A 144,179-nucleotide genomic window follows, 5' to 3' on the forward strand; every position below is an offset into this window, starting at 1 on the left:
TAGAGGGGACAGTGTGAACAGAAGTCTGGTCGAGTTCATAGATCACATGTCGTACAGGACTCTGATAGAGGGCACAGAGCCCAGGGTGTACAGGAGTCTGATAGAGGGCACAGAGCAAAGTTGTGTACAGGAGTCTGATAGAGGACACAGAGCAAAGTTGTGTACAGGAGTCTGAGGGAGGGCACAGATCACAGGGTGTACAGGAGTCTGAGAGGGCACTGGGCATACAGGAGTCTGATAGAGGGCACAGAGCACAGGGTACACAGGAATCTGATAGAGGGCACAGCGCACAGAGTATAGAGGAGTGTAAGAGGGAGCACAGAACAAAGGGTACACAGGAGACTTATAGAGGGAACAGTGTGAACAGGAGTCTGGTCGAGTTCACATACCACATGGTGTACAGGACTCTGATGGAGGTCATGGAGCACAGGGTGTACAGGAGCCTGATAGAGGGCACAGAGCTCAGGGTGTACAGGAGCCTGATAGAGGGCCAGGGCAAAGTTGTGTACAGGAGTCTGATAGAGGGCACAGAGCCCAGGGTGTACAGGAGTCTGATAGAGGGCACAGAGCAAAGTTGTGTACATGAGACTGATAGCGGGCACAGAGCAAAGGGTGTACAAGACCACATTGTGTACAGGACGCTGATGGAGGGCACGGAGCACAGGGTGCACAGGAGTCTGATAAAGGGCACAGAGCACAGAGTGTACAGGAGTCCGTTCAAGGGCACAGAGCACAGTGTGTACAGGAAGCTGGGAGAGGGCACAGGGTGTACAGGACTTTGATAGAGGGCACAGAGCATGGTATATACAGGAGTCTGATCGAGGGCACGGAGCACGGTGTGTACAGGAGCCTGATAGAGGGCACGGAGCAAATGGTACACAGGGGTCTGATAGAGGGCACAGACTGCACAGGAGTGTAACAGAGAGCCCAGAACACATGGTACACAGGAGTGTCATACAGGGGACAGTGTGAACAGAAGTCTGGTCGAGTTCACACATCACATGTTGTACAGGACTCTGATAGATGACACAGAGCACAGGGTGTACATGAGTCGGATAGAGGACACAGAGCAAAGTTGTATACCAGAGTCTGATAGAGGACACAGAGCCAAGGGTGTACAGGAGTCTGATAGAAGGCACAGAGCACAGGGTGTACAGGATTCTGATAGAGGGCACAGAGCAAAGTTGTGTACAGGAGTCTGAGGGAGGGCACAGATCATAGGGTGTACAGGAGTCTGAGAGGGCACAGGGCATACAGGAGTCTGATAGAGGGCACAGAGCATAGGGTACACAGGAATCTGAGAGAGGGCACAGAGCACAGAGTGTACAGGAGTGTAACAGAGAGCACAGAACATAGGGTACACAGGAGATTTATAGAGGGAACAGTGTGAACAGGAGTCTGGTCGAGTTTATAGACCAAATGGTGTACAGGACTCTGATGGAGGGCACGGAGCACAGGGTGTACAGGAGTTTGAGAGAGGGTACAGGGTGTACAGGAGTCCGTTCAAGGGCACAGAGCACAATGTGTACAGGAGTCGAATAAGGCCACAGAGAACAGAGTGTACAGGAATCTGGGAAAGGGCACAGGGTATACAGGAGGTTGATAGAGGGCACAGAGCATGGTATATACAGGAGACTGATCGATGGCACAGAGCACGGTGTGTACAGGAGCCTGATAGAGGGCACGGAGCACAGGGTACACAGGGGTCTGATTGAGGGCACAGACTGCACAGGAGTGTAACAGAGAGCACAGAACAAAGGGTACCCAGGGGAGTCATAGAGGGGACAGTGTGAACAGGAGTCTGGTTGAGGTCACAATTCACACGTTGAACAGGACTCTGATAGAGGGCACAGAGCTCAGGATGTACAGGAGTCTGATAGAGGGCACAGAGCACAGGGTGTACAGGAGTCTGATAGAGGGCATGGAGCTCAGGATGTACATGAGTCTGAAAGAGGGCAAGGAGCTCAGGGTGTACAGGAGTCTGATAGAGGGCACAGAGCTCAGCATGGACAGGAGTCTGATAGATGGCACAGAGCTCAGGATATACAGGAGTCTGATAGAGGGCACAGAGCGCAGGGTGTACAGGAGTCTGGCAGATGGCAGAGAGCGCAGGGTGTACAGGAGTCTGATAGAGGGCAAAGAGCAAAGCGTATACAGGAGTCTGAGGGAGGGCACAGATCACAGGGTGTACAGGAGTCTGAGAGGGCACTGGGCATACAGGAGTCTGATAGAAAGCACAGAGCACAGGGTACACAGTAATCTGATAGAGCGCACAGAGCACATAGTGTACAGGAGTGTAACAGAGAGCACAGAAAATAGGGTACACAGGAGACTTGTAGAGGGAAAACTTTGAACAGGAGTCTGGTTGAGTTAACAGACCACATGATGTACAGGACTCTGATGGAAGGCACGGAGCACCGGGTGTACACGAGTCTGAGAGAGGGTACAGGGTGTACAGGAGTCCGTTCAAGGGCACAGAGCACAGTGTGTACAGGAATCTGATAGAGGGCACAGAGCACAGGGTGTACAGGAGTCTGATAAAGGGCACAGAGCTCAGGGTGCACAGGAGTCTGGTTGAGTTCACAGACCACATTGTGTACAGGACTCTGATGAAGGGCATGGAGCACAGGCTGTACAGGAGTATGATAGGGGGCATGGAGCACAGGGTGTACAGGAATCTGATAGAAGGCACAGAGCACAGGGTGCACAGAAGTCTGATAAATGGCACAGAGCACAGATTGAACAGGAGTCTGATAAAGGGCACAGAGCACAGGATGTGTAGGAACCTGAGTTCACAGACCACATGGTGAACAGGACACTGAAGGAGGGTACGGAGCACAGGGTGTACAGGAGTCTGATAAAGGGCACAGAGCACAGGGTACACTGGAGTCTGATAGAGGGCACAAAGCTCTGCATGTACAGAATTCTGATAGATGGCACAGAGCTCAGGATGTACAGGAGTCTGATAGAGGGGACGGAGCACAGGGTGTACAGGAATCTGATAGAGGGCACAGAGCACGTGGCATACAGGAGTCTGAGATAGGGCACAGGGCATACAGGAGTCTGATAGAGGACACGGTTCACATGGTGTACAGGAGTCTGAGAGAGGGCACAGGGCATACAGGAGTCTGATAGAGGACATGGTTCACATGGTGTACAGGGGTCTGAGAGAGGGCACAGTGTGTCCAGGAGCCTGATAGAGGACACGGAGCACATGGTGTACAGGACTCTGATGGAGGGCACGTAGCATAGGGTGTACAGTAGTCTGATAGATGGCACAGATCTCAGAGTGTACAGGAGTCTGAGAGAGGGTACAGGGTGTACACGAGTCCGTTCAAGGGCACGGAGCACAGTGTGTACAGGAATCTGATAGATGGCACAGAGCACAGGGTGCACAGGAGTCTGATAAAGGGCACAGAGCACAGGGTGCACAGGAGTCTGATAGAGGGCACAGAGCACAGAGTGTACAGGAATCTGATAGAGGGCACAGAGCACAGGGTACACAGGAGTCTGACAGAGGGCACAGAGCACAGGGTGTACAAAAGTCTGATAAATGGCACAGAGCACAGGGTGTACAGGAGCTTGATAGTGGGCACAGAGCACCGGATGTACAGGATCTGAGAGAGGGTACAGGGTGTACAGGAGTCCGTTCAAGGGCACAGAGCACAATGTGTACAGGAGTCGAGAAAGGCCACAGAGAACAGAGTGTACAGGAATCTGCGAGAGGGCACAGGGTATACAGGAGTTTGATAGAGGGCACAGAGCACGGTGTGTACAGGATCCTGATAGAGGGCATGGAGCACAGGGTACACAGGGGTCTGATAGAGGGCACAGACTGCACAGGAGTGTAACAGAGAGCACAGAACACAGGGTACACAGGAGGGTCATAGAGGGGACAGTGTGAGCAGGAGTCTGGACGAGTTCACAAATCACATGTTGTACAGGACTCTGATAGAGGGCAAGGAGCTCAGGTTGTACAGGAGCCTGATAGAGGGCACGGAGCTCAGGGTGTACAGGAGCCTGATAGATGGCAAGAGCACAGAGTGCACAGGATTCTGATAAAGGGCACAGAGCACAGGATGTAAAGGAACATGAGAGAGGGTACAGGATGTACAGGAGTCCGTTCAAGGGCACAACGCACAGTGTGTACAGGAGTCGAGAAAGGCCATAGAGAACAGTGTGTACAGGAATCTGGGAGAGGGCACAGGGTGTACAGGACTTTGATAGAGGGCACAGAGTATGGTATATACAGGAGTCTGATCGAGTGCACATAGCACGGTGTGTACAGGAGCCTGATAGAGGGCATGGAGCACAGGGCACACAGGGGTCTGATAGAGGGCACAGACTGCACAGGAGTGTAACAGAGAGCACAGAACACAGGGTACACAGGAGTGTCATAGAGGGGACAGTGTGAACAGAAGTCTGGTCGAGTTCACACATCACATGTTGTACAGGAGTCTGATAGAGGGCACAGAGCAAAGTTGTGTGCAGGAGTCTGATAGAGGGCACAGAGCCCAGGGTGTACAGGAGTCTGATAGAGGGCATGGAGCCCAGGGTGTACAGGAATCTGATAGAGGGCACAGAGCAAAGTTTTGTACAGGAGTCTGAGGGAGGGCACAGATCACCGGGTGTACAGGAGTCTGAGAGGGCACTGGGCATACAGGAGTCTGATAGAGGGCACAGAGCACAGGATACACAGTAATCTGATAGGGGGCACAGAGCACTGAGTCTACAGGCGTGTAACAGAGAGCACAGAACATAGGGTACACAGGAGACTTATAGAGGAACAGTGTGAACAGGAGTCTGGTCGAGTTCACAGACCACATGGTGTACAGGACTCTGAAGGAGGGTACGGGGCACAGGGTGTACAGGAGTCTGATAGAGGGCATGGAGCACAGGGTGTACAGGAATCTGATAGAGGGCTCAGAGCACAGGGTACACTGGAGTCTGACAGAGGGCACAGAGCACAGGGTATACAGGAGTCTGATAGAGGGCACAGAGCACAGGGTATACAGGAGTCTGAAAGAGGGCAAACGGTTTACAGGAGTCTTATAGAGGGCACAAAGCATAGGGTGTGCAGGAGTCTGATAGAAAGCACAGAGCACAGTGGGTACGGGAGTCTGATTGAGGGCAGAGAGTATAATGTGCACAGGAGTTTGTTAGGGGGCACAGAATTAGGGGTATACAGGAGTCAGATAGAGGGCACAGAGCACTCTGTGTACAGGAGTCTGATAGAGGTGACGGGCACAAGGGGTAACGTAGCCTGATAGAGGGCACAGAAGACAGGGTGACCAGGGGTCTTATAAAGGGCACAGAGCACAGGGCGTACAGGAGTCTGATAGAGGGCACAGCGTGTAAAGGAGCCTGATAGAGGGCACAAAGCACATGGTGTACAGGAGTCTGAGTGAGGGTACAAGGCGTACAGGAGTCTGATAAAGGGCACAGAGCACAATGCATACAGGAGTCTGAGAGAGGACACGGATCACATGGTGTACAGGACTCTGATGGAGGCCACGGAGCACAGGGTGTACAGGAGTCTCATAAAGGGCACAGAGCACAGTGTGTATAGGAATCTGATATAGGGCACAGAGCACAGAGTGCACAGGAGTCTGATAAAAGGCACAGAGCACAGGGTGTACAGGAGCCTGATAAAAGGCACTGAGCACAGGGTGTACAGGAGCCTGATAGCGGGCACAGAGCACAGGATGTACAGGAGTCTGAGAGAGGGTACAGGGGGTACAGGAGTCCGTTCAAGGGCACAGAGCACAGTGTGTACAGGAGCCGAGAAAGGCCACAGAGAACAGAGTGTACAGGAATCTGGGAGAGTGCAAAGAGTGTACAGGAGTTTGATAGAGGGCACAGAGCATGGTATATACAGGAGTCTGATCGAGGGCACAGAGCATCATGTGCACAAGAGCCTGATAGAGAGCACGGAGCACAGGGTACACAGGGGTCTGATAGAGGGCACAGACTGCACAAGAGTGTAACAGAGAGCACAGAACACAGGGTACACAGGAGAGTCATAGAGGGGACAGTGTCAACAGGAGTCTGGACGAGTTCACAGATCACATGTTGTACAGGACTCTGATAGAGGGCACAGAGCTCAGGATGTAAACGAGCCTGATAGAGGGCACAGAGCAAAGGTGTGTACAGGAGTCTGATAGAGGGCACAAAACACAGGGTGTACAGGAGTCTGAGAGAGGGCACAGAGCAAAGGTGTGTACATGAGTCTGATAGCGGGCACAGAGCAAAGGGTGTACAAGAGTCTGAGGCAAGGCACAGATCACAAGGTGAACAAGAGTCTGAGAGGACACAGGGCATACAGAAGTCTGATAGAGGGCACAGAGCACAGGGTACACAGGAAGCTGATAGAGGGCACAGAGCACAGAGTGTACAGAGTGTAACAGAGAGCACAGAACATAGGGTACACAGGAGACTTATAGAAGGAACAGTGTGAACAGTAGTCTGGTCGAGTTCACAGACCACATGGCGTACAGGACTCTGATGGAGGGCACGGAGCACAGGGTGTACAGGGGTCTGATAGAGGGCATGGAGCACAGGGTGTACAGGAATCGGATAGAGGGCACAGAGCACAGGGTACACTGGAGTCTGATAGAGGGCACAGAGCACAGGGTGTACCGAAGTCTGATAGAGGGCACCGAGCGAAGGGTGTACAGGAGTCTGATAGAGGGCACCGAGTGAAGGGTGTACAGGAGTCTGATAGAGGACACAGATCCCAGGGTGTACAGGACTCTGATAGAGGGCACAGAGCACAGGGTATACAGGAGTCTGATAGAGGGCACAGAGCAAACTTGTGTACAGGAGTCTGAGGGAGGGCACAGATCACAGGGTGTACAGGAGTCTGAGAGGGCACTGGGCATACATGAGTCTGATAGAGGGCACAGAGTACAGGGTACACAGTAATCTGAAAGGGGGCACAGAGCACTGAGTATACAGGCGTGTAACAGAGAGCACAGAACATAGGGTACACAGGAGACTTATAGAGGGAACAGTGTGAAAAGGAGTCTGGTCGAGTTCACAGAGCACATGGTGTACAGGACTCTGATGGAGGGCACGGAACACAGGGTGTACAGGACTCTGATAGATGGCACAGAGCTCAGGATGTACAGGAGTCTGATGGAGAGCACAGAGCTCAGGATGTACAGGAATCCGATAGAGGGCACAGAGCACAGGGTACACTGGAGTCTGATAGAGGGCACAGAGCTCAGGATGTACAGGAGTCTGATAGAGGGCACCGAGCGAAGGGTGTACAGTAGTCTGACAGATGACACAGAGCCCAGGGTGTACAGGACTCTGATAGAGGGCACAGAGCACAGGGTGTACAGGAGTCTGATAGAGGGCACAGAGCAAACTTGTGTACAGGAGTCTGAGGGAGGGCACAGATCACAGGGTGTACAGGTGTCTGAGAGGGCACTGGGCATACAGGAGTCTGATAGAGGGCACAGAGCACAGGGTACACAGTAATCTGATAAGGGGCACAGAGCACTGAGTATACAGGCGTGTAACAGAGAGCACAGAACATAGGGTACACAGGAGACTTATAGAGGGAACAGTGTGAAAAGGAGTCTGGTCGAGTTCACAGACCACATGGTGTACAGGACTCTGATGGAGGGCACGGAGCACAGGGTGTACAGGACTCTGATAGATGGCACAGAGCTCAGGATGTACAGGAGTCTGATAGAGGGCATGGAGCAGAGGGGGTACAGGAATCTGATAGAGGGCACAGAGCACAGGGTACACTGGAGTCTGATAGAGGCCACAGAGCACAGGGTATACAGGAGTCTGATAGAGGGCACAGTGCACTGGATGTACAGGAGTCTGATAGAGAGCACAGAGCACTGTGGGTAGGCAGTCTGATTGAGGGCACAGAGCATAATGTGTACAGAAGTTTGTTTGGGGGCACAGAATTAGGGGTATACAGGAGTCAGATAGAGAGCACAGAGCTCTCTGTGTACAGGAGTCTGATAAAGGGGCACAGAGTACATGGTGTACAGGAGTCTGATAGAGGTGATGGGCACAAGGGGTAAAGTAGCCTGATAGAGGGCACAGAAGACAGGGTGACAAGGGGTCTTATAAAGGGCACAGAGCACAGGGCGTACAGGTGTCTGATAGAGGGCATAGTGTGTCCAGGAGCCTGATAGAGGGCACAGAGCACATGGTATACAGGAGTCTGATAGAAGACACGGAGCACATGGTGTACAGGAGTCTGCGAGAGGGCCTAAGGCGTGCAGGAGCCTGATAGAGGGCACAGAGCACATGGTGTACAGGAGTCTGAGAGAGGGCACAAGGCGTACAAGAGTCTGATAGTGGGCACAGAGCACATGGTGTACAGAAGTCTGAGAGAGGGCACAAGGCGTACAGAAGTCTGATAGAGCGCAGAGAGCACATGGTGTACAGGAGTCTGCGAGAGGGCACATGGCATACAGGAGTCTGATAGAGGATACGGTTCACATGGTGTACAGGAGTCTGATAGAGGGCACAGTGTGTCCAGGAGCCTGATAGAGGACACGGAGCACATGGTGTACAGGACTCTGATGGAGGGCACGTAGCATAGGGTGTACAGTAGTCTGATAGATGGCACAGAGCTCAGGGTGTACAGGAGTCTGAGAGAGGGTACAGGGTGTAAACGAGTCCGTTCAAGGGCACAGAGCACAGTGTTTACAGGAATCTGATCGATGGCACAGAGCACAGGGTGCACAGGAGTCTGATAAAGGGAAGAGAGCACAGGGTGCACAGGAGTTTGACAGAGGGCACAGAGCACAGAGTGTACAGGAATCTGATAGAAGGCACAGACCACAGGGTACACAGGAGTCTGACAGAGGGCACAGAGCACAGGGTGTACAAAAGTCTGATAAATGGCACAGAGCACAGGGTGTAAAGGAGCTTGATAGTGGGCACAGAGCACCGGATGTACAGGATCTGAGAGAGGGTACAGGGTGTACAGGAGTCAGTTCAAGGGCCCAGAGCACAGTGCGCACAGGAGCCGAGAAGGGCCACAGAGAACAGAGTGCACAGGAATCTGGGAGAGGGCACAGGGTGTACAGGAGTATGATAGAGGGCACAGAGCATCGTGTGTACAGGAGCCTGATAGAGGGCACGGAGCACAGGGTACACAGGGGCCTGATAGAGGGCACAGACTGCACAGGAGTGTAACAGAGAGCACAAGAACACAGGGTACACAGGAGAGTCATAGAGGGGACAGTGTGAGCAGGAGTCTGGTGGAGTTCACAGACCACATGGTGTACAGGACTCTGATGGAGGGCACGGAGCACAGGGTGTACAGGAGTCTGAGAGAGGGTAAGGGTGTACAGGAGTCCGTTCAAGGGCACAGAGCACAGTGTGTATAGGAATCTGATAGAGGGCACAGAGCACAAGGTGTACAAAAGTCCGATAGATGGCACAGAGCATGGGGTGCACAGGAGTCTGAGAAAAGGCACAGAGCACAGGGTGCACCGGAGTCTGGTTGAGTTCACAGACCACATTGTGTACAGGACTCTGATGGAGGGCATGGAGCACAGGGGGTACAGGAGTATGATAGAGGGCATGGAGCACAGGGTGTACAGGAATCTGATAGAGGGCACACAGCACAGGGTGCACAGGAGTCTGATAGAAGGCACAGAGCACAGGGTGTACAGAAGTCTGATAGATGGCACAGAGCACAGAGTGCACAGGAGTCTGATAAAGGGCACAGCGCACAGGGTGTACAGGAGCCTGAGAGAGTGTACAGGGTGTACAGGACTCCGTTCAAGGGCACAGCACAATGTGTACAGGAATCTGGGAGAGGGCACAGGGTGTACAGGAGTTTGATAGAGGGCACAGAGAATGGTATATACAGGAGTCTGATCGAGGGCACAGAGCACGGTGTGTACAGGAGCCTGATAGAAGGCACGGAGCACAGGGTACACAGGGGTCGATAGAGGGCACAGACTGCACAGGAGTGTAACAGAGAGCACAGAACGCAGGTTACACAGAAGTATCATAGAGGGGACAGTGTGAACAGAAGTCTGGTCAAGTTCATAGATCACATGTTGTACAGGACTCTGATAGTGGGCACAGAGCCCAGGGTGTACAGGAGTCTGATAGAGGGCACAGAGCATAGTTGTGTACAGGAGTCTGAGGGAGAGCACAGAGAAAAGGGTGCACAGGAGTCTGAGAGGGCACTGGGCATACAGGAGTCTGATAGAGGGCACAGAGCACAGGGTACACAGGAATCTGATAGAGGGCACAGAGCACTGAGAATACAGGACTGTAATAGAGAGCACGGAACATAGGGGACACAGGAGACTTATAGAGGGAACAGTGTGAACAGGATTCTGGTCGAGTTCACAGACCACATGGTGTACAGGACTCTGATGGAGGGCACGGAGCACAGGGTGTACAGGACTCTGATAGAGGGCACAGAGCACAGGGTGTACAGGAGTCTGATAGAGGGCATGGAGCACAGGGTGTACAGGAACCTGATAGGGGGCACAGAGCACAGGGTACACTGGAGTCTGATAGAGGGCACAGAGCACAGGGTGTACAGAAGTCTGATAGAAGGCACAAAGCTCAGCATGTGCAGTGTCTGATAGAGGGCACAGAGCTCAGCATGTGCAGTTTCTCATAGAGGGCACAGAGCTCAGGATGTACAGGAGTCTGATAGAGGGCACCGAGCGCAGGGTGTACAGGTGTCTGATAGAGGGCACAGAGCACAGGGTATACAGGAATCTGATAGAGGGCACAGAGCACAGGGTATATAGGAGTCTGATAGAGGGCACAGAGCTCAGCGTGTACAGGAGTCTGATAGAGGGCACAGAGCACAGGGTATACAGGACTCTGATAGAGGGCACAGAGCTCAGCATGTGCAGTGTCTGATTGAGGGCACAGAGCTCAGCGTGTACAGCAGTCTGATAGAGGGCACAAAGCATAGGGTGTGCAGGAGTCTGATAGAGGGCACAGTGCACTGGGTGTACAAGACTCTGATAGAAAGCACAGAGCACTGTGGGTACGGGAGTCTGATTGAGGGCAGAGAGCATAATGTGTACAGGAGTTTGTTAGGGGGGCACAGAATTAGGGGTATACAGGAGTCAGATAGAGAGCTCAGAGCACTCTGTATACAGGAGTCTGATAGAGGGCACAGAGAACATGGTGTGCAGGAGTCTGAGAGAGGGCACAAGGCGTGCAGGGGTCTGATGGAGGGCACAGAGCACATGGCATACAGGAGTCTGAGAGAGGGCAAAGGGCATACAGGAGTCTGACAGAGGACACGGTTCACATGGTGTACAGGAGTCTGATAGAGGGCACTGTGTGTCCAGGTGCCTGATAGATGACACGGAGCACATGGTGTACAGGACTCTGATGGAGGGCACGTAGCATAGGGTGTACAGTAGTCTGATAGATGGCACAGAGCTCAGTGTGTACAGGAGTCTGAGAGAGGGTACAGGGTGTACACGAGTCCGTTCAAGGGCACAGAGCACAGTGTGTACAGGAATCTGATAGATGGCACAGAGCACAGGGTTCACAGGAGTCTGATAAAGGGCACAGAGCACAGGGTGCACAGGAATCTGATAGAGGGCACAAAGCACAGGGTACACAGGAGTCTGACAGAGGGCACAGAGCACAGGGTGTACAAAAGTCTGATAAATGGCACAGAGCACAGGGTGTACAGGAGCCTGATAGCGGGCACAGAGCACAGGATGTACAGGATCTGAAAGAGAGTACAGGGTGTACAGGAGTCCATTCAAGGGCACAGAGCACAGTGTGTACAGGAGTCGAGAAAGGCCACAGAGAACAGAGTGCACCGGAATCTAGGAGAGGGCACAAGGTGTACAGGAGTGTGATAGAGAGCACAGAGTACGGTGTGTACAGGAGCCTGATAGAGGGCACGGAGCACAGGGTACACAGGGGTCTGATAGAGGGCACAGACTGCACAAGAGTGTAACAGAGAGCACAGAACACAGGGTACACAGGAGAGTCATAGAGGGGACAGTGTGAACTGGAGTCTGGACGAGTTCACAGATCACATGTTGTACAGGACTCTGATAGAGGGCACGGAGCTCAGGATGTACAGGAGCCTGATAGAGGGCACAGAGCAAAGCTGTGTACAGGAATCTGATAGAGGGCACAGAGCCCAGGGTGTACAGGAGTCTGATAGAGGGCACAGAGCAAAGTTGTGTACATGTGTCTGATAGAGTACACAGAGCAAAGGGTGTACAAGAGTCTGAGGCAGGGCACAGATCACAAGGTGAACAGGAGTCTGAGAGGGCACAGGGCATACAGAAGTCTGATAGAGGGCACAGAGCACAGGGTACACAGGAATCTGATAGAGGGCACTGAGCACTGAGTGTACAGGAGTGTAACAGAGAGCACAGAATATAGGGTACACAGCAGACTTATAGAGGGAACACTGTGATCATGAGTCTGGTCGAGTTCACAGACCACATTGTGTACAGGACTCTGATGGAGGGCATGAAGCACAGGGAAAACTGCAGTCTGATAGGGGGCATGGAGCACAGGGTGTACAGGAATCTCATAGAGGACACAGAGCACAGGGTGAACAGGAGTCTGATAGAGGGCACAGAGCACAGGGTGTACAGGAGTCTGATAGAGGGCACAGAGCAAAGTTGTGTACATGAGTCTGATAGCGGGCACAGAGCAAAAGGTTTACAAGAGTCTGAGGGAGGGCACAGATCACAAGGTGAACAGGAGACTGAGAGGGCACAGGACATACAGAAGTCTGATAGAGGGCACAGAGCACAGGGTACACAGGAATCTGATAGAGGGCACAGAGCACAGAGTGTACAGGAGTGTAACAGAGAGCACAGAACATAGGGTACACAGGAGACTCATAGAGGGAACAGTGTGAACAGGAGTCTGGTCGAGTTCACAGACCACATGGTGTACAGGACTCTGATGGAAGGCACGGAGCTCAGGGTGTACAGGAGTCTGAAAGAGGATACAGGGTGCACAGGAGTCCGTTCAAGTGCACAGAGCACAGGGTGTTTAGGAATCTGATAGAGGGTACAGAGCACAGGGTACACAGGAGCCTGATAGAGGGCACAAAGCACAGGGTGTACAGATGTCTGATAGATGGCACAGAGCACAGGGTGCACAGGAGTCTGATAAAGGGCACAGAGCACAGGATGTACAGGATCTGAGAGAGGGTACAGGGTGTACAGGAGTCCATTCAAGGGCACAGAGCACAGTGTGTACAGGAGTCGAGAAGGGCCACAGAGAACAGAGTGTACCGGAATCTAGGAGAGGGCACAGGGTGTACAGGAGTGTGATAGAGGGCACAGAGCACGGTGTGTACAGGAGCCTGATAGAGGGCACGGAGCACAGGGTACACAGGGGTCTGATAAAGGGCACAGAGCACAGGATGTACAGGAGCCTGAGAGAGGGCACAGGGTGTACAGGAGTCCGTTCAAGGGCACAGAGCACAATGTGTACAGGAGTCGTGAAAGGCCACAGAGAACAGTGTGTACAGGAATGTGGGAGAGGCTACAGGGTATACAGGAGTTTGATAGAGGGCACAGAGCATGGTATATATAGGAGTCTGATCGAGGGCACAGAGCACAGTGTGTACAGGAGGCTGATAGAGAGCACAGAACACAGGGTACACAGGAGTGTCATAGAGGGGACAGTGTGAACAGGAGTCTGGTTGAGTTCACAGATCACATGTTGAACAGGTCTCTGATAGAGGGCACAGATGTCAGGATGTACAGGAGTCTGATCGAGGGCTCGGAGATCAGGATGTACTGGAGTCTGATAGAGGGCACAGAGCTCAGGATGTACAGGAGTCTGTTAGAGGACACAGAGCTCAGGATGTACAGCAGTCTGATAGTGGGCACAGAGCACAGGGTGTACAGGAGTCTGATAGAGGGCACAGAGCTCAGGATGTACAGGAGTCTGATAGTGGGCACAGAGCACAGGGTGTACAGGAGTCTGATAGAGGGCACTGAGCTCAGCATGTGCAGTGGCTGATAGAGGGCACAGAGCTCAGCATGTACAGGAGTCTGATAGATGGCACTGAGCTCAGGATGTACAGGAGTCTGATAGAGGGCACAGAGCACATGGTGTACAGGAGTCTGAGAGAGGACACAAGGCGTAAAGGAGTCTGATAGAGGGCACAGAGAACATGGTGTGCAGGAGTCTGAGAGAGGGTACAAAGCGTACAGGAGTCTGATAGAGGGCACAGAGCACATGGCATACAGGAGTCTGAGAGAGGGCACAGGGCATACAGGAGTCTGATAGAGGACACGGATCACATGGTGTACAGGACTCTGATGGAGGCCACGGAGCACAGGGTGTACATGAGTCTGATAAAGGGCACAGAGTACAGGGTGCACAGGAGTCTCATAAAGGGCACAGAGCACAGTGTGTATAGGAATCTGATAGAGGGCACAGAGCACAGGGTACACAGGAATCTGATAGAGGACACAGAGCACAGAGTGTACAGGAATGTAACAGAGAGCACAGAACATAGGGCACACAGGAGACTTATAGAGGGAACAGTGTGAACAGGAGTCTGGTCGAGTTCACAGACCACATGGTGTACAGGACTCTGATGGAGGGCACGGAGCACAGGGTGTACAGGAGTCTGATAGAGGGCATAAGGCACAGGGTGTACAGGAATCTGATAGAGGGCACAGAGCACAGGGTACACTGGAGTCTGAGAGAGGGCACAGAGCACAGGGTGTTCAGAAGTCTGATAGATGACACAGAGCGCAGGATGTACAAGAGTCTGATAGAGGGCACAGAGCAGAGGGAGTACAGGAGTCTGATAGAGGGCACAGAGCACAGGGTATACAGAACTCTGATAGAGGACACAGAGCACAGGGTATACAGGAGTCTGATAGAGGTTACAATGCACTGGGTGTACAGGAATCTGATAGAGGGCACAGAGCACAGGGTACACTGGAGTCTGATAGAGGGCACAGAGCACAGGGTGCACAGAAGTCTGATAGAGGGCACAGAGCTCAGCATGTGCAGTATCTGATAGAGGGCACAGAACTCAGCATGTACAGGAGTCTGATAGAGGGCACAGAGCTCAGGATGTACTGGAGTCTGATAGAGGGCACAGAGCTCAGCATGTACAGGAGTCTGATAGAGGGCACAGAGCTCAGGATGTACAGGAGTCTGATAGAGGGCACAGAGCTCAGGATGTACAGGAGTCTGATAGAGGGCACTGAACGAATGGTGTACAGGAGTCTGATAGAGGGCACAGAACTCAGCGTGTACAGGATTCTGATAGAGGGCACAGAGCACAGGGTATACAGAAGTCTGATAGAGGGCACAGAGCACAGGGTATACAGGAGTCTGATAGAGGTTACAATGCACTGGGTGTACAGGAGTCTGATAGAGAGCACAGAGCACTGTGGGTACGGCAGTCTGATTGAGGGCAGAGAGCATAATGTGTACAGGAGTTTGTTTGGGGGCACAGAATTAGGGGTATACAGGAGTCAGATAGAGAGCACAGAGCACTCTGTGTACAGGAGTCTGATAAAGGGGCACAGAGTACATGGTGTACAGGAGTCTGATAGAGGTGATGGGCACAAGGGGTAAAGTAGCTTGATAGAGGGCACAGAAGACAGGATGACCAGGGGTCTTATAAAGGGCACAGAGCACAGGGCGTACAGGTGTCTGTTTAAGGGCACAGTGTGTCCAGGAGCCTGATAGAGGGCACAGAGCAGATGGTATACAGGAGTCTGATACAGGACACGGAGAACATGGTGTGCAGGAGTCTGAGAGAGGGCACAAGGCGTACAGGAGTCTGATAGAGGGCACAGGGCATACAGGAGTCTGACAGAGGACACGGTTCACATGGTGTACAGGAGTCTGATAGAGGGCACTGTGTGTCCAGGTGCCTGATAGAGGACACGGAGCACATGGTGTACAGGACTCTGATGCAGGGCACGTAGCATAGGGTGTACAGTAGTCTGATAGATGGCACAGAGCTCAGTGTGTACAGGAGTCTGAGAGAGGGTACAGGGTGTATACGAGTCCGTTCAAGGGCACAGAGCACAGTGTGCACAGGAATCTGATAGATGGCACAGAGCACAGGGTGCACAGGAGTCTGATAAAGGGCACAGAGCACACGGTGCACAGGAATCTGATAGAGGGCACAGAGCACAGGGTACACAGGAGTCTGACAGAGGGCACAGAGCACAGGGTGTACAAAAGTCTGATAAATGGCACAGAGCACAGGGTGTACAGGAGCCTGATAGCGGGCACAGAGCACAGGATGTACAGGATCTGAGAGAGGGTACAGGGTGTACAGGAGTCCATTCAAGGGCACAGAGCACAGTGTGTACAGGAGTCGAGAAGGGCCACAGAGAACAGAGTGTACCGGAATCTAGGAGAGGGCACAGGGTGTACAGGAGTGTGATAGAGGGCACAGAGCACGGTGTGTACAGGAGCCTGATAGAGGGCACGGAGCACAGGGTACACAGGGGTCTGATAGAGGGCACAGACTGCACAAGAGTGTAACAGAGAGCACAGAACACAGGGTACACAGGAGAGTCATAGAGGGGACAGTGTGAACTGGAGTCTGGACGAGTTCACAGATCACATGTTGTACAGGACTCTGATAGAGGGCACGGAGCTCAGGATGTACAGTAGCCTGATAGAGGGCACAGAGCAAAGTTGTGTACAGGAGTCTGATAGAGGGCACAGAGCCCAGGGTGAACAGGAGTCTGATCGAGGGCACAGAGCACAGGGTGTACAGGAATCTGATAGAGGTCACTGAGCACTGAGTGTACAGGAGTGTAACAGAGAGCACAGAACATAGGGTACACAGCAGACTTATAGAGGGAACAGTGTGATCATGAGTCTGGTCGAGTTCACAGACCACATTGTGTACAGGACTCTGATGGAGGGCATGAAGCACAGGGAAAACTGCAGTCTGATAGGGGGCATGGAGCACAGGGTGTACAGGAATCTGATAGAGGACACAGAGCACAGGGTGAACAGGAGTCTGATAGAGGGCACAGAGCACAGGGTGTACAGGAGTCTGATAGAGGGCACAGAGCAAAGTTGTGTACATGAGTCTGATAGCGGGCACAGAGCAAAAGGTTTACAAGAGTCCGAGGGAGGGCACAGATCACAAGGTGAACAGGAGACTGAGAGGGCACAGGGCATACAGAAGTCTGATAGAGGGCACAGAGCACAGGGTACACAGGAATCTGATAGAGGGCACAGAGCACAGAGTGTACAGGAGTGTAACAGAGAGCACAGAACATAGGGTACACAGGAGACTCATAGAGGGAACAGTGTGAACAGGAGTCTGGTCGAGTTCACAGACCACATGGTGTACAGGAGTCTGATAGAGGGCACGGAGCTCAGGGTGTACAGGAGTCTGAGAGAGGGTACAAGGCGTACAGGAGTCTGATAGAGGGCACAGAGCACATGGCATACAGGAGTCTGATAGAGGGCACAGGGCATACAGGAGTCTGATAGAGGACACGGATCACATGGTGTACAGGACTCTGATGGAGGCCACGGAGCACAGGGTGTACAGGAGTCTGATAAAGGGCACAGAGCACAGGGTGCACAGGAGTCTCATAAAGGGCACAGAGCACAGTGTGTATAGGAATCTGATAGAGGGCACAGAGCACAGGGTACACAGGAATCTGATAGAGGACACAGAGCACAGAGTGTACAGGAGTGTAACAGAGAGCACAGAACATAGGGCACACAGGAGACTTATAGAGGGAACAGTGTGAACAGGAGTCTGGTCGAGTTCACAGACCACATGGTGTACAGGACTCTGATGGAGGGCACAGAGCACAGGGTGTACAGGAGTCTGATAGAGGGCATAAGGCACAGGGTGTACAGGAATCTGATAGAGGGCACAGAGCACAGGGTACACTGGAGTCTGAGAGAGGGCACAGAGCACAGGGTGTTCAGAAGTCTGATAGATGACACAGAGCGCAGGATGTACAAGAGTCTGATAGAGGGCACAGAGCACAGGGTGAACAGGAATCTGATAGAGGGCACAGAGCACAGGGTGCACAGAAGTCTGATAAAGGGCACAGAGTACAGGGTGCACAGGAGTCTCATAAAGGGCACAGAGCACAGTGTGTATAGGAATCTGATAGAGGGCACAGAGCACAGGGTACACAGGAATCTGATAGAGGACACAGAGCACAGAGTGTACAGGAGTGTAACAGAGAGCACAGAACATAGGGCACACAGGAGACTTATAGAGGGAACAGTGTGAACAGGAGTCTGGTCGAGTTCACAGACCACATGGTGTACAGGACTCTGATGGAGGGCACGGAGCACAGGGTGTACAGGAGTCTGATAGAGGGCATAAGGCACAGGGTGTACAGGAATCTGATAGAGGGCACAGAGCACAGGGTACACTGGAGTCTGAGAGAGGGCACAGAGCACAGGGTGTTCAGAAGTCTGATAGATGACACAGAGCGCAGGATGTACAAGAGTCTGATAGAGGGCACAGAGCAGAGGGAGTACAGGAGTCTGATAGAGGGCACAGAGCACAGGGTATACAGAACTCTGATAGAGGACACAGAGCACAGGGTATACAGGAGTCTGATAGAGGTTACAATGCACTGGGTGTACAGGAATCTGATAGAGGGCACAGAGCACAGGGTACACTGGAGTCTGATAGAGGGCACAGAGCACAGGGTGCACAGAAGTCTGATAGAGGGCACAGAGCTCAGCATGTGCAGTATCTGATAGAGGGCACAGAACTCAGCATGTACAGGAGTCTGATAGAGGGCACAGAGCTCAGGATGTACTGGAGTCTGATAGAGGGCACAGAGCTCAGCATGTACAGGAGTCTGATAGAGGGCACAGAGCTCAGGATGTACAGGAGTCTGATAGAGGGCACAGAGCTCAGGATGTACAGGAGTCTGATAGAGGGCACTGAGCGAATGGTGTATAGGAGTCTGATAGAGGGCACAGAACTCAGCGTGTACAGGATTCTGATAGAGGGCACTGAGCACAGGGTATACAGAAGTCTGATAGAGGGCACAGAGCACAGGGTATACAGGAGTCTGATAGAGGTTACAATGCACTGGATGTACAGGAGTCTGATAGAGAGCACAGAGCACTGTGGGTACGGCAGTCTGATTGAGGGCAGAGAGCATAATGTGTACAGGAGTTTGTTTGGGGGCACAGAATTAGGGGTATACAGGAGTCAGATAGAGAGCACAGAGCACTCTGTGTACAGGAGTCTGATAAAGGGGCACAGAGTACATGGTGTACAGGAGTCTGATAGAGGTGATGGGCACAAGGGGTAAAGTAGCTTGATAGAGGGCACAGAAGACAGGATGACCAGGGGTCTTATAAAGGGCACAGAGCACAGGGCGTACAGGTGTCTGTTAGAGGGCACAGTGTGTCCAGGAGCCTGATAGAGGGCACAGAGCAGATGGTATACAGGAGTCTGATACAGGACACGGAGAACATGGTGTGCAGGAGTCTGAGAGAGGGCACAAGGCGTACAGGAGTCTGATAGAGGGCACAGGGCATACAGGAGTCTGACAGAGGACACGGTTCACATGGTGTACAGGAGTCTGATAGAGGGCACTGTGTGTCCAGGTGCCTGATAGAGGACACGGAGCACATGGTGTACAGGACTCTGATGGAGGGCACGTAGCATAGGGTGTACAGTAGTCTGATAGATGGCACAGAGCTCAGTGTGTACAGGAGTCTGAGAGAGGGTACAGGGTGTATACGAGTCCGTTCAAGGGCACAGAGCACAGTGTGCACAGGAATCTGATAGATGGCACAGAGCACAGGGTGCACAGGAGTCTGATAAAGGGCACAGAGCACACGGTGCACAGGAATCTGATAGAGGGCACAGAGCACAGGGTACACAGGAGTCTGACAGAGGGCACAGAGCACAGGGTGTACAAAAGTCTGATAAATGGCACAGAGCACAGGGTGTACAGGAGCCTGATAGCGGGCACAGAGCACAGGATGTACAGGATCTGAGAGAGGGTACAGGGTGTACAGGAGTCCATTCAAGGGCACAGAGCACAGTGTGTACAGGAGTCGAGAAGGGCCACAGAGAACAGAGTGTACCGGAATCTAGGAGAGGGCACAGGGTGTACAGGAGTGTGATAGAGGGCACAGAGCACGGTGTGTACAGGAGCCTGATAGAGGGCACGGAGCACAGGGTACACAGGGGTCTGATAGAGGGCACAGACTGCACAAGAGTGTAACAGAGAGCACAGAACACAGGGTACACAGGAGAGTCATAGAGGGGACAGTGTGAACTGGAGTCTGGACGAGTTCACAGATCACATGTTGTACAGGACTCTGATAGAGGGCACGGAGCTCAGGATGTACAGTAGCCTGATAGAGGGCACAGAGCAAAGTTGTGTACAGGAGTCTGATAGAGGGCACAGAGCCCAGGGTGAACAGGAGTCTGATAGAGGGCACAGAGCACAGGGTGTACAGGAATCTGATAGAGGTCACTGAGCACTGAGTGTACAGGAGTGTAACAGAGAGCACAGAACATAGGGTACACAGCAGACTTATAGAGGGAACAGTGTGATCATGAGTCTGGTCGAGTTCACAGACCACATTGTGTACAGGACTCTGATGGAGGGCATGAAGCACAGGGAAAACTGCAGTCTGATAGGGGGCATGGAGCACAGGGTGTACAGGAATCTGATAGAGGACACAGAGCACAGGGTGAACAGGAGTCTGATAGAGGGCACAGAGCACAGGGTGTACAGGAGTCTGATAGAGGGCACAGAGCAAAGTTGTGTACATGAGTCTGATAGCGGGCACAGAGCAAAAGGTTTACAAGAGTCCGAGGGAGGGCACAGATCACAAGGTGAACAGGAGACTGAGAGGGCACAGGGCATACAGAAGTCTGATAGAGGGCACAGAGCACAGGGTACACAGGAATCTGATAGAGGGCACAGAGCACAGAGTGTACAGGAGTGTAACAGAGAGCACAGAACATAGGGTACACAGGAGACTCATAGAGGGAACAGTGTGAACAGGAGTCTGGTCGAGTTCACAGACCACATGGTGTACAGGAGTCTGATAGAGGGCACGGAGCTCAGGGTGTACAGGAGTCTGAGAGAGGGTACAAGGCGTACAGGAGTCTGATAGAGGGCACAGAGCACATGGCATACAGGAGTCTGATAGAGGGCACAGGGCATACAGGAGTCTGATAGAGGACACGGATCACATGGTGTACAGGACTCTGATGGAGGCCACGGAGCACAGGGTGTACAGGAGTCTGATAAAGGGCACAGAGCACAGGGTGCACAGGAGTCTCATAAAGGGCACAGAGCACAGTGTGTATAGGAATCTGATAGAGGGCACAGAGCACAGGGTACACAGGAATCTGATAGAGGACACAGAGCACAGAGTGTACAGGAATGTAACAGAGAGCACAGAACATAGGGCACACAGGAGACTTATAGAGGGAACAGTGTGAACAGGAGTCTGGTCGAGTTCACAGACCACATGGTGTACAGGACTCTGATGGAGGGCACAGAGCACAGGGTGTACAGGAGTCTGATAGAGGGCATAAGGCACAGGGTGTACAGGAATCTGATAGAGGGCACAGAGCACAGGGTACACTGGAGTCTGAGAGAGGGCACAGAGCACAGGGTGTTCAGAAGTCTGATAGATGACACAGAGCGCAGGATGTACAAGAGTCTGATAGAGGGCACAGAGCACAGGGTGAAATGGAATCTGATAGAGGGCACAGAGCACAGGGTGCACAGAAGTCTGATAAAGGGCACAGAGTACAGGGTGCACAGGAGTCTCATAAAGGGCACAGAGCACAGTGTGTATAGGAATCTGATAGAGGGCACAGAGCACAGGGTACACAGGAATCTGATAGAGGACACAGAGCACAGAGTGTACAGGAGTGTAACAGAGAGCACAGAACATAGGGCACACAGGAGACTTATAGAGGGAACAGTGTGAACAGGAGTCTGGTCGAGTTCACAGACCACATGGTGTACAGGACTCTGATGGAGGGCACGGAGCACAGGGTGTACAGGAGTCTGATAGAGGGCATAAGGCACAGGGTGTACAGGAATCTGATAGAGGGCACAGAGCACAGGGTACACTGGAGTCTGAGAGAGGGCACAGAGCACAGGGTGTTCAGAAGTCTGATAGATGACACAGAGCGCAGGATGTACAAGAGTCTGATAGAGGGCACAGAGCAGAGGGAGTACAGGAGTCTGATAGAGGGCACAGAGCACAGGGTATACAGAACTCTGATAGAGGACACAGAGCACAGGGTATACAGGAGTCTGATAGAGGTTACAATGCACTGGGTGTACAGGAATCTGATAGAGGGCACAGAGCACAGGGTACACTGGAGTCTGATAGAGGGCACAGAGCACAGGGTGCACAGAAGTCTGATAGAGGGCACAGAGCTCAGCATGTGCAGTATCTGATAGAGGGCACAGAACTCAGCATGTACAGGAGTCTGATAGAGGGCACAGAGCTCAGGATGTACTGGAGTCTGATAGAGGGCACAGAGCTCAGCATGTACAGGAGTCTGATAGAGGGCACAGAGCTCAGGATGTACAGGAGTCTGATAGAGGGCACAGAGCTCAGGATGTACAGGAGTCTGATAGAGGGCACTGAGCGAATGGTGTACAGGAGTCTGATAGAGGGCACAGAACTCAGCGTGTACAGGATTCTGATAGAGGGCACAGAGCACAGGGTATACAGAAGTCTGATAGAGGGCACAGAGCACAGGGTATACAGGAGTCTGATAGAGGTTACAATGCACTGGGTGTACAGGAGTCTGATAGAGAGCACAGAGCACTGTGGGTACGGCAGTCTGATTGAGGGCAGAGAGCATAATGTGTACAGGAGTTTGTTTGGGGGCACAGAATTAGGGGTATACAGGAGTCAGATAGAGAGCACAGAGCACTCTGTGTACAGGAGTCTGATAAAGGGGCACAGAGTACATGGTGTACAGGAGTCTGATAGAGGTGATGGGCACAAGGGGTAAAGTAGCTTGATAGAGGGCACAGAAGACAGGATGACCAGGGGTCTTATAAAGGGCACAGAGCACAGGGCGTACAGGTGTCTGTTAGAGGGCACAGTGTGTCCAGGAGCCTGATAGAGGGCACAGAGCAGATGGTATACAGGAGTCTGATACAGGACACGGAGAACATGGTGTGCAGGAGTCTGAGAGAGGGCACAAGGCGTACAGGAGTCTGATAGAGGGCACAGGGCATACAGGAGTCTGACAGAGGACACGGTTCACATGGTGTGCAGGAGTCTGATAGAGGGCACAGTGCACTGGGTGTACAAGACTCTGATAGAAAGCACAGAGCACTGTGGGTACGGGAGTCTGATTGAGGGCAGAGAGCATAATGTGTACAGGAGTTTGTTAGGGGGCACAGAATTAGGGGTATACAGGAGTCAGATAGAGAGCTCAGAGCACTCTGTGTACAGGAGTCTGATAGAGGGCACAGAGAACATGGTGTGCAGGAGTCTGAGAGAGGGCACAAGGCGTGCAGGGGTCTGATGGAGGGCACAGAGCACATGGCATACAGGAGTCTGAGAGAGGGCAAAGGGCATACAGGAGTCTGACAGAGGACACGGTTCACATGGTGTACAGGAGTCTGATAGAGGGCACTGTGTGTCCAGGTGCCTGATAGATGACACGGAGCACATGGTGTACAGGACTCTGATGGAGGGCACGTAGCATAGGGTGTACAGTAGTCTGATAGATGGCACAGAGCTCAGTGTGTACAGGAGTCTGAGAGAGGGTACAGGGTGTACACGAGTCCGTTCAAGGGCACAGAGCACAGTGTGTACAGGAATCTGATAGATGGCACAGAGCACAGGGTGCACAGGAGTCTGATAAAGGGCACAGAGCACAGGGTGCACAGGAATCTGATAGAGGGCACAAAGCACAGGGTACACAGGAGTCTGACAGAGGGCACAGAGCACAGGGTGTACAAAAGTCTGATAAATGGCACAGAGCACAGGGTGTACAGGAGCCTGATAGCGGGCACAGAGCACAGGATGTACAGGATCTGAAAGAGAGTACAGGGTGTACAGGAGTCCATTCAAGGGCACAGAGCACAGTGTGTACAGGAGTCGAGAAAGGCCACAGAGAACAGAGTGCACCGGAATCTAGGAGAGGGCACAAGGTGTACAGGAGTGTGATAGAGAGCACAGAGTACGGTGTGTACAGGAGCCTGATAGAGGGCACGGAGCACAGGGTACACAGGGGTCTGATAGAGGGCACAGACTGCACAAGAGTGTAACAGAGAGCACAGAACACAGGGTACACAGGAGAGTCATAGAGGGGACAGTGTGAACTGGAGTCTGGACGAGTTCACAGATCACATGTTGTACAGGACTCTGATAGAGGGCACGGAGCTCAGGATGTACAGGAGCCTGATAGAGGGCACAGAGCAAAGCTGTGTACAGGAATCTGATAGAGGGCACAGAGCCCAGGGTGTACAGGAGTCTGATAGAGGGCACAGAGCAAAGTTGTGTACATGTGTCTGATAGAGTACACAGAGCAAAGGGTGTACAAGAGTCTGAGGCAGGGCACAGATCACAAGGTGAACAGGAGTCTGAGAGGGCATAGGGCATACAGAAGTCTGATAGAGGGCACAGAGCACAGGGTACACAGGAATCTGATAGAGGGCACTGAGCACTGAGTGTACAGGAGTGTAACAGAGAGCACAGAATATAGGGTACACAGCAGACTTATAGAGGGAACACTGTGATCATGAGTCTGGTCGAGTTCACAGACCACATTGTGTACAGGACTCTGATGGAGGGCATGAAGCACAGGGAAAACTGCAGTCTGATAGGGGGCATGGAGCACAGGGTGTACAGGAATCTGATAGAGGACACAGAGCACAGGGTGAACAGGAGTCTGATAGAGGGCACAGAGCACAGGGTGTACAGGAGTCTGATAGAGGGCACAGAGCAAAGTTGTGTACATGAGTCTGATAGCGGGCACAGAGCAAAAGGTTTACAAGAGTCTGAGGGAGGGCACAGATCACAAGGTGAACAGGAGACTGAGAGGGCACAGGACATACAGAAGTCTGATAGAGGGCACAGAGCACAGGGTACACAGGAATCTGATAGAGGGCACAGAGCACAGAGTGTACAGGAGTGTAACAGAGAGCACAGAACATAGGGTACACAGGAGACTCATAGAGGGAACAGTGTGAACAGGAGTCTGGTCGAGTTCACAGACCACATGGTGTACAGGACTCTGATGGAAGGCACGGAGCTCAGGGTGTACAGGAGTCTGAAAGAGGATACAGGGTGCACAGGAGTCCGTTCAAGTGCACAGAGCACAGGGTGTTTAGGAATCTGATAGAGGGTACAGAGCACAGGGTACACAGGAGCCTGATAGAGGGCACAAAGCACAGGGTGTACAGATGTCTGATAGATGGCACAGAGCACAGGGTGCACAGGAGTCTGATAAAGGGCACAGAGCACAGGATGTACAGGATCTGAGAGAGGGTACAGGGTGTACAGGAGTCCATTCAAGGGCACAGAGCACAGTGTGTACAGGAGTCGAGAAGGGCCACAGAGAACAGAGTGTACCGGAATCTAGGAGAGGGCACAGGGTGTACAGGAGTGTGATAGAGGGCACAGAGCACGGTGTGTACAGGAGCCTGATAGAGGGCACGGAGCACAGGGTACACAGGGGTCTGATAAAGGGCACAGAGCACAGGATGTACAGGAGCCTGAGAGAGGGCACAGGGTGTACAGGAGTCCGTTCAAGGGCACAGAGCACAATGTGTACAGGAGTCGTGAAAGGCCACAGAGAACAGTGTGTACAGGAATGTGGGAGAGGCTACAGGGTATACAGGAGTTTGATAGAGGGCACAGAGCATGGTATATATAGGAGTCTGATCGAGGGCACAGAGCACAGTGTGTACAGGAGCCTGATAGAGAGCACAGAACACAGGGTACACAGGAGTGTCATAGAGGGGACAGTGTGAACAGGAGTCTGGTTGAGTTCACAGATCACATGTTGAACAGGTCTCTGATAGAGGGCACAGATGTCAGGATGTACAGGAGTCTGATCGAGGGCTCGGAGATCAGGATGTACTGGAGTCTGATAGAGGGCACAGAGCTCAGGATGTACAGGAGTCTGTTAGAGGACACAGAGCTCAGGATGTACAGCAGTCTGATAGTGGGCACAGAGCACAGGGTGTACAGGAGTCTGATAGAGGGCACAGAGCTCAGGATGTACAGGAGTCTGATAGTGGGCACAGAGCACAGGGTGTACAGGAGTCTGATAGAGGGCACTGAGCTCAGCATGTGCAGTGGCTGATAGAGGGCACAGAGCTCAGCATGTACAGGAGTCTGATAGATGGCACTGAGCTCAGGATGTACAGGAGTCTGATAGAGGGCACAGAGCACATGGTGTACAGGAGTCTGAGAGAGGACACAAGGCGTAAAGGAGTCTGATAGAGGGCACAGAGAACATGGTGTGCAGGAGTCTGAGAGAGGGTACAAAGCGTACAGGAGTCTGATAGAGGGCACAGAGCACATGGCATACAGGAGTCTGAGAGAGGGCACAGGGCATACAGGAGTCTGATAGAGGACACGGATCACATGGTGTACAGGACTCTGATGGAGGCCACGGAGCACAGGGTGTACATGAGTCTGATAAAGGGCACAGAGTACAGGGTGCACAGGAGTCTCATAAAGGGCACAGAGCACAGTGTGTATAGGAATCTGATAGAGGGCACAGAGCACAGGGTACACAGGAATCTGATAGAGGACACAGAGCACAGAGTGTACAGGAATGTAACAGAGAGCACAGAACATAGGGCACACAGGAGACTTATAGAGGGAACAGTGTGAACAGGAGTCTGGTCGAGTTCACAGACCACATGGTGTACAGGACTCTGATGGAGGGCACGGAGCACAGGGTGTACAGGAGTCTGATAGAGGGCATAAGGCACAGGGTGTACAGGAATCTGATAGAGGGCACAGAGCACAGGGTACACTGGAGTCTGAGAGAGGGCACAGAGCACAGGGTGTTCAGAAGTCTGATAGATGACACAGAGCGCAGGATGTACAAGAGTCTGATAGAGGGCACAGAGCAGAGGGAGTACAGGAGTCTGATAGAGGGCACAGAGCACAGGGTATACAGAACTCTGATAGAGGACACAGAGCACAGGGTATACAGGAGTCTGATAGAGGTTACAATGCACTGGGTGTACAGGAATCTGATAGAGGGCACAGAGCACAGGGTACACTGGAGTCTGATAGAGGGCACAGAGCACAGGGTGCACAGAAGTCTGATAGAGGGCACAGAGCTCAGCATGTGCAGTATCTGATAGAGGGCACAGAACTCAGCATGTACAGGAGTCTGATAGAGGGCACAGAGCTCAGGATGTACTGGAGTCTGATAGAGGGCACAGAGCTCAGCATGTACAGGAGTCTGATAGAGGGCACAGAGCTCAGGATGTACAGGAGTCTGATAGAGGGCACAGAGCTCAGGATGTACAGGAGTCTGATAGAGGGCACTGAACGAATGGTGTACAGGAGTCTGATAGAGGGCACAGAACTCAGCGTGTACAGGATTCTGATAGAGGGCACAGAGCACAGGGTATACAGAAGTCTGATAGAGGGCACAGAGCACAGGGTATACAGGAGTCTGATAGAGGTTACAATGCACTGGGTGTACAGGAGTCTGATAGAGAGCACAGAGCACTGTGGGTACGGCAGTCTGATTGAGGGCAGAGAGCATAATGTGTACAGGAGTTTGTTTGGGGGCACAGAATTAGGGGTATACAGGAGTCAGATAGAGAGCACAGAGCACTCTGTGTACAGGAGTCTGATAAAGGGGCACAGAGTACATGGTGTACAGGAGTCTGATAGAGGTGATGGGCACAAGGGGTAAAGTAGCTTGATAGAGGGCACAGAAGACAGGATGACCAGGGGTCTTATAAAGGGCACAGAGCACAGGGCGTACAGGTGTCTGTTTAAGGGCACAGTGTGTCCAGGAGCCTGATAGAGGGCACAGAGCAGATGGTATACAGGAGTCTGATACAGGACACGGAGAACATGGTGTGCAGGAGTCTGAGAGAGGGCACAAGGCGTACAGGAGTCTGATAGAGGGCACAGGGCATACAGGAGTCTGACAGAGGACACGGTTCACATGGTGTACAGGAGTCTGATAGAGGGCACTGTGTGTCCAGGTGCCTGATAGAGGACACGGAGCACATGGTGTACAGGACTCTGATGCAGGGCACGTAGCATAGGGTGTACAGTAGTCTGATAGATGGCACAGAGCTCAGTGTGTACAGGAGTCTGAGAGAGGGTACAGGGTGTATACGAGTCCGTTCAAGGGCACAGAGCACAGTGTGCACAGGAATCTGATAGATGGCACAGAGCACAGGGTGCACAGGAGTCTGATAAAGGGCACAGAGCACACGGTGCACAGGAATCTGATAGAGGGCACAGAGCACAGGGTACACAGGAGTCTGACAGAGGGCACAGAGCACAGGGTGTACAAAAGTCTGATAAATGGCACAGAGCACAGGGTGTACAGGAGCCTGATAGCGGGCACAGAGCACAGGATGTACAGGATCTGAGAGAGGGTACAGGGTGTACAGGAGTCCATTCAAGGGCACAGAGCACAGTGTGTACAGGAGTCGAGAAGGGCCACAGAGAACAGAGTGTACCGGAATCTAGGAGAGGGCACAGGGTGTACAGGAGTGTGATAGAGGGCACAGAGCACGGTGTGTACAGGAGCCTGATAGAGGGCACGGAGCACAGGGTACACAGGGGTCTGATAGAGGGCACAGACTGCACAAGAGTGTAACAGAGAGCACAGAACACAGGGTACACAGGAGAGTCATAGAGGGGACAGTGTGAACTGGAGTCTGGACGAGTTCACAGATCACATGTTGTACAGGACTCTGATAGAGGGCACGGAGCTCAGGATGTACAGTAGCCTGATAGAGGGCACAGAGCAAAGTTGTGTACAGGAGTCTGATAGAGGGCACAGAGCCCAGGGTGAACAGGAGTCTGATAGAGGGCACAGAGCACAGGGTGTACAGGAATCTGATAGAGGTCACTGAGCACTGAGTGTACAGGAGTGTAACAGAGAGCACAGAACATAGGGTACACAGCAGACTTATAGAGGGAACAGTGTGATCATGAGTCTGGTCGAGTTCACAGACCACATTGTGTACAGGACTCTGATGGAGGGCATGAAGCACAGGGAAAACTGCAGTCTGATAGGGGGCATGGAGCACAGGGTGTACAGGAATCTGATAGAGGACACAGAGCACAGGGTGAACAGGAGTCTGATAGAGGGCACAGAGCACAGGGTGTACAGGAGTCTGATAGAGGGCACAGAGCAAAGTTGTGTACATGAGTCTGATAGCGGGCACAGAGCAAAAGGTTTACAAGAGTCCGAGGGAGGGCACAGATCACAAGGTGAACAGGAGACTGAGAGGGCACAGGGCATACAGAAGTCTGATAGAGGGCACAGAGCACAGGGTACACAGGAATCTGATAGAGGGCACAGAGCACAGAGTGTACAGGAGTGTAACAGAGAGCACAGAACATAGGGTACACAGGAGACTCATAGAGGGAACAGTGTGAACAGGAGTCTGGTCGAGTTCACAGACCACATGGTGTACAGGAGTCTGATAGAGGGCACGGAGCTCAGGGTGTACAGGAGTCTGAGAGAGGGTACAAGGCGTACAGGAGTCTGATAGAGGGCACAGAGCACATGGCATACAGGAGTCTGATAGAGGGCACAGGGCATACAGGAGTCTGATAGAGGACACGGATCACATGGTGTACAGGACTCTGATGGAGGCCACGGAGCACAGGGTGTACAGGAGTCTGATAAAGGGCACAGAGCACAGGGTGCACAGGAGTCTCATAAAGGGCACAGAGCACAGTGTGTATAGGAATCTGATAGAGGGCACAGAGCACAGGGTACACAGGAATCTGATAGAGGACACAGAGCACAGAGTGTACAGGAGTGTAACAGAGAGCACAGAACATAGGGCACACAGGAGACTTATAGAGGGAACAGTGTGAACAGGAGTCTGGTCGAGTTCACAGACCACATGGTGTACAGGACTCTGATGGAGGGCACAGAGCACAGGGTGTACAGGAGTCTGATAGAGGGCATAAGGCACAGGGTGTACAGGAATCTGATAGAGGGCACAGAGCACAGGGTACACTGGAGTCTGAGAGAGGGCACAGAGCACAGGGTGTTCAGAAGTCTGATAGATGACACAGAGCGCAGGATGTACAAGAGTCTGATAGAGGGCACAGAGCACAGGGTGAAATGGAATCTGATAGAGGGCACAGAGCACAGGGTGCACAGAAGTCTGATAAAGGGCACAGAGTACAGGGTGCACAGGAGTCTCATAAAGGGCACAGAGCACAGTGTGTATAGGAATCTGATAGAGGGCACAGAGCACAGGGTACACAGGAATCTGATAGAGGACACAGAGCACAGAGTGTACAGGAGTGTAACAGAGAGCACAGAACATAGGGCACACAGGAGACTTATAGAGGGAACAGTGTGAACAGGAGTCTGGTCGAGTTCACAGACCACATGGTGTACAGGACTCTGATGGAGGGCACGGAGCACAGGGTGTACAGGAGTCTGATAGAGGGCATAAGGCACAGGGTGTACAGGAATCTGATAGAGGGCACAGAGCACAGGGTACACTGGAGTCTGAGAGAGGGCACAGAGCACAGGGTGTTCAGAAGTCTGATAGATGACACAGAGCGCAGGATGTACAAGAGTCTGATAGAGGGCACAGAGCAGAGGGAGTACAGGAGTCTGATAGAGGGCACAGAGCACAGGGTATACAGAACTCTGATAGAGGACACAGAGCACAGGGTATACAGGAGTCTGATAGAGGTTACAATGCACTGGGTGTACAGGAATCTGATAGAGGGCACAGAGCACAGGGTACACTGGAGTCTGATAGAGGGCACAGAGCACAGGGTGCACAGAAGTCTGATAGAGGGCACAGAGCTCAGCATGTGCAGTATCTGATAGAGGGCACAGAACTCAGCATGTACAGGAGTCTGATAGAGGGCACAGAGCTCAGGATGTACTGGAGTCTGATAGAGGGCACAGAGCTCAGCATGTACAGGAGTCTGATAGAGGGCACAGAGCTCAGGATGTACAGGAGTCTGATAGAGGGCACAGAGCTCAGGATGTACAGGAGTCTGATAGAGGGCACTGAGCGAATGGTGTATAGGAGTCTGATAGAGGGCACAGAACTCAGCGTGTACAGGATTCTGATAGAGGGCACTGAGCACAGGGTATACAGAAGTCTGATAGAGGGCACAGAGCACAGGGTATACAGGAGTCTGATAGAGGTTACAATGCACTGGGTGTACAGGAGTCTGATAGAGAGCACAGAGCACTGTGGGTACGGCAGTCTGATTGAGGGCAGAGAGCATAATGTGTACAGGAGTTTGTTTGGGGGCACAGAATTAGGGGTATACAGGAGTCAGATAGAGAGCACAGAGCACTCTGTGTACAGGAGTCTGATAAAGGGGCACAGAGTACATGGTGTACAGGAGTCTGATAGAGGTGATGGGCACAAGGGGTAAAGTAGCTTGATAGAGGGCACAGAAGACAGGATGACCAGGGGTCTTATAAAGGGCACAGAGCACAGGGCGTACAGGTGTCTGATAGAGGGCACAGTGTGTCCAGGAGCCTGATAGAGGGCACAGAGCAGATGGTATACAGGAGTCTGATACAGGACACGGAGAACATGGTGTGCAGGAGTCTGAGAGAGGGCACAAGGCGTACAGGAGTCTGATAGAGGGCACAGGGCATACAGGAGTCTGACAGAGGACACGGTTCACATGGTGTACAGGAGTCTGATAGAGGGCACTGTGTGTCCAGGTGCCTGATAGAGGACACGGAGCACATGGTGTACAGGACTCTGATGGAGGGCACGTAGCATAGGGTGTACAGTAGTCTGATAGATGGCACAGAGCTCAGTGTGTACAGGAGTCTGAGAGAGGGTACAGGGTGTATACGAGTCCGTTCAAGGGCACAGAGCACAGTGTGCACAGGAATCTGATAGATGGCACAGAGCACAGGGTGCACAGGAGTCTGATAAAGGGCACAGAGCACACGGTGCACAGGAATCTGATAGAGGGCACAGAGCACAGGGTACACAGGAGTCTGACAGAGGGCACAGAGCACAGGGTGTACAAAAGTCTGATAAATGGCACAGAGCACAGGGTGTACAGGAGCCTGATAGCGGGCACAGAGCACAGGATGTACAGGATCTGAGAGAGGGTACAGGGTGTACAGGAGTCCATTCAAGGGCACAGAGCACAGTGTGTACAGGAGTCGAGAAGGGCCACAGAGAACAGAGTGTACCGGAATCTAGGAGAGGGCACAGGGTGTACAGGAGTGTGATAGAGGGCACAGAGCACGGTGTGTACAGGAGCCTGATAGAGGGCACGGAGCACAGGGTACACAGGGGTCTGATAGAGGGCACAGACTGCACAAGAGTGTAACAGAGAGCACAGAACACAGGGTACACAGGAGAGTCATAGAGGGGACAGTGTGAACTGGAGTCTGGACGAGTTCACAGATCACATGTTGTACAGGACTCTGATAGAGGGCACGGAGCTCAGGATGTACAGTAGCCTGATAGAGGGCACAGAGCAAAGTTGTGTACAGGAGTCTGATAGAGGGCACAGAGCCCAGGGTGAACAGGAGTCTGATAGAGGGCACAGAGCACAGGGTGTACAGGAATCTGATAGAGGTCACTGAGCACTGAGTGTACAGGAGTGTAACAGAGAGCACAGAACATAGGGTACACAGCAGACTTATAGAGGGAACAGTGTGATCATGAGTCTGGTCGAGTTCACAGACCACATTGTGTACAGGACTCTGATGGAGGGCATGAAGCACAGGGAAAACTGCAGTCTGATAGGGGGCATGGAGCACAGGGTGTACAGGAATCTGATAGAGGACACAGAGCACAGGGTGAACAGGAGTCTGATAGAGGGCACAGAGCACAGGGTGTACAGGAGTCTGATAGAGGGCACAGAGCAAAGTTGTGTACATGAGTCTGATAGCGGGCACAGAGCAAAAGGTTTACAAGAGTCCGAGGGAGGGCACAGATCACAAGGTGAACAGGAGACTGAGAGGGCACAGGGCATACAGAAGTCTGATAGAGGGCACAGAGCACAGGGTACACAGGAATCTGATAGAGGGCACAGAGCACAGAGTGTACAGGAGTGTAACAGAGAGCACAGAACATAGGGTACACAGGAGACTCATAGAGGGAACAGTGTGAACAGGAGTCTGGTCGAGTTCACAGACCACATGGTGTACAGGAGTCTGATAGAGGGCACGGAGCTCAGGGTGTACAGGAGTCTGAGAGAGGGTACAAGGCGTACAGGAGTCTGATAGAGGGCACAGAGCACATGGCATACAGGAGTCTGATAGAGGGCACAGGGCATACAGGAGTCTGATAGAGGACACGGATCACATGGTGTACAGGACTCTGATGGAGGCCACGGAGCACAGGGTGTACAGGAGTCTGATAAAGGGCACAGAGCACAGGGTGCACAGGAGTCTCATAAAGGGCACAGAGCACAGTGTGTATAGGAATCTGATAGAGGGCACAGAGCACAGGGTACACAGGAATCTGATAGAGGACACAGAGCACAGAGTGTACAGGAATGTAACAGAGAGCACAGAACATAGGGCACACAGGAGACTTATAGAGGGAACAGTGTGAACAGGAGTCTGGTCGAGTTCACAGACCACATGGTGTACAGGACTCTGATGGAGGGCACAGAGCACAGGGTGTACAGGAGTCTGATAGAGGGCATAAGGCACAGGGTGTACAGGAATCTGATAGAGGGCACAGAGCACAGGGTACACTGGAGTCTGAGAGAGGGCACAGAGCACAGGGTGTTCAGAAGTCTGATAGATGACACAGAGCGCAGGATGTACAAGAGTCTGATAGAGGGCACAGAGCACAGGGTGAAATGGAATCTGATAGAGGGCACAGAGCACAGGGTGCACAGAAGTCTGATAAAGGGCACAGAGTACAGGGTGCACAGGAGTCTCATAAAGGGCACAGAGCACAGTGTGTATAGGAATCTGATAGAGGGCACAGAGCACAGGGTACACAGGAATCTGATAGAGGACACAGAGCACAGAGTGTACAGGAGTGTAACAGAGAGCACAGAACATAGGGCACACAGGAGACTTATAGAGGGAACAGTGTGAACAGGAGTCTGGTCGAGTTCACAGACCACATGGTGTACAGGACTCTGATGGAGGGCACGGAGCACAGGGTGTACAGGAGTCTGATAGAGGGCATAAGGCACAGGGTGTACAGGAATCTGATAGAGGGCACAGAGCACAGGGTACACTGGAGTCTGAGAGAGGGCACAGAGCACAGGGTGTTCAGAAGTCTGATAGATGACACAGAGCGCAGGATGTACAAGAGTCTGATAGAGGGCACAGAGCAGAGGGAGTACAGGAGTCTGATAGAGGGCACAGAGCACAGGGTATACAGAACTCTGATAGAGGACACAGAGCACAGGGTATACAGGAGTCTGATAGAGGTTACAATGCACTGGGTGTACAGGAATCTGATAGAGGGCACAGAGCACAGGGTACACTGGAGTCTGATAGAGGGCACAGAGCACAGGGTGCACAGAAGTCTGATAGAGGGCACAGAGCTCAGCATGTGCAGTATCTGATAGAGGGCACAGAACTCAGCATGTACAGGAGTCTGATAGAGGGCACAGAGCTCAGGATGTACTGGAGTCTGATAGAGGGCACAGAGCTCAGCATGTACAGGAGTCTGATAGAGGGCACAGAGCTCAGGATGTACAGGAGTCTGATAGAGGGCACAGAGCTCAGGATGTACAGGAGTCTGATAGAGGGCACTGAGCGAATGGTGTACAGGAGTCTGATAGAGGGCACAGAACTCAGCGTGTACAGGATTCTGATAGAGGGCACAGAGCACAGGGTATACAGAAGTCTGATAGAGGGCACAGAGCACAGGGTATACAGGAGTCTGATAGAGGTAACAATGCACTGGGTGTACAGGAGTCTGAGAGAGAGCACAGAGCACTGTGGGTACGGCAGTCTGATTGAGGGCAGAGAGCATAATGTGTACAGGAGTTTGTTTGGGGGCACAGAATTAGGGGTATACAGGAGTCAGATAGAGAGCACAGAGCACTCTGTGTACAGGAGTCTGATAAAGGGGCACAGAGTACATGGTGTACAGGAGTCTGATAGAGGTGATGGGCACAAGGGGTAAAGTAGCTTGATAGAGGGCACAGAAGACAGGATGACCAGGGGTCTTATAAAGGGCACAGAGCACAGGGCGTACAGGTGTCTGTTAGAGGGCACAGTGTGTCCAGGAGCCTGATAGAGGGCACAGAGCAGATGGTATACAGGAGTCTGATACAGGACACGGAGAACATGGTGTGCAGGAGTCTGAGAGAGGGCACAAGGCGTACAGGAGTCTGATAGAGGGCACAGGGCATACAGGAGTCTGACAGAGGACACGGTTCACATGGTGTACAGGAGTCTGATAGAGGGCACTGTGTGTCCAGGTGCCTGATAGAGGACACGGAGCACATGGTGTACAGGACTCTGATGGAGGGCACGTAGCATAGGGTGTACAGTAGTCTGATAGATGGCACAGAGCTCAGTGTGTACAGGAGTCTGAGAGAGGGTACAGGGTGTATACGAGTCCGTTCAAGGGCACAGAGCACAGTGTGCACAGGAATCTGATAGATGGCACAGAGCACAGGGTGCACAGGAGTCTGATAAAGGGCACAGAGCACACGGTGCACAGGAATCTGATAGAGGGCACAGAGCACAGGGTGTACAAAAGTCTGATAAATGGCACAGAGCACAGGGTGTACAGGAGCCTGATAGCGGGCACAGAGCACAGGATGTACAGGATCTGAGAGAGGGTACAGGGTGTACAGGAGTCCATTCAAGGGCACAGAGCACAGTGTGTACAGGAGTCGAGAAGGGCCACAGAGAACAGAGTGTACCGGAATCTAGGAGAGGGCACAGGGTGTACAGGAGTGTGATAGAGGGCACAGAGCACGGTGTGTACAGGAGCCTGATAGAGGGCACGGAGCACAGGGTACACAGGGGTCTGATAGAGGGCACAGACTGCACAAGAGTGTAACAGAGAGCACAGAACACAGGGTACACAGGAGAGTCATAGAGGGGACAGTGTGAACTGGAGTCTGGACGAGTTCACAGATCACATGTTGTACAGGACTCTGATAGAGGGCACGGAGCTCAGGATGTACAGTAGCCTGATAGAGGGCACAGAGCAAAGTTGTGTACAGGAGTCTGATAGAGGGCACAGAGCCCAGGGTGAACAGGAGTCTGATAGAGGGCACAGAGCACAGGGTGTACAGGAATCTGATAGAGGACACAGAGCACAGAGTGTACAGGAGTGTAACAGAGAGCACAGAACATAGGGCACACAGGAGACTTATAGAGGGAACAGTGTGAACAGGAGTCTGGTCGAGTTCACAGACCACATGGTGTACAGGACTCTGATGGAGGGCACAGAGCACAGGGTGTACAGGAGTCTGATAGAGGGCATAAGGCACAGGGTGTACAGGAATCTGATAGAGGGCACAGAGCACAGGGTACACTGGAGTCTGAGAGAGGGCACAGAGCACAGGGTGTTCAGAAGTCTGATAGATGACACAGAGCGCAGGATGTACAAGAGTCTGATAGAGGGCACAGAGCACAGGGTGAACAGGAATCTGATAGAGGGCACAGAGCACAGGGTGCACAGAAGTCTGATAGAGGGCACAGAGCACAGGGGGCACAGAAGTCTGATAGAGGGCACAGAGCTCAGCATGTGCAGTGTCTAATAGAGGGCACAGAGCTCAGCATGTACAGGAGTCTGATAGAGGGCACAGAGCACAGGGTATACAGAACTCTGATAGAGGACACAGAGCACAGGGTATACAGGAGTCTGATAGAGGTTACAATGCACTGGGTGTACAGGAATCTGATAGAGGGCACAGAGCACAGGGTACACTGGAGTCTGATAGAGGGCACAGAGCACAGGGTGCACAGAAGTCTGATAGAGGGCACAGAGCTCAGCATGTGCAGTATCTGATAGAGGGCACAGAGCTCAGCATGTACAGGAGTCTGATAGAGGGCACAGAACTCAGGATGTACTGGAGTCTGATAGAGGGCACAGATCTCAGCATGTACAGGAGTCTGATAGAGGGCACAGATCTCAGGATGTACAGGAGTCTGATAGAGGGCACAGAGCTCAGGATGTACAGGAGTCTGATAAAGGGCACAGAGCACAGGGTGCACAGGAGTCTGATAAAGGGCACAGAGAAAAGAGTGTACAGGAATCTAGGAGAGGGCACAGGGTGTACAGGAGTGTGATAGAGGGCACAGAGCACGGTGTGTACAGGAGCCTGATAGAGGGCAAGGAGCACAGGGTACACAGGGGTCTGATAGAGGGCACAGACTGCACAGGAGTGTAACAGAGAGCACAGAACACAGGGTACACAGGAGAGCCATAGAGGGGACAGTGTGAACTGGAGTCTGGACGAGTTCACAGATCACATGTTGTACAGGACTCTGATAGAGGGCACGGAGCTCAGGATGTACAGGAGCCTGATAGAGGGCACAGAGCAAAGTTGTGTACAGGAGTCTGATAGAGGGCACAGAGCCCAGGGTGTACAGGAGTCTGATAGAGGGCACAGAGCAAAGTTGTGTACAGGAGTCTGATAGAGGGCACAGAACCCAGAGTGTACAGGAGTCTGATAGAGGGCACAGAGCTCAGGATGTACAGCAGTCTGATAGTGGGCACAGAGCACAGGGTGTACAGGAGTCTGATAGAGGGCACAGAGCTCAGCATGTGCAGTGGCTGATAGAGGGCACAGAGCTCAGCATGTGCAGGAGTATGATAGATGGCACAGAGCTCAGGATGTACAGGAGTCTGATAGAGGGCACAGAGATCAGGATGTACAGGAGTCTGATAGAGGGCACAGAGCACATGGTGTACAGGAGTCTGAGAGAGGACACAAGGCGTACAGGAGTCTGATAGAGGGCATAGAGAACATGGTGTGCAGGAGTCTGAGAGAGGGTACAAGGCATACAGGAGTCTGATAGAGGGCACAGAGCACATGGCATACAGCAGTCAGAGAGAGGGCACAGGGCATACATGAGTCTGATAGAGGACACGGATCACATGGTGTACAGGAGTCTGATAGAGGGCACGGAGCACATGGTGTACAGGAGTCTGATAGAGGGCACAGTGTGTCCAGGAGCCTGATAGAGCACACGGAGAACATCGTGTACAGGACTCTGATGGATGCCACAGAGCACAGGGTGTACAGGAGTCTGATAAAGGGCACAGAGCACAGGGTACACAGGAATCTGATAGAGGACACAGAGCACAGAGTCTACAGGAGTGTAACAGAGAGCACAGAACATAGGGCACACAGGAGACTTATAGAGGGAACAGTGTGAACAGGAGTCTGGTCGAGTTCACAGACCACATGGTGTACAGGACTCTGATGGAGGGCACGGAGCAGAGGGAGTACAGGAGTCTGATAGAGGGCATGGAGCACAGGGTGAACAGGAATCTGATAGATGGCACAGAGCACAGGGTGCACAGAAGTCTGATAGAGGGCACAGAGCACAGGGGATACAGAAGTCTGATAGAGGGCACAGAGAACAGGGTATACAGGAGTCTGATAGAGGTTACAATGCATTGGGTGTACAGGAGTCTGATAGAGAGCACAGAGCACTGTCGGTACGGCAGTCTGATTGAGGGCACAGAGCATAATGTGTACAGGAGTTTGAGAGAGGGCACGGATCACATGGTGTACAGGAGTCTGAGAGAGGGCACAAGGCGTGCAGGAGACTGATAGAGGGCACAGAGCACATGGTGTACAGGAGTCTGAGAGAGGGCACAATGCATACAGGAGTCTGATAGAGGGCAAAGAGCACATGGAGCACAGAAGTCTGATAGAGGGCACAGAGCTCAGCATGTGCAGTGTCTAATAGAGGGCACAGAGCTCAGCATGTACAGGAGTCTGATAGAGGGCACAGAGCACAGGGTATACAGATGTCTGATAGAGGACACAGAGCACAGGGTACACTGGAGTCTGATAGAGGGCACAGAGCACAGGGTGCACAGAAGTCTGATAGAGGGCACAGAGCTCAGCATGTGCAGTGTCTGATAGAGGGCACAGAGCTCAGCATGTACAGGAGTCTGATAGAGGGCACAGAGCTCAGGATGTACTGGAGTCTGATAGAGGGCACAGAGCTCAGGATGTACAGGAGTCTGACAGAGGGCACAGATCTCAGGATGTACAGGAGTCTGATAGAGGGCACAGAGCTCAGCGTGTATAGGATTCTGATAGAGGGCACAGAGCACAGGGTATACAGAAGTCTGATAAAGGGCACAGAGCACAGGGTATACAAGGGTCTGATAGAGGTTACAATGCACTGGGTGTACAGGAGTCTGATAGAGAGCACAGAGCACTGTGGGTACGGCAGTCTGATTGAGGGCAGAGAGCATAATGTATACAGGAGTTTGTTTGGGGGCACAGAATTAGGGGTATACAGGAGTCAGATAGAGAGCACAGAGCATTCTGTGTACAGGAGTCTGATAAAGGGGCACAGAGTACATGGTGTACAGGAGTCTGATAGAGGTGATGGGCACAAGGGGTAAAGTAGCCTGATAGAGGGCACAGAAGACAGGATGACCAGGGGTCTTATAAAGGGCACAGAGCACAGGGCGTACAGGTGTCTGATAGAGGGCACAGTGTGTCCAGGAGCCTGATAGAGGGCACAGAGCAGATGGTATACAGGAGTCTGATAGAGGACACGGAGAACATGGTGTACAGGAGACTGCGAGAGGTCACAAGGCGTGCAGGAGTCTGATAGAGGGCACAGAGCACATGGTGTACAGGAGTCTGAGAGAGGGCACAAGGCGTACAGGAGTCTGATAGAGGGCACAGAGAACATGGTGTGCAGGAGTCTGAGAGAGGGCACAATGCGTACAGGAGTCTGATAGAGGGCAAAGAGCACATGGTGCACAGAAGTCTGATAGAGGGCACAGAGCTCAGCATGTGCAGTGTCTAATAGAGGGCACAGAGCTCAGCATGTACAGGAGTCTGATAGAGGGCACAGAGCACAGGTTATACAGAAGTCTGATAGAGGACACAGAGCACAGGGTATACTGGAGTCTGATAGAGGTTACAATGCAGTGGGTGTACAGGAATCTGATAGAGGGCACAGAGCACAGGGTACACTGGAGTCTGATAGAGGGCACAGAGCACAGGGTGCACAGAAGTCTGATAGAGGGCACAGAGCTCAGCATGTGCAGTGTCTGATAGAGGGCACAGAGCTCAGCATGTACAGGAGTCTGATAGAGGGCACAGAGCTCAGGATGTACTGGAGTCTGATAGAGGGCACAGAGCTCAGGATGTACAGGAGTCTGACAGAGGGCACAGATCTCAGGATGTACAGGAGTCTGATAGAGGGCACAGAGCTCAGCGTGTACAGGATTCTGATAGAGGGCACAGAGCACAGGGTATACAGAAGTCTGATAAAGGGCACAGAGCACAGGGTATACAAGGGTCTGATAGAGGTTACAATGCACTGGGTGTACATGAGTCTGATAGAGAGCACAGAGTACTGTGGGTACGGCAGTCTGATTGAGGGCAGAGAGCATAATGTGTACAGGAGTTTGTTTGGGGGCACAGAATTAGGGGTATACAGGGGTCAGATAGAGAGCACAGAGCATTCTGTGTACAGGAGTCTGATTAAGGGGCACAGAGTACATGGTGTACAGGAGTCTGATAGAGGTGATGGGCACAAGGGGTAAAGTAGCCTGATAGAGGGCACAGAAGACAGGATGACCAGGGGTCTTATAAAGGGCACAGAGCACAGGGCGTACAGGTGTCTGATAGAGGGCACAGTGTGTCCAGGAGCCTGATAGAGGGCACAGAGCAGATGGTATACAGGAGTCTGATAGAGGACACGGAGAACATGGTGTACAGGAGACTGCGAGAGGTCACAAGGCGTGCAGGAGTCTGATAGAGGGCACAGAGTACATGGTGTACAGGAGTCTGAGAGAGGGCACAAGGCGTACAGGAGTCTGATAGAGGGCACAGAGAACATGGTGTGCAGGAGTCTGATAGAGGGCACAATGCGTACAGGAGTCTGATAGAGGGCACAGAGCACATGGCGTACAGGAGTCTGACAGAGGACACGGTTCACATGGTGTACAGGAGTCTGATAGAGGGCACAGTGTGTCCAGGTGCCTGATAGAGGACACGGAGCACATGGTGTACAGGACTCTGATGGAGGGCACTTAGCATAGGGTGTACAGTAGTCTGATAGATGGCACAGAGCTCAGGGTGTACAGGAGTCTGAGAGAGGGTACAGGGTGTACACGAGTCCGTTCAAGGGCACAGAGCACAGTGTGTACAGGAATCTGATAGATGGCACAGAGCACAGGGTGCACAAGAGTCTGATAAAGGGCACAGAGCACAGGGTGTACAGAAGTCTGATAGATGGCACAGAGCTCAGGATGTACAAGAGTCTGATAGAGGGCACAGAGCAGAGGGAGTACAGGAGTCTGATAGAGGGCATGGAGCACAGGGTGAACAGGAATCTGATAGAGGGCACAGAGCACAGGGTGCACAGAAGTCTGATAGAGGGCACAGAGCACAGCGGATACAGAAGTCTGATAGAGGGCACAGAGAACAGGGTATACAGGAGTCTGATAGAGGTTACAATGCTCTGGGAGTACAGGATTCTCATAGAGAGCACAGAGCACTGTCGGTATGGCAGTCTGATTGAGGGCACAGAGCATAATGTGTACAGGAGTTTGAGAGAGGGCACGGATCACATGGTGTACAGGAGTCTGACAGAGGGCACAGATCTCAGGATGTACAGGAGTCTGATAGAGGGCACAGAGCTCAGCGTGTACAGGATTCTGATAGAGGGCACAGAGCACAGGATATACAGAAGTCTGATAAAGGGCACAGAGCACAGGGTATACAAGGGTCTGATAGAGGTTACAATGCACTGGGTGTACAGGAGTCTGATAGAGAGCACAGAGCACTGTGGGTACGGCAGTCTGATTGAGGGCAGAGAGCATAATGTGTACAGGAGTTTGTTTGGGGGCACAGAATTAGGGGTATACAGGAGTCAGATAGAGAGCACAGAGCATTCTGTGTACAGGAGTCTGATAAAGGGGCACAGAGTACATGGTGTACAGGAGTCTGATAGAGGTGATGGGCACAAGGGGTAAAGTAGCCTGATAGAGGGCACAGAAGACAGGATGACCAGGGGTCTTATAAAGGGCACAGAGCACAGGGCGTACAGGTGTCTGATAGAGGGCACAGTGTGTCCAGGAGCCTGATAGAGGGCACAGAGCAGATGGTATACAGGAGTCTGATAGAGGACACGGAGAACATGGTGTACAGGAGTCTGCGAGAGGTCACAAGGCGTGCAGGAGTCTGATAGAGGGCACAGAGCACATGGTGTACAGGAGTCTGAGAGAGGGCACAAGGCGTACAGGAGTCTGATAGAGGGCACAGAGAACATGGTGTGCAGGAGTCTGATAGAGGGCACAATGCGTACAGGAGTCTGATAGAGGGCACAGAGCAAATGGCGTACAGGAGTCTGACAGAGGACACGGTTCACATGGTGTACAGGAGTCTGATAGAGGGCACAGTGTGTCCAGGTGCCTGATAGAGGACACGGAGCACATGGTGTACAGGACTCTGATGGAGGGCACGTAGCATAGGGTGTAAAGTAGTCTGATAGATAGCACAGAGCTCAGGGTGTACAGGAGTCTGAGAGAGGGTACAGGGTGTACACGAGTCCGTTCAAGGGCACAGAGCACAGTGTGTACGGGAATCTGATAGATGGCACAGAGCACAGGGTGCACAAGAGTCTGATAAAGGGCACAGAGCACAGGGTGTACAGAAGTCTGATAGATGGCACAGAGCTCAGGATGTACAAGAGTCTGATAGAGGGCACAGAGCAGAGGGAGTACAGGAGTCTGATAGAGGGCATGGAGCACAGGGTGAACAGGAATCTGATAGAGGGCACAGAGCACAGGGTGCACAGAAGTCTGATAGAGGGCACAGAGCACAGGGGATACAGAAGTCTGATAGAGGGCACAGAGAACAGGGTATACAGGAGTCTGATAGAGGTTACAATGCTCTGGGAGTACAGGAGTCTCATAGAGAGCACAGAGCACTGTCGGTATGGCAGTCTGAATGAGGGCACAGAGCATAATGTGTACAGGAGTTTGAGAGAGGGCACGGATCACATGGTGTACAGGAGTCTGAGAGAGGGCACAAGGCGTGCAGGAGACTGATAGAGGGCACAGAGCACATGGTGTACAGGAGTCTGAGAGAGGGCACAAGGCATACAGGAATCTGATAGAGGGCAAAGAGCACATGGTGCACAGAAGTCTGATAGAGGGCACAGAGCTCAGCATGTGCAGTGTCTAATAGAGGGCACAGAGCTCAGCATGTACAGGAGTCTGATAGAGGGCACAGAGCTCAGCGTGTACAGGATTCTGATAGAGGGCACAGAGCACAGGGTACACAGAATTCTGATAAAGGGCACAGAACACAGGGTATACAGGAGTCTGATAGAGGTTACAATGCACTGGGTGTACAGGAGTCTGATAGAGAGCACAGAGCACTGTGGGTACGGCAGTCTGACTGAGGGCAGAGAGCATAATGTGTACAGGAGTTTGTTTGGGGGCACAGAATTAGGGGTATACAGGAGTCAGATAGAGAGCACAGAGCACTCTGTGTACAGGAGTCTGATAAAGGGGCACAGAGTACATGGTGTACAGGAGTCTGATAGAGGTGATGGGCACAAGGGGTAAAGTACCCTGATAGAGGGCACAGAAGACAGGATGACCAGGGGTCTTATAAAGGGCACAGAGCACAGGGCGTCCAGGTGTCTGATAGAGGGCACAGTGTGTCCAGGAGCCTGATAGAGGGCACAGAGCAGATGGTATACAGGAGTCTGATAGAGGACACGGAGAACATGGTGTACAGGAGTCTGCGAGAGGTCACAAGGCGTGCAGGAGTCTGATAGAGGGCACAGAGCACATGGTGTACAGGAGTCTGAGAGAGGGAACAAGGCGTACAGGAGTCTGATAGAGGGCACAGAGAACATGGTGTGCAGGAGTCTGAGAGAGGGCACAAGGCGTACAGGAGTCTGATAGAGGGCACAGGGCATACAGGAGTCTGACAGAGGACAAGTTCACATGGTGTACAGGAGTCTGATAGAGGGCACAGTGTGTCCAGGTGCCTGATAGAGGACACGGAGAACATGGTGTACAGGACTCTGATGGAGGGCACGTAGCATAGGGTGTACAGTAGTCTGATAGATGGCACAGAGCTCAGTGTGTACAGGAGTCTGAGAGAGGGTACAGGGTGTACACGAGTCCGTTCAAGGGCACAGAGCACAGTGTGTACAGGAATCTGATAGATGGCACAGAGCACAGGGTGCACAGGAGTCTGATAAAGGGCACAGAGCACAGGGTGCACAGGAATCTGATAGAGGGCATAGAGCACAGGGTACACAGGAGTCTGACAGAGGGCACAGAGCACAGGGTGTACAAAAGTCTGATAAATGGCACAGAGCACAGGGTGTACAGGAGCCTGATAGCGGGCACAGAGCACAGGATGTACAGGATCTGAGAGAGGGTACAGGGTGTACAGGAGTCCGTTCAAGGGCACAGAGCACAGTGTGTACAGGAGTCGAGAAAGGCCACAGAGAACAGAGTGTACAGGAATCTAGGAGAGGGCACGGGGGGTACAGGAGTGTGATAGAGGGCACAGAGCACGGTGTGTACAGCAGCCTGATAGAGGGCACGGAGCACTGGGTACACAGGGGTCTGATAGAGGGCACAGACTGCACAGGAGTGTAACAGAGAGCACAGAACACAGGGTACACAGGAGAGTCATAGAGGGGACAGTGTGAACTGGAGTCTGGATGAGTTCACAGATCACATGTTGTACAGGACTCTGATAGAGGGCACGGAGCTCAGGATGTACAGGAGTCTGATAGAGGGCACAGAGCAAAGTTGTGTACAGGAGTCTGATAGAGGGCACAGAGCCCAGGGTGTACAGGAGTCTGATAGAGGTTACAATGCACTGGGTGTACAGGAATCTGATAGAGGGCACAGAGCACAGGGTACACTGGAGTCTGATAGAGGGCACAGAGCACAGGGTGCACAGAAGTCTGATAGAGGGCACAGAGCTCAGCATGTGCAGTATCTGATAGAGGGCACAGAGCTCAGCATGTACAGGAGTCTGATAGAGGGCACAGAGCTCAGGATGTACTGGAGTATGATAGAGGGCACAGAGCTGAGGATGTACAGGAGTCTGATAGAGGGCACAGATCTCAGGATGTACAGGAGTCTGATAGAGGGCACAGAGCTCAGCGTGTACAGGATTCTGATAGAGGGCACAGAGCACAGGGTATACAGAAGTCTGATAAAGGGCACAGAGCACAGGGTATACAAGGGTCTGATAGAGGTTACAATGCACTGGGTGTACAGGAGTCTGATAGAGAGCACAGAGCACTGTGGGTACGGCAGTCTGATTGAGGGCAGAGAGCATATTGTGTACAGGAGTTTGTTTGGGGGCACAGAATTAGGGGTATACAGGAGTCAGATAGAGAGCACAGAGCATTCTGTGTACAGGAGTCTGATAAAGGGGCACAGAGTACATGGTGTACAGGAGTCTGATAGAGGTGATGGGCACAAGGGGTAAAGTAGCCTGATAGAGGGCACAGAAGACAGGATGACCAGGGGTCTTATAAAGGGCACAGAGCACAGGGCGTACAGGTGTCTGATAGAGGGCACAGTGTGTCCAGGAGCCTGATAGAGGGCACAGAGCAGATGGTATACAGGAGTCTGATAGAGGACACGGAGAACATGGTGTACAGGAGTCTGCGAGAGGTCACAAGGCGTGCAGGAGTCTGATAGAGGGCACAGAGCACATGGTGTACAGGAGTCTGAGAGAGGGCACAAGGCGTACAGGAGTCTGATAGAGGGCACAGAGAACATGGTGTGCAGGAGTCTGAGAGAGGGCACAATGCGTACAGGAGTCTGATAGAGGGCACAGAGCACATGGCGTACAGGAGTCTGACAGAGGACACGGTTCACATGGTGTACAGGAGTCTGATAGAGGGCACAGTGTGTCCAGGTGCCTGATAGAGGACACGGAGCACATGGTGTACAGGACTCTGATGGAGGGCACGTAGCATAGGGTGTACAGTAGTCTGATAGATGGCACAGAGCTCAGGATGTACAGGAGTCTGAGAGAGGGTACAGGGTGTACACGAGTCCGTTCAAGGGCACAGAGCACAGTGTGTACAGGAATCTGATAGATAGCACAGAGCACAGGGTGCACAGGAGTCAGATAAAGGGCACAGAGCACAGGGTGTACAGAAGTCTGATAGATGGCACAGAGCTCAGGATGTACAAGAGTCTGATAGAGGGCACAGAGCAGAGGGAGTACAGGAGTCTGATAGAGGGCATGGAGCACAGGGTGAACAGGAATCTGATAGAGGGCACAGAGCACAGGGTGCACAGAAGTCTGATAGAGGGCACAGAGCACAGGGGATACAGAAGTCTGATAGAGGGCACAGAGAACAGGGTATACAGGAGTCTGATAGAGGTTACAATGCTCTGGGAGTACAGGAGTCTCATAGAGAGCACAGAGCACTGTCGGTTTGGCAGTCTGATTGAGGGCACAGAGCATAATGTGTACAGGAGTTTGAGAGAGGGCACGGATCACATGGTGTACAGGAGTCTGAGAGAGGGCACAAGGCGTGCAGGAGGCTGATAGAGGGCACAGAGCACATGGTGTACAGGAGTCTGAGAGAGGGCACAGAGCTCAGCATGTGCAGTGTCTAATAGAGGGCACAGAGCTCAGCATGTACAGGAGACTGATAGAGGGCACAGAGCACAGGGTATACAGAAGTCTGATAGAGGACAGAGCACAGAGTATACTGGAGTCTGATAGAGGTTACAATGCACTGGGTGTACAGGAATCTGATAGAAGGCACAGAGCACAGGGTACACTGGAGTCTGATAGAGGGCACAGAGCACAGGGTGCACAGAAGTCTGATAGAGGGCACAGAGCTCAGCATGTGCAGTGTCTGATAGAGGGCACAGAGCTCAGGATGTACAGGAGTCTGATAGAGGGCACAGAGCTCAGGATGTACTGGAGTCTGATAGAGGGCACAGAGCTCAGGATGTACAGGAGTCTGATAGAGGGCACAGAGCTCAGCGTGTACAGGATTCTGATAGAGGGCACAGAGCACAGGGTATACAGAAGTCTGATAAAGGGCACAGAGCACAGGGTATACAGGAGTCTGATAGAGGTTACAATGCACTGGGTGTACAGGAGTCTGATAAAGGGGCACAGAGTACATGGTGTACAGGAGTCTGATAGAGGTGATGGGCACAAGGGGTAAAGTAGCCTGATAGACGGCACAGAAGACAGGATGACCAGGGGTCTTATAAAGGGCACAGAGCACAGGGCGTACAGGTGTCTGATAGAGGGCACAGTGTGTCCAGGAGCCTGATAGAGGGCACAGAGCAGATGGTATGCAGGAGTCTGATAGAGGACACGGAGAACATGGTGTACAGGAGTCTGCGAGAGGTCACAAGGCGTGCAGGAGTCTGATAGAGGGCACAGAGCACATGGTGTACAGGAGTCTGAGAGAGGGAACAAGGCGTACAGGAGTCTGATAGAGGGCACAGAGAACATGGTGTGCAGGAATCTGAGAGAGGGCACAAGGCGTACAGGAGTCTGATAGAGGGCACAGGGCATACAGGAGTCTGACAGAGGACACGGTTCACATGGTGTACAGGAGTCTGATAGAGGGCACAGTGTGTCCCGGTGCCTGATAGAGGACACGGAGAACATGGTGTACAGGACTCTGATGGAGGGCACGTAGCATAGGGTGTACAGTAGTCTGATAGATGGCACAGAGCTCAGTGTGTACAGGAGTCTGAGAGAGGGTACAGGGTGTACACGAGTCCGTTCAAGGGCACAGAGCACAGTGTGTACAGGAATCTGATAGATGGCACAGAGCACAGGGTGCACAGGAGTCTGATAAAGGGCACAGAGCACAGGAAGCACAGGAATCTGATGGAGGGCACAGAGCACAGGGTACACAGGAGTCTGACAGAGGGCACAGAGCACAGGGTGTACAAAAGTCTGATAAATGGCACAGAGCACAGGGTGTACAGGAGCCTGATAGCGGGCACAGAGCACAGGATGTACAGGATCTGAGAGAGGGTACAGGGTGTACAGGAGTCCGTTCAAGGGCACAGAGCACAGTGTGTACAGGAGTCGAGAAAGGCCACAGAGAACAGAGTGTACAGGAATCTAGGAGAGGGCACGGGAGGTACAGGAGTGTGATAGAGGGCACAGAGCACGGTGTGTACAGGAGCCTGATAGAGGGCACGGAGCACTGGGTACACAGGGGTCTGATAGAGGGCACAGACTGCACAGGTGTGTAACAGAGAGCACAGAACACAGGGTACACAGGAGAGTCATAGAGGGGACAGTGTGAACTGGAGTCTGGATGAGTTCACAGATCACATGTTGTACAGGACACTGATAGAGGGCACGGAGCTCAGGATATACAGGAGCCTGATAGAGGGCACAGAGCAAAGTTGTGTACAGGAGTCTGATAGAGGGCACAGAGCCCAGGGTGTACAGGAGTCTGATAGAGGTTACAATGCACTGGGTGTACAGGAATCTGATAGAGGGCACAGAGCACAGGGTACACTGGAGTCTGATAGAGGGCACAGAGCACAGGGTGCACAGAAGTCTGATAGAGGGCACAGAGCTCAGCATGTGCAGTATCTGATAGAGGGCACAGAGCTCAGCATGTACAGGAGTCTGATAGAGGGCACAGAGCTCAGGATGTACTGGAGTATGATAGAGGGCACAGAGCTGAGGATGTACAGGAGTCTGACAGAGGGCACAGATCTCAGGATGTACAGGAGTCTGATAGAGGGCACAGAGCTCAGCGTGTACAGGATTCTGATAGAGGGCACAGAGCACAGGGTATACAGAAGTCTGATAAAGGGCACAGAGCACAGGGTATACAAGGGTCTGATAGAGCTTACAATGCACTGGGTGTACAGGAGTCTGATAGAGAGCACAGAGCACTGTGGGTACGGCAGTCTGATTGAGGGCAGAGAGCATAATGTGTACAGGAGTTTGTTTGGGGGCACAGAATTAGGGGTATACAGGAGTCAGATAGAGAGCACAGAGCATTCTGTGTACAGGAGTCTGATAAAGGGGCACAGAGTACATGGTGTACAGGAGTCTGATAGAGGTGATGGGCACAAGGGGTAAAGTAGCCTGATAGAGGGCACAGAAGACAGGATGACCAGGGGTCTTATAAAGGGCACAGAGCACAGGGCGTACAGGTGTCTGATAGAGGGCACAGTGTGTCCAGGAGCCTGATAGAGGGCACAGAGCAGATGGTATACAGGAGTCTGATAGAGGACACGGAGAACATGGTGTACAGGAGTCTGCGAGAGGTCACAAGGCGTGCAGGAGTCTGATAGAGGGCACAGAGCACATGGTGTACAGGAGTCTGAGAGAGGGCACAAGGCGTACAGGAGTCTGATAGAGGGCACAGAGAACATGGTGTGCAGGAGTCTGAGAGAGGGCACAATGCGTACAGGAGTCTGATAGAGGGCACAGAGCACATGGCGTACAGGAGTCTGACAGAGGACACGGTTCACATGGTGTACAGGAGTCTGATAGAGGGCACAGTGTGTCCAGGTGCCTGATAGAGGACACGGAGCACATGGTGTACAGGACTCTGATGGAGGGCACGTAGCATAGGGTGTACAGTAGTCTGATAGATGGCACAGAGCTCAGGGTGTACAGGAGTCTGAGAGAGGGTACAGGGTGTACACGAGTCCGTTCAAGGGCACAGAGCACAGTGTGTACAGGAATCTGATAGATGGCACAGAGCACAGGGTGCACAGGAGTCAGATAAAGGGCACAGAGCACAGGGTGTACAGAAGTCTGATAGATGGCACAGAGCTCAGGATGTACAAGAGTCTGATAGAGGGCACAGAGCAGAGGGAGTACAGGAGTCGGATAGAGGGCATGGAGCACAGGGTGAACAGGAATCTGATAGAGGGCACAGAGCACAGGGTGCACAGGAATCTGATAGAGGGCACAGAGCACAGGGTACACAGGAGTCTGACAGAGGGCACAGAGCACAGGGTGTACAAAAGTCTGATAAATGGCACAGAGCACAGGGTGTACAGGAGCCTGATAGCGGGCACAGAGCACAGGATGTACAGGATCTGAGAGAGGGTACAGGGTGTACAGGAGTCCGTTCAAGGGCACAGAGCACAGTGTGTACAGGAGTCGAGAAAGGCCACAGAGAACAGAGTGTACAGGAATCTAGGAGAGGGCACGGGAGGTACAGGAGTGTGATAGAGGGCACAGAGCACGGTGTGTACAGGAGCCTGATAGAGGGCACGGAGCACTGGGTACACAGGGGTCTGATAGAGGGCACAGACTGCACAGGTGTGTAACAGAGAGCACAGAACACAGGGTACACAGGAGAGTCATAGAGGGGACAGTGTGAACTGGAGTCTGGATGAGTTCACAGATCACATGTTGTACAGGACACTGATAGAGGGCACGGAGCTCAGGATGTACAGGAGCCTGAGGGAGGGCACAGAGCAAAGTTGTGTACAGGAGTCTGATAGAGGGTACAGAGCCCAGGGTGTACAGGAGTCTGATAGACGTTACAATGCACTGGGTGTACAGGAATCTGATAGAGGGCACAGAGCACAGGGTACACTGGAGTCTGATAGAGGGCACAGAGCACAGGGTGCACAGAAGTCTGATAGAGGGCACAGAGCTCAGCATGTGCAGTATCTGATAGAGGGCACAGAGCTCAGCATGTACAGGAGTCTGATAGAGGGCACAGAGCTCAGGATGTACTGGAGTATGATAGAGGGCACAGAGCTGAGGATGTACAGGAGTCTGACAGAGGGCACAGATCTCAGGATGTACAGGAGTCTGATAGAGGGCACAGAGCTCAGCGTGTACAGGATTCTGATAGAGGGCACAGAGCACAGGGTATACAGAAGTCTGATAAAGGGCACAGAGCACAGGGTATACAAGGGTCTGATAGAGGTTACAATGCACTGGGTGTACAGGAGTCTGATAGAGAGCACAGAGCACTGTGGGTACGGCAGTCTGATTGAGGGCAGAGAGCATAATGTGTACAGGAGTTTGTTTGGGGGCACAGAATTAGGGGTATACAGGAGTCAGATAGAGAGCACAGAGCATTCTGTGTACAGGAGTCTGATAAAGGGGCACAGAGTACATGGTGTACAGGAGTCTGATAGAGGTGATGGGCACAAGGGGTAAAGTAGCCTGATAGAGGGCACAGAAGACAGGATGACCAGGGGTCTTATAAAGGGCACAGAGCACAGGGCGTACAGGTGTCTGATAGAGGGCACAGTGTGTCCAGGAGCCTGATAGAGGGCACAGAGCAGATGGTATACAGGAGTCTGATAGAGGACACGGAGAACATGGTGTACAGGAGTCTGCGAGAGGTCACAAGGCGTGCAGGAGTCTGATAGAGGGCACAGAGCACATGGTGTACAGGAGTCTGAGAGAGGGCACAAGGCGTACAGGAGTCTGATAGAGGGCACAGAGAACATGGTGTGCAGGAGTCTGAGAGAGGGCACAATGCGTACAGGAGTCTGATAGAGGGCACAGAGCACATGGCGTACAGGAGTCTGACAGAGGACACGGTTCACATGGTGTACAGGAGTCTGATAGAGGGCACAGTGTGTCCAGGTGCCTGATAGAGGACACGGAGCACATGGTGTACAGGACTCTGATGGAGGGCACGTAGCATAGGGTGTACAGTAGTCTGATAGATGGCACAGAGCTCAGGGTGTACAGGAGTCTGAGAGAGGGTACAGGGTGTACACGAGTCCGTTCAAGGGCACAGAGCACAGTGTGTACAGGAATCTGATAGATGGCACAGAGCACAGGGTGCACAGGAGTCAGATAAAGGGCACAGAGCACAGGGTGTACAGAAGTCTGATAGATGGCACAGAGCTCAGGATGTACAAGAGTCTGATAGAGGGCACAGAGCAGAGGGAGTACAGGAGTCGGATAGAGGGCATGGAGCACAGGGTGAACAGGAATCTGATAGAGGGCACAGAGCACAGGGTGCACAGAAGTCTGATAGAGGGCACAGAGCACAGGGGATACAGAAGTCTGATAGAGGGCACAGAGAACAGGGTATACAGGAGTCTGATAGAGGTTACAATGCTCTGGGAGTACAGGAGTCTCATAGAGAGCACAGAGCACTGTCGGTTTGGCAGTCTGATTGAGGGCACAGAGCATAATGTGTACAGGAGTTTGAGAGAGGGCACGGATCACATGGTGTACAGGAGTCTGAGAGAGGGCACAAGGCGTGCAGGAGGCTGATAGAGGGCACAGAGCACATGGTGTACAGGAGTCTGAGAGAGGGCACAAGGCATACAGGAGTCTGATAGCGGGCAAAGAGCACATGGTGCACAGAAGTCTGATAGAGGGCACAGAGCTCAGCATGTGCAGTGTCTGATAGAGGGCACAGAGCTCAGCATGTACAGGAGTCTGATAGAGGGCACAGAGCTCAGGATGTACTGGAGTCTGATAGAGGGCACAGAGCTCAGGATGTACAGGAGTCTGATAGAGGGCACAGAGCTCAGCGTGTACAGGATTCTGATAGAGGGCACAGAGCACAGGGTATACAGAAGTCTGATAAAGGGCACAGAGCACAGGGTATACAGGAGTCTGATAGAGGTTACAATGCACTGGGTGTACAGGAGTCTGATAAAGGGGCACAGAGTACATGGTGTACAGGAGTCTGATAGAGGTGATGGGCACAAGGGGTAAAGTAGCCTGATAGACGGCACAGAAGACAGGATGACCAGGGGTCTTATAAAGGGCACAGAGCACAGGGCGTACAGGTGTCTGATAGAGGGCACAGTGTGTCCAGGAGCCTGATAGAGGGCACAGAGCAGATTGTATGCAGGAGTCTGATAGAGGACACGGAGAACATGGTGTACAGGAGTCTGCGAGAGGTCACAAGGCGTGCAGGAGTCTGATAGAGGGCACAGAGCACATGGTGTACAGGAGTCTGAGAGAGGGAACAAGGCGTACAGGAGTCTGATAGAGGGCACAGAGAACATGGTGTGCAGGAGTCTGAGAGAGGGCACAAGGCGTACAGGAGTCTGATAGAGGGCACAGGGGATACAGGAGTCTGACAGAGGACACGGTTCACATGGTGTACAGGAGTCTGATAGAGGGCACAGTGTGTCCAGGTGCCTGATAGAGGACACGGAGCACATGGTGTACAGGACTCTGATGGAGGGCACGTAGCATAGGGTGTACAGTAGTCTGATAGATGGCACAGAGCTCAGTGTGTACAGGAGTCTGAGAGAGGGTACAGGGTGTACACGAGTCCGTTCAAGGGCACAGAGCACAGTGTGTACAGGAATCTGATAGATGGCACAGAGCACAGGGTGCACAGGAGTCTGATAAAGGGCACAGAGCACAGGGTGCACAGGAATCTGATAGAGGGCACAGAGCACAGGGTACACAGGAGTCTGACAGAGGGCACAGAGCACAGGGTGTACAAAAGTCTGATAAAGGGCACAGAGCACAGGGTGTACAGGAGCCTGATAGCGGGCACAGAGCACAGGATGTACAGGATCTGAGAGAGGGTACAGGGTGTACAGGAGTCCGTTCAAGGGCACAGAGCACAGTGTGTACAGGAGTCGAGAAAGGCCACAGAGAACAGAGTGTACAGGAATCTAGGAGAGGGCACAGGGGGTACAGGAGTGTGATAGAGGGCACAGAGCACGGTGTGTACAGCAGCCTGATAGAGGGCACGGAGCACAGGGTACACAGGGGTCTGATAGAGGGCACAGACTGCACAGGAGTGTAACAGAGAGCACAGAACACAGGGTACACAGGAGAGTCATAGAGGGGACAGTGTGAACTGGAGCCTGGATGAGTTCACAGATCACATGTTGTACAGGACTCTGATAGAGGGCACGGAGCTCAGGATGTACAGGAGCCTGATAGAGGGCACAGAGCAAAGTTGTGTACAGGAGTCTGATAGAGGGCACAGAGCCCAGGGTGTACAGGAGTCTGATAGAGGGCACAGAGCAAAGTTGTGTACAGGAGTCTAATAGAGGGCACAGAGCCCAGGGTGTACTGGAGTCTGATAGAGGGCACAGAGCTCAGCATGTGCAGTGGCTGATAGAGGGCACAGAGCTCAGCATGTGCAGGAGTCTGATAGATGGCAGAGAGCACATGGTGTACAGGAGTCTGATAGAGGGCACAGAGAACATGGTGTGCAGGAGTCTGAGAGAGGGTACAGAGCACATGGCATACAGGAGTCTGAGAGAGGGCACAGGGCATACAGGAGTCTGATAGAGGACACGGATCACATGGTGTACAGGAGTCTGATAGAGGGCACGGAGCACTTGGTGTACAGGAGTCTGATAGAGGGCACAGTGTGTCCAGGAGCCTGATAGAGGACACGGAGAACATCGTGTACAGGACTCTGATGGATGCCACGGAGCACAGGGTGTACAGGAGTCTGATAAAGGGCACAGAGCACAGGATGCACAGGAGTCTCATAAAGGGCACAGAGCACAGTGTGTATAGGAATCTGATAGAGGGCACAGAGCACAGGGTACACAGGAATCTGATAGAGGACACAGAGCACAGAGTGTACAGGAGTGTAACAGAGAGCACAGAACATAGGGCACACAGGAGACTTATAGAGGGAACAGTGTGAACAGGAGTCTGGTCGAGTTCACAGACCACATGGTGTACAGGACTCTGATGGAGGGCACGGAGCACAGGATGTACAGGAGTCTGATAGAGGGCATGGAGCACAGGGTGTACAGGAATCTGATAGAGGGCACAGAGCACAGGGTACACTGGAGTCTGAGAGAGGGCACAGAGCACAGGGTGTACAGAAGTCTGATAGATGGCACAGAGCTCAGGATGTACAAGAGTCTGATAGAGGGCACAGAGCAGAGCGAGTACAGGAGTCTGATAGAGGTGATGGGCACAAGGGGTAAAGTAGCCTGATAGAGGGCACAGAAGACAGGATGACCAGGGGTCTTATAAAGGGCACAGAGCACAGGGCGTACAGGTATCTGATAGAGGGCACAGAGCACAGGGTGCACAGAAATCTGATAGAGGGCACAGAGCTCAGCATGTGCAGCAGTCTGATAGTGGGCACTGAGCACAGAGTGTACAGCAGTCTGATAGAGGGCACAGAGCTCATGGTATACTGGAGTCTGAAAGAGAACACGGAGCACATGGTATACAGGAGTCTGAGAGAGGGCACAAGGCGTGCAGGAGTCTGATAGAGGGCAAAGAGCACATGGTGCACAGAAGTCTGATAGAGGGCACAGAGCTCAGCATGTGCAGTGTCTAATAGAGGGCACAGAGCTCAGCATGTACAGGAGTCTGATAGAGGGCACAGAGCACAGTGTATACAGAAGTCTGATAGAGGACACAGAGCACAGGGTATACTGGAGTCTGATAGAGGTTACAATGCACTGGGTGTACAGGAATCTGATAGAGGGCGCAGAGCACAGGGTACACTGGAGTCTGATAGAGGGCACAGAGCACAGGGTGCACAGAAGTCTGATAGAGGGCACAGAGCTCAGCATGTGCAGTGTCTGATAGAGGGCACAGAGCTCAGGATGTACAGGAGTCTGATAGAGGGCACAGAGTTCAGGATGTACTGGAGTCTGATAGAGGGCACAGAGCTCAGGATGTACAGGAGTCTAATAGAGGGCACAGAGCTCAGGATGTACAGGAGTCTGATAGAGGGCACAGAGCTCAGGATGTACTGGAGTCTGATATAGGGCACGGAGCGAAGGGTGTACAGGTGTCTGATAGAGGGCACAGAACTCAGCGTGTACAGGATTCTGATAGAGGGCACAGAGCACAGGGTATACAGAAGTCTGATAGAGGGCACAGAGCACAGGGTATACAGGAGTCTGATAGAGGTTACAATGCACTGGGTGTACAGGAGTCTGATAGAGAGCACAGAGCACTGTGGGTACGGCAGTCTGATTGAGGGCAGAGAGCATAATGTGTACAGGAGTTTGTTTGGGGGCACAGAATTAGGGGTATACAGGAGTCAGATAGAGAGCACAGAGCACTCAGTGTACAGGAGTCTGATAAAGGGGCACAGAGTACATGGTGTACAGGAGTCTGATAGAGGTGATGGGCACAAGGGGTAAAGTAGCCTGATAGAGGGCACAGAAGACAGGATGACCAGGGGTCTTATAAAGGGCACAGAGCACAGGGCGTACAGGTATCTGATAGAGGGCACAGAGCACAGGGTGCACAGAAGTCTGATAGAGGGCACAGAGCTCAGCATGTGCAGCAGTCTGTTAGTGGGCACTGAGCACAGGGTGTACAGGAGTCTGATAGAGGGCACAGAGCTCAGCATGTGCAGTGGCTGATAGAGGGCACAGAGCTCAGCATGTACAGGAGTCTGATATAGGGCACTGAGCGAAGGGTGTACAGGAGTCTGATAGAGGGCACAGAACTCAGCGTGTACAGGATTCTGATAGAGGGCACAGAGCACAGGGTATACAGAAGTCTGATAGAGGGCACAGAGCACAGGGTATACAGGAGTCTGATAGAGGTTACAATGCACTGGGTGTACAGGAGTCTGATAGAGAGCACAGAGCAATGTGGGTACGGCAGTCTGATTGAGGGCACAGAGCATAATGTGTACAGGAGTCCGTTCAAGGGCACAGAGCACGGTGTGTACAGGAGCCTGATAGAGGGCACGGAGCACAGGGTACACAGGGGTCTGATAGAGGGCACAGACTGCACAGGAGTGTAACAGAGAGCACAGAACACAGGGTACACAGGAGAGTCGTAGAGGGGACAGTGTGAACAGGAGTCTGGTCGAGTTCACAGATCACGTGCTGTACAGGACTCTGCTAGTAGACACAGAGCCCAGGGTGTACAGGACTCTGATGGAGGGCATGGAGCACAGGATGTACAGGAGTCTGATAGGGGGCATGGTGCACAGCGTGTACAGGAATCTGATAGAGGGCACAGAGCCCAGGGTGTACAGAAGTCTGATAGATGGCACAGAGCACAGGGTGTACAGGAGTCTGATAAAGGGCACAGAGCACGGGTGTACAGGAGTCGAGAATGGCCACAGAGAACAGAGTGTACAGGAATCTGGGAGAGGGCACAGGGTGTACAGGAATTTGATAGAGGGCACAGAGCATGGTATATACAGAAGTCTGATTGAGGACACGGATCACATGGTGTACAGGAGTCTGATAGAGGGCACAGTGTGTCCAGGAGCCTGATAGAGGGCACAGAGCAGATGGTATACAGGAGTCTGATAGAGGACACGGAGAACATGGTGTACAGGAGACTGCGAGAGGTCACAAGGCGTGCAGGAGTCTGATAGAGGGCACAGAGCAAATGGTGTACAGGAGTCTGAGAGAGGGCACAAGGCATACAGGAGTCTGATAGAGGGCACAGAGAACATGGTGTGCAGGAGTCTGAGAGAGGGCACAAGGCGTACAGGAGTCTGATAGAGGGCACAGGGCATACAGGAGTCTGACAGAGGACACGGTTCACATGGTGTACAGGAGTCTGATAGAGGGCACAGTGTGTCCAGGTGCCTGATAGAGGACACGGAGCACATGGTGTACAGGACTCTGATGGAGGGCACGTAGCATAGGGTGTACAGTAGTCTGATAGATGGCACAGAGCTCAGGGTGTACAGGAGTCTGAGAGAGGGTACAGGGTGTACACGAGTCCGTTCAAGGGCACAGAGCACAGTGTGTACAGGAATCTGATAGATGGCACAGAGCACAGGGTGCACAGGAGTCTGATAGAGGGCACAGAGCACAGGGTGCACAGAAATCTGATAGAGGGCACAGAGCAAAGGGTACACAGGAGTCTGACAGAGGGCACAGAGCACAGGGTGTACAAAAGTCTGATAAATGGCACAGAGCACAGGGTGTACAGGAGCCTGATAGTGGGCACAGAGCACAGGATGTACTGGATCTGAGAGAGGGTACAGGGTGTACAGGAGTCCGTTCAAGGGCACAGAGCACGGTGTGTACAGGAGCCTGATAGAAGGCACGGAGCACAGGGTACACAGGGGTCTGATAGAGGGCACAGACTGCACAGGAGTGTAACAGAGAGCACAGAACACAGGGTACACAGGAGAGTCATAGAGGGGACAGTGTGAACTGGAGTCTGGACGAGTTCACAGATCACATGTTGTACAGGACTCTGATAGAGGGCACTGAGCTCAGGATTTACAGGAGCCTGATAGAGGGCACAGAGCAAAGTTGTATACCGGAGTCTGATAGAGGGCACAGAGCTCAGGGTTTCCAGGAGTCTGATAGAGGGCACAGAGCAAAGTTGTGTACAGGAGTCTGATAGAGGGCACAGAGCCCAGGGTGTACTGGAGTCTGATAGAGGGCACAGAGCTCAGGATGTACAGCAGTCTGATAGTGGGCACAGAGCACAGGGTGTACAGGAGTCTGATAGAGGGCACAGAGCTCAGCATATGCAGTGGCTGATAGAGGGCATAGAGCTCAGCATGTGCAGGAGTCTGATAGATGGCACAGAGCTCAGGATGTTCAGGAGTCTGATAGAGGGCACAGAGCTCAGGATGTACAGGAGCCTGATAGAGGGCACAGAGCACATGGTGTACAGGAGTCTGAGAGAGGACACAAGGCGTACAGGAGTCTGATAGAGGGCACAGAGAACATGGTGTGCAGGAGTCTGAGAGAGGGTACAAGGCGTACAGGAGTCTGATAGAGGGCACAGAGCACATGGCATACAGGAGTCTGAGAGAGGGCACAGGGCATACAGGAGTCTGATAGAGGACACGGATCACATGGTGTACAGGAGTCTGATAGAGGGCACGGAGCACATGGTGTACAGGAGTCTGATGGAGGCCACGGAGCACAGGGTGTACAGGAGTCTGATAAAGGGCACAGAGCACAGGGTGCACAGGAGTCTCATAAAGGGCACAGAGCACAGTGTGTATAGGAATCTGATAGAGGGCACAGAGCACAGGGTACACAGGAATCTGATAGAGGACACAGAGCACAGAGTGAACAGGAGTGTAACAGAGAGCACAGAACATAGGGCACACAGGAGACTTATAGAGGGAACAGTGTGAACAGGAGTCTGGTCGAGTTCACAGACCACATGGTGTACAAGAGTCTGATAGAGGGCACAGAGCAGAGGGAGTACAGGAGTCTGATAGAGGGCATGGAGCACAGGGTGAACAGGAATCTGATAGAGGGCACAGAGCACAGGGTGCACAGAAGTCTGATAGAGGGCACAGAGCACAGGGTATACAGAAGTCTGATAGAGGGCACAAAGCACAGGGTATACAGGAGTCTGATAGAGGGCACAGAGCACAGGGTATACAGGAGTCTGATAGAGGTTACAATGCACTGGGTGTACAGGAGTCTGATAGAGAGCACAGAGCACTGTGGGTACGGCAGTCTGATTGAGGGCAGAGAGCATAATGTGTACAGGAGTTTGTTTGGGGGCACAGAAGTAGGGGTATACAGGAGTCAGATAGAGAGCACAGAGCACTCTGTGTACAGGAGTCTGATAAAGGGGCACAGAGTACATGGTGTACAGGAGTCTGATAGAGGTGATGGGCACAAGGGGTAAAGTAGCCTGATAGAGGGCACAGAAGACAGGATGACCAGGGGTCTTATAAAGGGCACAGAGCACAGGGCGTACAGGTATCTGATAGAGGGCACAGAGCACAGGGTGCACAGAAATCTGATAGAGGGCACAGAGCTCAGCATGTGCAGCAGTCTGATAGTGGGCACTGAGCACAGAGTGTACAGCAGTCTGATAGAGGGCACAGAGCTCATGGTATACTGGAGTCTGAAAGAGAACACGGAGCACATGGTATACAGGAGTCTGAGAGAGGGCACAAGGCGTGCAGGAGCCTGATAGAGGGCACAGAGCACATGGTGTACAGGAATCTGAGAGAGGGCACAAGGATTGTAGGAGTCTGAAAGAGAACACGGAGCACATGGTGTACAGCAGTCTGAGAGAGGGCGCAAGGCGTGCAGGAGTCTAATAGAGGACACCGGTTCACATGGTGTACAGGAGTCTGATAGAGGGCACAGAGCACATGGCATACAGGAGTCTGAGAGAGGGCACAGGGCATACAGGAGTCTGATAGAGGACACGGATCACATGGTGTACAGGAGTCTGATAGAGGGCACGGAGCACATGGTGTACAGGAGTCTGATGGAGGCCACGGAGCACAGGGTGTACAGGAGTCTGATAAAGGGCACAGAGCACAGGGTGCACAGGAGTCTCATAAAGGGCACAGAGCACAGTGTGTATAGGAATCTGATAGAGGGCACAGAGCACAGGGTACACAGGAATCTGATAGAGGACACAGAGCACAGAGTGAACAGGAGTGTAACAGAGAGCACAGAACATAGGGCACACAGGAGACTTATAGAGGGAACAGTGTGAACAGGAGTCTGGTCGAGTTCACAGACCACATGGTGTACAAGAGTCTGATAGAGGGCACAGAGCAGAGGGAGTACAGGAGTCTGATAGAGGGCATGGAGCACAGGGTGAACAGGAATCTGATAGAGGGCACAGAGCACAGGGTGCACAGAAGTCTGATAGAGGGCACAGAGCACAGGGTATACAGAAGTCTGATAGAGGGCACAAAGCACAGGGTATACAGGAGTCTGATAGAGGTTACAATGCACTGGGTGTACAGGAGTCTGATAGAGAGCACAGAGCACTGTCGGTACGGCAGTCTGATTGAGGGCACAGAGCATAATGTGTACAGGAGTTTGAGAGAGGGCATGGATCACATGGTGTACAGGAGTCTGAGAGAGGGCACAAGGCGTGCAGGAGACTGATAGAGGGCACAGAGCACATGGTGTACAGGAGTCTGAGAGAGGGCACAAGGCATACAGGAGTCTGATAGAGGGCAAAGAGCACATGGTGCACAGAAGTCTGATAGAGGGCACAGAGCTCAGCATGTGCAGTGTCTAATAGAGGGCACAGAGCTCAGCATGTACAGGAGTCTGATAGAGGGCACAGAGCACAGGGTATACAGATGTCTGATAGAGGACACAGAGCACAGGGTATACTGGAGTCTGATAGAGGTTACAATGCACTGGGTGTACAGGAATCTGATAGAGGGCACAGAGCACAGGGTACACTGGAGTCTGATAGAGGGTACAGAGCACAGGGTGCACAGAAGTCTGATAGAGGGCACAGAGCTCAGCATGTGCAGTGTCTGATAGAGGGCACAGAGCTCAGCATGTACAGGAGTCTGATAGAGGGCACAGAGTTCAGGATGTACTGGAGTCTGATAGAGGGTACAGAGCTCAGGATGTACAGGAGTCTGATAGAGGGCACAGAGCTCAGGATGTACAGGAGTCTGATAGAGGGCACAGAGCTCAGGATGTACAGGAGTCTGACATAGGGCACTGAGCGAAGGGTGAACAGGAGTCTGATAGAGGGCACAGAACTCAGCGTGTACAGGATTCTGATAGAGGGCACAGAGCACAGGGTATACAGGAGTCTGATAGAGGTTACAATGCACTGGGTGTACAGGAGTCTGATAGAGAGCACAGAGCACTGTGGGTGCAGCAGTCTGATTGAGGGCAGAGAGCATAATGTATACAGGAGTTTGTTTGGGGGCACAGAATTAGGGGTATACAGGATTCAGATAGAGAGCACAGAGCACTCTGTGTACAGGAGTCTGATAAAGGGGCACAGAGTACATGATGTACAGGAGTCTGATAGAGGTGATGGGCACAAGGGGTAAAGTAGCCTGATAGAGGGCACAGAAGACAGGATGACCAGGTGTCTTATAAAGGGCACAGAGCACAGGGCGTACAGGTATCTGATAGAGGGCACAGAGCACAGGGTGCACAGAAGTCTGATAGAGGGCACAGAGCTCAGCATGTGCAGCAGTCTGATAGTGGGCACAGAGCACAGGGTGTACAGGAGTCTGATAGAGGGCACAGAGCTCAGCATGTGCAGTGGCTGATAGAGGGCACAGAGCTCAGCATGTACAGGAGTCTGATAGATGGCACAGAGCTCAGGATGTACAGGAGTCTGATGGCGGGCACAGATCTCAGGATGTACAGGAGTCTGATAGAGGGCTCGGAGCTCAGGATGTACTGGAGTCTGATAGAGGGCACAGAGCTCAGGATGTACAGGAGTATGATAGAGGGCACAGAGCTCAGGATGTACAGGAGTCTGATAGAGGGCTCGGAGCTCAGGATGTACTGGAGTCTGATAGAGGGCTCAGAGCTCAGCATGTGCAGTGGCTGATAGAGGGCACAGAGGTCAGCATGTACAGGAGTCTGATAGATGGCACAGAGCTCAGGATGTACAGGTGTCTGATAGAGGGCACAGTGCGCAGGGTGTACAGGAGCCTGATAGAGGTGACGGGCACAAGGGGTAAAGTAGCCTGATAGAGGGCACAGAAGTCAGGGTGACCAGGGGTCCTATAAAGTGCACAGAGCACAGGGCGCTCAGGTGTCTGATAGAGGGCACAGTGTGTCCAGGAGCCTGATAGAGGGAACAGAGCACATGGTATACAGGAGTCTGAGAGAGGGCACAAGGCGTGCAGGAGCCTGATAGAGGGCACAGAGCACATGGTGTACAGGAATCTGAGAGAGGGCACAAGGAGTGCAGGAGTCTGAAAGAGAACACGGAGCACATGGTGTACAGGAGTCTGAGAGAGGGCACAAGGCGTGCAGGAGTCTAATAGAGGACACCGGTTCACATGGTGTACAGGAGTCTGATAGAGGGCACAGAGCACAGGGTGTACAGGAGTCTGAGTTAGGGTACAGAGTGTACAGGAGTCCGTTCAAGGGCACAGAGCACAGTGTGTACAGGAATCTGATAGATGGCACAGAGCACAGGGTGCACAGGAGTCTGATAAAGGGCACAGAGCACAGGGTGCACAGGAGTCCGATAAAGGGCATAGAGTACAGTGTGTACAGGAATCTGATAGAGGGCACAGAGCACAGGTTACACTGGAGTTAGATATAGGGCACAGAGCACATGGTGTACAAAAGTCTGATAGATGGCACAGAGCACAGGGAGCACAGGAGTCTGATAAAGGACACAGGCCACAGGGTGTACAGGAGCCTGATAGCGAGCACAGAGCAGAGGATGTACAGGAGTCTGAGAGACGGTAAAGGGTGAACAGGAGTCCGTTCAAGGGAACAGAGCACAGTGTGTACAGGAGTCGAGAAAGGCCACAGAGAACAGAGTGTACAGGAATCTTGGAGAGGATACAGGGTGTACAGGAGTTTGATAGACGGCACAGAGCACGGTGTGTACAGGAGCCTGATAGAGGACATGGAGCACATGGTGTACAGGACTCTGATGGAGGGCACGGAGCACAGGGTGTACAGGAGTCTGATAGAGGGCACAGAGCACAGGGTGTACAGGAGTCTGAGTTAGGGTACAGAGTGTACAGGAGTCCGTTCAAGGGCACAGAGCACAGTGTGTACAGGAATCTGATAGATGGCACAGAGCACAGGGTGCACAGGAGTCTGATAAAGGGCACAGAGCACAGGGTGCACAGGAGTCCGATAAAGGGCATAGAGTACAGTGTGTACAGGAATCTGATAGAGGGCACAGAGCACAGGTTACACTGGAGTTAGATATAGGGCACAGAGCACATGGTGTACAAAAGTCTGATAGATGGCACAGAGCACAGGGAGCACAGGAGTCTGATAAAGGACACAGGCCACAGGGTGTACAGGAGCCTGATAGCGAGCACAGAGCAGAGGATGTACAGGAGTCTGAGAGACGGTAAAGGGTGAACAGGAGTCCGTTCAAGGGAACAGAGCACAGTGTGTACAGGAGTCGAGAAAGGCCACAGAGAACAGAGTGTACAGGAATCTGGGAGAGGGCACAGGGTGTACAGGAGTTTGATAGACGGCACAGAGCACGGTGTGTACAGGAGCCTGATAGAGGACATGGAGCACATGGTGTACAGGACTCTGATGGAGGGCACGGAGCACAGGGTGTACAGGAGTCTGATAGAGGGCACAGAGCACAGGGTGTACAGGAGTCTGAGAGAGGGTACAGGGTGTACAGGAGTTGTTCAAGGGCACAGAGCACAGTGTGTACAGGAATCTGATAGATGGCACAGAGCACAGGGTGCACAGGAGTCTGATAAAGGGCACAGAGCACAGGGTGTACAGGAATCTGATAGATGGCACAGAGCACAGGGTGCACAGGAGTCTGATAAAGGGCACAGAGCACAGGGTGTACAGGAGCCTGATAGCGGGCACAGAGCACAGGATGTACAGGAGTCTGAGAGAGGGTAAAGGGTGTACAGGAGTCCGTTCAAGGGCACAGAGCACAGTGTGTACAGGAGTCGAGAAAGGCCACAGAGAACAGAGTGTACAGGAATGTGGGAGAGGGCACAGGGTGTACAGGAGTTTGATAGAGGGCACAGAGCACGGTGTGTAATGTAGCCTGATAGATGGCACGGAGCACTGGGTACACAGGGGTCTGATAGAGGGCACAGACTGCACAGGAGTGTAACAGAGAGCACAGAACACAGGGTACACAGGAGAGTCACAGAGGGGACAACGTGAACAGGAGTCTGGACGAGTTCACAGATCACATGTTCAACAGGTCTCTGATAAGGGCACAGATCTCAGGATGTACAGGAGTCTGATAGAGAGCACAGAACTCAGGATGTACTAGAGTCTGATGGAGGGTACAGAACCCAGGGTGTACAGGATCCTGATAGAGGGCACTGAACAAAGTTGTGTACAGGAGTCTGATCGAGGCCACAGAGCACGTAGTGTACAGGAGCCTGATAGAGGGCACAGAGCACAGGGTACACAGGGGTCTGATAGAAGGCACAGACTGCACAGGAGTGTAACAGAGAGCACAGAAAACAGGGTACACAGGAGTGTCATAGAGGGGACAGTGTGAACAGAAGTCTGGTCAAGTTCACACATCACATGTTGTACAGGACTCTGATAGAGGGGACGGAGCTCAGGATGTACAGGAGCCTGATATAGGGTACAGAGCCCAGGGTGTACAGGAGTCTGATAGAGGGCACAGAGCCCAGGGTGTACAGGAGTCTGATAGAGGGCACAGAGCTCAGTTGTGTACAGGAGACTGAGGGAGGGCACAGATTACAGGGTGTACAGGAGTCTGAGAGGGCACTGGGCATACAGGAGTCTGATAGAGGGCACAGCATACAGGGTGTATAGGAGTCTGAGAGAGGGCACAGAGCACAGAGTGTACAGGAGTGTCATAAAAGCACAAAACATAGGGTACACAGGAGACTTATAGAGGGAACAGTGTGAACAGGAGTCTTGTCGAGTTCACAGACCACATGGTGTACAGGCCTCTGATGGAGGGCACGGAGCACAGGGTGTACAGGAGTCTGATACAGGGCACAGAGCTCAGGATGTACAGGAGTCTGATAGAGGACACAGAGCTCAGGATGTACAGGAGTCTGATAGAGAGAACAGAGCTCAGGATGTACAGGAGTCTGATAGAGGGCACAGAGCACAGGGGGTACAGGACTCTGATGGAGGGCACAGAGCTCAGCATGTACAGGAGTCTGATAGAGGGCACAGAGCACAGGGTATACAGGAGTCTGATAGAGGGAACAGAGCACAGGGTATACAGGAGTCTGATAGAGGGCACATGGTTTACAGGAGTCTTAGAGAGGGCACAGAGCATAGGGTATGCAGGAGTCTGATAGAGGGCACAGAGCACTCTGTGTACAGTAGTCTGATAGAGGTGACGGGAACAAGGGGTAAAATAGCCTGACAGAGGGCACAGAAGACAGGCTGACCTGGGCACAGGGCACAGAGTACAGGGCGTACAGGTGTCTGATAGAGGACACAGTGACTCCAGGAGCCTGATAGAGGGCACAGAGCACATGGTATACAGGAGTCTGAGAGAGGGCACAAGGCGTGCAGGAGTCTAATAGAGGACACCGGTTCACATGGTGTACAGGAGTCTGATAGAGGGCACAGAGCACAGGGTGTACAGGAGTCTGAGTTAGGGTACAGAGTGTACAGGAGTCCGTTCAAGGGCACAGAGCACAGTGTGTACAGGAATCTGATAGATGGCACAGAGCACAGGGTGCACAGGAGTCTGATAAAGGGCACAGAGCACAGGGTGCACAGGAGTCCGATAAAGGGCATAGAGTACAGTGTGTACAGGAATCTGATAGAGGGCACAGAGCACAGGTTACACTGGAGTTAGATATAGGGCACAGAGCACATGGTGTACAAAAGTCTGATAGATGGCACAGAGCACAGGGAGCACAGGAGTCTGATAAAGGACACAGGCCACAGGGTGTACAGGAGCCTGATAGCGAGCATAGAGCAGAGGATGTACAGGAGTCTGAGAGACGGTAAAGGGTGAACAGGAGTCCGTTCAAGGGAACAGAGCACAGTGTGTACAGGAGTCGAGAAAGGCCACAGAGAACAGAGTGTACAGGAATCTTGGAGAGGATACAGGGTGTACAGGAGTTTGATAGACGGCACAGAGCACGGTGTGTACAGGAGCCTGATAGAGGACATGGAGCACATGGTGTACAGGACTCTGATGGAGGGCACGGAGCACAGGGTGTACAGGAGTCTGATAGAGGGCACAGAGCACAGGGTGTACAGGAGTCTGAGTTAGGGTACAGAGTGTACAGGAGTCCGTTCAAGGGCACAGAGCACAGTGTGTACAGGAATCTGATAGATGGCACAGAGCACAGGGTGCACAGGAGTCTGATAAAGGGCACAGAGCACAGGGTGCACAGGAGTCCGATAAAGGGCATAGAGTACAGTGTGTACAGGAATCTGATAGAGGGCACAGAGCACAGGTTACACTGGAGTTAGATATAGGGCACAGAGCACATGGTGTACAAAAGTCTGATAGATGGCACAGAGCACAGGGAGCACAGGAGTCTGATAAAGGACACAGGCCACAGGGTGTACAGGAGCCTGATAGCGAGCACAGAGCAGAGGATGTACAGGAGTCTGAGAGACGGTAAAGGGTGAACAGGAGTCCGTTCAAGGGAACAGAGCACAGTGTGTACAGGAGTCGAGAAAGGCCACAGAGAACAGAGTGTACAGGAATCTGGGAGAGGGCACAGGGTGTACAGGAGTTTGATAGACGGCACAGAGCACGGTGTGTACAGGAGCCTGATAGAGGACATGGAGCACATGGTGTACAGGACTCTGATGGAGGGCACGGAGCACAGGGTGTACAGGAGTCTGATAGAGGGCACAGAGCACAGGGTGTACAGGAGTCTGAGAGAGGGTACAGGGTGTACAGGAGTTGTTCAAGGGCACAGAGCACAGTGTGTACAGGAATCTGATAGATGGCACAGAGCACAGGGTGCACAGGAGTCTGATAAAGGGCACAGAGCACAGGGTGTACAGGAATCTGATAGATGGCACAGAGCACAGGGTGCACAGGAGTCTGATAAAGGGCACAGAGCACAGGGTGTACAGGAGCCTGATAGCGGGCACAGAGCACAGGATGTACAGGAGTCTGAGAGAGGGTAAAGGGTGTACAGGAGTCCGTTCAAGGGCACAGAGCACAGTGTGTACAGGAGTCGAGAAAGGCCACAGAGAACAGAGTGTACAGGAATGTGGGAGAGGGCACAGGGTGTACAGGAGTTTGATAGAGGGCACAGAGCACGGTGTGTAATGTAGCCTGATAGATGGCACGGAGCACTGGGTACACAGGGGTCTGATAGAGGGCACAGACTGCACAGGAGTGTAACAGAGAGCACAGAACACAGGGTACACAGGAGAGTCACAGAGGGGACAACGTGAACAGGAGTCTGGACGAGTTCACAGATCACATGTTCAACAGGTCTCTGATAAGGGCACAGATCTCAGGATGTACAGGAGTCTGATAGAGAGCACAGAACTCAGGATGTACTAGAGTCTGATGGAGGGTACAGAACCCAGGGTGTACAGGATCCTGATAGAGGGCACTGAACAAAGTTGTGTACAGGAGTCTGATCGAGGCCACAGAGCACGTAGTGTACAGGAGCCTGATAGAGGGCACAGAGCACAGGGTACACAGGGGTCTGATAGAAGGCACAGACTGCACAGGAGTGTAACAGAGAGCACAGAAAACAGGGTACACAGGAGTGTCATAGAGGGGACAGTGTGAACAGAAGTCTGGTCAAGTTCACACATCACATGTTGTACAGGACTCTGATAGAGGGGACGGAGCTCAGGATGTACAGGAGCCTGATATAGGGTACAGAGCCCAGGGTGTACAGGAGTCTGATAGAGGGCACAGAGCCCAGGGTGTACAGGAGTCTGATAGAGGGCACAGAGCTCAGTTGTGTACAGGAGACTGAGGGAGGGCACAGATTACAGGGTGTACAGGAGTCTGAGAGGGCACTGGGCATACAGGAGTCTGATAGAGGGCACAGCATACAGGGTGTATAGGAGTCTGAGAGAGGGCACAGAGCACAGAGTGTACAGGAGTGTCATAAAAGCACAAAACATAGGGTACACAGGAGACTTATAGAGGGAACAGTGTGAACAGGAGTCTTGTCGAGTTCACAGACCACATGGTGTACAGGCCTCTGATGGAGGGCACGGAGCACAGGGTGTACAGGAGTCTGATACAGGGCACAGAGCTCAGGATGTACAGGAGTCTGATAGAGGACACAGAGCTCAGGATGTACAGGAGTCTGAGAGAGAGAACAGAGCTCAGGATGTACAGGAGTCTGATAGAGGGCACAGAGCACAGGGGGTACAGGACTCTGATGGAGGGCACAGAGCTCAGCATGTACAGGAGTCTGATAGAGGGCACAGAGCACAGGGTATACAGGAGTCTGATAGAGGGAACAGAGCACAGGGTATACAGGAGTCTGATAGAGGGCACATGGTTTACAGGAGTCTTAGAGAGGGCACAGAGCATAGGGTATGCAGGAGTCTGATAGAGGGCACAGAGCACTCTGTGTACAGTAGTCTGATAGAGGTGACGGGAACAAGGGGTAAAATAGCCTGACAGAGGGCACAGAAGACAGGCTGACCTGGGCACAGGGCACAGAGTACAGGGCGTACAGGTGTCTGATAGAGGACACAGTGACTCCAGGAGCCTGATAGAGGGCACAGAGCACATGGTATACAGGAGTCTGAGAGAGGGCACAGGGCATACAGGAGTCTGAAAGAGGACACGGAGCACATGGTGTACAGGAGTCTGATAGAGGACACAGTGAGTCCAGGAGCCTGATAGAGTGCACAGAGCACATGGTATACAGGAGTCTGAGAGAGGGCACAGGGCATACAGGAGTCTGAAAGAGGACACGGAGCACATGATGTAGTGGAGCCTGAGAGAGGGCACAAGGCGTTCAGGAGTCTGATAGAGGGCACAGAGCACATGCTGTACAGGAGTCTGAGAGAGGGCACAAGGCATACAGGAATCTGATAGAGGGCACAGAGCACATGGTGTACAGGAGTCTGAGAGAGGGCACAAGGCGTACACGAGTCTGATAGAGGGCACAGAGCACATGGTGTACAGGAGTCTGACAGAGGGCACAGTGTGTCCAGGAGCCTTATAGAGGACACGGAGCACATGGTGTACAGGAGTCTGAGAGAGGGCACAAGGCGTTCAGGAGTCTGATAGAGGACACAGAGCCCAGGGTGTACAGGCGTCTGATAGAGGGCACAGAGCAAAGTTGCATACAGTAGTCTGATAGAGGGCACAGAGCAAAGGCTATACAGGAGTCTGAGGGAGGGCACAGAGCAAAGTTGTACACAGCAGTTTGATAGAGGGCACAGAGCAAAGTTGCGTACAGGAGTGTGATAGAGGGCACAGAGCAAAGGGTATACAGGAGTCTAAGGGAGGGCACAGAGCAAAGTTGCGTACAGGAATCTGATAGAGGGCACAGAGCCCAGGGTGTACAGGACTCTGATAGAGGACACAGAGAACAGAGTGTATAGGAGTGTAACAGAGAGCATAGAACATAGGGTACACAGGAGACTTACAGAGGGAACAGTGTGAACAGGAGTCTGGTCGAGTTCACAGACTACATGCTGTACAGGACTCTGACGGAGGGCACGGAGCACTGGGTGTACAGGAATCTGATAGAGGGCACAGGGCATACAGGAGTCTGATAGAGGAAATGGAGCACATGGTATACAGGAGTCTGAGAGAGGGCACAAGGCTTGCAGGAGCCTGATAGAGGGCACAGAGCACATGGTGTACAGGAGTCTGATCGAGTGCACAGTGTGTGAAGGAGACTGATCGAGGACACGGAACACATGGTGTACAGGAGTCAAAAAGAGGCCACCAGGCGTTCAGGAGTCTGATAGAGGGCACAGAGCAAAGGGTGTACAGTAGTCTGATAGAGGGCACAGAGCAAAGTTATGTACAGTAGTCTGATAAAGGGCACAGAGCACAGTGTGTACAGGAATCTGATCAAGGGCACAGAGCACAGGGTAGACTGGAGTCTGATAGAGGGCACAGAGCACAGGGTGTACAAAAGTCTGATAGATGGCACACAGCACAGGGTGCACAGGAGTCTGTTAAAGGGCACAGAGCACAGGGTGTACAGGAGCCTGATAGTGGGCACAGAGCACAGGATATTCAGGAGTCTGAGAGAGGGGACAGGGTGTACAGGAGTCCGTTCAAGGGCACAGAGCACAGTGTGTACAGGAGTCGAGAAATGCCACAGAGAACAGAGTGTACAGGAATCTGGGAGAGGGCACATGGTGTACAGGAGTTTGATAGAGGGCACAGAGCATGGTATATAGAGGATTCTGATCGAGGCCACAGAGCACGGTGTGTACAGGAGCCTGATAGAGGGCACAGAGCACAGGGTACACAGGGGTCTGATAGAGGGCACAGACTGCACAGGAGTGTAACAGAGCACAGAATACATGGTCCACAGGAGAGTCATAGAGGGGACAGTGTGAACAGAAGTCTGGTCAAGTTCACACATCACATGTTGTACAGCACTCTGATAGAGGGCACGGAGCTCAGGATGTACAGGAGTCTGATAGAGATCACAGAGCTCAGGATGTACAGGAGTCTGATAGAAGGCACAGAGCACAGGGGGTACAGGAGTCTGATGGAGGGCACAGAGCTCAGCATGTACAGGAGTCTGATAGAGGGCACAGAGCACAGGGTATACAGGAGTCTGATAGAGGGAACAGAGCACAGGGTATACAGGAGTCTGATAGAGGGCACATGGTTTACAGGAGTCTTAGAGAGGGCACAGAGCATAGGGTATGCAGGAGTCTGATAGAGGGCACAGAGCCCTCTGTGTACAGGAGTCTGATAAGGGGGCACAGAGTACATGGTGTACAGGAGTCTGATAGAGGTGACGGGCACAAGGGGTAAAGTAGCCTGATAGAGGGCACAGAAGACAGGGTGACTTGGGGTCTTACAAAGGGCACAGAGTACAGGGCGTACAGGTGTCTGATAGAGGACACAGTGAGTCCAGGAGCCTGATAGAGGGCACAGAGCACATGGTATACAGGAGTCTGAGAGAGGGCACAGGGCATACAGGAGTCTGAAAGAGGACACGGAGCACATGGTGTACAGGAGTCTGACAGAGGGCACAGTGTGTCCAGGAGCCTTATAGAGGACACGGAGCACATGGTGTACAGGAGTCTGAGAGAGGGCACAAGGCGTTCAGGAGTCTGATAGAGGACACAGAGCCCAGGGTGTACAGGCGTCTGATAGAGGGCACAGAGCAAAGTTGCATACAGTAGTCTGATAGAGGGCACAGAGCAAAGGCTATACAGGAGTCTGAGGGAGGGCACAGAGCAAAGTTGTACACAGCAGTTTGATAGAGGGCACAGAGCAAAGTTGCGTACAGGAGTGTGATAGAGGGCACAGAGCAAAGGGTATACAGGAGTCTAAGGGAGGGCACAGAGCAAAGTTGCGTACAGGAATCTGATAGAGGGCACAGAGCCCAGGGTGTACAGGACTCTGATAGAGGACACAGAGAACAGAGTGTATAGGAGTGTAACAGAGAGCATAGAACATAGGGTACACAGGAGACTTACAGAGGGAACAGTGTGAACAGGAGTCTGGTCGAGTTCACAGACTACATGCTGTACAGGACTCTGACGGAGGGCACGGAGCACTGGGTGTACAGGAATCTGATAGAGGGCACAGGGCATACAGGAGTCTGATAGAGGAAATGGAGCACATGGTATACAGGAGTCTGAGAGAGGGCACAAGGCTTGCAGGAGCCTGATAGAGGGCACAGAGCACATGGTGTACAGGAGTCTGATCGAGTGCACAGTGTGTGAAGGAGACTGATCGAGGACACGGAACACATGGTGTACAGGAGTCAAAAAGAGGCCACCAGGCGTTCAGGAGTCTGATAGAGGGCACAGAGCAAAGGGTGTACAGTAGTCTGATAGAGGGCACAGAGCAAAGTTATGTACAGTAGTCTGATAAAGGGCACAGAGCACAGTGTGTACAGGAATCTGATCAAGGGCACAGAGCACAGGGTAGACTGGAGTCTGATAGAGGGCACAGAGCACAGGGTGTACAAAAGTCTGATAGATGGCACACAGCACAGGGTGCACAGGAGTCTGTTAAAGGGCACAGAGCACAGGGTGTACAGGAGCCTGATAGTGGGCACAGAGCACAGGATATTCAGGAGTCTGAGAGAGGGGACAGGGTGTACAGGAGTCCGTTCAAGGGCACAGAGCACAGTGTGTACAGGAGTCGAGAAATGCCACAGAGAACAGAGTGTACAGGAATCTGGGAGAGGGCACATGGTGTACAGGAGTTTGATAGAGGGCACAGAGCATGGTATATAGAGGATTCTGATCGAGGCCACAGAGCACGGTGTGTACAGGAGCCTGATAGAGGGCACAGAGCACAGGGTACACAGGGGTCTGATAGAGGGCACAGACTGCACAGGAGTGTAACAGAGCACAGAATACATGGTCCACAGGAGAGTCATAGAGGGGACAGTGTGAACAGAAGTCTGGTCAAGTTCACACATCACATGTTGTACAGCACTCTGATAGAGGGCACGGAGCTCAGGATGTACAGGAGTCTGATAGAGATCACAGAGCTCAGGATGTACAGGAGTCTGATAGAAGGCACAGAGCACAGGGGGTACAGGAGTCTGATGGAGGGCACAGAGCTCAGCATGTACAGGAGTCTGATAGAGGGCACAGAGCACAGGGTATACAGGAGTCTGATAGAGGGAACAGAGCACAGGGTATACAGGAGTCTGATAGAGGGCACATGGTTTACAGGAGTCTTAGAGAGGGCACAGAGCATAGGGTATGCAGGAGTCTGATAGAGGGCACAGAGCCCTCTGTGTACAGGAGTCTGATAAGGGGGCACAGAGTACATGGTGTACAGGAGTCTGATAGAGGTGACGGGCACAAGGGGTAAAGTAGCCTGATAGAGGGCACAGAAGACAGGGTGACTTGGGGTCTTACAAAGGGCACAGAGTACAGGGCGTACAGGTGTCTGATAGAGGACACAGTGAGTCCAGGAGCCTGATAGAGGGCACAGAGCACATGGTATACAGGAGTCTGAGAGAGGGCACAGGGCATACAGGAGTCTGAAAGAGGACACGGAGCACATGGTGTACAGGAGTCTGATAGAGGAAATAGTGAGTCCAGGAGCCTGATAAAGGGCACAGAGCACATGGTGCACAGGAGTCTGAGAGAGGGCACAAGGAATACAGGAATCTGATAGAGGGCACAGAGCACATGGTGTACAGGAGTCTGAGAGAGGGCACAAGGCGTACAGGAGTCTGATAGAGGGCACAGAGCACATGGTATACAGGAGTCTGAGAGAGGGCACAAGGCGTACAGGAGTCTGATAGATGGCACAAAGCACATGCTGTACAGGAGTCTGAGAGAGGGCACAAGGCGTACAGGAGTCTGATAGAGCACAGAGCACATGGTATACAGGAGTCTGAGAGAGGGCACACGGCATACAGGACTCTGATAGAGGACACAGAGCACATGGTGTACAGGAGTCTGATAGAGAGCACAGTGTGTCCAGAAGCCTTATAGAGGACACGGAGCACATGGTGTACAGGAGTCTGAGAGAGGGCACAAGGCATTCAGTAGTCTGATAGAGGGCACAGAGCAAAGGCTATACAGGAGTCTGAGGGAGGGCACAGAGCAAAGTTGTGTACATCAGTTTGATAGAGGGCACAGAGCAAAGTTGCGTACAGGAGTGTGATAGAGGGCACAGAGCAAAGGGTATACAGGAGTCTAAGGGAGGGCACAGAGCAAAGTTGCGTACAGGAATCTGATAGAGGGCACAGAGCACAGGGTGTACAGGACTCTGATAGAGGACACCGAGAACAGAGTGTATAGGAGTGTAACAGAGAGCATAGAACATAGGGTACACAGGAGACTTATAGAGGGAACAGTGTGAACAGGAGTCTGGTCGAGTTCACAGACCACATGCTGTACAGGACTCTGATGGAGGGCACGGAGCACAGGGTGTACAGGAATCTGATAGAGGGCACAGGACATACAGGAGTCTGATAGAGGACACGGAGCACATGGTATACAGGAGTCTGATAGAGTGCACAGTGTGTCCAGGAGACTGATAGAGGACACGGAACACATGGTGTACAGGAGTCAAAAAGAGGCCACCAGGCGTTCGGGAGTCTGATAGAGGACACAGAGCAAAGGGTGTACAGGAGTCTGGTAGAGGGCACAGAGCAAAGTTGTGTACAGGAGTCTGATAGAGGGCACAGAGCACAGGGTGTACAGGACTCTGATAGAGGACACCGAGAACAGAGTGTATAGGAGTGTAACAGAGAGCATAGAACATAGGGTACACAGGAGACTTATAGAGGGAACAGTGTGAACAGGAGTCTGGTCGAGTTCACAGACCACATGCTGTACAGGACTCTGATGGAGGGCACGGAGCACAGGGTGTACAGGAATCTGATAGAGGGCACAGGGCATACAGGAGTCTGATAGAGGACACGGAGCACATGGTATACAGGAGTCTGATAGAGTGCACAGTGTGTCCAGGAGACTGATAGAGGACACGGAACACATGGTGTACAGGAGTCAAAAAGAGGCCACCAGGCGTTCGGGAGTCTGATAGAGGACACAGAGCAAAGGGTGTACAGGAGTCTGGTAGAGGGCACAGAGCAAAGTTGTGTACAGGAGTCTGATAGAGGGCACAGAGCCCAGGGTGTACAGGAGTCTGGTAGAGGCCACAGAGCAAAGGGTATACAGGAGTCTGAGGGAGGGCACAGATCACAGGGTGTACAGGAGTCTGAGAGGGCACAGGGCATACAGGAGTCTGATAGAGGGCACAGAGCACAGAGTGCACAGGAGTGTAACAGAGAGCACAGAACATAGGTTACACAGGATACTTATAGAGGGAACAGTGTGAACAGGAGTCTGGTCGAGTTCACAGACCACATGGTATACTGGACTCTGATGGAGGGCACAGTGCACAGGGTGTACAAAAGTCTGATAGATGGCACAGAGCACAGGTTGCACAGGAGTCTGATAAAGGGCACAGAGCACAGTGTGTACAGGAATCTGATAAAGGGCACAGAGCACAATGTACACTGGAGTCTGATAAAGGGCACAGAGCACAGGGTGTACAAAGTCTGATAGATGGCACACAGCACAGGGTGCACAGGAGTCTGATAAAGGGCACAGAGCACAGGGTGTACAGGAGCCTGATAGTGGGCACAGAGCACAGGATGTTCAGGAGTCTGAGAGAGAGGACAGGGTGTACAGGAGTCCGTTCATGGGCACAGAGCACAGTGTTTACAGGAGTCGAGAAAGGCCACAGAGAAGAGAGTGTACAGGAATCTGGGAGAGGGCACAGGGTGTACAGGAGTTTGATAGAGGGCACAGAGCATGGTATATACAGAAGTCTGATTGAGGCCACAGAGCACGGTGAGTACAGGAGCCTGATAGAGGGCACAGAATACAGGGTACACAGGAGAGTCATAGAGGGGACAGTGTGAACAGAGTCTAAAACAAAAACAGAATTACCTGGAAAAACTCAGCAGGCCTGGCAGCATCGGCGGAGAAGAAAAGAGTTGACGTTTCGAGTCCTCATGACCCTTCGACAGAACTTGAGTTCGAGTCCAGGAAAGAGCTGAAATATAAGCTGGTTTAAGGTGTGTGTGTGGGGGGCGGAGAGATAGAGAGACAGAGAGGTGGTGGGGGGGGTGTGGTTGTAGGGACAAACAAGCAGTGATAGAAGCAGATCATCAAAAGATGTCAACGACAATAGTACAATAGAACACATAGGTGTTAAAGTTAAAGTTGGTGATCCAAAACAAAAACAGAATTACCTGGAAAAACTCAGCAGGTCTGGCAGCATCGGCGGAGAAGAAAAGAGTTGACGTTTCGAGTCCTCATGACCCTTCGACAGAACTTGCGTTCGAGTCCAAGAAAGAGTTGAAATATGTTGAAATATTTCAACTCTTTCTTGGACTCGAACGCAAGTTCTGTCGAAGGGTCATGAGGACTCGAAACGTCAACTCTTTTCTTCTCCGCTGATGCTGCCAGACCTGCTGAGTTTTTCCAGGTAATTCTGTTTTTGTTTTGGATTTCCAGTATCCGCAATTTTTTTGTTTTTATTAAAGTTGGTGATGTTATCTAACCGAATGTGCTAATTAAGAATGGATGGTAGGGCACTCAAGGTATAGCTCTAGTGGGGTTTTTTTTAATAATGGAAATAGGTGGGAAAAGGAAAATCTTTATAAGTTATTGGAAAAAAAAAAGGAAGGGGGAAACAGAAAGGGGGTGGGGATGGGGGAGGGAGCTCACGACCTAAAGTTGTTGAATTCAATATTCAGTCCGGAAGGCTGTAAAGTCCCTAGTCGGAAGATGAGGTGTTGTTCCTCCAGTTTGCGTTGGGCTTCACTGGAACAGTGCAACAAGCCAAGGACAGACATGTGGGCAAGAGAGCAGGGTGGAGTATTAAAATGGCAAGCGACAGGGAGGTTTGGGTCATTCTTGCGGACAGATCGCAGGTGTTCTGCAAAGCGGTCGCCCAGTTTACGTTTGGTCTCTCCAATGTAGAGGAGACCACATTGGGAGCAACGAATGCAGTAGACTAAGTTGGGAGAAATGCAAGTGAAATGCTGCTTCACTTGAAAGGAGTGTTTGGGTCCTTGGACGGTGAGGAGAGAGGAAGTGAAGGGGCAGGTGTTGCATCGTTTGCGTGGGCATGGGGTTGTGCCATAGGAGGGGGTTGAGGAGTAGGGGGTGATGGAGGAGTGGACCAGGGTGTCCCGGAGGGAGCGATCCCTACGGAATGCCGATAAGGGGGGTGAAGGGAAGATGTGTTTGGTGGTGGCATCATGCTGGAGTTGGCGGAAATGGCGGAGGATGATCCTTTGAATGCGGAGGCTGGTGGGGTGATAAGTGAGGACAAGGGGGACCCTATCATGTTTCTGGGAGGGAGGAGAAGGCGTGAGGGCGGATGCGCGGGAGATGGGCCGGACACGGTTGAGGGCCCTGTCAACGACCGTGGGTGGAAAACCTCGGTTAAGGAAGAAGGAGGACATGTCAGAGGAACTGTTTTTGAATGTAGCATCATCGGAACAGATGCGACGGAGGCGAAGGAACTGAGAGAATAGGATGGAGTCCTTACAGGAAGCGGGGTGTGAGGAGCCGTAGTCGAGATAGCTGTGGGAGTCGGTGGGTTTGTAATGGATATTGGTGGACAGTCTATCACCAGAGATTGAGTCTATTCAAGTTCACACATCACATGTTGTACAGGACTCTGATAGAGGGCACGGAGCTCAGGATGTACAGGAGCCTAATAGAGGGCACAGAGCCCAGGGTGTACAGGAGTCTGATAGAGGGCACAGAGCCCATGGTGTACAGGAGTCTGATAGAGGGGACAGAGCAAAGTGGTGTACAGGAGCCTGATAGAGGACACAGAGCCCAGGGTGTACAGGAGTCTGATAGAGGGCACAGAGCTTAGTTGTGTACAGGAGACTGAGGGAGGGCACAGATCACAGGGTGTACAGGAGTCTGAGAGGGCACTGCGCATACAGGAGTCTGATAGAGGGCACAGCATACAGGGTGTATAGGAGTCTGAGAGAGGGCACAGAGCACAGAGTGTACAGGAGTGTCACAAAAGCACAAAACATAGGGTACACAGGAGACGTATAGAGGGAACAGTGTGAACAGGAGTCTGGTCGAGTTCACAGACCACATTGTGTACAGGACTCAAATGGAGGGCACGGAGCACAGGGTGTACAGGAGTCTGATAGAGGGCACAGAGCTCAGGATGTACAGGTGTCTGATAGAGGACACAGAGCTCAGGATGTACAGGAGTCTGATAGAGGGCACAGAGCACAGGGGGTACAGGAGTCTGATGGAGGGCACAGAGCACAGGGTGTACAGGTGTCTGATAGAGGGCACAGAGCTCAGGATGTACAGGAGTCTGATAGAGGACACAGAGCTCAGGATGTACAGGAGTCTGATAGAGAGCACAGAGCTCAGGATGTACAGGAGCCTGACAGAAAGCACAGAGCTCAGGATGTACAGGAGTCTGATAGAGGGCACAGAGCACAGTGGGTACAGGAGTCTGATGGAGGGCACAGACCTCAAGCATGTACAGGAGTCTGATAGAGGGCACAGAGCACAGGGTATACAGGAGTCTGATAGAGGGAACAGAGCACAGGGTATACAGGAGTCTGATAGAGGGCACATGGTTTACAGGAGTCTTAGAGAGGGCACAGAGCATAGGGTATGCAGGAGTCTGATAGAGGGCACAGAGCACTCTGTGTACAGGAGTCTGATAAGGGGGCACAGAGTACATGGTGTACAGGAGTCTGATAGAGGTGACGGGCACAAGGGGTAAAGTAGCCTGATAGAGGGCACAGAAGACAGGGTGACCTGGGGTCTTACAAAGGGCACAGAGTACAGGGCGTACAGATGTCTGATAGAGGACACAGTGAGTCCAGAAGCCTGATAGAGGGCACAGAGCACATGGTATACAGGAGACTGAGAGAGGGCACAGGGCATACAGGAGTCTGAAAGAGGACACGGAGCACATGGCGTACAGGAGTCTGATAGAAGGCACAGTGTGTCCAGGAGCCTGATAGAGGACACGGAGCACATGGTGTACAGGAGTCTGAGAGAGGGCATAAGGCGTTCAGGAGTCTGATAGAGGGCACAGAGCAAAGTTGCATACAGGAGTCTGAGAGAGGGCACAGAGCAAAGGCTATACAGGAGTCTGAGGGAGGGCAAAGAGCAAAGTTGTGTACAGCAGTCTGATAGAGGGCACAGAGCAAAGTTGCGTGCTGGAGTGTGATAGTGGGCACAGAGCAAAGAGTATACAGGAGTCTAAGGGAGGGCACAGAGCAAAGTTGCGTACAGGAATCTGATAGAGGGCACAGAGCCCAGGGTGTACAGGACTCTGATAGAGGACACAGAGCGCAGAGTGTATAGGAGTGTAACAGAGAGCACAGAACATAGGGTACACAGGAGACTTAAAGAGGGAACAGTGTGAACAGGAGTCTGGTCGAGTTCACAGACCACATGCTGTACAGGACTCTGATGGAGGGCACGGAGCACAGGATGTACAGGAATCTGATAGAGGGCACAGGGCATACAGGAGTCTGATCGAGGACACGGAGCACAGGGTATACAGGAGTCTGATAGAGTGCACAGTGTGTCCAGGAGACTGATAGAGGACATGGAGCACATGGTGTACAGGAGTCAAAAAGAGGCCACCAAGAGTTCAGGAGTCTGATAGAGGGCACGGAGCAAAGGGTATACAGGAGTCTGAGGGAGGGCACACAGCAAAGTTGTGTACAGGAGTCTGATAGAGTGCACAGAGCCCAGGGTGTTCAGGAGTCTGAGAGGGCACAGCGCATACAGGAGTCTGATAGAGGGCACAGAGCACAGAGTGTACAGGAGTGTAACAGAGAGCCCAGAACGTAGGGTACACAGGAGAATTATAGAGGGAACAGTGTGAACAGGAGTCTGGTTGAGTTCACAGACTACATGGTATACAGAACTCTGATGGAGGGCACAGTACACAGGGTGTACAAAAGTCTGATAAAGGGCACAGAGCGCAGTGTGTACAGGAATCTGATAAAGGGCACAGAGCACAGGGTACACTGGAGTCTGATAGAGGGCACAGAGCACATGGTGTACAAAAGTCTGATAGATGGCACACAGCACAGGGTGCACAGGAGTCTGATAAAGGGCACAGAGCACAGGGTGTACAGGAGCCTGATAGTGGGGACAGAGCACAGGATGTTCAGGACTCTGAGAGAGGGTACAGGGTGTACAAGAGTCCGTTCAAGGGCACAGAGCACAGTGTGTACAGGAGTCGAGAAAGGCCACAGAGAACAGAGTGTACAGGAATCTGGGAGAGGGCACAGGGTGTACAGGAGTTTGATAGAGGGCACAGAGCATGGTATATACAGGAGTCTGATCGAGGCCACAGAGCACGGTGTGTACAGGAGCCTGATGGAGGGCACAGAGCACAGGGTACACAGGTGTCTGATAGAGGGCACAGACTGCACAGGTGTGTAACAGAGAGCACAGAACACAGGGTACACAGGAGAGTCATAGAGGGGACAGTGTGAACAGAAGACTGGTCGAGTTCACACATTACATATTGTACAGGACACTGATAGAAGGCACGGAGCTCAGGATGGACAGGAGCCTGATAGAAAGCAGAGAGCTCAGGATGTACAGGAGTCTGATAGAGGGCACATAGCGCAGGGGGTACAGGAGTCTGAGGGAGGGCACAGAGCACAGGGTATACAGGAGTCTGATAGAGGGCACATGGTTTACAGGAGTCTTATAGAGGGCACAGAGCATAGGGTATGCAGGAGTCCGATAGAGGGCACAGAGCCCTCTGTGTACAGGAGTCTGATAAGGGGGCACAAAGTATATGGTGTACAGGAGTCTGATAGAGGTGACGGGCACAAGGGGTAAAGTAGCCTGATAGAGGGCACAGAAGACAGGCTGACCTGGGGTCTTATAAAGGGCACAGAGTACAGGGCGTACAGGTGTCTGATAGAGGACACAGTGCATCCAGGAGCCTGATAGAGGGCACGGAGCACATGGTATACAGGAGTCTGAGAGAGGGCACAGGGTATACAGGAGTCTGATAGAGGACACGGAGCACATGGTGTACAGGAGTCTGAGAGAGGGCACAAGGCATTCAGGAGCCTGATAGAGTGCAAAGAGCACATGGTGTACAGGAGTCTGATAGAGGGCACAAGGCGTACAGGAGTCTGATAGAGGGCACAGAGCACATGGTGTACAGGAGTCTAAGAGAGGGCACAAGGAGGGCAGGAGCCTGAGAGTGGGCACAGAGCACATGGTGTACAGGAGTCTGAGAGAGGGCACAAGGCGTTCAGGAGTCTGATAGAGGACACAGAGCCCAGGGTGTACAGGCATCTGATAGAGGGCACAATGGGTACAGGAGTCTGATAGAGTGCACAGAGCACATGGTGTACAGGTGTCTGAGAGAGGGCACAAGGCGTACAGGAGTCTGATAGAGGGCACAGAGCACATGGTGTACAAGAGTCTGAGAGAGGGCACAAGGCGTACAGGAGTCTGATAGAGGGCACAGAGCACATGGTATACAGGAGCCTGATAGAGGGCACAGTGTGTCCAGGAGCCTGATAGAGGACACAGAGCACATGGTGTACAGGAGTCTGAGAGAGGGCATAAGGTGTTCAGGAGTGTGATAGAGGACACAGAGCCCAGGGTGTACAGGCGTCTGATAGAGGGCACAGAGAAAGTTGCATACAAGTGTCTGATAGAGGGCACAGAGCAAAGGCTATACAGGAGTATAAGGGAGTGCACAGAGCAAAGTTGTGTACAGGAATCTGATAGAGGTCACAAAGCACAGAGTGTATAGGAGTGTCACAGAGAGCACAGAACTTAGGGTACACAGGAGACTTATAGAGGGAACAGTGTGAACAGGAGTCTGGTCGAGTTCACAGACCACATGGTATACAGGACTCTGATGGAGGGCACAGTGCACAGGGTGTACAAAAGTCTGATAGATGGCACAGAGCACAGGGTGCACAGGAGTCTGATAAAGGGCACAAAGCCCAGTGTGTACAGGAATCTGATAAAGGGCACAGAGCACAGGGTACACTGGAGTCTGATAGAGGGCACAGAGCACAGGGTGTACAAAAGTCCGATAGATGGCACAGAGCACAGGGTGTACAGGAGTCTGATAGAGGTGACGGGCACAAGGGGTAAAGTCTGGTCGAGTTCACAGACCACATGCTGCACAGGACTCTAATGGAGGGCACGGAGCACAGGGTGTACAGGAGTCTGATAGAGAGCACAGGGCATACAGGAGTCTGATAGAGGACACGGAGCACATGGTATACAGGAGTCTGATAGAGGGCACAAGACGTGCAGGAGCCTGATAGAGGCCACGGAGCACATGGTGTACAGGAGTCAAAAAGAGGCCACCAGGCGTTCAGGAGTCTGATAGAGGGCACAGAGCAAAGGGTATACAGGAGTCTGAGGGAGGGCACACAGCAAAGTTGTGTACAGGAGTCTGATAGAGGGCACAGAGCCCAGGGTGTACAGGAGTCTGGTGGAGGACACAGAGCAAAGTTGTGTACAGGTGTCTGATAGCGGGCACAGAGCAAAGGTTATACAGGAGTCTGAGGGAGGGCACAGATCACAGGGTGTACAGGAGTCTGAGAGGGCAGAGGGCATACAGGAGTCTGATAGAGGACACAGAGCACAGGGTACACAGGGGTCTGATAGAGGGCACAGACTGCACAGCTGTGTAACAGAGAGCACAGAACACAGGGTACACAGGAGAGTCATAGAGGGGACAGTGTGAACGGAAGTCTGGTCGAGTTCACACATCATATGTTGTACAGGACCCTGATAGAGGGCACGGAGCTCAGGATGTACAGGAGTCTCATAGAGGGCACAGAGAGCAGGGGGTACAGGAGTCTGATAGAGGGCACAGAGCACAGGGTATACAGGAGTCTGATAGAGGGCACATGGTTTACAGGAGTCTTATAGAGGGCACAGTGCATAGGGTATGCAGGAGTCTGATGGAGGGCACAGTGCACTGGGTGTACAGGAGTCTGATAGAGAGCACAGAGCACTCTGTGTACAGGAGTCTGATAAGGGGGCACAGAGTACATGGTGTACAGGAGTCTGATAGAGGTGACAGGCACAAGGGGTAAAGAAGCCTGATAGAGGGCACAGAAGACAAGGTGACCAGGGGTCTTATAAAGGGCACAGAGTACAGGGCGTACAGGTGTCTGATAGAGGACACAGTGAGTCCAGGAGCCTGATAGAGGGCACAGAGCACATGGTATACAAGAGTCGGAGAGAGGACACGGAGCACATGGTGTACAGGAGTCTGATAGAGGGCACAGAGCACATGCTGTACAGGAGTCTGAGAGAGGGCACAAGCTGTACAGGAGTCTGATAGAGGGCACGGAGCACATGGTATACAGGAGTCTGAGAGAGGGCACAAGGGGTACAGGAGTCTGATAGAGTGCACAGAGCACATGGTGTACAGGTGTCTGAGAGAGGGCACAAGGTGTACAGGAGTCTGATAGAGGGCACAGAGCACATGGTGTACAGGAGTCTGAGAGAGGGCACAAGGCGTACAGGAGTCTGATAGAGGGCACAGAGCACATGGCATACAGGAGTCTGACAGAGGGCACAGGGCATACAGGAGTCTGATAGAGGACACGGAGCACATGGTATACAGGAGTCTGATAGAGGCCACAGTGTGTCCAGGAGCCTGATAGAGGACACAGAGCACATGGTGTACAGGAGTCTGAGAGAGGGCATAAGGCGTTCAGGAGTCTGATAGAGGACACAGAGCCCAGGGTGTACAGGCGTCTGATAGAGGGCACAAGGGGTACAGGAGTCTGATATAGTGCACAGAGCACATGATGTACAGGTGTCTGAGAGAGGGCACAAGGCGTACAGGAGTCTGATAGAGGGCACAGAGCCCATGGTGTACAGGAGTCTGAGAGAGGGCACAAGGCGTATAGGAGTCTGATAGAGGGCACAGAGCACATGGTATCCAGGTGTCTGAGAGAGGGCACAGGGCATACAGGAGTCTGATAGAGGACACGGAGCACATGGTGTACAGGAGTCTGAGAGAGGGCATAAGGCGTTCAGGAGTCTGATAGAGGACACAGAGCCCAGGGTGTACAGGCGTCTGATAGAGGGCACAAGGGGTACAGGAGTCTGATAGAGTGCACACAGCACATGGTGTACAGGTGTCTGAGAGAGGGCACAAGGCGTACAGGAGTCTGATAGAGGGCACAGAGCACATGGTGTACAGGAGTCTGAGAGAGGGCACCAGGCGTACAGGAGTCTGATAGAGGACACGGAGCACATGGTGTACAGGAGTCTGATAGAGGGCATAAGGCGTTCAGGAGTCTGATAGAGGACACAGAGCCCAGGGTGTACAGGCGTCTGATAGAGGTCACAGAGGAAAGTTGCATACAGGAGTCTGATAGAGGGCACAGAGCAAAGGCTATACAGGAGTCTGAGGGAGGGCAAAGAGCAAATTTGTGTACAGCAGTCTGATAGAGTGCACAGAGCAAAGTTGCGTACAGGAGTGTGATAGAGGGCACAGAGCAAAGGGTATACAGGAGTCTAAGGGAGGGCACAGAGCAAAGTTGCGTACAGGAATCTGATAGAGGGCACAGAGCCCAGGGTGTACAGGACTCTGATAGAGGACAAGAGCACAGAATGTATAGGAGTGTAACAGAGAGCACAGAACATAGGGTAAAAAGGAGACCTATAGCGGGAACAGTGTGAACAGGAGTCTGGTCGAGTTCACAGACCACATGGTGTACAGGACTCTGATGGAGGGCATGGAGCACAGGGTGTACAGGAGTCTGATAGAGGGCACGGAGCACAGAGTGTATAGGAGTGTAACAGAGAGCATAGAACATAGGGTACACAGGAGACTTATAGAGGGAACAGTGTGAACAGGAGTCTGGTCGAGTTCACAGACCACATGGTATACAGGACTCTGATGGAGGGCACAGTGCACAGGGTGTACAAAAGTCTGATAGGTGGCACAGAGCATAGGGTGCACAGGAGTCTGATAAAGGGCACAAAGCCCAGTGTGTACAGGAATCTGATAAAGGGCACAGAGCACAGGGTACACTGGAGTCTGATAGGGGGCACAGAGCACAGGGTGTACAAAAGTCCGATAGATGGCACAGAGCACAGGGTGTACAGGAGCCTGATAGTGGGCACGGAGCTCAGGATTTTCAGGAGCCTGATAGAGGGCACAGAGCCCAGAGTGTACAGGAGTCTGATAGAGGGCACAGAGCAAATTTGTGTACAGGCGGCCGAGAGGGCACTGCGCACACAGGAGTCTGATAGAGGGCACAGAGTACAGGGTGTATAGGAGTCTGATAGAGGGAACAGATCTCAGCGTGTTCAGGAGTCTGATAGAGGGCACAGAGCACAGGGTACACAGGAACCTGAGAGAGGGCACAGAGCACAGAGTGTACAGGAGTGTAACAAAAGCACAAACATAGGGTACATAGCAGACTTATAGAGGGAACAGTGTGAACAGTAGTCTGGTCGAGTTCACAGACCACATGGTGTACAGGAGTCTGATGGAGGGCACGGAGCATAGGGTGTACAGGAGTCTGATCGAGGGCACAGAGCTCAGGACGTACAGCAGTCTGATAGAGGGCACAGAGCTCAGGATGTACAGGAGTCTCATAGAGGGCACAGAACTCAGGATGTACAGGAGCCTGATAGAAAGCACAGAGCTCAGGATGTACAGGAATCTGATAGAGGGCACAGAGCTCAGCGTGTACAGGAGTCTGATAGAGGGCACAGAGCACAGGGTATACAGGAGTCTGATAGAGGGAACAGAGCACAGGGTATACAGGAGTCTGATAGAGGGCACAGTGCACTGGGTGTACAGGAGTCTGATAGAGAGCACAGAGCACTCTGTGTACAGGAGTCTGATAAGGGGGCACAGAGTACATGGTGTACAGGAGTCTGATAGAGGTGACGGGCACAAGGGGTAAAGTAGCCTGATAGAGGGCACAGAAGACAGGGTGATGAGGGGTCTTATAAAGGGCACAGAGTACAGGGCGTACAGGTGTCTGATAGAGGACACAATGGGTCCAGGAGCCTGATAGAGGGCACAGAGCACATGGTATACAGGAGTCTGAGAGAGGGCACAGGGCATACAGGAGTCTGATAGAGGACACGGAACACATGGTGTACAGGAGTCAGATAGACGGCACAGAGCACTCTGTGTACAGGAGTCTGATAAGGGGGCACAGAGTACATGGGGTACAGGAGTGTGATAATGGTGACGGGCACAAGGGGTAAAGTACCCTGATAGAGGGCACAGAAGACAGGGTGACCAGGGGTCTTATAAAGGGCACAGAGCACAGAGCGTACAGGTGTCTGATAGAGGGCACAGTGTGTCCAGGAGCCTGATAGAGGGCACAGAGCACATGGTGTACAGAAGTCTGAGTTAGGGCACAAGGCGTACAGGAGTCTGATAGAGGGCACAGAGCACATGGTGTACAGGAGTCTGAGAGAGGGCACAACACGTACAGGAGTCTGATAGAGGGCACAGAGTACATGGTGAACAGGAGTCTGATAGAGGTGACGGGCACAAGGGGTAAAGTAGCCTGATAGAGGGCACAGAAGACAGGCTGACCAGGGGTCTTATAAAGGGCACAGAGTACAGGGCATACAGGTGTCTGATAGAGGACACAATGTGTCCAGGAGCCTGATAGAGGGCACAGAGCACATGGTATACAGGAGTCTTAGAGAGGGCACAGGGCATACAGGAGTCTGATAGAGGACACGGAGCACATGGTGTACAGGAGTCAGATAGACGGCACAGAGCACGTGGTATACAGGAGTCTGATAGAGGGCACAGAGCACATGGTGTACAGGAGTCTGAGAGAGGGCACAAGGCGTACAGGAGTCTGATAGAGGGCACAGAGCACATGGCATACAGGAGTCTGACAGAGGGCACAGGGCATACAGGAGTCTGATAGAGGACACGGAGCACATGGTATACAGGAGTCTGATAGAGGGCACATTGTGTCCAGGAGCCTGATAGAGGACACAGAGCACATGGTGCACAGGAGTCTGAGAGAGGGCATAAGGCGTTCAGGAGTCTGATAGAGGACACAGAGCCCAGGGTGTACAGGCGTCTGATAGAGGGCACAAGGGGTACAGGAGTCTGATATAGTGCACAGAGCACATGATGTACAGGAGTCTGAGAGAGGGCACAAGGCGTATAGGAGTCTGATAGAGGGCACAGAGCACATGGTATCCAGGTGTCTGAGAGAGGGCACAGGGCATACAGGAGTCTGATAGAGGACACGGAGCACATGGTGTACAGGAGTCTGATAGAGGGCACAGTGTGTCCAGGAGCCTGATAGAGGACACGGAGCACATGGTGTACAGGAGTCTGAGAGAGGGCATAAGGCGTTCAGGAGTCTGATAGAGGACACAGAGCCCAGGGTGTACAGGCGTCTGATAGAGGGCACAAGGGGTACAGGAGTCTGATAGAGTGCACACAGCACATGGTGTACAGGTGTCTGAGAGAGGGCACAAGGCGTACAGGAGTCTGATAGAGGGCACAGAGCACATGGTGTACAGGAGTCTGAGAAAGGGCACCAGGCGTACAGGAGTCTGATAGAGGACACGGAGCACATGGTGTACAGGAGTCTGATAGAGGGCATAAGGTGTTCAGGAGTCTGATAGAGGACACAGAGCCCAGGGTGTACAGGCGTCTGATAGAGGTCACAGAGGAAAGTTGCATACAGGAGTCTGATAGAGGGCACAGAGCAAAGGCTATACAGGAGTCTGAGGGAGGGCAAAGAGCAAATTTGTGTACAGCAGTCTGATAGAGTGCACAGAGCAAAGTTGCGTACAGGAGTGTGATAGAGGGCACAGAGCAAAGGGTATACAGGATTCTAAGGGAGGGCACAGAGCAAAGTTGCATACAGGAATCTGATAGAGGGCACAGAGCCCAGGGTGTACAGGACTCTGATAGAGGACAAGAGCACAGAATGTATAGGAGTGTAACAGAGAGCACAGAACATAGGGTACACAGGAGACCTATAGAGGGAACAGTGTGAACAGGAGTCTGGTCGAGTTCACAGACCACATGGTGTACAGGACTCTGATGGAGGGCATGGAGCACAGGGTGTACAGGAGTCTGATAGAGGGCACGGAGCACAGAGTGTATAGGAGTGTAACAGAGAGCATAGAACATAGGGTACACAGGAGACTTATAGAGGGAACAGTGTGAACAGGAGTCTGGTCGAGTTCACAGACCACATGGTATACAGGACTCTGATGGAGGGCACAGTGCACAGGGTGTACAAAAGTCTGATAGATGGCACAGAGCACAGGGTGCACAGGAGTCTGATAAAGGGCACAAAGCCCAGTGTGTACAGGAATCTGATAAAGGGCACAGAGCACAGGGTACACTGGAGTCTGATAGAGGGCACAGAGCACAGGGTGTACAAAAGTCCGATAGATGGCACAGAGCACAGGGTGTACAGGAGCCTGATAGTGGGCACGGAGCTCAGGATTTTCAGGAGCCTGATAGATGGCACAGAGCCCAGAGTGTACAGGAGTCTGATAGAGGGCACAGAGCAAATTTGTGTACAGGCGGCCGAGAGGGCACTGCGCACACAGGAGTCTGATAGAGGGCACAGAGTACAGGGTGTATAGGAGTCAGATAGAGGGAACAGATCTCAGCGTGTTCAGGAGTCTGATAGAGGGCACAGAGCACAGGGTACACAGGAACCTGAGAGAGGGCACAGAGCACAGAGTGTACAGGAGTGTAACAAAAGCACAAACATAGGGTACATAGCAGACTTATAGAGGGAACAGTGTGAACAGTAGTCTGGTCGAGTTCACAGACCACATGGTGTACAGGAGTCTGATGGAGGGCACGGAGCATAGGGTGTACAGGAGTCTGATCGAGGGCACAGAGCTCAGGACGTACAGCAGTCTGATAGAGGGCACAGAGCTCAGGATGTACAGGAGTCTCATAGAGGGCACAGAACTCAGGATGTACAGGAGCCTGATAGAAAGCACAGAGCTCAGGATGTACAGGAATCTGATAGAGGGCACAGAGCTCAGCGTGTACAGGAGTCTGATAGAGGGCACAGAGCACAGGGTATACAGGAGTCTGATAGAGGGAACAGAGCACAGGGTATACAGGAGTCTGATAGAGGGCACAGTGCACTGGGTGTACAGGAGTCTGATAGAGAGCACAGAGCACTCTGTGTACAGGAGTCTGATAAGGGGGCACAGAGTACATGGTGTACAGGAGTCTGATAGAGGTGACGGGCACAAGGGGTAAAGTAGCCTGATAGAGGGCACAGAAGACAGGGTGATGAGGGGTCTTATAAAGGGCACAGAGTACAGGGCGTACAGGTGTCTGATAGAGGACACAATGTGTCCAGGAGCCTGATAGAGGGCACAGAGCACATGGTATACAGGAGTCTGAGAGAGGGCACAGGGCATACAGGAGTCTGATAGAGGACACGGAACACATGGTGTACAGGAGTCAGATAGACGGCACAGAGCACTCTGTGTACAGGAGTCTGATAAGGGGGCACAGAGTACATGGGGTACAGGAGTGTGATAATGGTGACGGGCACAAGGGGTAAAGTACCCTGATAGAGGGCACAGAAGACAGGGTGACCAGGGGTCTTATAAAGGGCACAGAGCACAGAGCGTACAGGTGTCTGATAGAGGGCACAGTGTGTCCAGGAGCCGGATAGAGGGCACAAAGCACATGGTGTACAGAAGTCTGAGTTAGGGCACAAGGCGTACAGGAGTCTGATAGAGGGCACAGAGCACATGGTGTACAGGAGTCTGAGAGAGGGCACAACACGTACAGGAGTCTGATAGAGGGCACAGAGTACATGGTGAACAGGAGTCTGATAGAGGTGATGGGCACAAGGGGTAAAGTAGCCTGATAGAGGGCACAGAAGACAGGCTGACCAGGGGTCTTATAAAGGGCACAGAGTACAGGGCGTACAGGTGTCTGATAGAGGACACAATGTGTCCAGGAGCCTGATAGAGGGCACAGAGCACATGGTATACAGGAGTCTTAGAGAGGGCACAGGGCATACAGGAGTCTGATAGAGGACACGGAGCACATGGTGTACAGGAGTCAGATAGACGGCACAGAGCACGTGGTATACAGGAGTCTGATAGAGGGCACAGAGCACATGGTGTACAGGAGTCTGAGAGAGGGCACAAGGCGTACAGGAGTCTGATAGAGGGCACAGAGCACATGGCATACAGGAGTCTGACAGAGGGCACAGGGCATACAGGAGTCTGATAGAGGACACGGAGCACATGGTATACAGGAGTCTGATAGAGGGCACAGTGTGTCCAGGAGCCTGATAGAGGACACAGAGCACATGGTGTACAGGAGTCTGAGAGAGGGCATAAGGCGTTCAGGAGTCTGATAGAGGACACAGAGCCCAGGGTGTACAGGCGTCTGATAGAGGGCACAAGGGGTACAGGAGTCTGATATAGTGCACAGAGCACATGATGTACAGGTGTCTGAGAGAGGGCACAAGGCGTACAGGAGTCTGATAGAGGGCACAGAGCACATGGTGTACAGGAGTCTGAGAGAGGGCACAAGGCGTATAGGAGTCTGATAGAGGGCACAGAGCACATGGTATCCAGGTGTCTGAGAGAGGGCACAGGGCATACAGGAGTCTGATAGAGGACACGGAGCACATGGTGTACAGGAGTCTGATAGAGGGCACAGTGTGTCCAGGAGCCTGATAGAGGACACGGAGCACATGGTGTACAGGAGTCTGAGAGAGGGCATAAGGCGTTCAGGAGTCTGATAGAGGACACAGAGCCCAGGGTGTACAGGCGTCTGATAGAGGGCACAAGGGGTACAGGAGTCTGATAGAGTGCACACAGCACATGGTGTACAGGTGTCTGAGAGAGGGCACAAGGCGTACAGGAGTCTGATAGAGGGCACAGAGCACATGGTGTACAGGAGTCTGAGAGAGGGCACCAGGCGTACAGGAGTCTGATAGAGGACACGGAGCACATGGTGTACAGGAGTCTGATAGAGGGCATAAGGTGTTCAGGAGTCTGATAGAGGACACAGAGCCCAGGGTGTACAGGCGTCTGATAGAGGTCACAGAGGAAAGTTGCATACAGGAGTCTGATAGAGGGCACAGAGCAAAGGCTATACAGGAGTCTGAGGGAGGGCAAAGAGCAAATTTGTGTACAGCAGTCTGATAGAGTGCACAGAGCAAAGTTGCGTACAGGAGTGTGATAGAGGGCACAGAGCAAAGGGTATACAGGATTCTAAGGGAGGGCACAGAGCAAAGTTGCATACAGGAATCTGATAGAGGGCACAGAGCCCAGGGTGTACAGGACTCTGATAGAGGACAAGAGCACAGAATGTATAGGAGTGTAACAGAGAGCACAGAACATAGGGTACACAGGAGACCTATAGAGGGAACAGTGTGAACAGGAGTCTGGTCGAGTTCACAGACCACATGGTGTACAGGACTCTGATGGAGGGCATGGAGCACAGGGTGTACAGGAGTCTGATAGAGGGCACGGAGCACAGAGTGTAAAGGAGTGTAACAGAGAGCATAGAACATAGGGTACACAGGAGACTTATAGAGGGAACAGTGTGAACAGGAGTCTGGTCGAGTTCACAGACCACATGGTATACAGGACTCTGATGGAGGGCACAGTGCACAGGGTGTACAAAAGTCTGATAGATGGCACAGAGCACAGGGTGCACAGGAGTCTGATAAAGTGCACAAAGCCCAGTGTGTACAGGAATCTGATAAAGGGCACAGAGCACAGGGTACACTGGAGTCTGATAGAGGGCACAGAGCACAGGGTGTACAAAAGTCCGATAGATGGCACAGAGCACAGGGTGTACAGGAGCCTGATAGTGGGCACGGAGCTCAGGATTTTCAGGAGCCTGATAGAGGGCACAGAGCCCAGAGTGTACAGGAGTCTGATAGAGGGCACAGAGCAAATTTGTGTACAGGCGGCCGAGAGGGCACTGCGCACACAGGAGTCTGATAGAGGGCACAGAGTACAGGGTGTATAGGAGTCTGATAGAGGGAACAGATCTCAGCGTGTTCAGGAGTCTGATAGAGGGCACAGAGCACAGGGTACACAGGAACCTGAGAGAGGGCACAGAGCACAGAGTGTACAGGAGTGTAACAAAAGCACAAACATAGGGTACATAGCAGACTTATAGAGGGAACAGTGTGAACAGTAGTCTGGTCGAGTTCACAGACCACATGGTGTACAGGAGTCTGATGGAGGGCACGGAGCATAGGGTGTACAGGAGTCTGATCGAGGGCACAGAGCTCAGGACGTACAGCAGTCTGATAGAGGGCACAGAGCTCAGGATGTACAGGAGTCTCATAGAGGGCACAGAACTCAGGATGTACAGGAGCCTGATAGAAAGCACAGAGCTCAGGATGTACAGGAATCTGATAGAGGGCACAGAGCTCAGCGTGTACAGGAGTCTGATAGAGGGCACAGAGCACAGGGTATACAGAAGTCTGATAGAGGGAACAGAGCACAGGGTATACAGGAGTCTGATAGAGGGCACAGTGCACTGGGTGTACAGGAGTCTGATAGAGAGCACAGAGCACTCTGTGTACAGGAGTCTGATAAGGGGGCACAGAGTACATGGTGTACAGGAGTCTGATAGAGGTGATGGGCACAAGGGGTAAAGTAGCCTGATAGAGGGCACAGAAGACAGGGTGATGAGGGGTCTTATAAAGGGCACAGAGTACAGGGCGCACAGGTGTCTGATAGAGGACACAATGTGTCCAGGAGCCTGATAGAGGGCACAGAGCACATGGTATACAGGAGTCTGAGAGAGGGCACAGGGCATACAGGAGTCTGATAGAGGACACGGAACACATGGTGTACAGGAGTCAGATAGACGGCACAGAGCACTCTGTGTACAGGAGTCTGATAAGGGGGCACAGAGTACATGGGGTACAGGAGTGTGATAATGGTGACGGGCACAAGGGGTAAAGTACCCTGATAGAGGGCACAGAAGACAGGGTGACCAGGGGTCTTATAAAGGGCACAGAGCACAGAGCGTACAGGTGTCTGATAGAGGGCACAGTGTGTCCAGGAGCCGGATAGAGGGCACAAAGCACATGGTGTACAGAAGTCTGAGTTAGGGCACAAGGCGTACAGGAGTCTGATAGAGGGCACAGAGCACATGGTGTACAGGAGTCTGAGAGAGGGCACAACACGTACAGGAGTCTGATAGAGGGCACAGAGTACATGGTGAACAGGAGTCTGATAGAGGTGACGGGCACAAGGGGTAAAGTAGCCTGATAGAGGGCACAGAAGACAGGCTGACCAGGGGTCTTATAAAGGGCACAGAGTACAGGGCGTACAGGTGTCTGATAGAGGACACAATGTGTCCAGGAGCCTGATAGAGGGCACAGAGCACATGGTATACAGGAGTCTTAGAGAGGGCACAGGGCATACAGGAGTCTGATAGAGGACACGGAGCACATGGTGTACAGGAGTCAGATAGACGGCACAGAGCACATGGTATACAGGAGTCTGATAGAGGGCACAGAGCACATGGTGTACAGGAGTCTGAGAGAGGGCACAAGGCGTACAGGAGTCTGATAGAGGGCACAGAGCACATGGCATACAGGAGTCTGACAGAGGGCACAGGGCATACAGGAGTCTGATAGAGGACACGGAGCACATGGTATACAGGAGTCTGATAGAGGGCACAGTGTGTCCAGGAGCCTGATAGAAGACACAGAGCACATGGTGTACAGGAGTCTGAGAGAGGGCATAAGGCGTTCAGGAGTCTGATAGAGGACACAGAGCCCAGGGTGTACAGGCGTCTGATAGAGGGCACAAGGGGTACAGGAGTCTGATATAGTGCACAGAGCACATGATGTACAGGTGTCTGAGAGAGGGCACAAGGCGTACAGGAGTCTGATAGAGGGCACAGAGCCCATGGTGTACAGGAGTCTGAGAGAGGGCACAAGGCGTACAGGAGTCTGATAGAGGGCACAGAGCACATGGTATCCAGGTGTCTGAGAGAGGGCACAGGGCATACAGGAGTCTGATAGAGGACACGGAGCACATGGTGTACAGGAGTCTGATAGAGGGCACAGTGTGTCCAGGAGCCTGATAGAGGACACGGAGCACATGGTGTACAGGAGTCTGAGAGAGGGCATAAGGCGTTCAGGAGTCTGATAGAGGACACAGAGCCCAGGGTGTACAGGCGTCTGATAGAGGGCACAAGGGGTACAGGAGTCTGATAGAGTGCACACAGCACATGGTGTACAGGTGTCTGAGAGAGGGCACAAGGCGTACAGGAGTCTGATAGAGGGCACAGAGCACATGGTGTACAGGAGTCTGAGAGAGGGCACCAGGCGTACAGGAGTCTGATAGAGGACACGGAGCACATGGTGTACAGGAGTCTGATAGAGGGCATAAGGTGTTCAGGAGTCTGATAGAGGACACAGAGCCCAGGGTGTACAGGCGTCTGATAGAGGTCACAGAGGAAAGTTGCATACAGGAGTCTGATAGAGGGCACAGAGCAAAGGCTATACAGGAGTCTGAGGGAGGGCAAAGAGCAAATTTGTGTACAGCAGTCTGATAGAGTGCACAGAGCAAAGTTGCGTACAGGAGTGTGATAGAGGGCACAGAGCAAAGGGTATACAGGATTCTAAGGGAGGGCACAGAGCAAAGTTGCGTACAGGAATCTGATAGAGGGCACAGAGCCCAGGGTGTACAGGACTCTGATAGAGGACAAGAGCACAGACAAGAGCACTGAGTGTATAGGAGTGTAACAGAGAGCACAGAACATAGGGTAAACAGGAGACCTATAGAGGGAACAGTGTGAACAGGAGTCTGGTCGAGTTCACAGACCACATGGTGTATAGGACACTGATGGAGGGCATGGAGCACAGGGTGTACAGGAGTCTGATAGAGGGCACGGAGCACAGAGTGTATAGGAGTGTAACAGAGAGCATAGAACATAGGGTACACAGGAGACTTATAGAGGGAACAGTGTGAACAGGAGTCTGGTCGAGTTCACAGACCACATGGTATACAGGACTCTGATGGAGGGCACAGTGCACAGGGTGTACAAAAGTCTGATAGATGGCACAGAGCACAGGGTGCACAGGAGTCTGATAAAGGGCACAAAGCCCAGTGTGTACAGGAATCTGATAAAGGGCACAGAGCACAGGGTACACTGGAGTCTGATAGAGGGCACAGAGCACAGGGTGTACAAAAGTCTGATAGATGGCACAGAGCACAGGGTGTACAGGAGTCTGATAGAGGTGACGGGCACAAGGGGTAAAGTAGCCTGATAGAGGGCACAGAAGACAGGGTGATGAGGGGTCTTATAAAGGGCACAGAGTACAGGGCGTACAGGTGTCTGATAGAGGACACAATGTGTCCAGGAGCCTGATAGAGGGCACAGAGCACATGGTATACAGGAGTCTGAGAGAGGGCACAGGGCATACAGGAGTCTGATAGAGGACACGGAACACATGGTGTACAGGAGTCAGATAGACGGCACAGAGCACTCTGTGTACAGGAGTCTGATAAGGGGGCACAGAGTACATGGGGTACAGGAGTGTGATAATGGTGACGGGCACAAGGGGTAAAGTACCCTGATAGAGGGCACAGAAGACAGGGTGACCAGGGGTCTTATAAAGGGCACAGAGCACAGAGCGTACAGGTGTCTGATAGAGGGCACAGTGTGTCCAGGAGCCGGATAGAGGGCACAAAGCACATGGTGTACAGAAGTCTGAGTTAGGGCACAAGGCGTACAGGAGTCTGATAGAGGGCACAGAGCACATGGTGTACAGGAGTCTGAGAGAGGGCACAACACGTACAGGAGTCTGATAGAGGGCACAGAGTACATGGTGAACAGGAGTCTGATAGAGGTGACGGGCACAAGGGGTAAAGTAGCCTGATAGAGGGCACAGAAGACAGGCTGACCAGGGGTCTTATAAAGGGCACAGAGTACAGGGCGTACAGGTGTCTGATAGAGGACACAATGTGTCCAGGAGCCTGATAGAGGGCACAGAGCACATGGTATACAGGAGTCTTAGAGAGGGCACAGGGCATACAGGAGTCTGATAGAGGACATGGAGCACATGGTGTACAGGAGTCAGATAGACGGCACAGAGCACATGGTATGCAGGAGTCTGATAGAGGGCATAGAGCACATGGTGTACAGGAGTCTGAGAGAGGGCACAACGCGTACAGGCGTCTGATAGAGGGCACAGAGCACATGGTGTACAGGAGTCTGAGAGAGGGCACAAAGTATGCAGGAGTCTGATAGAGGGCACAGAGCACATGCTGTACAGGAGTCTGAGAGAGGGCAGAGGGTATACACGAGTCTGATAGAGGGCACAGAGCACATGGTGTACAGGAGTCTGAGAGAGGGCACAAGGCGTACAGCAGTCTGATAGAGGGCACAGAGCACATGGCATACAGGAGTCTGAGCGAGGGCACAGGGCATACAGAAGTCTGATAGAGGACACGGAGCACATGGTATACAGGAGTCTGAGAGAGGGCACAAGGCGTGCAGGAGTCTGATAGAGGGCACAGAGCACATGGTATACAGGAATCTGAGAGAGGGCACACAGCACCTGGTGTACAGGAGTCTGAGAGAGGGCACAGAGCACATGGTGTACAGGAGTCTGAGAGAGGGTACAGGGTATACACGAGTCTGATAGAGGGCACAGAGCACATGCTGTACAGGAGTCTGAGAGAGGGCACAAGGCGTACAGCATCTGATAGAGGGCACAGAGCACATGGCATACAGGAGTCTGAGCGAGGGCACAGGGCATACAGAAGTCTGATAGAGGACATGGAGCACATGGTATACAGGAGTCTGAGAGAGGGTACAAGGCGTGCAGGAGCCTGATAGAGGGCACAGAGCACATTGTGTACAGGAGTCTGATAGAGTGCACAGTGTGTCTAAGTGAGAGATAGAGGACACGGAGCATATGGTGTGTAGGAGTCAAAAAGAGGCCACCAGGCATTCAGGAGTCTGATAGAAGGCACAGAGCAAAGGGTATACAGGAGTCTGAGGGAGGGCACACAGCAAAGTTGTGTACAGGAGTCTGATAGAGGACACAGAGCCCATGGTACAGGAGTCTGAGGGAGGGCACAGAGCAAAGTTGTGTACAGGTGTCTGATAGAGGGCACAGAGCAAATGGTGTACAGGAGTCTGATGGAGGGCACAGATCACAAGGTGTACAGGAGTCTGACAGGGCACTGGGCATTAAGGAGTCTGATAGAGGGCACAGAGCACAGGGTACACGGAATCTGATAGAGGGCACAGAGCACAGAGTGTAAAGGAGTGTAACAGAGAGCACAGAACATAGGGTACACAGGAGACTTATAGAGGGAACAGTGTGAACAGGAGTCTGGTCGAGTTCACAGACCACATGGTGTACAGGACTCTGATGGAGGGCACGGAGCACAGGGTGTACAGGAATCTGATATAGGGCACAGAGCACAGGTTGTACAGGAGTCTGAGAGAGGGTATAGGGTGTACAGGAGTCCATTCAAGGGCATAGAGCACATTGTGTACAGGAATCTAATAGAGGGCACAGAGCACAGGGTGTACAAAAGTCTGATAGATGGCACAGAGCACAGGGTGCACAGGAGTCTGATAAAGGGCACAGAGCACAGGGTGCACAGGAGTCTGATAAAGGGCACAGAGCACAGTGTGTATAGGAATCTGATAGAAGGCACAGAGCACAAGGTACACTGGAGTCTGATATAGGGCACAGAGCACAGGGTGTACAAAAGTCTGATAGATGGCACAGGGCACAGGGTGCACAGGAGTCTGATAAAGGGCACAGAGCACAGGGTGCACAGGAGCCTGAGAGAAGGTACAGGGTGTACAGGAGTCTGTTCAAGGGCACAGAGCACAGTGTGTACAGGAGTCGAGAAAGGCCACAGAGAACAGTGTGTACAGGAATCTGGGAGAGGGCACAGGGTGTACAGGAGTTTGATAGAGGGCGCAGAGCATGGTATATACAGGAGTCTGATCGAGGGCACAGAGCACGGTGTGTACAGATGCGTGAAAGAGGGCACGGAGCACAGGGTACACAGGGGTCTGATAGAGGGCAGACTGCACAGGAGTGTAACAGAGAGCACAGAACACAGGGTACACAGGTGAGTCATAGAGGGGACAATGTGAACAGGAGCCTGGTCGAGTTCACCCTGCTCTCTTGCCCACATGTCTGTCCTTGGCTTGCTGCATTGTTCCAGTCAAGCCCAACGCAAACTGGAGGAACAACACCTCATCTTCCGACTAGGGACTTTACAGCCTTCTGGACTGAATATTGAATTCAACAACTTTAGGTCGTAAGCTCCCTCCCCCATCCCCACCCCCTTTCTGTTTCCCCCTTCCCTTTTTTTTTCCAATAAATTATAAAGATTTTCCTTTTCCCACCTATTTCCATTATATAAAAAAAACCCACTAGAGCTATACCTTGAGTGCCCTACCATCCATTCTTAATTAGCACATTCGTTTAGATAATATCACCAATTTTAATTTTAACACCTATGTGTTCTATTGTACTATTGTCGTTGACATCTTTTGATGATCTGCTTCTATCACTGCTTGTTTGTCCCTACAACCAGACCCCCCCACCCCCGCCTCCACCTGTTTGTCTCTCTTTCTCTCCGCCCCCCACACACACACCTTAAACCAGCTTATATTTCAACTCTTTCTTGGACTCGAACGCAAGTTCTGTCGAAGGGTCATGAGGACTCGAAACGTCAACTCTTTTCTTCTCCGCCGATGCTGCCAGACCTGCTGAGTTTTCCAGGTAATTCTGTTTTTGTTCACAGATCACATGTTGTACAGGACTCTGATAGAGGGCACGGAGCTCAGGATGTACTGGAGTCTGATAGAGGGCACAGAGCTCAGAATGTACAGTGTCTGATAGAGGGCACAGAGCTCAGCATGCACAGGAGTCTGATAGAGGGCACAGAGCACAAGGTACACTGGGGTCTGATAGAGGGCACAGACTGCACAAGAGTGTAACAGAGTGCACAGAACACAGGGTACACAGGAGAGTCATAGAGGGGACATTGTGAACAGGAGTCTGGTCGAGTTCACAGATCACATGTTGTACAGGACTCTGATAGAGGGCACAGAGCCCAGGATGTACAGGTGTCTGATAGAGGGCACGGAGCTCAGGATGTACAGGAGTCTGATAGAGGGCACAGAGCTCAGAATGTACAGGAGTCTGATAGAGTGCACGGAGCCCAGAGTGTACAGGAGTCTGATAGAGGGCACAGAGCTCAGCATGTGCAGTGTCTGATAGAGGGCACAGAGCTCAGCATGTACAGGAGTCTGATAGAGGGCACAGAGCTCAGGATGTACAGGAGTCTGATAGAGGGCACAGAGCTCAGGATGTACAGGAGTCTGATAGAGGGCACAGAGCGCAGGGTGAACAGGAGTCTGATAGAGGGCACAGAGCTCAGCGTGTACAGGAGTCTGATAGAGAGCACAGAGAACAGGGTATACAGGAGTCTGAGAGAGGGTACAGGGTGTACAGGAGTCCGTTCAAGGGCACAGAGCACAGTGTGTACAGGAGTCTGATGGAGGGCACAGAGCACAGGTATACAGGAGTCTGATAGAGGGCACAGAGCACAGGATATACAGGAGTCTGATAGAGGGCACATGGTTTACAGGAATCTTATAGAGGGCACAAAGCACTGGGTGTACAGGAGTCAGATAGAGAGCACAGAGCACTCTGTGTACAGGAGTCTGAAAAGGGGGCACAGAGTACATGGTGTACAGGAGTCTGATAAAGGTGACGGGCACAAGGGGTAAAGTAGCTTGATAGAGGGCACAGAAGACAGGGTGACCAGGGGTCTTATAAAGGGCATAGAGCACAGGGCATACAGGTGTCTGATAGAGGGCACAGTGTGTCCAGGAGCCGGATAGAGGGCACAGAGCACATGGTGTACCGAAGTCTGAGTTAGGGCACAAGGCGTACAGGAGTCTGATAGAGGGCACAGAGCACAAGGTACACAGGGGTCTGATAGAGGGCACAGACTGCACAGGAGTGTAACAGAGGGCACAGAACACAGGGTACACAGGAGAGTCATAGAGGGGACAGTGTGAACAGGAGTCTGGTTGAGTTCATAGATCCCATGTTGTACAGGACTCTGATAGAGGGAACAGAGCCCAGGGTGTAAAGAGTCTGAAAGAGGGCACAGAGCAAAGTTGTGTACAGGAGTCTGATAGAGGACACAGAGCCCAGGGTGTACAGGAGTCTGAGCTCAGGATGTACAGGAGTCTGATGGAGGGCACGGAGCACAGGGTGTACAGAAGTCTGATAGAGGGCACAGAGCTCAGCGTGTGCAGTGTCTGATAGAGAGAACAGAGCTCAGGATGTACTGGAGTCTGATAGAGGGCATAGAGCTCAGGATGTACAGGAGTCTGATAGAGGGCACAGAGCTCAGGATGTACAGGAGTCTCATAGAGGGCACAGAGCTCAGGATGTACAGGAGTCTGATAGAGAGCACAGAGCACTTTGGGTACGGGAGTCTGATTGAGGGCAGAGAGCATAATGTGCACTGGTGTTTGTTAGGGGTCACAGAATTAAGGGTATACAGGGGTCAGATAGAGAGCAGAGAGCACTCTGTGTACAGGAGTCTGATAAGGGGGCACAAAGTACATGGTGTACAGGAGTCTGATAGAGGTGACGGGCACAAGGGGTAAAGTAGCCTGATAGAGGGCACAGAAGACAGGGTGACCAGGGGTCTTATAAAGAGCACAGAATACAGGGCGTACAGGTGTCTGATAGAGGGCACAGTGTGTCCAGGAGCCTGATAGAGGGTACACAGCACATGGTATACAGGAGTCTGAGAGAGGACACAGGGAATACAGGAGTCTGATAGAGGACACGGAGCACATGGTGTACAGGAGTCTGAGAGAGAGCACAAGGCGTGCAGGAGCCTGAGAGAGGCACAGAGCACATGGTATACAGGAGTCTGCGAGTGGGCACAAGGTGTACAGGAGTCTGATAGAGGGCACAGAGTACATGGCATACAGGAGTGTGAGAAAGGGCACAAGGCGTTCAGGAGTCTGATAGAGGGCACAGAGCCCAGGGTGTACAGGAGCCTGATAGAGGGAAAAGAGCAAAGTTGCATAAAGGAATCTGATAGAGGTCACAGAGCTCAGGTTGTACTGGAGTCTGAAAGAGGGAACAGAGCTTAGGATGTACAGGAGTCTGATAGAGGGCACAGAGCACAGGATGTACAGGAGTCTGAGAGAGGGCCCAGGGTGTACAGGAGTCTGATAGGGGGCATGGAGCACAGTGTGTACAGAAGTCTGATAGAGGCCAAGGAGCACGGGGTATACAGGAATCAGATAGAGGGCACAGAGCACAGGGTACACAGGAGTCTGATAGAGGGCACAGAGCACAGGGTGTACCGAAGTCTGATAGATGGCACAGAGCACAGGGTATATAGGAGTCTGATAAAGGGCACAGAGCACAGGATGTACAGAAGCCTGAGAGAGGGTACAGGGTGTACAGGAGTCCGTTCAATGGCACAGAGCACAATGTGTACAGGAGTCCAGAAAGGCCACAGAGAACAAAGTGTACAGGAATCTCGGAGAGGGCACAGGGTGTACAGCACTTTGATAGAGGGCACAGAGCATGGTATATACAGGAGTCTGATCGAGGGCACAGAGCACGGTGTGCACAGGAGCATGATAGATGGCACGGAGCACAGCATACACAGGGGTCTGGTAGCGTGCAAAGACTGCACAGGAGTGTAACAGAAAGCACAGAACACAGGGTACACAGGAGAGTCACACTGGAGACAGTGTGAACGGAAGTCTGGTCGAGTTCACAGATCACACGTTGTACAGGACACTGATAGAGGGCACAGAGCCCAGGGTGTACAGGAGTCTGATAGAGGGCACAGAGCAAAGTTGTGTATAGGAGTCTGATAGAGGGCACAGAGCACAGGGTGTACAGGAGTCTGATAGAGGGCACAGAGCAAAGTTGCCTACAGGAATCTGATAGAGGGCACAGAGCACAGAGTGTACAGGAGTGTAACAGAGAGAACAGAACATAGAGTACGCAGGAGACTTATAGAGGAAACAGTGTGAACAGGAGTCTGGTCGAGTTTATAGACCACATGGTGTACAGGACTCTGATGGAGGGCATGGAGCACAGGGTGTACAGGAGTCTGAGAGAGGGTACAGGGTGTACACGAGTCCGTTCAAGGGCACAGAGCACAGTGTGTACAGGAATCTGATAAAGGGCACAGAGCACAGGGTGTACAAAAGTCTGATAGATGGCACAGAGCACAGGGTGCACCGGAGTCTGATAGAGGGCACAGAACACAGGGTGTACAAAAGTCTGATGGATGGCACAGAGCACAGGGTGTACAGGAGCCTGATAGCAGGCACAGAGCACAGGATGTACAGGAGTCTGAGAGAGGGTACAGGGTGTACAGGAGTTCATTCAAGGGCACAGAGCACAGTGTGTACAGGAGTCGAGAAAGGCCACAGAGAACAGAGTGTACAGGAATCTGGGAGAGGGCAGAGTGTACAGGAGTTTGATAGAGGGCACAGAGCATGGTATATACAGGAGTCTGATCGAGGGCACAGAGCACAGTGTGTACAGGAGCCTGATAGAGGGCACGGAGCACAGGGTACACAGGGGTCTGATAGAGGGCACAGAGCTCAGCGTGTACAGGAGTCTGATAGAGGGCACAGAGCACAGGGTATGCAGGAGTCTGAGCGAGGGTACAGAGCACAGGGTGTACAGGACTCTGATAGAGGGCACGGAGCTCAGCATGTACAGGAGTCTGATAGAGGTCACAGAGCTCAGGATGTACTGGAGTCTGAAAGAGGGCACAGAGCTCAGGATATACTGGAGTCTGAAAGAGGGCACAGAGCACAGGATGTACAGGAGTCTGATAGAGGGCACAGAGCACAGGATGTACAGGAGTCTGAGAGAGGGCATAGGGTGCACAGGAGTCTGATAGGGGGCATGGAGCACATTGTGTACAGAAGTCTGATAGAGGGCATGAAGCACAGGGTATACAGGAATCAGATACAGGGCACAGAGCACAGGGTACACAGGAGTCTGATAAAGGGCACAGAGCACAGGATGTACAGGAGCCTGAGAGAGGGTACAGGGTGTACAGGAGTCTGATAGAGGGCATGGAGCAAAGGGTATACAGGAATCAGATAGAGGGCACAGAGCACAGGGTACACAGGAGTCTGATAGATGGCACAGAGCACAGGGTGCACAAGAGTCTGATAAAGGGCACAGAGGACAGGATGTACAGGAGCCTGAGAGAGGGTACAGGGTGTACAGGAGTCCGTTCAATGGCACAGAGCACAATGTGTACTGGAGTCGAGAAAGGCCACAGAGAACAGTGTGTACAGGAATCTCAGAGAGGGCACAGGGTGTACAGCACTTTGATAGAGGGCACAGAGCATGGTATATACAGGAGTCTGATCGAGGGCACAGAGCACGGTGTGCATAGGAGCATGATAGAGGGCACAGAGCACAGGATAAACAGGGGTCTGGTAGCGGGCACAGACTGCACAGGAGTGTAACAGAGAGAACAGAACATAGGCTACACAGGAGACTTATAGAGGAAACAGTGTGAACAGGAGTCTGGTTGAGTTCACAGACCACATGGTGTACAGGACTCTGATAGAGGGCACGGAGCACAGGGTGTACAGGAGTCTGACAGAGGGCATGGAGCTCAGGATGTACAGGAGTCTGATAGAGGGCACAGAGTGCAGGGTGAACAGGAGTCTGATAGAGGGCACAGAGAACAGGGTATACAGGAGTCTGAGAGAGGGTACAGGGTGTACAGGAGTCCGTTCAAGGGCACAGAGCACAGTGTGTACAGGAGTCTGATAGAGGGCACAGAGCACAGGGTATATAGGAGTCTGATGGAGGGCACGGAGCACAGTGTGTACAGGAGTCGAGAAAGACCACCGAGAACAGAGTGTACAGGAATCTGGGAGAGGGCAGAGTGTACAGGAGTTTGATAGAGGGCACAGAGCATGGTATGTACAGGAGTCTGATCGAGGGCACAGAGCACGGTGTGTACAGGAGCCTGATAGAGGGCACGGAGCACAAGGTACACAGGGGTCTGATAGAGGGCACAGAGCTCAGCATATACAGGAGTCTGATAGAGGGAACAGAGCTCAGGATGTACTGGAGTCTGATAAAGGGCACAGAGCTCAGGATGTACAGGAATCTGATAGAGGGCACAGAGCACAGGGTGTACAAAATTCTGATGGATGGCACAGAGCACAGGGTGCACAGGAGTCTAATAAAGGGCACAGAGCACAGTGTGCATAGGAATCTGATAGAGGGCACAGAGCACTGGGTACACAGGAGTCTGATAGAGGGCACAGAGCACAGGGTGTACAAAAGTCTGATAGATGGCACACAGCACAGGGTGCACTGGAGTCTGATAAAGGGCACAGAGCACAGAGTGTACAGGAGCCTGATAGTGGGCACAGAGCACAGGGTGCACAGGATCTGAGAGAGGGTACAGGGTGTACAGGAGTCCGTTCAAGGGCACAGAGCACAGTGTGTACAGGAGTCGAGAAAGGCCACAGAGAACAGAGTGTACAGGAATCTGGGAGAGGGCACAGAGTGTACAGGAGTTTGATAGAGGTCACAGAGCATGGTATATACAGGAGTCTGATCGAGGGCACAGAGCACGGTGTGTACAGGAGCCTGATAGAGGGCACGGAGCACAGGATAAACAGGGGTCTGGTAGCGGGCACAGACTGCACAGGAGTGTAACAGAGAGCACAGAACACAGGGTACACAGGAGAGTCATAGAGGGGACAGTGTGAACAGGAGTCTGGTCGAGTTCACAGATCACGTGTTGTACAGGACTCTGCTAGTAGGCACAGAGCCCAGGGTGTACAGGACTCTGGTGGAGGGCATGGAGCACAGGCTGTACAGAAGTCTGATAGGGGGCATGGTGCACAGGGTGTACAGGAATCTGATAGAGGGCACAGAGCACAGGGTACACAGGCGTCTGACAGAGGGCACAGAGCCCAGGGTGTACAGAAGTCTGATAGATGGCACAGAGCACAGGGTGTACAGGAGTCTGATAAATGGCACAGAGCACGGAGTGCACAGGAGTCTGATAAAGGGCACAGAGCACGGGTGTACAGGAGTCGAGAATGGCCACAGAGGACAGAGTGTACAGGAATCTGGGAGAGGGCACAGGGTGTACAGGAGTTTGATAGAGGGCACAGAGCATGGTATATACAGGAGTCTGATCGAGGGCACAGAGCACGGTGTGTACAGGAGCCTGATAGAGGGCACGGAGCACAGGGTATACAGGAGTCTGAGAGAGGGTACAGAGCACAGGCTGTACAGGACTCTGATAGAGGGCACGGAGCTCAGCATGTACAGGAGTCTGATAGAGGTCACAGAGCTCAGGATGTACTGGAGTCTGAAAGAGGGCACAGAGCTCAGGATGTACTGTAGTCTGATAGAGGGCCCAGAGAACAGGGTATACAGGAGTCTGAGAGAGGGTACAGGGTGTACAGGAGTCCGTTCAAGGGCACAGAGCACAGTGTGTACAGGAGTCTGATAGAGGGCACAGAGCACAGTGTATATAGGAGTCTGATGGAGGGCACGGAGCACAGTGTGTACAGGAGTCGAGAAAGACCACCGAGAACAGAGTGTACAGGAATCTGGGAGAGGTCAGAGTGTACACGAGTTTGATAGAGGGCACAGAGAATGGTATGTACAGGAGTCTGATCGAGGGCACAGAGCACAGTGTGTACAGTAGCCTGATAGAGGGCACGGAGCACAAGGTACACAGGGTCTGATAGAGGGCACGGAGCTCAGCATGTGCAGTGTCTGATAGAGGGCACAGAGCTCAGCATGTACAGGAGTCTGATAGAGCGCACAGAGCTCAGGATGTACTGGAGTCTGAAAGAGGGCACAGAGCTCAGGATGTACAGGAGTCTGATAGAGGGCACAGAGCTCAGGATGTACAGGAGTCTGATAGAGGGCACAGAGCTCAGGATGTACAGGAGTCTGATAGAGGGCACAGAGCGCAGGGTGAACAGGTGTCTGATAGAGGGCACAGAGCTCAGCGTGTACAGGAGTCTGATAGAGGGCACAGAGCACAGGGTATACAGGAGTCTGAGAGAGGGTACAGGGTGTACAGGAGTCCGTTCAAGGGCACAGAGCACAGTGTGTACAGGAGTCTGATAGAGGGCACAGAGCACAGGGTATACAGGAGTCTGATAGAGGGCACAGAGCACAGGGTATACAGGAGTCTGATAGAGGGCACATGGTTTACAGGAGTCTTATAGAGGGCAGAAAGCATAGGGTGTGCAGGAGTCTGATAGAGGGCACAGAGCACAGTGGGTACGGGAGTCTGATTGAGGGCAGAGAGCATAATGTGTACAGGAGTTTGTTAGGGGGCACAGAATTAGGGGTATACAGGAGTCAGATAGAGAGCACAGAGCACTCTGTGTACAGGAGTCTGATAAGGGGGCACAGAGTACATGGGGTACAGGAGTCTGATAAAGGTGACGGGCACAAGGGGTAAAGTACCCTGATAGAGGGCACAGAAGACAGGGTGACCAGGGGTCTTATAAAGGGCACAGAGCACAGAGAGTACAGGTGTCTGATAGAGGGCACAGTATGTCCAGGAGCCGGATAGAGGGCACAGAGCACATGGTGTACAGAAGTGTGAGTTAGGGCACAAGGCATACAGGAGTCTGATAGAGGACACGGAGCACATGGTGTATAGGAGTCTGAGAGAGGCCACAAGGCTTTCAGGAGTCTTATAGAGAGCACAGAGCACAGGGTGCACAGGATCTGAGAGAGGGTACAGGGTGTACAGGAGTCCGTTCAAGGGCACAGAGCACAGTGTGTACAGGAGTCAAGAAAGGCCACAGAGAACAGAGTGTACAGGAATCTGGGAGAGGGCACAGAGTGTACAGGAGTTTGATAGAGGGCACAGAGCATGGTATAAACAGGAGTCTGATCGAGGGCACAGAGCACGGTGTGTACAGGAGCCTGATAGAGGACACGGAGCACAGGGTACACAGGGTTCTGATAGAGGGCACAGAGCAAAGGGTATACAGGAGTCTGAGGGAGGGCACACTGCAAAGTTGTGTATAGGAGTCTGATAGAGGGCACAGAGCCCAGTGTGTACAGGACTCTGATAGAGGACACAGAGCAAAGTTGTGTACAGGAGTCTGATAGAGGGCACAGAGCAAAGTGTATACAGGAGTCTGAGGGAGGGCACAGATCACAGGGTGTACAGGAGTCTGAGAGGGCACTGGGCATACAGGAGTCTGATAGAGGGCACAGAGCACAGGGTACACAGGAATCTGATAGAGGGCACAGAGCACAGAGTGTACAGGAGTGTAACAGAGAGAACAGAACATAGGGTACACAGGAGGCTTATAGAGGAAACAGTGTGAACAGGAGTCTGGCCGAGTTCACAGACCACATGGTGTACAGGACTCTGATGGAGGGCACGGAGCACAGGGTGTACAGGAGTCTGACAGAGGGCATGGAGCACAGGGTGTACAGGAATCTGAGAGAGGGTACAGGGTGTACAGGAGTCCGTTCAAGGGCACAGAGCACATTGTGTACAGGAATCTGATAGAGGGCACAGAGCACAGGGTACACAGGAGTCTGATAGAGGGCATGGAGCACAGGGTGTACAAAAGTCTGATAGATGGCACAGAGCACAGGGTGCACAGGAGTCTGATAAAGGGCCCAGACCACAGGATGTACAGGAGTCTGAGAGAGGGTACAGGGTGTACACAAGTCCGGTCAAGGGCACAGAGCACAGTGTGTACAGGAATCTGATAGAGGGCACAGAGCACAGGGTGTACAAAAGTCTAATGGATGGCACAGAGCGCAGGGTGCACAGGAGTCTAATAAAGGGCACGAAGCACAGTGTGCATAGGAATCTGATAGAGGGCACAGAGCACTGGGTACACAGTAGTCTGATAAAGGGCACAGAGCACAGGGTGTACAGGAGCCTGATAGTGGGCACAGAGGACAGGATGTGCAGGAGTCTGAGAGAGGGTACAGGGTGTACAGGAATCCGTTCAAGGGCACAGAGCACAGTGTGTACCGGAGTCGAGAAAGGCCACAGAGAACAGAGTGTACAGGAATCTGGGAGAGGGCACAGAGTGTACAGGTGTTTGATAGAGGGCACAGAGCATGGTACATACAGGAGTCTGATCGAGGGCACAGAGCACGGTGTGTACAGGAGCATGATAGAGGGCATGGAGCACAGGGTACACAGGGTTCTGATAGAGGGCACAGACTGCACAGGAGTGTAACAGAGAGCACAGAAAACAGGGTACACAGGAGTGTCATAGAGGGGACAGTGTGAACAGGAGTCTGGTCGAGTTCACACATCACATGTTGTACAGGACTCTGCTAGAGGGCACAGAGCTCAGGATGTACAGGAGTCTGATAGAGGGCACAGAGCACAGGGTGTACAGGACTCTGATGGTGGGCATGGAGTACAAGGTACACAGGAGTCTGATAGAGGGCACAGAGCCCAGGGTGTACAGAAGTCTGATAGATGGCACAGAGCTCAGGATGTACAGGAGTCTGATAGAGGGCACAGAGCACAGGGTGTACAGGACTCTGATGGTGGGCATGGAGTACAAGGTACACAGGAGTCTGATAGAGGGCACAGAGCCCAGGGTGTACAGAAGTCTGATAGATGGCACAGAGCACAGGGTGTACAGGAGTCTGATAGATGGCACAGAGCACAGGGTGCACAGGAGTCTGATAAAGGGCACAGAGCACAGGGTGTACTGGTGCCTGAGACAGGGTACAGGGTGTACAGGAGTCCGTTCAAGGGCACAGAGCACAGTGTGTACAGGAGTTGAGAATGGCCACAGAGAACAGAGTGTACAGGAATCTGGGAGAGGGCACAGGGTGTACAGGAGTTTGATAGAGGGCACAGAGCATGGTATATACAGGAGTCTGATCGAGGGCACAGAGCACGGTGTGTACGGGAGCCTGATAAGGGGCATGGAGCACAGGGTACACAGGGGTCTGATAGAGGGCACAGACTGCACAGGAGTGTAACAGAGAGCACAGAACACAGGGTACACAGGGGAGTCATAGAGGGGACAGTGTGAACAGAATTCTGGTCGAGTTCACAGATCACATGTTGTACAGGACTCTGATAGAGGGCACAGAGCTCAGGATGTACAGGAGTCTCATAGAAGGCAGAGAGCACAGGGTGTACAGGAGTCCGATAGAGGGCACAGAGCTCAGGATGTTCAGGTGTCTGAGAGAGTGCACAGAGCTCAGGATGTCCAGGAGTCTGATAGAGGGCACAGAGCTCAGGATGTACAGGAGTCTGATAGAGGGCACAGAGCTCAGGATGTACAGGAGTCCGATAGAGGGCACGGAGCACAGGGTGTACAGGAGTCTGATAGAGGGCACAGAGCTCAGCATGTGCAGTGTCTGATAGAGGGCACAGAGCTCAGCATGTACAGGAGTCTGATAGAGGGCACCGAGCTCAGGATGTACAAGAGTCTGATAGAGGGCACAGAGCTCAGCGTGTATAGGTGTCTGATAGAGGGCACAGAGCTCAGCGTGTACAGGAGTCTAATAGAGGGCACAGAGCTCAGGATGTACAGGAGTCTGATAGAGGGCACAGAGCGCAGGGTGTACAGGAGTCTGATAGAGGGCATAGAGCTCAGGTTGTACAGGAGTCTGATAGAGGGCACAGAGCGCAGTTTGTACAGGAGTCTGATAGAGGACACAGAGCTCAGCGTGTACAGGAGTCTGATAGAGGGCACAGAGCTCAGGTTGTACAGGAGTCTGATAGAGGGCACAGAGCTCAGCATGTACAGGAGTCTGATAGAGGGTACAGAGCTCAGGATGTACAGGTGTCTGATAGAGGGCACAGAGCACAGGGTGTACAGGAGTCTGATAGAGGACACAGAGCTCAGGATGTACAGGAGTCTGATAGAGGGCACAGAGCGCAGGGTGTACAGGAGTCTGATAGAGGGCACAGAGCTCAGGTTGTACAGGAGTCTGATAGAGGGCACAGATCTCAGCGTGTACAGGTGTCTGATAGAGGGCATAGAGCTCAGGATGTACAGGTGTCTGATAGAGGGCACAAAGCGCAGTTTGTACAGGAGTCTGATAGAGGACACAGAGCTCAGCGTGTACAGGAGTCTGATAGAGGGCACAGAGCTCAGGTTGTACAGGAGTCTGATAGAGGGCACAGAGCTCAGCGTGTACAGGTGTCTGATAGAGGGCATAGAGCTCAGGATGTACAGGTGTCTGATAGAGGGCACAAAGCGCAGTTTGTACAGGAGTCTGATAGAGGACACAGAGCTCAGCGTGTACAGGAGTCTGATAGAGAGCACAGAGCTCAGGTTGTACAGGAGTCTGATAGAGGGCACAGAGCTCAGCGTGTACAGGAGTCTGATAGAGGGCACAGAGCTCAGGATGTACAGGAGTCTGATAGAGGGCACAGAGCTCAGGTTGTACAGGAGTCTGATAGAGGGCACAGAGCTCAGCGTGTACAGGTGTCTGATAGAGGGCATAGAGCTCAGGATGTACAGGTGTCTGATAGAGGGCACAAAGCGCAGTTTGTACAGGAGTCTGATAGAGGACACAGAGCTCAGCGTGTACAGGAGTCTGATAGAGAGCACAGAGCTCAGGTTGTACAGGAGTCTGATAGAGGGCACAGAGCTCAGCGTGTACAGGAGTCTGATAGAGGGCACAGAGCTCAGGATGTACAGGTGTCTGATAGAGGGCACAGAGCGCAGGGTGTACAGGAGTCTGATAGAGGGCACCGAGGACAGGGTTTACAAGGATTTGTTCAAGGGCACAGAGCTCCGGGTGGACAGGAGTCTGATTGGGGGCACAGAGCTCCGGGTGTACAGGAGTCTGATAGAGGGCATAGAGCTCAGGATGTACAGGAGCCTGATAGAGAGTACAGAGCACAGGTTGTGCTTGTGCATTTGGAGCTACCTGGCATCTATTCAATGGTTATTCTCTATTTCCAGAACTTTCAAATAAGAATGTTCCCAATGGGAGTTCGATTTGTGTCTTGTTATAGTGTTATGGGCATAAAATGAATAATTTGCAACAATTGTGGAAATGGTTCACTCAAAACCCAAGTGTCAATGGAGAAAAAAACGGAAAGAATTAAAATGTGGTTTAAATAACTTACTTTTACATGACTGTGTCTCTTCAGTGACCTCAAGGATTGTCTTTATTGTCTAGCAACCCTGAATAACTTGTCTTATGGTATGACTTATGTCAAATATTGAGAGGGGTAGAATAAGTGAGACACCTTGGAGTCCATGTCCAAAGGTCGCTGAAGGTGGCAGGACAGGTGGATAAGTTGGTAAAGAAAGCATATGCAATGCTTTCCTGTATTGGATGAGGTGTAGAATATAACAGCAGCGATGTAATGCTGGATTTTGTTTACGACATCTTTTGCAATCTCCCCTTTGTCTCCATGTATCACTGGCCTTCTATCTACCTTTACCTGTACCACCTCCCCCCCCAGCCCCACCCCCTTAAACAGTATATATTTCACCATATTTTTACTTCTCTTTAGTTCTGAAGAAGAGTCATATGGACTCAATATGTTAACCCTCTTTCTCTCCACAAACACTGTCAGACCTGCTGAGTTTTTCCAGCAATTTTTGTTTTTGTTTCAGATTTCCAGCATCCGCAGTATTTTGCTTTCATGCAATGCTGGAACTGTATAAAATGGTGGTTAGGCCACAGCTTGAATTTCGTGTTCAGCTCTGGTCACCACATTACAGGAAGGACATAATTGCTCTGGAGAGAGTACAGAGGAGATTTACAAGAATGCTGCCAGGGCTTAAAAATTGCAGCTCTGAGGAGAGATTGGACATCTAGGGTTGTTTTCTTTAGAACAGAGAAGGCTGAGGGTGACCAATTGAGTTGTACAAAATTATGAGTGGCCAGATAGGATAGACAGGAAAGACTTGTTTCCCTAGCTGCAGGGTCAATTACCATGAGCATAGATAGAAGGTGATTGGTAGAAGGGTTAGAGGGGATATGAGGAAAAACCTATTCACCCAGAGAGCGGTGGGGGTCTGGAATTCACTGCCTAAATCGGTGGTTGAGGCTTAAATGCACAATTCATTTAAATGGTTCCTGGATATGCATTACAACAGGGGATTATAGCCTCAAATTACTTATGGGCATATTGAAATTTTTAAGGAAGATCTGTCTTTTTAAAAAGGACATACAAGCAAAGACACTGAGCAAAAATGGCTGAGAACGTAAAGTAACTACTGTGTGGAAAATTCCTAAGAGGTTTATACTTGACCAATAAATCTAGAGAGACCGTGGAATGTCACAGCATAAAATATATCAAGGCCTACTTCAGACAGAGATACTTGAAAGGAAGGGATGAAATGCAAAAGACTGAAGAACTTTAATCTCCTGTGGTTGTGGAGACAATAGAGACTGATTATCATATCCCAGCAGAAACCATCTCCTCCTGAGTTATATCTCAGAATGTGGAAATGATCTGAGCTGAAAGAAAACGGACTCCGGGCAAAAGACATGTTTGTTTTTTTTCCCTTCCAGGAATACACAAGAAAATGGGTTAAAAAGCTAGCTGCAGACCTGAACTGTGTGTTCTAGTTCTGGTGTGCTAATGTGTGCTAGTGAGAGTCACAGCAGAAGAAGATCGACTAGGCACCCTTTTGCAGCCTGCAGGCTAAGGCTTTCTTTCTCTCTCTGTTGCTGGAGGCAAGTCAGCAAAACCACAATCCAAAAGGAAATAGGACAGCTTCTTCTGCTAACTTGTAGAACAAAGTGTCCCCAAACCAACTGCTAAGCTGCTGAAGTCAGCTCGACCAAAATCACCCAATTTAGCAGGCACAACGGTTTGCCATCTATGCCTCATGGACAAACCAAAGACTGATTCGTGTCTCCTTTTTAACTTTGATTTTTAGATTCAATTCTCGTTTCTGATCTGTGTGTGTGTTATGTTTTATTATTTTTTTCTTGGGTTTTTAGTGACTTAATCTTTCTTTGACTCAAGAAAGCCTGGTTAAATTGGCCTCTTCTAAAACATAAATACATTTGGACTGCAAAAAGGTACCTATGAGGCAAGGGATCTCTTTTAAATTTCCCTTGTTGAGACCAACCAAGGGGGTTGAATAAAGATGAGGAGCCAACACACTCCTCCTCAGCCGGGAGCATAACAAAATTGGGGTCCCATTTGCGAAGTTAACAATTTGGGTTATCTCATCTGGGATCATAACAAATTGGGGGACCTCAACCAGGGACTGGCGGTAACAATATGCACCTGAGTTGCTGTAACCTGCAAGGCTATGGACCAGGTGCTAGAAAATGGGATTAAAAATGAACGGCTAGCTTCTTTATTCTCTCTTTATGGCTGGCGCAGCTACCATGAGCTAAATGGCTTCTATCTGCACTGTAACATTTCTATGGTTTCTGGATGTGATGCAAGCTGGACAGAAGGAAAGGGTGAGAAGATCCAAGATATCTCCAAATTAAAATCGAACTGAAGCATCTTCCTGTTTGATGAGCCTGTGTCTCAGCTTGGAAAGGCAACTGTCTCTCCCTCAGATAATGTGGCAAGAATTTTACACTCCCCCGTGGGTGGGACAGCTGGTGGAGAAGGTATAAAATTGGGCACCATACCAGAGACACCATGCCTGTGATTTTACCCAAAGGCAGGAGAGGCTCATGCCAGTTTTCCAGTAAGAACTGTCAGGCTGATGGATGGGCTGAGGGGTGGGTGAGTCCCCTGCTCCAGCACCCTGAGCTTAATGGAAAAACCCTCAAGTGTGAACTCACCCCTGCATTCACCCCTTCTTTACCTGTCACCCCTGACCCCACCTCCCTCAGCCCAGCCTCGGCAAGGCCCAAGACTCATTTCACAGTCTGGCCTCTATCATTGAACGCCTTCCTTGGGGACTATTGCAGTCCCAGCAGTGGCCACCACTCCTGGTGGCGCTGCTGGGCCAAGAGAGATGCCAGCCATCTGTTTAGCCAACAGCACTCAGTGGAGGAACTTCCCGCTGGGAACAGAAGTCTCATCCCGAGGGTTGATGGCTATTAAATGGTTACGGGTTGAGCAGGCCAAACATAGGTGGGCTCGTCCCCAACTTTTATGTTAGAGGGCGGCCCTCAAAATAAAATTTAGCCCCATGTCTGGCAGCTGCCTCTGTCTATTTTCTGAGAAACCTTTGTCTTTTCTCTCCTATAGATTTTGACTCAGATGAAAGTTATGCTGACTGGCCATTCACAAGTTCCACCCTCACTCAAGTTTTCATTTTTCAGCTAGTCGGTGGGCAGGCTATTCCACTGCAGATATCATCATAACTGACCTAGTCCTCACTCAACATCCATTCTCCCCTGCACTTTCCACCTTCAAGCCACTGGGGACAATTTGCAGCATGAATTCTAGGGGAGCTGAGGTCAGTTGTTGTGCCCCAAGTGCTGAGACCTGCTTACTCACCATAACCTAGGGACTGCCTTCAAATCTTTAAGCAAAAAGTATGCAGAGCCTCCAGGGTGCTCAGGAAATGGTTTGTATGATTTTATTCAATTGCACATCTACTGTAGGGAACAACACTGACATTAACTGACCATTGAATGGCTATTGTTTAGTGTATTGCTCGAGTCTGTGAACAACTCATAACTTACTAGGATTTCTGCATCAGTGGCAGGATTAAAGGCCAAAGTATTGGGATGGTATCACATCACTGTCACAGCGCAGGAGGACGTGAAAGGAGCAGTTACTGTCATTGCACACATCCAGTATGAAATACAGACAGTGCCAACAAATGTTCGTACACTACAATTGATGGACAGAAAGTCATTGTCTAAACAGTGAAGCTGCTCACTATGCAGTCCCATTGTGTACCGTAGAAAATTTCTCCAAGTATTCCAAGTTACTATATTCCCATTGTATACAATTCCAATGGATCAAACACTTTCCCATTCACTTCAATTGTATACAATCCCAATGGAACAAACCCTTTGACATTCACTCCTATTGGAATCCCAATGGGTCAATCCCTTCCCATTCACCCCGATTGTGTGGAATTCATATTCACTCCAATTATATATAATGCGTGATACACATCAGAAGAAAATCCTCAGTCAGATGACATTGAAACAGAGTTGTATATTTTTTCATTTCCCAATCTGCTGAATGCAGTCAATCCTGACTAAGATCAATGATAGTCAGATACAGAAATTAAATGAGTTTAATGCAAATTCTGGTTTTGTGTTCAGCAATTTCTTAATCTAATTGAATGACAATGTAACTAATTCAATGGAGTGCACATTGGCAAATTGGATTTTTAAAATAGAAACCCTGAAACAAGCAGGATTGTTTTCTGCCAAACCAGTCACAAGAAACATTTCAGAGGTTGCCTGTTTTCCATGTGTATATTCAGCTGACCAGCAGGGGGTGCACCGGTACAATGATTGAGGTGAGGAAATTCACTGGCGTGACGCAACTGGCAATAAACAGTGAACACGTTAAATTCTGGACTGGACCAGTGTCAAGCAGTCATTCTCAATCATTAGAATTCCTTGTTGACATTTAAATGTAACAAGTTGTGCAATTTCCTCTCCTGCTATACAGGTGATGATCTCATGTTGGACACTCAGTTACTTGTCCGGCTCTGTGAACAGTGAACCTCATTCTTTCACCCAGAGCAACAAATGTGGCCCTCACCTCAAGTCCACACTGACAAGCCTTCCAGTTGTGGTCACTGGACCCCATTGGAAATCTATAGAGTGTGAGTGAATGGGAAGGGGTTTAATCCATTAGGATTCTATACAATGGGAGTGAATGGGCAACAGGAACTTTGATTGTATTTTCCTTAACCTGATGGTGTTTCTTTTGTTGCCCACCTGGGATTAGCTGAATCAGGAGAGGGTGGGGTTCGAACCTAGCACATTTCGCTGCCCCTTACACTAACTCCAAAAGCAGGTTGCCCAGTGAATTGTACATCAATGACTCTAAAAGCTGCACATTGAAAATCGCAATATGATTCACCGAAGTCAAAGAATAAGTAAAAGTCTGTGATAAAAATAAAAAAAAATATAAAAAGAGATTAAACAAGTGTAGAAAAGTTTAAGTTTGATAATTATTTAATTAGTTTGTAGTTTAGTTACGGGCAGTAGTCAAATAAGTGAAGTATGTTCACCCAATATGATTTTATGCTGAATTCTGGGACACTGGAACATCACATGACTTGGCCTTTGTTAGCATCACACTCATGCTTGCCAAGGGAGAAAAACCACATGGCCTCAAGCCACTGATGTAAGACGTCAAGGTTGAACAGTTCTGGTCTGGGGCCATTAACCTCCCTCCACTAAAAGTTATCATTAAACCCTAAATTCAAAGGCCCATTGTGCAAAAGGAAAACAGGTGTTAAAACATTCAGCCTTGTGCCTCAAATTAATGTAGATTAACTGGTGATGTTTTAAAAGAAACAATCACTTTCCTTCACATTGTGTAACCGTTTTGATTCTGTACGTTTAGAATTAAGTTCTGTAATTAGTCTTTGTAGCTGTGCAGTTTCCTTGACTTCTATTATTTAAGAATGTGTTATGTTATATTTTGAAGTGAATCTTGCTGCCTTAACTTTAACACACCAGTCATTTTCAAGCATTGGTTTGACATATATTTTATATCGACAGTGTAATTTCTGTAAGGCTATGCACCATTCTATATTTTCAATTAACTTATACCAAGCGCTGGCAAATACTCCAAAAACACTGATACCTATAGATCAATTAGACATCTCAACCAATGAGTCCAGTGTCACTAGGCATTATGTGCTCTCTTATCTCCAATAAGCAGACATTGAAACCATCCTAAGGCCCCCATTATTTTAGAAGAAAGTCATAAAATTTAATGAAATTACAGTATCACCTTGAGAGGGATGGTCCCACAAGTAATCGACGCTTTAGAGGGTGAGTTGAGGACAAAGGGAAATGACATCAATAGATGACTATCACCCTCCAGAAACCAATTAGAAACTGGTCATGCACCAAATAAACCAATCAATGCCTGATCACAGCACCGCACACCAATCAGGAATCAGTAACATCACTGATCATGCACATGGGCTGTGGCTTGGAAAGGGTTAATAAACAGCAGCTTTCAGTGACCAAGGTACACACCACATTTGAAACTGAAGTTTTGCAAAGCTTGCTGCCCACAGGAGAAGCAGAAGACCACAGAAGTGACGGGGAGAGAACAGAGACTGAATGTCACCTCACTCCTCGAGCTGAACCGGGAGCAAGAACTGTAGTATGCTCGTAAAGTCGGTGCTCTGCTTTGTTAAGTATTACTTTATAACTTAAGTAAAGTTTCCTGGTTGCTTCACCAGACTGTCTCCTGTTGCCTGTATGGTTAAGGTCTCAAATGAACAACTAGATATTGGAACTTAAGTTCAAGCAGTATCTAAAACTTGTGCAAGGGATGAAGGACAAGCAGCGAATATCAGGAAAGAATCTGAAAAAACATGGAAGAGAACAGTAAAGACTTCTACAAAGGTATCGATAAAATGTGAGGCAATACCCTGAGAGAAGATGCCAGAGAGTTAGGAAGCGGGCATAACTGGTAAGGTCAACATTTATTGGCCATCCTTAATTGCGGTTGGGAAGTGGTGGTGAGCTGCTGCAGTCCATGTGATACTGTCCCAATGCTCAAGGAGAGAATTCCAGCTTTTGATTGACAAGGGAGTCAAGGGTTATCAGTTGGGGGGGGGGCAGACAGGAAAGTGGAGTTGAGACTACAACCAGATCAACCATGATGTTATTGAATGGCAGAGTACGCTTACAGGGCCAAATAGCCTCCTCCTGCTCCTACGTCTTATTTTCCAGGATTTTGACCCGGCGACAGTGAAGTAACAGCGGTAAAATTCTGAGACAGAATGGTGCATGATTTGGAGTGAAACTTGCAGGTGATGGTTCCCAATGTGCCCACTGGCCTTGCCCTTCTAGGTGGTAGAGATTGCAGATTTGGAAGCTACTGTGGAAATAATCTTGAGGAGTTCCTGCAGTGCGTCTTGTAGATGGTACACACTGCTGCCACTGTGAGCCAGTGTTGGAGGGAGTGAATGTTCAAGGTGGTGGATGGGGTGCTCAAACTAATGTTTAGATCTGGATGGTGCCAAGCTTTTGGGGTGTTGTTGGATCTGCATTCATCTGGGCAAGTGGGGAGTATTCCATCGCACTCCTAACTTGTGCCTTGTAGATGTTGGACAGGCTTTGAGGAGGTGAGTTATTTATTTTTTTTATTCATTGGGTGTAGGCATCACTGGCTAGGCCAGCCATCTATTTCCCGTCCCTAAATGCCCTTGTTCAGAGGGTATTTAAGAGTATACCACTGAGCTGTGGCTCTGGAGTCACATGTAGGCCAGACCAGTAAGGATAGCAGATTTCCTTCTCTAAGGCCATTTAGTGATTCAGATGGGTTTTTACAACAATCTACAATGGTTATCATTAGACTTTTAATTTCAGATTTTTACTGAATTCAAATTCCACCATTTGGTATGGCTGGATTCAAACCCACAGCATTACCCTAGGGTCTCTAGATTACTAGTCCAGTGAAAGTACCACTATGCCATCACCATCACCACAGAACTCCCAGCCTCTGACCGGCTTTTGTAGCCACAGTACCTATATAGTATAGTCCAGTGCAGTCTCTGGTCAATGATAATCCCAGGATGTTGATAGTGGGGGATTCAGCAATGGTAATGCCATCGAATGGCAAGGGGCAATGGTTAGATTCTCTCTCGTTGGGGATGGTTATTGTCTGGCATTTGTGTGAAGTAAATGTTGCTCACCATTTAACGTAGTATAACGGGTTGATGTTCAATATTTAAATAGGTAGTCTACTTCGTCAGTGACATAAGTCACAGTCACATCACACAGAGTATGGAGAGAGATAGTTCTACTTGGAGCCTCATGCTGAGTCTATTGTATAGAGTTAGTATAATGTACAATAAAGGGTAGAGCTTACCAACATCCTAGCCACCAGCCTTACCTGTAAATCCAGATCCATAACTACCACATCTAAGACCCACAATGATGATAACCAATGGTGACAGTGGAAAACATGATGAAAGGAGCAACAAGTGAAGAGCACAGTGAATGGAACAAGCACCAAGAGAAACGACTGCAGGACAAGGACGGTGCAGGAAAATCTTTAACCAAGCTTCAGAGGAAACAGCAGTAACAGGAAGATATGGAAAAAAATCCTACTTTTACCAGAGTGCTTCAACCACATGGGAGGTCCAGATCAAACCGAGAAGTGGCAGAACTGGCATTGTAGGTTTACCAGGTACAGAACAGATTTGGTACCAGTAGAGAAGTCTAGCAAGGAGAAGGTCAGTACCCTTCTTGACACCGTCCAGGACAAAGAAGCCCACTTGATTGGCACCACATCTACAAACGTTCACCACCAACACACAGTAGAAGCAGTGTGTACCATTTACAAGATGCATTGCAGGAATTCACCAAGGTTCTTTCAACAGCACCTTTCAAACCCACAACCACCACCATCTAGAAGGACAAGGGCATCAGATAGATGGGGACACCACCACCTGGAAATTCCCCTCCAAGTCACTCACCATCCTGACTTGGAAATACATCACGTTCCTTCACTGTCACTGGGTCAAAATCCTGGAACTCCCTCCCTAATAGCACTGTGGGTGTACCTACACAACATGGACTGCAGCAGTTCAAGAAGGCAGCACACCACCACCTTCTTAAGGGCAATTAGGGATGGGCAATAAACGCTGGCCCAGCCAGCAAAGCCCATATCCTGTGAATGAATTAAAAAAACCCTTCTCCATACCATAGGCAGTGGTGCAGACAACGTAATGGTCAGACAAAACATAAACGAAGACACGATGACTTATGAAGAGGTTAGAAAAACTTTTGGTATTTAACTTAGTCTTCAAAAGAACACCATAATAGAGAAAGTAAAATTCAATAGGCATACCCAAAGACTGGCAGAGAGTATAGATACCTTTATTAAAGATTTATATTGATTAGCTGAGAATTGTCAAAATGGATCCCTGAAACACAGATTAATTCAGGATCACGTTGTTGTAGGAGTTTCAGAAGAAACACCATGGGATTTTTTGCAGTCAAGGGAAGATTTGACCCTATCGAAGGCTGTGTAGTTAACAAAGCAGACAGAAGTGAGAAAACAAAACAAAATTATCATTTGAGGCGCAAAAGAAATCATGTGGAGAAAAACGGCTGATACAGTCCAGTTTGTAGCCGATGGAAGCTGCAGCGAATCTAATCCTAAACAGGGAAAGAGTGAAGAGGGCACGGTAACTGCCATTATTTGGTGCTCTTGTTGTGGCAGGAAAAGGCTACATCGGTGCGAAGAATGCCCAGAAAAATACAGGAAGAGAAGCCATTTTAAATCAGTGTGCCACAATGAGTAGCTCTTAACAAAACAATTAAAGGAGAAGCAACTAAGATCATGTACCATTCTTGGGAGAAGTCACAGAATTTACTGGGAGTTACTAGAGCATAGACATTATGGTCAACAGACAGAAAACAAACTCCAAATTAGACACTTGAGCGGGAGTTTCAATTCTTTCAGATACAGAACATGGCTAAAAGCAGACTTCCACCACAAGACTCCACAGTCCAGGAGGTATTCAGCTGAAGGTCAGGGACAGTTGAGTGTTACACTTCAGTACAAAGGAAGAGAAATCACAGAAACTTTGTACGTGATCCACAACCGAGAGAGTTCACAGTTAAGTCAAAAATCTTGCACAGACCTACAACTGATCTATAGAGTAGATGAATTAGGAATCAAAGAAGAATCAACAGAATTCAGGACAGAATTCCCAAAAGTATTCAGAGGCTTGGGGGAACCAAAAAACAGCCTATGCATCACATTGAGACTAGATGCCAAACCAGTGTGCTTGTTCACCCCAAGGAAGGTTCCACACCCACTTTTACAGTGAAAGAAGAAATTGAGTCAATGCCATTTCAAAAGTCATCTCACTTGTAACCAGCAGTAATCGGGGCCCAGCTGTGGTTCCAATTCTGAAACCGACTGACTCAATACGAATCTGTGTTGACCTCACACAGTTAAACCAAGCAGTGGAAAGGGAGATTCATCCAATGGCATCTGTGGATGAGAGTCTGGCAGAGCTAGCAAAAAGCACAATTTTTACAGAATTGGATACAGTGGATTCTGGCAACTACCTTTGGATGAAGAATCCAAGCTGCATTTGTCACACCCTTTGGAAAATATTGTTTTAATCACCTACCCTTTGGAAGCACATCAGCTCCAGAGATTTTTCAGAGAACAATGGCAGGCTTTTTGGCAGGATTAGAAGGGGTCATGTGCCATATTGATGACCTCCTGACCAATGGCACCACGTCACAGGAGCAGAGCTAACTCTGACCAATAAGTGTGAGCTCTCGCAACTGACTGTTAAATTTTTGGGACCATTGTTCGCACATAAGGCACCAAGGCTGATCCCCAAAAGACCAAGGCAATCAAAGATTTTCACTACCCCATAGTGTTACAGAGCTTCAAAGCTTCATGGGAATGGTTAGTCAGGTAGGGAAACTCCTCCCTAATCTGGCACATGTAAATGAACCACTCAACAATTGTTCAGACAAGACCAAGCGGAGTGCTGGGGAGAACATCTGCAAATCTCACTTCTCATTCCAAGATATAAAGAACACGCTCATTTTACTGGACATATCAGCACACCACGACCTGGAACTGTCTGCAATAGTTTCTGCAGATGCATCTGCGACTGGACTAGGGGCAGCACCCTCTCAAATACAGAAAGATGGAACACGCACCCCAGTATACTATACATCTCAGTCATTGACTGAAGTGGAACAAAGACACATTGTAATTGAGAAAGAGGCATTGACAGCCACATGGGCCAGTGAGCAGCTTACCGACTACAGGTGGAATTGTCCCAGATTTGAACAAAGTGCAGCAGTGGGCGAGAAAAATGTTTTACCCGCCGGCCGCAATGGCGGCTTTTCATGCTGTGTCATCCCAAACCTGTCATATTAATTATACATTCCTGGGATGACGGGCAGGCTCTGATTCCCCTGCCACACCGTCACCTCGCTGTTTCATCACGCCAGGCATCACATTTAAAGTACAGCCGCACTCAGTGCTTCCAACCCAGGACTGCAGCAAAGAAGACATGACCCTGATAGGCAAGAAGCCTGCACCTTTTGGACACCGTGGAGACCAGCGGTGATGTCCTCTATTCCCGATCTGGCCACAGGAGGGGCAGCAACATTACCACTCCAGCTTGGTAGGTGATCAGTGCCAATGCTGCATAGAAGAGGTTGGCCATCCAATGCAGATAGAGGATGAATGATCTCATCTGTGCAGCCAGGGTATGGCAGCCATCTCATCACTCTAAACTCCCCACACTCAAACCCATCACACATTCACTGGCATCTCACTCACTGCCAGCTCAAGGGACATCACCACCCATTCTCACACACATACCCTCACATCTCCATCTGGCCTCATCTCCTCTGGAGACTACCTCCTCAGCCCTCACCATCTTGACGCCACTTGCACTGATCAACAATGTTCCCCCCACATACACACCCTGGGATACCCTCCTTCCCCAGTACAGCTCTCGTCCTGCAGCCTCTTCCCTTGCCTGAGGCCACTTCTCCCCCTTCCCCAAGCAAGTTCTAGCCCTGCAGCCATTGAAAAGACATCCCTGCCTTACACCTGATCTGGTAGGTAAAACCTGTCCATGAGCCCCCCTAAAAGTAATGTGGTGCTGCCTGTGAAGCCTGGCACTGATGGCTGTGAGTGCTGACCGAAGCAAGGTAGGCAAACAAACCTTGAAATCCTGAGCGAAGTGCTGTTGTGAAACACGTCGGTGTGTTTTCCTGCCAACATGGGCAGACAATCCAGCGGGATGGATGATTCCGGCGGGCAGGCTTAATAATGATTTGCAGATGTATTACAATAAAGTTCCCGGCATCCGATGGCTCAAGATTGGCAGGCCGAGCAACAATCACAAACTGATTTCATGCCATCGTGATACCGATTGCATCATATAGTCTGCTCATGCCACCAAACACGCCCAATGCCAGCGGGAATCCCGGCCTATGTCTTAGGCCTAAAGCTTACCATTGAGTCAGACCACAAACCACTGGTTACCTTAATGAATGCTAAAGATTTAACAAAGATGTCACCAAGAGTCCAGGGATATTGGCCAAGACTCATGAGATTCAATGCCACAACCAAATATATCCAAGGCAAATAACAAATAATGGCACGTGCATTGTCACACATTCCTGTTGAGAAGCCTGAACAGGAGGACATTAATCTTGTTGAGAATGTTGAGTCATACAGCTCATTGAACACAGGATTCCTACCAGCAACCAGGCAGAGGCTGAATTAAATATGGCAAGCACAGAAAGCAGCTGAAGAATGTGCCAAAATTAGAGAATACTGCAAAAACGGATGGTCAGAATATGTTCAAAACAATTTCATCTTGAAACAATACTTTGAGCATTTCAGTATTGTCAACGTCTTCTTACTTTATAGGAATATAGAAACAGGATAGGGCATTAGTCCATTCAGTTAGATCATGGCTGATCACCTGCCTTAACACCACTCTCCCCAATATCCTCATATCTCTTGATGCCATTAGTACCCAGAAATCTATCACAGAATCACAGAATCAGACAGTGCAGAAGAGGCCCTTCAGCCCATCGAGTCTGCACCAACACCGGAGAAACACCTGACCTACCTACCTAATCCCATTTACCAGCACTTGGCCCATAGCTTTGAATGTTATGATGTGCCAAGTGCTCATCCAGGTACTTTTTAAAGGATATGAAGCAGCCCACCTCCACCACCCTCCCAGGCAGCGCATTCCAGACCGTCACCACCCTCTGGTTAAAAAAGTTTTTCCTCACATCCCCCTAAACCTCTTGCCACTCACCTTGAACTTGTGTCCCCATGTAACTGACCCTTCAACTAAGGGGAACAGCTGCTTCCTATCCACCCTGTCCATGCCTCTTATAATCTTGTACACCTCGATCAGGTAGCCCCTCAGTCTTCTCTGCTCCAACAAAAACAACCCAAGTCTATCCAACCTCTCTTCATAACTTAAATGTTTCATCCCAGGCAACATCCTGGTGAATCTCCTCTGCACCCCCTCCACTGCAATCACATCCTTCCTATAATGTGGCGACCAGAACTGCACACAGTACTCCAGCTGTGGCCTCACCAAGGTTCTATACAACTCCAACATGACCTCCTTACTTTTGTAATCTATGCCTCAATTGATAAAGGCAAGTGTCCCATATGCCTTTTTCACCACCACACTAACATGCCCCTCCGCCTTCAGAGATCTATGGACACACACGCCAAGGTTCCTTTGTTCCTTAGAACTTCCTAGTGTCATACTGTTCATTGAATACTTCTTTGTCAAATTACTCCTTCCAAAGTGCATCACCTCTCACTTTTCAAGGTTAAATTCCATCTGCTACTTATCTGCCCATTTGACCATCCCGTCTATATCTTCCTGCAGCCCAAGACACTCAACCTCACTGTTAACCATCCAGCCAATCTTTGTGTCATTCCCAAACTTACTAATCCTACCCCCCACATAGTCACCTATGTCGTTTATATAAATGACGAATAATAGGGGACCCAGCACAGATCCCTGTGGTACACCACTGGACACTGGCTTCCAGTCACTAAAGCAGCCTTCTGTCATCACCCTCTGTCTCCTACAATTAAGCCAATTTCGAATCCACCTTATCAAATTACACTGTACCCCAAGTGCATGTGCCTTCTTTATAAGTCTCCCATGTGGGACCTTGTCAAAGGCTTTGCTGAAATCCATATAAACTACATCAACTGCACTATCAATCTCTGTCTTGAACATGCTCAATGATTGAGCCTCCAAAGTCCTCTGGGGTAGAGAATTCCAAAGATTCACCATGCTCTGAGTGAAGAAATTCCCCCTCATCTGAGTCTTAAATGGCCTCCCTTTTATTCTGAGACTGTGCCCCTGGTTGTAGACTAACCAGCCAAGAGAAACACCCTGTCCACACCTACCCTATCGAGCCCTGCAAAAATTTTGCAAGTTTCAATGAGATCACATCTCATTCTTTGAAATTCTGGAGAATACAGGCCCAGTTTCCTCAGTCTCTCCTCATAGGACAATCCCACCATCCCAGGGATTAGGTTGGAAAACTTTCGTTACACTCGCTCTATGGCAAGTATATCCTTCCTTAGGTAAGGAGACCAAAACTGCACACAATACTGCAGGTACAGTCTCACCACAGCTTGATACAATTGCAGCAAAACATCTTCATTCCTGAACTCAAATCCCCTAACAAAGAAGGTCAACATACTATTTGCCTTCCTAATTGCTTGCTGTACCTACATGCTAGCTTTCAGGGGCTCATGAGCAAGGACAGCCAAGTCCCTTTGGACCTCAACACTTTCCAACCTCTCACCATTTAAGAAATATTCTGCCTTTCTGTTTTTCCTATCAAAGTGGATAACTTCACGCTTATTCGCATTATATTCCATGTTCTTTACTGTTCAGTTAGCCTGTCCAAATCCTCTTGGAGCATTTTTGCATCCTCCTCGTAACTCACCTTCCCATCTAGTTCTGTGTCATCAGCAAATTTTCAAATAATACATTTGGTTCCCATATCCAAATTATTTCTATAGGTTGTGAACAGCTGTGGCCCCAGCACCGATCCTTGTGATGTGAGTCATAGGTCACACCAAGAGCCCTCAGACTCGATCGAGATCCTGTCAAAGAATACACCAGCATGTGCTAAAGCGCAAAATTCAGTCTGGTGGCCAAGGATCTCAAAATCACTTACAGGAAATGATCATGAACTGCATTACCTGTGCAATCCATCACCAAGAGCAAAAAGAACTGCTGATGGAACCCTCATTCCAACCCAGAAGTCGTGGAACAGAATGAAGGCAGAGGCTTTGGGGGGAGATGTGGATTAACATCAGTAATATTTATTAGAGTTTGAGACAAGGCGGGAGGTGCAATATGAAGGATTCATGTTAAATATTTAAATATATCATCCAGATCATCAGTGAGTTAAGATCACATGGCAACAGAACATGGAGAGAGATAGTTCTATGTGGAGCCTCATGCTGAGTCTATATTGTACAGAGTTAGTATAATGTTCTACAAAAGTTAATGTTTACCAACAGCCTAGCCTCCAACATTATCTGTAAATCTGGACCCATGGCTACAAAATCCAAGACCTACAATAATGATAACAGACCTATTAGCTCGAGCCCGAATGTTATGCAGGTCTTGCTGATATGAACATGGACGACTTCAGTATCTGAGGGAAAAAAACAGAAAATGCTGGAAATACTCAGCAGGACAGGCAACATCTGTGGAGCGAGAAAAAGAGTTAATGCTACAGATCAATGGTCACAGACCTGAAATGCTAACTCTGTTTATCTCTACACAGATGCTGCCTGACCTGCTGAGTATTTCCAGCATTTTCTATTTCTTTTTAGGTTTTCATCAGCTGCAGTTTTTTCCTTTGCCTTTTTTTAGTTTCTGAGCAGTCAGATCATCAGTGAACATCCCCACTTCTAACCTTATGATGGAGGGAAAGTCAATGATGTAGCAGCTGAAAATGGTTGGGACTCCCGCAGCCTTATCCTGGAGCTGAGATGATTGGCCTTGCACAACTGCAGCCATTTTCCGTTGTGCTAGGTATGACTCTAGCCAGTGGAGAGTTTTCTCCCTGACTCCCATTGACTTCAGTTTTTCTTGGGCTCCTTGATGCCACACTCGGTCAAATGCTGCCTTGATGTCAAGGGCAATCACCCTCACCTCACCTCAGGAGTTCAGTTCTTTTGTTTTGACCAAGGCTGTAATGATATCTGGAACAGAATGATCTTGGGAGAATCCAAAATGAACATCAGTGAGCAGATTATTGTTGAATAAGTGCCACTTGATAGCACTATCAGCGACACTTCCATCACCTTGCTGATGATCAAGAGTGGACTGATTGGGCAATCGATCGGGTTGAATTTGTCCTACTTCTGGTGGACAGGACACACCTGGGCAATCTTCAACATTGGCGGGTAGATGCCAGTGTCATAGCTGCACTGGGACAGTTTCACTAAGGATGTGACTAGCTCTGGAGTGCAAGTCTTCAGTATTACAGCCCGAACATTGCAAGGCCCATAGACTTTGCAGTATCCAGTGCATTCAGCCATGCCTTGATATCACATAGAGTGAATTGAATAGGCTGAAGACTGGCATCTGTGATGCTGGAGACCACAGGAGGAGGCTGAGATGGATCATTTTTCTCTTTATTCTTTCATGGGATGCGGCTGTCAATGGAAAGTTCAGCATTTGTTGCCCATCCCTAATTGCCCTTGAGATAAGTGGCTTAACCAGGCCATCAACCACATTGCTGTGGATCTGAAGTCACAGATAAGGACCAGGTAAGGATGCCAGGTTTCCTTTCCTAAAGGGCATTAGCGAACCAGCTGGGTCTTTACGACAATCAGTGATAGTTTCATGGTCACCATTATGGACACTAGTTTTATAGTCCAGGTTTATTAATTGAATTTAAGTTCCACCAGGTGGGATTTGATCCCATGTTCCCAGGGCATTAGCCTAAGCCTCTGGATTACTGGTCCAGTGATATTATCACTATGCCACCATCTCCCCTATTTGGCACTTCTGGCTGAAGATGATTTCAAATACTGCAGCCCTTGTCTTTTACCCTCACATGCTGAGCTCCATTATCATTGAAGGTGGGGAACTCCTGGAGCCTTCTCCTCTCGTTAGTTGGAGTTAAGGATAGTTTCTCAGAGTTTGGAAGTGGGTCATCCCTAATTAAACTTGGTACGACTATTGACATCGGTGTCCTCTGACCGGTGCATTTAGGATTTATTCATCAGTGAAGAGAGTTAATACCAACCATTATTCAGCAAACCCACAGCACAGGAAATAGAACAGTAAAGTACTAAGGCCTGAAAAACTCCGTAAATGGAAACTTGTTCCTCCTTTAGGAAGGCAGTATAGTCGACAGTGAGAACAGACTGCTGAGATTGCAGTGAGCTGATCAGTCAGGGGTTAAAATTAATTCTTAGTTTAAGTCTATAACTTACATCATTGTGGGGTGGGGGGGTGGGTGTGGAGGAGGATGGGTGGATGAGCTTCTGTTTGTGTTCAGTGTATTGTGTTTAATGGTTGCTGTGTGACCTGTGGGACACAATGGCCCACACTGAAGGCCACAGCTCGAATCCAGGCACCGCCCTGCACTCCCTCCGATGCACGAGAGTGAGTTTTCATGGTGAGGTAACCAAGGTGGAAAAGAGCTTTCTAAGTGAGGTCCAGGGTTTGTTCAGCTATGACAGAAATTAATCATTTATTGCTGCTCTCCCGCGTCATTAAGAATTTAAGAGCAGATCATCAGTCTGCTTGAATATTTGCTAATTAAAATTTGCTAAGTTGCAGTGCTAAATGGAAAGACATTACATTTTTCAGAGCTTTTGTTCACTTTCAGGACTCAAGCTGAATGCCTCACATCTTGTCTGAGGCTGTAATTTGTTTGTCAGGACAATATTAAAAAAATATTGCTGCAATATGACAAGGCAGAAGCTTAGCTTTTCAAAGGCTCGGTTTCAACAGCCTTACAACACAACCTGCACAAAAACTGTCAACCACCACTTTGCCATTAGTTGCTTAGGTCCCACAACCTGGGATTGCTCCCTTGAATCTCTCCATGCCTCCATCTTCCTCTCTTCCTTTAAAACCTTTCTTAAATACCACATCTTTGAACAGGAATCTGGTTGCACTCCCAATAATTCCTTTGGCTTGGCATCTATTTTTTTCTGATTACACCTTCTTTCACCTTGGGTTTGGGCTCTAGATGGGATTTCCTTAGGGTTTGCCTGTTACCCTAAGAATACTACTGTAGGCTGTTAATTGTAAAAACCATTCTTGTTTATTTGCAGATCTATATAAATCTCAGTGCTCTACGTGAGGTTCTACTTCTACTTCCCACCTGATCACAGTCTCTTAGTCATGTGACATTGCATCATAGTTACATCAGTGGTTACATTAGTATCAGGTGTTTACTCTACAAATCTGTATCCCAACTATATACAGCTTCCTACATCTCCCTCCAAAATCTCAGACTTCACAGGGTTAGCCTCTGTGGTGCCTTGACCAACCTCCCTGATCTGGTCCTGATTTTGTTTTGAGGTTGAGGATGAACTGCATTCTCTTGTCGTTCAATAGGAGTGTCTTCCACCTGAGTGATTGCAGAGTTTCTACTTGTTTCTGCTTCCTTGCCTCCATCCGGATCTAAACAGTATGTCAAGGTTCCACTGGTTTCCTTCCCAATGATATCGAGGCTCTCAAGTTCCTTGTGATATTTCCCTGGCCCATCTCAATTCCATAAGATCTTGGTTGTGGAGCTATTTCTATTACAATGCCTTCCTTTTGTTGCTCTCGTATCCACATTCTCTCCCTGGGCTGCAGCACTTTCAAGTCTCGTGCTCCGTGCCTGAAGTTGAAATCACGAGCTTGACTGTCTCTGTGTTGCTCTCACGCTTTCTAACTTTCTCATGACCATCTGAGGTTAGGTTGTACAGTTTGTTGTGGAGCTGGAAGTTGCATTCACAGCCTTCTTCCCATCAATAATTCAGATTGCAAGAATACAAGCAGAGAGGCTTTGTAGTTAAGAAGGGCTAAGTCAATATCTTTGTTCTTTTTCATCAATTCTTTGATTGTCCAAACTCCTCTTTCTGCTTCTCTGTTTGACTGAGGATATCTAGGTGAACTAGTCACATGCATGAAATATTGGCCTGTAACTTCTGATGGCATGGCAATCGAGTTGGATTGCTCAGTCACAGGTAAATGAGCCACAACCCAGGTAAGTTTTAAATAAGCCAAATTTAAATGTCTTTGACAATTCAGAGAGGCAGTAAGTGTGTAAAGTAAGTGGGTAGGATTTGGGGGTGGGGGAGTTGGGCCTAAGGGAGGTGGGGAAGTCGGAAGGTAGATCAGGCCTGGGGGGCATTGGGGGTGGTCAGGAGTCAGGTCGGGTTTGGTTGCGGGGGTGGGGGGGAGTTGGGTCAGGCCTGGGTGTTGGGGAGATCGGGTCAGGCCTGAGGGGGCATAGGTAGTCAGGGGATTGGGGAGTCCCATGAGAGGTTGGGGGGGGTGGGAGCACCCCATGGTGGAGGGTCGTCGGGGCTGTGTAGTGGGGGATGGTGGGGGGAGTCCCATGGGTGTTCCAGGGGGTCGGGGGAGTCCTGTGGGGTTTTTGGGAGGTCAGTACAATTGTTACCAGAAGCTAAAAGTGGTTTTAATTATTTTAACTGTTTCTGGGTAACTATTACTGTAACACAGTCGGTGCTATCCAAAGTTTGTGATTTAATTGGCATTTTCAGATTGTTCCTAGTGCAGGGCAATTGTTCAAAGGAACGTTAAACTTCACAGGCAGTTGCCATGCAATCCTTCCCTAGGATCAACACAGGAGGTTGGGGGTTGGAGGGGGTTCCACAGCGTATATTTGGGGTACCCCGCAGTTACACTGCCCTGGAGCTCAAAAGTTATGGCCCCATATTCTGTGCAAAGTTCTAGAACATCCCTGAGGACTGTTGTCTGTCACCACAACATCTGGGATGCCATATTGCCATGAAGATTCTTCTTAGTGATGTAACGACTGCCTCCACTATGATGCTGTGCAGTCTACTCACTTCAAGTCATCTAGAGTACTAGTCAACGACAATGATGAAAACTTTGTTGTTAAAGTCAGATAAATCCATTCCCATGGCCTTGTAGGAAAGGTAGATGGAGTGATTGGTTCGCACAGTTACTGGCTATGCACTGCACACATAAGGCAATTCATTATTAACTTTTCAGTAGAGTGACTGACGCCTGGCCACCAGACTGACTGCTGGGCTCTTGCTCTGCATTTCACTAATTCCAAGAGACCTCGATGAAGTTTCTGAAGAATATTGAGTTGAAGTGTTTTAGGGATGACTAGTCTGTTGTTAAAAACTAAGAAATCATTGATGATTGTGACTGGTTTTCTCTCTTCAGTGTACTGGCAAAGTACTGGGTGATTCAAAGTGTACTTTGGCCATCTATTCTGGCAATACTTTTTTTATTTTGATAAACTCATCACCCTGCTGTTGTGCTTGCTTAATTTTTTGTAATCTCTTCTCAATGGCTGGTAAGTGTTTGGTAATGAGAAAAGTATGTGCTTCCACTTACTCAATTAAAGTGTAAATCTTCCAGTTTGACTCCTTTCACTGGTATTCTTGATAATGAATCTGCTGTCACCTGGTACTTCCCTTGAACATACTCAGTAAATGAATCATATCTCACATGTCTCAGCCTAAAAGGTTGAATTCTAGACGGCATTGTTGCAATTTCCTTTAGGTTAAGAAGAATAACCAAAGGTTTGTGGTCATTTTAAACCTTAATCCCATGACACAATCAGAGAACTTCTCACAGGCTAATGCTTCTTTCTCAATGGTTACATACCTCTTCTCCGTGTCCCTGAGAGATCTTGAGGTATAATAAACTGGTCTTCTTTGTCCATCTTTTTGGAACTTGAAAGAGCACAGCACCCGAGTCTGCAGATGATGCATATGCTGCTACAATTGTTGGTAACTCTGGATCAGAGTACACTAGAATTTCTGGTGAAATTAGGAGATTTTTGATCTAATCAAAAGTATTTTGCTGGCCCATGTTCCAGCACCATTGTTGACCTTGTCTCAACAGCTGTCATTTGGTTTCTGCCAAGTTTGGTAGGAAGTTACCCACTTGATTGACCATTCCAAGGAATCCTTGTAATTTTGTGATGTTTTTAGACTGTGGGAACTCTTTAATGACCTTGGTTTTCTGTGGGTTGGCTGTAATTCCTGTAGCTTGCACAATGCGGCCTAAGAATTTTATCATAGGTTTTGCAAATTCACATTTGTCATCTAATGTCAAACCTGCTTCTTCCAGGACTTTAAAGACAGCTCTCACTCAATGGTTATGATGAACTATGTATGAGAATGTCACCCATAAGGCATATTATTCCTTCCAAGCTTTCCAGGGTCTGAGACATTGTTCTTTAGAATATCTCAGGTGCAGAAGCAATTCCGAATAGTAAACTGTTAATACAATAACAACCAAATGGGGTGATAAAAGTTGTTAACAATCTGGATTCTTTGTCCAGAGGCAACTGCCAAAAGCTACTCTTAGCATCCAATTTTGTGAAGAGGGTGCTTTATGTTAATTTGGTGAGACTTTCATCTACTGATGCCATCAGGTGGATCTTGTGCTCTACTGGCTTGTTTAATTGAGTAAAGTCCATGCAGATTCTAATTGAACCATTAGGCTTTGGTACTGTGACCATTCCAGAACAGCACTTTGTCAGTAAGTTTAATGGTAAGATGACCTCTTGTTGTAACATGTGTTCAATCTCACTCTTGGCTTTGTCTAAGAATGGGAGAGAGACATTCCTCACTGAAGAGACACAAAGCTTAGCATCCACCCTTAGGGTTATGTGATATTCTGTTTTCAGCTTTCCTAAGCTTAAAAATAGGATGCAAATTCATTTCTGAGTACATTACTGGACTGCTCATCAGCAATTTTATTAACCTTGTAAATGAGCCTCAGCTGCAAGCATGCTTTTCTGCTCAGTAATGATGTCTCCTGGTTCTGTATCATATACAGGGTTTCCATAATTTCTTTATCCTTCTATCTTAATCCTGCCAAGTGTTGGCCTGTTACTTTTAGTGTGGTCACTTCTAGATCTTGCAGCTGGATGGAGCATAACTGCAATGTGACATTTTGAAGCTATTTTACTTCATCAGGTAAAATTGAAAGACCTGCCCCAGTATCTAGCTTGAAGTCTGTGGGGTGACCGCCAACTTCTAATTTAATGCTATGGTAACTACTTTCTTTGTCGTTAACTTCTCATAAGAAGGCTAATTGTTCTTTCTGTGGTTTTTTCACTTATTTGGATTTTTATTTGGACAAAGTACGGTTCTGGAATGGTCACAGTACCAAAGCCTAATAGTTCAATTAGAATCTGCGTAGACTTTACTCAATTAAACAAGTCAGTAGAGCATGAGATCCACCTGATGGCATCAGTAGATGAAAGTCTCACCAAATTAGCAAAAAGCACCCTCTTCACAAAATTTCTTCCTGTGAGCTATAGGAACTTTGGATCTGTAGACTATTGTAAAATTTCTAACTTCCCTCAACTCCCCCTGCTGGGAGTTCATCCCACTTGTGGAGGGTTTTCCCACTATGCTGAGAGCATCTCAAGATAGCGTTTGGTGCACTTTTTCCCGATTTCACAAGCTTTTAATTCATGGTCCTTTCTCTTTTATGTCCAACATACTGAATGGCTTCACTCATTGTTTCCCCATGAACAACAGCTCTGTTACACTTCCTAAGCTCAGCCTGTCACGCTATTTGTACTGCCTTTGTGATAGTTAAATCTTTCGTTATTTGCAAAAGATCTGACAGGGTTTCATGCAAGACCCCAAACATTATATGATCATATATTAATTCATCTTGGAGAATCCTAAAACCACAATTCTCCATGAGTTTGCACAAACAATTAAAAAATGAGTCCATGGACTCAGCCAGTTTTGCCTGTTCTTATTAAATTTCGCTCACTTAGTGATCAATTTTTTTGAGCACTGAATTATGAATTGAATGCCTGGAGGATTTTCTCAAATGAGCTTGAAGCCTCATTGACACACTGTCTTGCAATAATATCATCTGCTATGGCCCCTACTACATAGAGTAAAGTACTGACCTGATCCTCCTTTCCTTCTTATGCAAACCTGAAGCTGTTCTGTATCTGGAGAATCTCTTTCTCCAGTTGTCCCAGTGTTGACCCTGTTGAAAGCTGTCTGTGCTTTAGAACGGTTCTGGAGCTGCAATGTAGACCCCATTCTTACCTTCAGATCTGGATCTGTTGCTGCTTCAGTAGTTTGGCTGTTTCACTGTGATCTATACTCATTGCTGTCTGGACTCTGGGTCTGTGGGTCTGCTTGTATCTCCAGCTCCCATGATGTCCCATTCTCAGGTGAGTCTTCAATCTTTTTTCTTCTTGCCCTTTTCACAAAGATTTTTATGTCTTTCAGGTCTGCAGTCTTCTCTAGGAGCTTTTCTGGGTCTTTACGTTCTATCCACTGCCACCATGTTTCAGATGGTGCATATGAATAGTCGACAGAAACCACCAGCTGCCACCATGTTTTGTCTTGGCTTTGGGGTATAGATGGGGTTTCCTTAGGGTTTGCCTGTTACCCTAAGAATGCTATTTGTAAAAACCATTCTTGTTTATTTGCAGATCTGTATAAATCTCAGTGCTCTATGTGAGGTTCTACTTCTGCTTTCCACCTGATCGCAGTCTCTTAGTCATGTGACATTGCATCATAGTTACATTAGTTGTTACATCAGTATCAGCTGCTCCTGATATTAATGCTTTACTCTACACACCTCTGTATTTTCCCCATGTTACAAGCTCCCCAGAAATGTAAGCTGTTGTTGTTGGCTCTATATTCACAAGGGGAGGGATCCGCACAGGTCAGACAAAGAAGTCAAGGGTTATAGGGGACAGGCAGGAACATGGAGTTAAAACCACAGTGAGATAAGCCATAATCTTATTGAATGGTGGTGCAAGTTCGATAGACTGAATGGCCTATACCTGCTTCTATTTCATGTGATCTTCTTATCTATAAGCAGAGGTAGGGACCCATGTGGTACAGGCAGGAAATTTGTACACCATAGGAGTGACCTAAACAGCAGGAGGAATCTATACAGCACATGAGAGAGAATCTATTCTATTCCTGCTGCTTATGGACCTTGCCCACATGGTGAAGCTAACTGGTCCTATACTGGGAACTCATTCAGGGCCATGGAGTAGCCAGTGGGAGAAATAGAAAGTGCCACTGAGGTGATGTTTGGCTGAGGTATGGTTACGTTTTATTCTGCAATAGGCCGTGTTAAACCTGACCCAAGGGCCACTCAATGTGGAAGTCAGCTCCCTGTTGCAATGACACACCAAACATTATATCTTCAGGCAAAATGACTGAAAATGTTAATGAATCTAAACTCAGATAAAAAAACTTAAAGTCATTCCAAAAATTGGATTATTCCTAATACACGTTAAAGGAGTATACTTTGTCCGTTTTTCCCACAGTAACTAGCAAAGATTGCCACTGCATTGCCTAATCTTGCTAAATATTTCCATTGTAATATTATCGTTCATCATTCTGCTTTTGACCCACTGCCCAAATTTAGGTCACTGGGAAATCCTGGCAGTGATTTCATGGGGTTGTGCACAGTGGGATCGATGGCCTGTACAGGAGGAAAATCATTGCTCATCATTTAGTGAAATGCTGTAGAAGAGTTATGCAAGAAAATAGAACAATACCATTATCAGTCAATGTATATTAAAGCTCGAAATACTCAACAGTCTGTCAGCATCTGTGGAGACAGAAACATAGTTAACGTTTCAGGTCAATGACCTTTAATCAGAACTGGGAAATGTTAGAAATGTAATATATTTAAAGCAAGTGAAAGGGGAAATCAAACTGAAAAGCGGAGTTGAACTTGTTGAACTAGAAAAATAATGTGAAGGATCAACTAGAGAACAGGCTATTTTAGTGCAGTATTGTGTAATGAGTTAATCAGTAATCTGTTAGTAAATGATCCTCTGGAGAAGAAAAATGGTAATATGATAGAATTTCACATTAAGTATGTGGTTAAATCCAAAACAAGGGTCTTAAAATTAAACATAATTAATTTCAAAGGTATAAGTAACAAATTGGTTGAGGTAGATTGAGAAATTAGATTTAAAAATAGAATGGTGGATAAGCAATGGTAAATATTTGGATAAATAATTCATAATTCTCAACTAATTTGATTCATTTAATACATAAAAAATTCACTAGGAAAGTGGCACAGCCAACTAGAGACATTAAGGATAGGGTAAGATTAAAAGAAGAGGCTTACAATGATGCCAAAAAGAATAATAAATCTGAGGATTTGGAGGCTTTCAAAAGTGAGCAAAGGATGATAAAGGAAGTGATTAAGTCAAACTAGAATATGAGAGTAAACTGGCAAGAAATATAAAAATGATTTGTAAGATTTTATGCATAAGAAAGGGAGAAATTAGTGAAAATAAACTTGGGTCAGTTAGAGACTGAGACAGGGGAGATTGAGGTGGGAAATAATGAAATAGCAGAGATATCTAACAAATATTTTGTGTCTGTCTTTACAGTAGCAAAATTATTTAGAAAATTGTGGAGAGCCAAGTGTTTAAAAAGAGTGAGAAACTTAATGTAATTAATATTAATGTCCACCACATGGACTGCAGCCATTCAAGAAGGTGGCTCTCTCACCACAACCTTCTCAAGGGCAATAAAGGCTGGCCTAGCCAACCTGTGATAGAATAAGAAAAAAGTATTGGAAAATTGAATGAAAAATCATAACTGATTAGGCAGAGACAACATAGTTTTATGAAAGGGAAATTATAATTGTTAAATCTATAGAATCTTGTTTCAGTTCATTCAGTCATTGAATATGTTCCCTGAACGTATAGAAGGCTGAGCTAAACAGATTTTTGAACTACAGAGGATTCAAGGGTTATGGGGGACAGGTGGGAGAGTAGATCAGATCAACCATGATCTTATTGCATAGTGAAGCAGGCTCAAGGGCAGGCCTACTCCTGCTCCTATTTCTCTCCTAATATTCCTGTTTTTTTTATATATATATTAACGACCTAGACCTTGGTGTACAGGGCACAATTTCAAAATGCATGGACTATCCAAAATTTGAAAGTATTGTGAACTGTGAGGAGGATAGTATAGAATCAGAAAAGGACATAGGGTGGTGGAATGGGCGGACAAATGACATGAAATTTAATGTAAAGGTATGAAGTGATTCATTTTGGTAGGAGGAACACAGAGAGACAATATAAAATAAAGGGTATCATTCTAAAGGGTGTGCAGGAGCAGAGGGACCTGGGTAGGTATGTGCATGAATCATTGAAAGTGGCAGGACAGGTTGAGTGTGCTATTAATAAAGCAAACAGCATGCTGGGCTTTATCAATAGGGGCATAGAGCACAAAAACAAGGAAGTTATGTTAAATCTGTATAAAACACTAGAGCAGCCTCAATCATGCCTCGCTGAGTGAAAAGGTTTTTCCTCACGTCACCATTGCTTCTTTTGCCAATTACCTTAAATCTGTGCCTTCTGGTTCTCAATCCTTCCACCAATGGGAACTGTTTCTCCCTATCTACTCTGTCCAGACCCCCCATGGTTTTGAATACCTATATCAAACCTCCTCTCAACATTCTCTTCCCCAAAGGAAAACAGTTCCAGCTTCTCCAATCTCTCTGGGTAACTAAAGCTCCTCATCCATGGGACCATTACCATGAATCTTTTATGCACTCTTTCTAATGCCTTCAACTTCCTTCCTAAAGTGTGGTGCCCAGAATTGGACACTCCCATAGCCAAGCTGCTCCAGTACAGCTACAATATTGACATTTATATAACAATGTGGAAAAATGCCCAGGTATGTCCTAACCACAAAAAGCAGGACAAATTCAATATGCCAATTGCTGCCCCATTAGTCTACTCTCCATCATCAGCAAAGTGTCGTTTACAGTGCTATCAAGTGACACTTACTCAGCAACAACCTGCTCACTGATGCTCAGCTTGGCTTCACCAGGACCATTCGGCACAGGCCTCATTAGAGCTTTGCTCCAAACGTGGACAAAAGAGCTGAATTCCAGTGACTGCCTTCACATCAAGGCAGCATTTGGCCAAATATGGAATCAAAGAAGCCCATTAAAATTGAAGTCAATGGAGGCGGTGGTGGAAGTGAATGTTTAAGCTGGTGGATGGGATGTCAACCAAGCAGGCTGCTTTGTCCTGGATGGTGTTGAGTTTCTTGGTGTTGGAGCTGAATTCATCCAGGCAAGTGGAGAGTATTCCATCGTACTCCTGACTTGTGTCTTTGGGGAGTCAGGGGATAAGTTACACAGAATTCCCAGCCTCTGACCTGCTCTTGTAGCCACAGTATTTATATGGCAGTCCAGTTCAGTTTCTGGTCAATGGTAACCCCTAGATGGTTGATCATGGGGGAACTCAGCGATGGTAATGCCATTGAATGTCAAGGGGCAATGGTTAGATTCTCCCTTGTTGGAGATGGTCATTGCCTGGCATTTATGCGGCACAAACGTTACTTGCCACTTGTCAGCCCAAGCCTGAATGTTGTCTCACTGTATAAAGGCATGGACGGCTTCAGTATCTGAAGAGTCGTGAATGGTGCTGAGCATTCTGCAATTGTTAGTAAACTTCCCTACTACTGACCTTTTGATGGAAGGAAGGTCATTGATGAAGCAGCTGAAGATGGTTGGACCTTGGACAGTCCTGAGGGACTCCAGCAGTGATGTCCTGCAACAGGGGATGACTGACCTCCAACAACCACAACCATCTTCCTTTGCACTAGATATGACTCCAATCAGCTAAAAATGTTCTCCCTAATTCCCATTGACTCCAGTTTTGCTCGGGCTTCTTGATGCCACACTCAGTCAAGGGAAATCACTCTCACCTCACCTCGGGAGTTCAGCTCTTTTGTCCATGTTTGGACTAAGACTGTAATGAGGTCAGGAGCTGAGTGGTTGTGGCAGAGCCCAAAATAGAAATTAAAGCAATAGAAAATAGCGAAAGCTCCCTCAAATTGGTTCTGACACACACTGCTAACTTGACTTAGTGGCAATTCCCTCACATTGAGTTTGCTTCACATTGTGCACCTGAAATAGTGAAAAGCCATTACCGGAGTGTCCCACTCACACTGTCTACTATAAATAGTGACACTCCCTGCCACCGAATCGAAGATGCTGATTCTGTCTCAAGATTCTGCTGACACTCATAAGCTACTCAAATTTCTCTCCCGTGGTCAGTGATATCATAAGACCGGTGTGATTGAATTAGATTATAGCCCTGTCGGTGTTTTGGAATTTTGTATTTATAGCAATTGTTTTATGCAGTTAAATATTGTGTTTCTCGTATATAAAAGAACAATGGCTCTAAATCCAATAAATCTGCCTGACTACCACTTAAACCATGAGATTGAACTTCAGATAATGTGTTAATCACCCCAAACCTGACCTTAGAAACAGTTAAATTCATCTCCAGCTGCTCGCTTTTCCCTGAGTTTTCTGGACAACTTCCTTATTTCCCAGTTGGAACAGAAAGTCTTGCTGTATATGTCATCTCTGAACAGCAACAGTAATATTTCCCACAATTATTGCACAAAAATTCACAATTTACCGATTATATTCCAGCAACTATCCCAGAGTGAGTTATGAACTGGAATCCAATTAAGGGTGTATATCTCGAACAACAGATACACAGGAGTGAATTAGAGGGCAGAGGTGCAATCAAAAAGGTTGCATTTTAAATAGAAGTATGACAACACAGAAGTGAGTAATAGGCTAGAATCTAATCAAAGGTTTGGGTGGTTTCTATCATTGTCTGCAGCTGTCCCTCGATTCGAGAATGATGTCTACTCAGGAATGTAAGTTTCTGCCCTGTGTCTTCATGTGACTGAACAGGCCGATTCTTGACCCACTGATCTTTGGGCACATGGGGCAGGAAGCCCCACAAGGTAGTGGGATATGGAGTGCAGGACTTGCTTCCTTTTCTTTCATCTCAGCTGTCGCTCTGCCTTATCATTTAGACACAGGTTCAAAGTGTGATGCAGTTTGATGAACAAGTTGTTGTAATTTTGAACGATTGATAGCAAACTCCTCCCAGGCATTAATGTCAATGCTACCGCGCTTGAAGGAGAGTTTCAGAGTGTCTCTGAAGTGTTTTCTTTGTCCTCCTCTGGAACGTTGTCCATTTGAGAGTGGAGGAAACAGGGCCTGGTGTGGGAAATAGTTTTTGGCCATCCTGACAGTGTCCAGCCCACCGCAGGAATTTTGGCTGAATGTTTGTGGAGCCTGCTTCAAGCAAGACACTAGCATTTGTTCAATGGTTCTCCCATTGAATCCAGAGGATGCGGCAGAGGCATTGCTGATGGAATTTCTCCAGTTCTCTTCCGTGTCGCTGATACACAGTCCAGATCTCACTGAAGTACAGGAGTGTGGTGACGATAACTACTCTCTACATAAAGACTTGTGTTGACTTGCGGAGATCTTTGTTGTCAAACAATCGCTGCCGTAGTTTGTAGAAAGCTGAGCTGGCGCAGCTGATCCAGTGTTGGATCTCCTCGTCAATGGTCTCTTTTGAGAGAGGTGGCTGCCTCGGTATGGGAAGTGCTCAACATATTCCAGAGTCTCTCATCATACATAGGAGGTGGAATATTTGGCTGACCAGCTGTGGGTTGATACATGAGTTTTGTTTTGGCAACATTCAAGGGCAGGCTGAGTTTCTTGTATGCAAAATTGAAGAGATTGAGAATGGCTTGAAAATCTGGTGCAGAGTGGGCAATGACACTGCAGTAGTCCACAAACTGCATGTCTATGGTGGTCAGTTTAAATTTGGCACACAGGTGACTGAGGTGAAAGAATTTTCATCCAGGTGACATTTAATACGGATCCCAGAGGACAGTTGCCCTTTGATAAGGTGAATAGCCACTGTCAGGTAGATTGCAAACACTATGGGTCTATCATACAGCGTTACTTGATATCAGTCCAGATTTTAAAGGTGGCTGTTTCAGATCTCCCACTCAAGACAGTTGCAGTCATAATCATCATGAAGCAATTGCAGGATTGTGATGAAGTTTCTTGGATATCCATATCTTTAGAGCACAATCCGCAGAGCCTTGCGATTAACTTGTAGTTTCTATATAGGATTAATGGATACCCGGGAGTGAATTACAGGCTGGAATCTAAAAAAAGGGGGTTTGGGTGCTTTATGTATAGAATACCAGATATACCCAGGAGTGAGTTGCATACTGAAATGTATTTGAGGAGTTCAGAGTGCTTAGTTATAGAAAAACAGTTAACTAGGAGTGAGTCCAGGGAATAGTCATGTTGTTTGGTGGTTTATATAAGAATAACAGATACCCAGGATTATGTTACAGGTTTAATTCAAATTGAGTAGTTCAAGTCGATTATATATAGAATAAGGGGTATAGGAACATAGGAGCACAGGCCATTCAGCCCGTCAAGCCTGCTCCACCATTCAATACGATCATGGCTGATCGAATGCTTCAATGCCTTTTACCCACACTATCCACATAACCTTTTATGTTATTGGTAATAAGAAATCTATCAATCTTTACCTTAAGCATATTCAATGACAGCTTCCACAATCCTCTGGGGGAGAGAATTCCAAAGATTCACAACCCTTTGAATAAAGAAATGTCTTCTCCTCTTGGTCCTAAGTGGCTTCCTCCTTATTTTCAAATTGTATCCCCTGGTTCTAGACTCCCCAATCAGGGGAAACATCTTACCTGCATCTACCCTGTCTATTCCTTTAAGTATTTTGTAGGTTTCAATGAGATTACCTCTCATTCTTCCAAATTCTAAAGAATACAGGCCCAGTTTCCCCAATCTCTCTTCATAGGACAACCCACCATCCCGTGAACAAATCTGGTGAACTTTCGTTGCATTCCCTCTGTGGCGATAATATTCTTTCTGAGGTAAGGGGACCAAAATTGCACACAGTAGTCCAGGTGCAGTTTAACCAAGGTTCTATACAATTGAAGTAAGACTTCACTACTCCTGTACTCAAATCCTCTGTGATAAAGGCTAACATTCCATTAGCCTTCCTAATTGCTTGCTGCACCTGCATGTTAGCTTTCAGTGACTTATGGACAAGGACACCCAGGTCCCTTTGTACATCTACACTTTCTAATCTCTTACCATTTAGGAAATACTCTACACATCTGTTCCTTCTACCAAAGTGGATAACCTTACATTTTTCCACATTATATAACATCTTCCATGTTCTTGCCCACTCACTAAGTCTGTCCAAATCCTCCTGTAGCCACTTTACATCTTCCTCACAACACATCCCTGCCGAGCTTTGTATCAAGTACTGAACTTGGAAATATTACATTTGGTCCCCACATCCAAACCATTGATATATATTGTGAACAGCTGGGGCCCAAGTACTGATCCTTGCGGTACCCCACTAGTCACTGCCTGCCAATACGAGAATGACTCGTTTATTCCAACTCCCTGTTTTCTGCCTGTCAACCAATCCTTAATCCATTCCAGTATATTACCTCCTATCCCATGTGCTTTTACTTTACTAATCAACCTCCTGTGGGGGACTTTATCAAAAGCCTTCTGAAAATCCAAGTATACTACCTCCATCGACTCTCATTTATCAACTTTGTTGGTAACATCCTCAAAAAACTCAACAAGTTCGTCAAACATAATTTCCCATTCGCAAATCCATGCTGACTATGCCTAATCAGATCATGATTATCCAAGTATCCATTTATCACATTCTTTAAAATAGATTATAGCATTTTCCCTATTACTGATGTAAGGCTAAGAGGTTTGTAGTTCCCTGTTTTCTCTCTTTCTCCTTTCTTAAATAGTGGGGTGACATTTGCTATCTTCCAAACTTCAGGAACCATTACAGAATCTATAGAATTTTGGAAAATGATTACCAATGCATCTACTATCTCTATAGCAACCTCTTTAAACACTCTGGGATGCAGAATATCAGCTCACATGGGCTTATCAACTTTCAGTCCCATTAATTTCTCCAATACAAACTTCTTACTTATACTAATTTTCTTCAATTCCTCATTCTTGCTAGTCCCTTGGATCTCTTAATCTTGGAGATTTCCTGCGTCTTCCTCAGTGAACTACCTCACTTTCAAACATAATGTAAAATTCTATCATATTATGATCACTCATCCCTAAAGGTTCTTTTTCAGCAAGATTATTAATTGACCCTTTCTCATTACATAATACTAGATCTAAAATAGCCTGTCCTCTAGTCGGCTGCTCAACATACTACTCTAGAAAACCATCCCTAACACACTCCGGATACCCGTCTTCCACAGCATAAGTGATCAATTGGTTTACCCAATCTATTTGCAGATTGAAGTCACCCACGATTACTGTATTGCCCATGCCACATGCTTCTCTCATTTCCTCACAAATACCATTCCCCACATTACCACTACTGTTTGGTGGCCGATAATCAACTCCAACCAATGTCTGCTGCCCTTTGTTATTTCTTAGCTCCACCCAAACAGATTCCATGCATTGTTCTTCCTATCTGGGATCCTCCCTTACTAATGATCCCATCCCTTTTTATCAGTGCAACTCCATCTCCATTCCCTTCATGTCTGTCCTTCCTAAATGTTGAATATCCTTGAATATTCAGTTCCCAGTCTTGATCATCATGCAGCCATCTTTCCGTAATGGCAGTTAGATCACACCCATTTACCTCTATTTGTGCCTTTAGATCATCTACCTTAGTGCGAAAGCTGCGCACATTCAGGTAGAGTGCCCTTAACTTTGTCTTTTTGACATCATTCATCATTCGAAGTATACTCAATGTTCTGCTTTGTTTCTCCTGCCTTCTAGTCTCACTACTACTTCCTGTTACCAACTTTACTTCTTTCCAATGTGGGCCACCCCTCAGGTTCCCACCCCTTTGACAAGCTAGTTTAAACCCACCCCAACAGCACTAACAAACCTCCCTATGTGTATATCAGTGCCAGTTAAGATGTAACCTGTCCAGCTTGTACAGGTTCCATCTGCACCAAAACCGGTCCCAATGCTTCAGAAATCTGATGCCCTCCCTCCTACACCAATTCTCCAGCCACATATTTCATCGATCAATCCTCCTATTCCTATGCCCACTAGCACGTGGCACTGGCAGTAATCCTGAGATTACTGCTTTGAGGTCCTGCTTTTTAGTTTCCTTCCTATCTCCCTGAAATCTGCTTTCAAGACCTCATCCCTCTTCCTACCTATATCGTTAG

The sequence above is a fragment of the Carcharodon carcharias genome, chromosome 19 (genome assembly GCF_017639515.1).
Source record: "Carcharodon carcharias isolate sCarCar2 chromosome 19, sCarCar2.pri, whole genome shotgun sequence".
In the NCBI taxonomy this organism is placed as follows: Eukaryota; Metazoa; Chordata; class Chondrichthyes; order Lamniformes; family Lamnidae; genus Carcharodon; species Carcharodon carcharias.